The 144,179-nt window shown below is 46.0% G+C and overlaps 2 protein-coding genes and 1 non-coding gene across 4 annotated transcripts in view; 1 reads left to right on the plus strand and 2 right to left on the minus strand.

Moving 5' to 3' along the window:
- Positions 1-5,239: 5,239 nt before the first annotated feature.
- TRNAS-AGA (transfer RNA serine (anticodon AGA)) lies at positions 5,240-5,321 on the plus strand. Its single transcript has one exon. It is a non-coding gene; the product is annotated as a tRNA-Ser (tRNA).
- A 17,475-nt stretch (positions 5,322-22,796) lies between these two features.
- On the minus strand, positions 22,797-90,277 carry NOL11 (nucleolar protein 11). The gene is made up of 18 exons (XM_068263801.1): positions 90,129-90,277; positions 83,948-84,061; positions 82,719-82,775; positions 78,727-78,875; positions 72,907-72,964; positions 69,506-69,647; positions 65,746-65,925; positions 65,308-65,384; positions 49,386-49,509; positions 48,558-48,643; positions 48,373-48,444; positions 46,516-46,697; positions 43,787-43,912; positions 42,698-42,943; positions 42,463-42,541; positions 32,467-32,559; positions 28,354-28,461; positions 22,797-23,090 (listed from the first exon to the last, which is right to left on the minus strand). Exons 1-18 carry the CDS (start codon positions 90,255-90,257, stop codon positions 22,974-22,976), a joined length of 2,139 nt encoding a protein of 712 aa, XP_068119902.1. The 5' UTR covers positions 90,258-90,277; the 3' UTR covers positions 22,797-22,973.
- A 19,339-nt stretch (positions 90,278-109,616) lies between these two features.
- PITPNC1 (phosphatidylinositol transfer protein cytoplasmic 1) overlaps positions 109,617-144,179 on the minus strand; it is a 285,400-nt gene continuing 250,837 nt past the window's right edge. For both annotated transcript variants that reach the window (XM_068264048.1, XM_068264046.1), the window contains 3 exons: positions 124,530-124,685; positions 124,117-124,180; positions 109,617-110,192 (listed from right to left, as the gene is read on the minus strand). In XM_068264048.1, the coding sequence (XP_068120149.1) occupies positions 109,891-110,192; positions 124,117-124,180; positions 124,530-124,685 (522 nt within the window). In that variant the 3' untranslated portion in view covers positions 109,617-109,890. The remainder of the gene's footprint in view (positions 110,193-124,116; positions 124,181-124,529; positions 124,686-144,179) is intronic.

Below are 144,179 nucleotides of genomic sequence, written 5' to 3' on the forward strand. Positions count from 1 at the left end.
GTCTTTCCAATATAAAACGCATTACACCTACATACAGCTATATATACCACTGCAGGGGTACTGCAATTGGCATAATGTCTAAGTTTGACTGTAGTTTCTCTAGCTTTTATCTCCACATTTTGTCCCCTATAGATATACTGACAGTACGGGCATCCTCCACACCCATATGTACCTCTTGTTTTACAAGGTTCTCCACGGGCACTGCCCTGATAATGACTGTTAACTATCTGGGTACCTATGGTTTTAGACCTCCTAAATACTACTCGTGGGACCCTAGGTACCACTTTTCCCAAGGTTTTATCCTGCTTCAAAATAGGCCAGAATTTATTAAGAGCCTGCTTTATAACTTGGTGCTCACCACAATATGTGGTGATCATGGACAGAGAATAGTCCTCCCCACTGATTTGGTTAATTGTTTCTTTTGGCTCCTTTTTTCCATATAAAATAATCTTTCTATCTTTCCCCAATGCTCTGTTATATGCTCTCTTAAGGCTTTTTTTTTGAATACCCCCTCTCAAGGAGTCTGACTTGTAACTGTTTTGCCTCCATCTGGAAATTGATCATATCTGTACAATTTCTCCTTATCCTCAAATATTGAGAGTAGGGGATACTATTAATGGTGCTAATAGGATGTGCACTATCTGCCCTTCATTTAAAACCCCGTGATTATTTTTGGAATTTGTTCAGTATTATATTGGGGTGGAACAATACTACGCATTTTATCTGTATCTGTATTGTAGTGTGAATGGGGCCTAAGGGCTGATTCAGACAGTTCTGTGATGGTAAACAGTAGTTGTGACGCTCATCGCTTAAACGCTGTCCATTCAGATAAATGGGCAGCCGTCGGTACTATCGCTTACCGGCATTTTCCTGTTTCGATCCACGATTTCCGCTGTCATCTGCCCAGTGCTTAACCGATCCTGTAAGAAACATGTTGCCTCCAGGATCGTTTACCGCCACACTTCTGTGTCCCCCTTTAGGGATGAAAACCGCCACAGGCTGGAAAGTGCCGACAAATGGACTTTGTAGGGGATTAAAGTGAACCTAAAAGCTCCCTTAGTGAAAAGAAAGGGTAATGCCAAATATAAATGTGCCTTCTTAAAACTGGAGGTATTTGCAATTATTCAGCTTTGTGCCAGCAAGAAAAGAACTCCCATGATGCACTACTTTTGAATATGAAAGTCCTGCTCTTATGTCCCTGAAAACCAGACACACATCCAGAGCCACACTAACAGAACCATGAACTAACTGGGTACTCTGTAAGACTCAGCTTAGAAACCGTAACCAAGAATTGAACTTCATCCCAATCAGTAGCTGATACCCCCTTTCCCATGAAAAATCTATTCCTTTTCTCAAACGGATCATAAGGGGGATCTGTATGGCTGATTTTGTGGTGAAATCCCTCCCACAGTGTGATGTCAGCGCCTCACAGCACTGAGGTACTGACATTACAATGTGGGAGCCTTGTTGCATTGTGGGAAATAACAGCTGTTTACAACTGCCAAGCAAGCAGCATCTCATTCCAGTGACATCACCTGCCAGCAGTACAAATGTCACCATGTGATAAATGTCTGAATGTAAATCAGGGAGGGGAGAGACTATACAATCAGCAAACACTGACTAAATCCTTTATACATAATTATTGTAAAAATGAAGCATTTTTTTTATTAGAATATTTTCACTGGAGTTCCTCTTTAGGGCTGGTTCAGACGGACGACAGGGGGCGTTCAGGCAGCTAGGAAGCCGCGGCGTCATGTGACCTCTAGTTCGGGGGCAGCGGTACAGCGATTGTCGGCTTCGCATCGCGATCGGCGTTTCTCGTCCCCGCAGGGGGACATGAAGCTGCGGCGGCTAGCCGGCCCTGGACGCCGCATGCTGCTTCTAGGGCTGGCCGCAACGTCGCGTTAAATCGGGATCGGAACACCGCGTTTGCGCAATCACCGGTAACCGCGCGATGCTAATCACTTGAATGGGAGCGTTTAGCCAACGAGTCCCGAACGCTTGGCGGTAAACGCTGCCAAGCGTCCGTGTGAACCAGCCCTTAAATGTATTCACTGCATTTCCTGGCATGCAAATTCGGATGGGCAAACACAGTCTATTGAAATCAATAGACTGCAGTCAGATTTGCATGCAGCAAAGAAAACAGTATGTCAGTTTATTGTCAGAGCACCCTAGGATGTCAGTTTACTACCAGAGCACCTTGGGATGCCAGTTAACTGCCAGAGCATCCTGAGATGTCAGTTAACTGTCAGAGCACCCTGGGATGTCAGTTTATTGTCAGAGCATCCTGGAGTGTCCGTTTACTGCCAGAGCACACTAGTATGTCAGTTAACTGTGGAGCATCCTGAGATGTCAGTTTACTGTCAGGGTATCATGGGATGTCAGTTTATTGTCAGATCACCCTGGGATGTCGGTTTACTGTCAGAGCACCTTGGGATGTCAGTTTACTGCCAGAGCATCCTGGGATGTCAGTTTATTGTCAGGACATCCTGGGATGTCAGTTTACTGCCAAAGCATCCTGGGATGTCAGTTTATTTTCTGAGCATCCTGGGATGTCAGTTTATTGTCAGAGCACCCTGGGATGTCAGTTTATTTTCTGAGCATCCTGGGATGTCAGTTTATTGTCAGAACACCCTGGGATGTCAGTTTATTTTCTGAGCATCCTGGGATGGCAGTTTACTATTAGAGCACCTTGGGATGTTAGCTTACTGCAATTACACCAATTACAGATTTGCCGCATTTAGTGACAAATATGACAACAGCAATGTGGCCGCAGACATATACAGGAACATTTTTATGAAATAGAGCGTACAGAAATAAACATCCACCCTTCGGGGAGTTACCCATTCAACTTTGTCCACTTAGGAAATAGGAGTGTTATAAACTTATGATATTTTGTTATGGGGCAAACGTGGAAGACTTGACACATTTTGTGAAAAAGCATTCACTTCCTCAGGAGAATGCTTCAGCTCCATAGAAGTGTAGAGGAACAGAAGAGAAAATGGTACCAATAAAGCACTAGCACAAGATCTATGTCGGTAAGATCAACGTGTGTCCGTCAGCAACATTCAATAAACGATGCATATATTCTCCAAACGTAGATCATGGGTTAGTGGTTTATTTGCGTTCTGCTTACCACAATAATAATTATAGGATTTGTTGACCGTCAGTTTTGCCAGGCAGCAAAATGGACCAAAAAATGTCCGTTTTTCTCTATTGTGGGAACAGGTGCATGATACTGTGCCTGTGCATGTAGCAGTGTTCTCTCCAGGCCCTTTTAGCCAGGTGATCTATCTGGGTAACTTTGGTGAGCAATTGGCTGTTATTGGCTCATCTCCTTATCCTCCTCCTATGCGGTAAGCAGAGCTGCACTGCATTCCCACATCACACCCCACCCGGCTACTTTTTCATGCCGCCCGTCTGGAAAAAAAATTCTGGGGAGAACATTGATGTAGAATACATTGAAAACGTAGTGTATAGAGAATATCAGTTTATATGTGATAGTGTAGAAAGCATTGGTAACAGTGTGTACATAATGCTTCTCTGCTCATAAGGTAAAAAGTGAACAGGCGATTACAGCAACTGAATAAAAGTGACCTGAGCAGCAGAATTATCAAAAAATAAGAAAATGAACCTCCCTATAAGTAAGGCTAGTAATGGTGTATGCCATTTGGGGGGTCATCATTACTGTCCTAAGGGGTGCTGCTCCTCTGGCCCTTGGCCCATACAAGATGTGCCATTGTCTCGACCTGACTGGCCGTATCTGCCGCGTTTGTAGATAAAACAATAGGCATCCACGGATAATAGGTGGTTATCCACAGACTACATCTCCCAGCATGCATTGGGACGGGGGCATAACACCGTTGGAAACTACAAAAGCCGGCAGATGCTGTCGGTCATGCGGAAAACATGGCGTACCTTGTATGGGCCAGAGGAGCAGCAACCCGTAGGTAAGTAATGATGCTCCCCCAAACCCCTCTCCCTGCCCCCCCAAATGGCATGCACTATTTAGAACCCCATTCTGGAGAGGGATCTGAGTTCTTTTTGTTCTTTTTTTTCTTTAATCTGCTGCTCAGGTCATTTTGAAAAAAAAGAGCTTTGATCATACATATTGCACCCACAGCATTATAGAGAGAGAATACAATATTATCTGGCTAAACTTTGCCCCTTGTTGAACAATATTGATAAGTGGGTTGCTGCATCAAATTTAGGCTTCAGCTTGCAAGTGGTTAAATGAATGTTTGTACTTAAAAATAAAAATCAGGATTTTATAATAAATTTACAGTAATTGCCCCTATCTAGGACTTTGGAACAGTCTCAACCACTAACCCCCCCCCCCCCCCTCCCATTGTGTCCTTATTGACCTTGCAACCCTACCAGTGACATCCTTCCCATGGCCTATCTAATGCTGGGAATACGCGGCTCAATTGATAATTTCCGAAATGTCCGATCACCCGCCGGATCGATTCCACGCTCGATTCTGCATGGAGGACAATGGCAAAAGATAAGGAAAACGGGCAGAAGATAAGAGAATCGCCCGCGGGGACGAGCGTGCAATCGATTCGGCAGCATGATCGAGCGGTATGTGTATTCCCGGCATAAGACTTGAATTGCTGGGTGTGGTTTGCCTTCTTAAAACAGAAGGTAGTTGCAATAATTCAGCTTAAAGTGAACATCTATGGTTACCCACAATGCACCGCTACTGAATATGCAAATTATCTCTTTATGCCCCAGAAGCCAAGCTTGCTCCCAGATCCGATGGTGCCTAGCAAGCCTATAGCTTTAGATTTTACAGAGCCATACCAACCCCACATGCAGACAGCCTGTTTCGGACTTTTGGTCCTCTTCAGTGCATAGCAGGGATTGATATGGCTCTGTGAGATAGAGCTGCTTGGACCAGTTCAACACAGTAACCAAGCAGTTTTGGGTCACCCCGAGCTGCTTGGTTACTGTGTTGAATTGATGGGTCTCTGTAAAATCGCACGATCATGTATCTTATACTGTTTGCGTGTATAACCTTGTGCTATGTTGTATAACCTTGTTCTACTTCTCTGTCTGTCACCCCTTGTTACATTGTATGTATCCCTATTTATTGACCAGCGCTGCATAATATGTTGGTGCTTTATAAATACAATAAATAATGCGATGATACAGTGTACAGTCCTTGCTGTGTTATGAATGAGAAGCTCAGTGCTGCCACCTCTGTTACTACAGGCTCAGTGTCATCAGAACACGTGCTGTAGTCGTGGCCGAGTGGTTAAGGCGATGGACTAGAAATCCATTGGGGTCTCCCCGCGCAGGTTCGAATCCTGCCGACTACGTGATGTTTTTATGCTGTCAGTATTTCAGCAGGTGATTCACTGCAGCCCCAGACAGCAAGTTCCTCATTATCCCCTGCTAATAGTCCTCCTACTCATCATTACATGAGGGATGTTTCCAATCTCCTGTGCGTTTCACTTCCCTGTATCTTATTATCCAGATGTAGTGCCTGGCACAGAGAGATGCTTTCATTCTGTAAAGTTACAGCTGCCTTTATCAGGCTGTACTGTGCAGTGCATCAAAAGGCGTGACAAAGGGTACTTTCGGACACCTCCCTACTGACCTTTTCCACTTTTCTCTGTATAATATTACATTACGTTTAAGGCCTCTTTCACAGCGCAACGTTAAAGTCGCACGTTAGAAAATGTTCCAACGCAGACTAACGCAATACAAAGTCTGTGCGACATTCACAGTGCATGCTTTGCGTTGTGTGTAACGTGTAGCAATAATTAGGAGGTGCTGCGTGCTGTGCGTTTAGCAATACATTTGCTGCGTTATGTGTGTTGCACATGCTCAGAAATGTGTTTTTTTTGTAACGCATGCGCCATTTTCGTTCCATCACTGTGCGACGAAAACGGCGCACCAAACGCAGGGCTAAAGAATGTACTATAACATCCAAGTTATAGTCTTTCAATGCATTGCATTAGAGGCACGTTATGCGACCTTAACGTCGCATCAAACGCACCGTTCCAATGTGAAAGAGGCCTAATAATCAATATGTTTTAATATATAAGTTTGCGTTACCACTATGTACTCATGTTATCTCTAACTGCATCTCTCTTGAAGGGGCACTATGGCGAAAAATTGTAACATTTAAAATATGTGGAAACATAGACAAATAAGAAGTACGTTTTTCCCAGAGTAAAATGAGCCATAAATTACTTTTCTCCTATGTTGCTGTCACTTACAGTAGGTAGTAGAAATCTGACAGAAGCGACAGGTTTTGGACTAGTCCATCTCTTCATAGGGGATTCTCAGCAAGGCTTTTATTCTTTATAAAGATATTCCCTAAAAAGGATATATACAATGATGCTGGCCAGCTTCCCTGCTCGCTATACAGTTTTTTTTGGCAGTTGGACAGAGCAAGTGCCATTCACTAAGAGCTTTTGAAAATTAATAAATCCCTGTGAACCCCCACCAAGAGATGGACTAGTCCAAAACCTGTCACTTCTGTCAGATTTCTACTACCTACTGTAAGTGACAGCAACATAGGAGAAAAGTAATTTATGGCTCATTTTACTCTGGAAAAAAATAGACTTTTTATTTGTATACTGTATGTTTGCACATATTTAAAATTTTACAATGTTTGCGCCATAGTGCCATTTTAATGTTAAAATAACACTGTCAAAGGATGCCTGTAGCATTTTGAAAAGTAAAAATTAAAAGACGGTGAAAATAAACTGATGAGATAAACAGTTGTAGCTATCCTCCTACTCATAAAAAAAATGACTTTTTTAGGCTAGATCCACACTATAAGCGCTTTTCTGAGTGCTTGCTGAGCGCTTTCTGAGGGCTGGGGCACACCGAGCGGCTTTTTGAGCGTTTCAGCAGCTGCTTGCTGCTGCAGATACGCTTGGGTAATGCATTTCAATGGGGGTGTGCACACCACAGCGGGAAGCGTTTTGCAGAAACGCATACTCCCGGGTTGAGGCATTTTTTGGATTGCGGAGGCGTTTCTGCCGCAATGTTAAGTATAGGAAAAACGCAAACCGCTCTGAAAAACGGCAGATCAGAGCGGTTTGCCAGCCGGTTTTGTTACAGAAGCTGTTCAGTAACAGCTTTACTATAACAATACATGAAATCTACTACACTGAAATCCGCAGCAGAAATCCGCAAACCGCTAGCAAAACGCCTCAGAAAAATAACAAAAAGCGTTTCAAAATCTGCTAGCATTTTGCGGATCTGCTAGCGGGTTTTGGTGTGCACCAGGCCTGAGTGCTTTTTAAAAATCACTCCCATTCACTTTCATTAAAATCACGGTGAGAATCATGTAAAAATCACCACATATGCAATTTGCGCGATCACGGTGATTTTTATGTGATTTTTACCGTGATTTTAATGAAAGTGAATGGGACTGATTTTTGAAAAGCGCTCAGAAATCACAAGTGCACAGGAAAGCACCTATAGCAGTGATGGCTAACCTTTCAGAGGCCGAGTGCCCAAATTGCGACCTAACATCGACTTATTTATCTCCGAGTGCCAAAGGGGGGGGGTCGCTGGGCCGTGGCCATGATATTGTATGGGCGGAGCTAATGTAATGATGTAACAGCGAGGCATAAGAAAGCAGTGTTTCCGCCATGATGAGGTGAAACAAGGATTCGCATCATGGGTGTGCAGAAACGGTGTGATGCTATTTATACCCGCCGTAACCCCAAAGCAGCAAATATAGCCAACTATGACCATTAAGGGCTCATTCACACTATGTGCTGCGCTGTCAGTTTTGACGCAACGCACATAATGTAAGATTCGTATGGTAACATGAAAGTCAATAGACTTCCATGTTACCATTCACACTACAGGTGTGCGTTCCCATGCGTTAGGTTGTAACGCATCTGGGAACATTTTAACGCACAACGCATACGTTTCCCCGATGGGGACAGCTGCCGATGTCCACGCTTTAGCACACCACAATGTGCATTCCGTGCGATCACTGTGCGTTGGCAGCGCATGCATGAAATCGCATTCGTGCATACGTTCTGTAGTGTGAATAAGCCCTTAATAATAAATGCAGCAACAGTTACCCCAGACACCAGAAAATAAACGCAATGTGTGCAACATTTCAGCAGAAAATCATGCAATGTGGGCCACATTTCACCAGAAAACAAACGCAGTGGGCCACATTTCACCAGAAAACAAACGCAGTGGGCCACATTTCACCAGAAAACAAACGCAGTGGGCCACATTTCACCAGAAAATAAACGCAGTGGGCCACTTTTCACCAGAAAACAAACGCAGTGGGCCACATTTCACCAGAAAATACACGCAGTGGGCCACATTTCACCAGAAAATAGACGCAGTGGGCCACATTTCACCAGAAAACAAACGCAGTGGGCCACATTTCACCAGAAAATAGACGCAGTGGGCCACATTTCACCAGAAAACAAACACAGCGGGCCACATTTCACCAGAAAATAGACGCAGTGGGCCACATTTCACCAGAAAATAGACGCAGTGGGCCACATTTCACCAGAAAATAGACGCAGTGGGCCACATTTCACCAGAAAACAAACGCAGTGGGCCACATTTCACCAGAAAATAGACGCAGTGGGCCACATTTCACCAGAAAACAAACACAGCGGGCCACATTTCACCAGAAAATAGACGCAGTGGGCCACATTTCACCAGAAAATAGACGCAGTGGGCCACATTTCACCAGAAAATAGACGCAGTGGGCCACATTTCACCAGAAAACAAACGCAGCGGGCCACATTTCACCAGAAAATAGACGCAGTGGGCCACATTTCACCAGAAAATAGACGCAGTGGGCCACATTTCACCAGAAAATAGACGCAGTGGGCCACATTTCAAGAGAAAATAAACGCAGTGGGCCACATTTCACCAGAAAACAAACGCAGCGGGCCACATTTAACAAGAAAACAAACGCAGCGGGCAGGATTTCACCAGAAAACAAACGCAGCGGGCAGCATTTCACCAGAAAACAAACGCAGCGGGCAGCATTTCACCAGAAAACAAACGCAGTGGGCAGCATTTCACCAGAAAACAAACGCAGTGGGCAGCATTTCACCAGAAAACAAACGCAGCGGGCAGCATTTCACCAGAAAACAAACGCAGTGGGCAGCATTTCACCAGAAAACAAACGCAGCGGGCAGCATTTCACCAGAAAACAAACGCAGCGGGCAGCATTTCACCAGAAAACAAACGCAGCGGGCAGCATTTCACCAGAAAACAAACGCAGTGGGCCACATTTCACCAGAAAACAAACGCAGCGGGCAGCATTTCACCAGAAAACATACGCAGTGGGCCACATTTCACCAGAAAACAAACGCAGTGGGCAGCATTTCACTGTAAATAAACGCAGTGGGTCACAATTCACCAGAAAATAAACGCAGTGGGCCACAATTCACCAGAAAACATACACAGTGGGCCACATTTCACCAGAAAACATACGCAGTGGGCAGCATTTCACTGTAAATAAACGCATTGGGCCACAATTCACCAGAAAATAAACGCAGTGGGCCACAATTCACCAGAAAACATACGCAGTGGGCCACAATTCACCAGAAAACATACGCAGTGGGCAGCATTTCATAGTAAATAAACACAATGTGGAAAACATTTTAGCAGAAAACAACACAGTGGGCCGCATTTCACCTGCAAAAAAAAGTAATGTACTCACCTGACAGAAGTCTTCCCTCTCGGCTGGGCTCTGGCATGCATCTTCCCTGGATCTTCTGCAGCTGAGTCACCCGCGCTGCCGCTGACAGGCAGAGTGCAGGGCTATGGGAAGATGGCTGCCGCCGAAGCCCTGTACTGGAGACACAAATAGTCTCCAGTACAGGGCTTCGGGATGGCAGTCATCTTGCCTGGTCTGCCTCCCGGGAGACTGCGGGGCTGCGGGCTATGAACTGGCGCGGCGGCGTCTAGTAGACGCTGCGGCCAGTTCATAAGCAGCGGTGGCGTGCCAGCAAATTAGGCTACGTGTTCCGGGTCCGGCACGCGTGCCATAGGTTCGCCACCGCTGACCTATAGTGTGGATCCAGCCTTAGATATCCCACCGTTTTATTTTATATTTGAATCTACTTTTTAAGCTTTAAGGCTACTTTCCCACCAAGACGTTGCGTTTTAGGGGACGTTATGGTCGCATAACGTGCCCCTAACGCAACGCATGGTGGTGTTGAAGTTGGACATCAGATTGAGCCGCGTTATGCGGCTCTTAATGCAGCCGCTCCAGGATAGTGATGGGAAGTCCGGATCTTTTTAAGGATTCGGATCATTTGAATCGGATCATTGAAAAGATCCGGATCTTTGAACCAAATCATTTGAATCATTTTACTAGGGAAGCAGACTGGGGGTGAAATGACTAGCAGGACAGGACTTTCCCTGCACTGTATATTCTGTATGTTTCGGTTTCTTCCAGACAGACATCCACTGTGAACCTAATCGTTCATTGTGATGATCCAGATGATTCGACTCACAAAAAAGATCCGGATCAAATGAACGATTCATTCATGATCCAGACAACACTACGAGGCCCCACGAGTCACCACAGTGCAGTGAATATTAATTAGTCATGTAGCTAGTCACTGAGCATGTGCAAACAGTCTAACGCGCCACATAGGAGTATAACATACAGCATGCTGCACTTTCATTTAACGTGCAGCGTTATACCCTAACGCAACGTGGGCACTGTGAACAGCACAATGATTTTACAGCGCTGTGAGTTAGGCTGCGTTACTGGCTGCTGTAACATGAGCCTGTAACTTCTCACTGTGAAACTAGCCTAAATGCTTGATTGTCTCTGCTCAATGACACGTTGTTGTTATTATTATTATTTACTGGATTTATATAGCGCAACATATTACGCAGCGCTGTACAACACATAGGATTACAGACAAGGATAACAGGGGTGACAGCACAATACAGGTAATAGACAATAGATACAACAATACAGGTAATAGCAATAAGATACACAACACAATGCAGATAGTAATACAATGCCAGATCATACACTGGAGTGGTAGTGGTAAAAATACAAGTTACATAAATCTGGGTAAAGAGCACACAGTCAAGTATGATACACAAGGGGAGAGGGCCCTGCCAAAGGCTTACAATCTAGAGGCAGGGGGTGGTGACACGAAAGGAGAAGGGGGGGGGGGGGTGCAACAGGGGGTCCTGGGCAGAGAGAGTTACGGCAGCGTCGAGGTGGGGTAGGCCTCCTTGAAGAGTTGAGTTTTGAGTGCTTTTTTGAAGGCGAGGGCAAGCCTGATGGGCAGTGGGAGAGTGTTCCACAGGATAGGGGCAGCTCTAGTGAAGTCCTGTAGTCGTGCATGGGAGTGCGAAATGCGTGGGGTGCAGTGGCGTAGCTAAGGAGCTGTGGGCACTGATGCAAGTTTTACAATGGGGCCCCCCAAGCACTCTATACATAACAATTGATACAGAGAACCAAAATCTGCCAATGTCAACTACAGTGTCAGAGGTGCAAGAAGGGGATGAGGAACAGCTTGTTAATGATCAGTACTATTAAAAGTATCTATAGAAGTTATTATTATGAGCACAGGACCAATAGAGAGCGAATACTGTAGTTGAGGAAGGGCTCTTCAGGGCCCCTCTGGCCCAAGGGCCCCGATGCGGTCGCTACCTCTGCACCCCCTATTGCTACGCCCCTGGTGGGGTGGTTAGGAGGAGGTTGTTGCAGGAGCGAAGTGGGCAGCCAGGTGTGTATCTGCTGGCCAAGTCAGAGATGTAGGGTGGCCAGGACATATGCATAGATTTGTAGGCCAAACATAGGATCTTGAAGCTGATTCTGAAGCAAATTGGAAGCCAGTGAAGGGATGTGCATAGGGGAGTTGTAGAGACCGAGCAGTGGGAGGAATAGATTAGTCTTGCTGCTGCGTTCATGATGGATTGTAGCGAGGGGGGGATACGGTTCTGAGGAAGGCCTGACAGGAGGGTTTTGCAGTAGTCCAGGCGGGAGATGGTGAGGGCATGGACATGGAGTTTGGCAGTGTCCATGGTCAGGAAAGGCCAGATCTTGGAGATGTTGCGTAAATGGAAATTGCAGGTCCTAGCAATGCTTTGGATGTGGGGGGTGAAGGAGAGCACTATGGTGACACAGAGGCAGCGGGCTTTTGTGGTTGGGCAGATGATTGTGCCTTTGACAGTGACAAAGATGTCAGTGGGGGGGAACGACTTCACTGAGTGGGAAGATTTGAAGTTCTGTTTTATCCAAATTTAACTTTAGGAACCTGCCAGACATCCAGTTTGAGATAGCCGAAAGGCAAGAGGATACCTTCTCCATGGTGGTGGTGGAGAGGTCCACAGTATGGAGGTAAATCTGGGTGTCATATAGATGATAGTTGAAGCCCAGAGAGGAGATAAGTTTGTAGATGGAGGCTTTGTAAATAGAGAACAGCAGGGGGCCAAGAACAGAGCCTTGGGGGACCCCAACTGAATGTGGGTTGGAGGTTGAGAAGGAACCATTAAAGGAGATCTGAAAAGAGCGATTTGAGAGGTAGGAGAAACATGCTAGGGCTTGGATACCCGCAGTTTGCAGGGATTGGACACATTCATTGAAGTATGTCAGAGCTAACATCTCTGAACTATTGACCCTTTCTATTTCCATTCTTTCTGGGAACCAGTCCGACGAAGGCTTTTTATAAGCTCAAAGCTCACTGTTTATCCATCTCTAAGTTAGCCAATAAATGGTATCATCCCGATTCAAAACTCCTTGGTTTTCTGGTTCTCATAAGCCATTTACTGCCAGGAAAGTGTTTTATGGCTGCAATTCCTTATCAGTGAGGAATTTTGTGAGGAATAGCCTATAGTCTGACCCAGACAGAGTTTAGCTCTTTCAGGCAGAGAAAAATGAACACAGTATAGTCATTTGTGCACTTGGCACTGTAGAGATGTTATATGTCACCTCAGATGTTTTTAAATATTTAGAAGCCTAATATTTATTAGGCTTCTTCAGGCCCCTCTGCTGGTGTATAAACACATCACGCTTGGCCATCAACAAGTTATGGCCGCACATACCAAGAAGGATACAGCCACCAGTGCACAGCTTTTTTTTCCTCCATGCACAAGCCCTTCCTTCTATTGGGTATGCATGGACCTTGCCTGTACATGCCAAGCTGGGATGCGTTCATGCACAGCTGGGAGTTTATTCATCTGGCTCCAGTCAAATAAGTAAGGGAATTTACGCTGGAATGGCGGGGTTTAATAATGGCAGTATTTGTATAGCGCCTTTCTCCTGTCGGACTCAAAGCGCTTGCGAGGCAGCCACTAGAGCGCACTCAGTAGGCAGTAGCAGTGTTAGGGAGACTTGCCCAAGAAACTCCTTACTGAATAGGTGCTGGCTTACTGAACAGGCAGAGCCAAGATTTGAACCCAGGTCTCCTGTGTCAGAGGCAGAGCCCTTAACCATTACACTATCCAGCCACAGTTTAAGATGATATGGGAAGCCTCAGGACTATCCAGAAACTTCCTGTTATCGAGGTGTTTACTTATATAATAGTATATACACTATTTAAAGGATATCAATACAGAAAGACATTTTATAATACAGGGAAGGCCTAACTTCTTACCAGTGGCATAGCTAAGGAGCTGTGGGCCCCGATGCAAGTTTTACATGGGGCCCCCCAAGCACTCTATACATAACAATTGATACGGCGCACCAAAACCTGCCAATGGCAACTACAGTGTCAGAGGTGCAAGAAGAGGCTGGGAAACAGTTTGTTACTGATTACCACTATTCACAGCATCTATAGAAATGATTATTATGAGCACAGGACCAATAGAGAGGTAATAATGTAGATGAGGGAGAGCCCTTCGGGGCCCCTCTGGCCCAAGGGCCCTGATGCGGTCGCTACCTCTGCACCCCCTATTGCTACGCCCCTGCTTCTTACACTCCCTCCGAGACAGCAGCTGCTGATGCAAGGCTGGTGCCAGAGGTGGGACAAGGTCCTCCACCACCCAAGGCTGAGACACCAAAGTGCGCCCCGCCATCCCTGCCACCCCAGCCGTCACACACTGATTGCTATTGAACTAAGAGGTGCCACAGGGCCCACAACCTCCCCAACACCTTAATATCTAGTTATCTGGCTTGCAGTCACTGCTATGTATCCCCTTTTCTTATTTCTTTCTGCTTAAAACACAATTAAGAATGAAAGCTGAATAAATTGTGCGCCCCCTCCTACACTGCGCCCTGAGGCTGGAGCCTCTCCAGCCTATGCCTCGGCCCGGCCCTGGCTGGTGCAGTTTCAGCCCCATTTTCTACAGGTGGAGGAAATCCTAATGGTTGTACCTTTTGGGAGTAATCCCTGTGGCCACATTAATTATATGACCCCTGGCACAAGGACAGCATGAGGGAGGCAGTAAAGTACCGTAATTACTGGGGATGGGGGATCACCAGGGGAAGGAGGACAGACTTTTTCCTCTCCTTCCCTCCATGCAGAGAAGTGTAGTAGCAGGGCTCGAATCTTAACCCTAAGCAGCACCATGTCCACCGTCTGTCCTCCGACTTCCTATTGGTCTTTAGCAAGTTGAAAGCAGTCATGTGACAGGCAGGAAAATTCATGACTAGGAGGCAGAGAGCAGGCATTCGGCAGGAGCACGGATGGTGGACAAATCGCTGGAGGAGGTAAGATTCCAGCACCACTTCTCTGCACGGGGAGGTGGTGGGTTGAAAGATGAAGGGCAGCAACCAGAGTAGCACAAGACAGAAATCCTAGAAGTGGTGGGGTTATGCAGTTGAATGTATGAACAGGCTAAATCAGAATAAAGTATATTATTTAACTATAATAATATTAAATCTTTGATTATATAGCTCTGACAAATTACTTTAGAGTGATCACTGATCCAGTCACATTATCATCTGCACCAAAGGAGCTGACACTCTAATATTCTTACTAAAGTAACATACTATAATCATTATACAGAGAGTCCTCGGTTAACGAACGAGATAGAGACTGTAGGTTCGTTCTTAACTTGAATCTGTTCTTAAAGGGAACCTAAACTGAGAAGGATATGCATTTTTTTCTTTTAAAATAATACCAGTTGCCCGACTCTCCTGCTGATCCTGTGTCTCTAATACTTTCAGCCACAGCCCCTGAACAAGCATGCAGATGAGGTGCTCTGACTGAAGTCAGACTGGATTAGCTGCATGCTTGTTTCAGGTGTGTGATTCAGCCACTGCTGCAGCCATAGGGCTGCCAGGCAACTGGTATGGTTTAACCACTTCCCGGCCGATAGACAGTTGGCGGCCAGGAAGTGGACCCCGCGAGGACCGCCGTATTGACAAATGGCAGCGGTCCTTGTAGGGGCATGGGCGGCGCGATCGCGTCATTCGTGACGTGATCGGTAGCCGGGGACTGGCTCCACCCACCTCGCGCTGTCACCCGCCGGCAGTTCGGAAGCGCCGGTGGGTTACTAGCACCCGGACCGCCGCATACAAAGTGTATAATACACTTTGTAATGTTTACAAAGTGTATTATACAGGCTGCCTCCTGCCCTGGTGGTCCCAATGTCCGAGGGACCACCAGGGCAGGCTGCAGCCACCCTAGTCTGCACACAAGCACACTAATTTCCCCCCCCCCCCCCCCTGCCCCAGATCGCCCACAGCACCCCTCAGACCCCCCCTGCCCACCCCCCAGACCCCTGTTTGCACCCAATCACCCATCAATCACTCCCTGTCACTATCTGACAATGCTATTTTTTTTACCCCCCCCCCCCCCCTGCTGATCACCCCCCCCCCCCACCCCTCAGATTCTCCCCAGACCCCCCCCCCCCTCCCCCTGTGTACTGTATGCATCTATCCCCCTGATCATCTGTCAATCACCCGTCAATCACCCCCTGTCACTGCCACCCATCAATCAGTCCCTAACCTGCCCCTTGCGGGCAATCTGATCACCCACCCACACCAATAGATCGCCCGCAGATCCGACGTCAGATCACCTCCCAAGTGCAGTGTTTACATCTGTTCTCTACCCTAAACACCCACTAATTACCCATTAATCACCCATCAATCACCCCCTATCACCACCTGTCACTGTTACCCATCAGATCAGACCCTAATCTGCCCCTTGCGGGCACCCAATCACCCGCCTACACGCTCAGATTGCCCTCAGACCCCCCCTTATCAATTCGCCAGTGCAATATTTACATCTGTTCTTCCCTGTAATAACCCACTGATCACCTGTCAATCACCCATCAATCACCCCGTCACTGCCACCCATCTATCACCCCCTGTCACTGCCACCCATCTATCACTGCCACCCATCAATCAGCCCCTAACCTGCCCCTTGCGGGCAATCTGATCACCCACCACACCAATAGATCGCCCGCAGATCCGACGTCAGATCACCTCCCAAGTGCAGTGTTTACATCGGTTCTCTACCCTAAACACCCACTAATTACCCATCAATCACCCCGTCACTGCTACCTATCAGATTAGACCCCTATCTGCCCCTAGGGCACTCAATCACCCGCCCACACCCTCAGAACGCCCTCAGGCCCCAGCCCTGATCACCTCGCCAGTGCATTGCTTGCATCTATTCCCCCCTCTAATCACACCTTGAGACACCCATCAATCACCTCCTGTCACCCCCTAGCACACCTACCCATCAGATCAGGCCCTAATTTGCCCCGTGTGGGCTCCTGATCACTCGGCCAAACCCCCAAATCCCCCTCAGACCCCCTTCCGATCACCTCCCCAGTGCATTGATTGCATCTATTTTCCCCTCTAACCACCCCCTGAGACACCCATCAATCACCTCCTGTCACCCCCCTAGCACTCCTATCAATCAGATCAGGCCCAATACAACCTGTCATCTAAAAGGCCACCCTGCATATGACCGGTTCCACAAAATCCGCCCCCTCATAGACCACCTGTCATCAAAATTTGCAGATGCTTATACCCCTGAACAGTCATTTTGAGACATTTGGTTTCCAGACTACTCACGGTTTTGGGCCCGTAAAATGCCAGGGTGGTATAGGAACCCCACAAGTGACCCCATTTTAGAAAAAAGACACCCCAAGGTATTCTGTTAGGTGTATGACGAGTTCATAGAAGATTTTATTTTTTGTCAAAAGTTAGCGGAAATTGATTTTTATTGTTTTTTTTTTCACAAAGTGTCATTTTTCACTAACTTGTGACAAAAAATAAAATCTTCTATGAACTCGCCATACACCTAACGGAATACCTTGGGGTGTCTTCTTTCTAAAATGGGGTCACTTGTAGGGTTCCTATACTGCCCTGGCATTTTAGGGGCCCTAAACCCGTGAGGAGTAGTCTAGAAAACAAATGCCTCAAAATGACCTGTGAATAGGACGTTGGGCCCCTTAGCGCACCTAGGCTGCAAAAAAGTGTCACACATGTGGTACCGCCGTACTCAGGAAAAGTAGTGTAATGTGTTTTGGGGTGTATTTTTACACATACCCATGCTGGGTGGGAGAAATCTCTCTGTAAATGGACAATTGTGTGTAAAAAAAAAATCAAACAATTGTCATTTACAGAGATATTTCTCCCACCCAGCATGGGTATGTGTAAAAATACACCCCAAAACACATTATACTACTTCTCCTGAGTACGGCAATACCACATGTGTGGCACTTTTTTGCAGCCTAACTGCGCTAAGGGGCCCAAAGTCCAATGAGCACCTTTAGGCTTTACAGGGGTGCTTACAATTTAGCACCCCCCAAAATGTCAGGACAGTAAACACACCCCACAAATGACCCCATTTTGGAAAGTAGACACTTCAAGGTATTCAGAGAGGAGCATAGTGAGTTCGTGGCAGATTTCATTTTTTTTGTCGCAAATTAGAAGAAATGGAAACTTTTTTTTTTGTCACAAAGTGTCATTTTCCGCTTACTTGTGACAAAAAATAATATCTTCTATGAACTCACTATGCCTCTCAGTGAATACTTTGGGATGTCTTCTTTCCAAAATGGGGTAATTTGGGGGTATTTATACTATCCTGGAATTCTAGCCCCTCATGAAACATGTCAGGTGGTCAGAAAAGGCAGAGATGCTGGAAAATGGGAACATTCACTTTTTGCACCATAGTTTGTAAACACTATAACTTTTACCCAAACCAATAAATATAGGCTGAATGGGTTTTTTTAATCAAAAACATGTTTGTCCACATTTTTCGCGCTGCATGTATACAGAAATGTTACTTTATTTGAAAAATGTCAGCACAGAAAGTTAAAAAAAATCATTTTTTTGACAAAATTCATGTCTTTTTTGATGAATATAATAAAAAGTAAAAATCGCAGCAGCAATCAAATAGCACCAAAAGAAAGCTTTATTAGTGACAAGAAAAGGAGCCAAAATTCATTTAGGTGGTAGGTTGTATGAGCGTGCAATAAACCGTGAAAGCTGCAGTGGTCTGAATGGAAAAAAAGTGCCTGGTCCTTAAGGGGGGTAAAGCCCACGGTCCTCAAGTGGTTAAAAGGAAACATGCATATCCCTCTCAGTTAAGGTTCCCTTTAAGTCGGAACATTGTGCCATCTCTGTCCCCTGTACCTCCTCTGTGCCTACAGTGCCCCACCTCCGTGTCACCTCTGTCCCCTCCCTTTGCCTCCAGTGTCCCCCTGGGTCACCTCTGCCCTTTGTACCTGTTTATACAAGTTTAAAAGCCATTTTTTCTTGGATTTTTTTTAAATCGACTTTCTCAAAAACTACAAGTCCAATCTGAAATTTTTTTTGGGCTTGTTCCCATGGAAGCAGAGAATCTATGCAGTTCGTATTGGCGGGGCGTTCGTAAGTCGGGGACTACCTGTACATTTATATAGCTCTGATATTCCACAGCACTGTGCAAAGTCCACTGATCCATTCCTCCATCATTTTCTGAACCAGAGATCGAGTGTTACACACGGTTCCCACTAGAGTGGAGAATGGACATTGCTAAACATTGAATGGCTCCTATGTTATAAATATCCATTGCAGTAAGCGGACCGTACTTTTGTGCAGTCTGCGATAATCCCGGGCAGGCAGATGCATTCCCCTATATAGCCTATGGAGGAGCGCATCTTCCCCTGGCTACAGCCAGACCACAGTGGACACTAAACCGTCCGCACGTAGTCCATCACCAAGTGGGAACAGAACAAGGCCTCAATGTAGTTTTTAAGCCCCTTTCACACTTCATTCCATTGTTGTGCAATTCTACAATCACACTGCAACAGTCTGAAAGGGGCCATACAGCGAGGCATACTATACAATGAAAGTTTTCCTCACTTCAGATTAATCGCATACGATGCACTGCAGCTATTGCGTTGCCACAAGAGGACCTGCTACACTGCGATCAGAGGGATAGCCCCAGAGGGATGCAGCGTTTTTGTGTCAGACCGCGGTAAGCGTGAAAGGTCCTGAAGCCTCCACTAGCTCTGCACATATCCCACAGCTGTGGGGCTCACTGTCTGCTGGATGTATTCTCAGTGATTGTAGAACAAGAAACATGGACAAACTTGAGTGTCAGAGTGCTCCAATGCCGTACCACAATTACAAAGGTTATTTCTATGCATTGATAACATACTTGCTGATGGACAGACCTCACCCCATTTCAATTTTTTACTGTGTTCGGATCATTAAACTGGTTGGTATAACTAGGACTACACAGAGGTCCATTGTGTTAGTATATGCACAAGGGAATATGTTAATATTACATATCTGTCAGCTTCAACCTGCAACTAAAGTAACATCTGTTGGAAAACTAATATTTTTGAAAGTCTCAAAACTTTAGGCCAGGACTATATACTGTGGCCATGACTTTCAAGTCATGGCCACAGTATATAGCCCTGGCCAAAAGTTTTAAGACGATCAAAAATATTAGTTTTCACAAAGTTTGCTGCTAAACTGCTTTTAGATCTTTGTTTCAGTTGTTTATGTGATGTACTGAAATATAATTATAAGCACTTCATAGGTTTCAAAGGCTTTTATTGACAATTACAAGAGATTTATGCAAAGAGTCAGTATTTGCAGTATTGGCCCTTCTTTTTCAGGACCTCTGCAATTCAACTAGGCATTCTCTCGATCAACTTCTGGGCCAAATCCTGACATCAACCAATTCTTTCATAATCACTTCTTTGAGTTTCTCAGAATTAGTTGGCTTTTGTTTGTCCACCCGCCTCTTGAGGAATGACCACAAATTCTCAATGGGATTAAGATCTGGGGAGTTTCCAGGCCATGGACCCAAAATTTGAGCGTTTTAGTGCCACTTATTTATCACTTTGGCCTTATGACAGTGCTCCATCGTGCTGGAAAATGCATTGTTCTTTACCAAACTGTTGTTGGATTGTTGAAAGAAGTTGCTGCTGGAGGGTGTTTTGGTACCATTCTTTATTCATGGCTGTGTTTTTTGGCAAAATTGCTTATGAGCCCACTCCCTTGGATGAGAAGCAACCCCATACATGAATGGTCTCATGACTGATGGTAGCGCTCACCTTTTCTTCTCCTGACAAGCCTTTATCCAGATACCCCAATCGGAAAGGGGCTTCATTTGAGAATATGACTTTGCCCCAGTCCTCAGCAGTCCATTCACCATACTTTCTGCAGAAGATCCATCTGTCCCTGATGTTTTTTCGGGAGAGATGTGGCTTCTTTGCTGCCCTTCTTACCAGGCCATCTTCCAAAAAAGTCTTCGCCTCACTGTGCATGGAGATGCGCTCACACCTGCCTGCTGCTATTCCTGAGCAACCTCTGCACTGGTCACCATGGTTAACAATGAAAGATCAATGATTTCAAGCATCACTCTCCTTTTAACATGTCAAGTCTGCCATTCTAACCCAATCAGCCTGACATAATGATCTCCAGCCTTGTGCTCGTCAACATTCTCACCTGAGTTAACAAGACGATTACTGAAATGATCTCCGCAGGTACTTTAATGACAGCAATGAAATGCAGTGAAAAGGTTTTTTTAGGATTCAGTTAATTTTCATGGCAAAGAAGGACTACGCAATTAATCTGAACACTCTTCATAACATTCTGAAGTATATGCAAATTGCTATTATAATAACTTAAGCACCAACTTTTCTAATTTCCAATATTTTTGACTGTTTCAAAACTTTTGGCCAGTACTGTACAGCTCAGTCTAAAATATACCCAGAATCCCTCTGTGTTTCACTGATGCAAATGTATGCTATGGAGGGGCAGGGGGTGGAAAAAGTGTATATCCTGATACTAAATCTTACCCTACCAAAATGTCCTTTACTGATTAGTCCCACGTTCCCGCCTTGCTAATCTCTGACAGACATTCACATTTGGTCTTTTTCATACTATGTTCAGCAAACATCACCCAATTCCCTGCAACCCTTTTGAAGAGAAAGCAGCGGTATACAGTCAACCACCGCACTACTGATAGCGCTGTAGCAGTGCTCTGGACCAGTCTGCTCCCAGGTAAGGCTGCCTGTAGTCCAGGCTATCTTCCAGCATACATCTAAAGGTGGCCACTAACGATCCAATCGTTTTCATCCAATCTTACCAAATCTAATTAGTAGAAGGGTACATTTAGTAAATATACTGAATGGATACTTCAGGCAGTTACCTTATATTACATAGAAATGGTAAGATTGGATGAAAAAAAAGATTGGATCATTAGTGGCCACCATAAGCTATGTACAGCCTTCAAGGCTGGTAACCGTGACACAGTCTCTAGCACCAGCCTGATGAAGTGGTCAGCACACCACTAAACAATTCATCATGTTGTTCAGATGTGTCTTTTCCCCACATTGCCTAGTTCATGTTTTTGTATCTTTAAATACTCTTCATGTTATTATTTACATTTTTTTTTGCAGTTTGTACAGTCCACATTTCTCTTGTTTTCCACAGGTCTGCTGCAAGTAGTAATATAAATGCCTATTGCGAGTACTGTATGAGAATTTACAGTTCATATGGACTGTTTGTAATAAGATATCCTCTGTAGTTTTCCTATACACATACAATACTGTGGTCATAGATATTCATCATACAATTAACAGGTGCTCTCTTCAATCACATACGCCTGTTCTGCCATCATTATACCTGGTACACACCATGCAATTTCCAGTCGAATTGATAATTTACGACAGGTCCAATCAGGTTTCCGATAGTTAGTCCAATCACCACTGTACAAAACAAACGTAAAACCGATCAGAAACTTGATCGGACGTGTAGGAAATTATCCATTTGACCCATCCATCTGGCAGGACTCTAGATCAGGGCTTTTCAACCAGTGGTACTCTGCTGTTGCTCAGATGGTACGGGACAGGTTTGCCTGTCCTTTCTCCTCAAAGTTCACTCCCCTTCACTTGCTCCTTACTGTGCTGCCTCAATACTTCAGACCTCAAATCAGCCAGGCGAACGTTGCAACTTGATGGCACATATACTGCAAATACAGGAAGTGACATCACTGCTCACTTGTATTTGAAGTATGAACAAAACACAGTGAGATAAATATGAAAGTGGGTATGACCCGACTGAACAAAACCACATAACCTCTGGATCCTAAAGGGGCTTCCGCCTTTCTCCTCAGTAGAGGGAATCCAGAGCTAGGATCCCCAAAGATCTCTTTGTCAGGGCTTGTAGGCATTCGCGCATGCGCAGTAACAGCTCTCTGCTCCGGCAGATGCAACTGAGCCAGATCTGGTCTGCTCGACTGCACAGGCACACTGGTGGTACTTGAAAATTTTCAGGGGAAAGAAGTGGTACAAATAGTGAAAAAGTTGAAAATCCCTGCTCTAGATTGCGGTTTGTAAGCATGTGATGCTATGTCGTGTGAGCACCTCCTTGTGGCTCTTGAAAGAAAGACAATACACAGCGCAAGTAAAGAAATTAGATTTTCTTTAAAACAAACAATAAAAGTGTATCGGACACAGTGTGTGTATATATATATATTTATCCCGATCACAAGGCACAAAGCCAGGCGTCTGTCTGAAATCTGTTCCATGAATTCACAAAAAAAATAAAAAATAAAGTACAAATTGTGGCAAAGTCCATGAGATTAATAAAGTTCCAGAACTTCGATGGAATATCGCCCGCAGTCTTCCCTCAGCCTTTGTAAATTCTGCAATTCGGATAAACTTCCTTTGAGCTTGTTAAGCTCAGAGTATAACTTCATCTGCAGAGGAAACAATTCTAGAATTAGCTCTCAACCTATCGTACCACAGCAGGTGCACCTACCACACACAACACACAGGGCCAATATAATAACATGGCTCTACCCTGAGAACATCAGTCTCCTGGCAAGCCTGGACCATAGAGTCTTGTGAGTGATTTTGTTTCTAATTATAAATTGTACATGAAATATCCAACATGACTTTCTTCTCATGCATAGTGTCACAAGAAAGCGCTTTTGGACAGGTTATGGTTACCTGACACCATGGCCTGCAGTCCTGGTCGTCGTCGTCCTCCTCCTCTCAAATGAGATCACAAGAAAGTTGACCACAGATTGACACGGTATGTTGAGAGCCTCAGATGGAGATGAGCTATGATCTATCTGCCACAGTGCTTCCCTGAACCTGATGTCTGCACAAGGGAGCAACAAGGGGTACTACCAGTGGTTGGGGTATCTGGAAATGGGGAAGGAGGAGACCTGGAAATGTTTAATATGGGGTGCGTATCTTAAATAATACTTGTTACAAGGGGTAGATTGCAATACTTATTATTGGGGACAGGGAATGGCAATATTTATTGTGTGGAAGTACCTGGCAATACCAGTTGTGGTAGAACCTGGAAATAACTTTTGAAGGGGTATCTAGTGATACTTTTTACAGTCAACACGTACTGGAATCTTCATAAATTCAAACTTAAAGTGAACCCGAGGTGAGAGGGATAGGGAGGCGGAGGCTGCCATTTTTATTTCATTTTAAACAATACCAGTTGCCTGGCAGTCGTGTAGATCATCTGGCAACAGTAGTGTCTGAGTCACAACCCTAAAACGAGCATGTGGTTGGTCCGGTCCAACAGCACCTGATTCTGCACGCTTGTTCAGGGTCTATGGCTATGATTATTAGAGACAGATGACCAGTAGGACAGCCAGGCAATGTGCATTGAGATAAAAACAGGGAACACCAAGAGCCCCAATAGTGTAATACGTACTGGATAAGGTGGCAATGAATTTGAATTGCTAGATACTCACAAGTCAGGGTCACCAGCAGGCAACCACTGTAAAGGCAGGTGGGGAGATTATCCTGACCCCACTCAGGATTAAGAAGTCGCTCTCTGTAGACAGGAAAAAAGGGTAGAAACCCTCCACCAAGGGTGGACTCGAAATTGTATACATGAACAGAGGCGTCAAAAGTATAAAATTAGATTAAATGAGCTTAAAAACCAACTTAATTGGCAAAAATGAAGGAGGAAGTGGTGGTCTTACCTCCCTCAAGCAGACACGACAACGACTGCGATTCAGACAAACACATTTATTAGAAACTCCAAAAAAATTGCAACGCAAATTATCATAACTTGAATCCTTGTGCAGATCGCTTGATACTCCTCCCTGTATTTACTATAAATACAACACTATCTGGCGCTGGATATTAGAATCCTAAATGATAAGCTGCGTGACCCGTGGAGGGAATCCCTAAACCCTCAAAATATAGAATTCAAATTTGTGTATAACACTGGCACGCGCTAAAAATTCTATAGCAGTTTATTAGACATATAAAAAGAAAGAATTTAATCACTCTCCACACGCTTTCAACACTCACACATACTTCAGAGAGGCCTCTCTGTTCCGCCTGCCTAACTACTGCCACTAACATATATCTAAAAAATCTAAAAGTCTTTTAAGGGGATTTATATTCAATCTATTGTCATATTGTTCATTTCCGTAGTGGATGCGGAGGTGACGTATGCTGTACAAAGGTATCAGTTTGGCGAGCGGCGGGCATAGGAGAGAAACCGGAGGACGCTGAGCCTGGTGAGACCTACATAGGAACGGTAACCAGTCAGGATCCCAAGTAAATCTAAAGAGAGTGACAAACCCAATACCGGGGAGCACGTGAGTGTATCAATATCGCTGGTCTGAATGTAATCCATTTATACAGGAAACTACACTCTTGAACTGGAAAGACTTTTTAACATTGAAGACCATCAGACTCATTTACCAGAAATGAACAATATGACAATAGATTGAATATAAATCCCCTTAAAAGACTTTTAGATTTTTTAGATATATGTTAGTGGCAGTAGTTAGGCAGGCGGAACAGAGAGGCCTCTCTGAAGTATGTGTGAGTGTTGAAAGCGTGTGGAGAGTGATTAAATTCTTTCTTTTTATATGTCTAATAAACTGCTATAGAATTTTTAGCGCGTGCCAGTGTTATACACAAATTTGACTCCTCCCTGTATTGCCTGATGAAGTGGGATTGAGCCTGCGAAACGCGGTGCAATTTTTTTGGAGTTTCTAATAAATGTGCTTGACTGTCTGAATCGCAGTCGTTGTCGTGCCTGCTTGAGGGAGGTAAAACCACCACTTCCTCCATTTTTGCCAATTAAGTTGGTTTTTAAGCTCATTTAATCTAATTTTATACTTTTGGCGCCTCTGTTCCTTATATACAGGCAATGTGCATTGTTTAAATTAATATAAAAATGGCAGCCTACATATCACTCTCACCTTGGGTTCCCTTTAAGAGGGCTAAACATTAGTGGGTTGATTTATACTTTAATTTGCCTTTATCTTGACTATATACACAAGCAGCTTGAGACTGCAGTCATGTGAGCAACGCACCAAAAACTTTGTTACCTTATTTATTTATAAGCTGTCCTGAATTAATTATTATTATTGTTACCAAAAACACTCCGCTACATCGCACGATCTTGTTGTCTCTTGGTCTGAGCTCCTTGTATGTCAATCTTGTTTATCTATCTTGAAGCTCTGCGTAATATGTTGCCGGTTTATAAATCCAATAAATAATAATAGTATAGAGAAACCGAGAGCCCAATATAGTGTAGTATGTTAAGCATAAATAAAGTAAAGGTTATCATGAGAAAATTATACTCACAAACGTGGGTTACCACAAAGGCAACCACTGTATAGGCAGGTGAGGAGATTAGACCTGTCCTCACTCAGGGCTAAGAAGTCGCTCTCTGTAGATGGGAAAGGGGGTAGATCACCCCTCCACCAGGGCTGGACACAATATAGCAGTAGGAGAACAGAGGCGCCAGAAGGATAAAAGCGGATAAAAACTTTAAAATTCGCTTGGAGGAAGCGGTGGACTTACCTCCATAAAGCAGACACGAAAGACTGTCTGAATAGCAGCAATCACATTTATTAAATAGTACCCCAAAAAAGTGCAACGCGTTTCGCAGGCCCAGCCCGCTTCATCAGGCAATAAACATGGTGACTAAACAGAATTTCGGCATTAGCAGGTGTAGCCGAAATTCTGTTTTGTCCCCATGTTTATTGCCTGATGAAGCGGGCTGGGTCTGCGAAACGCGTTGCACTTTTTTGGGGTACTATTTAATTAATGTGATTGCTACTATTCAGACAGTCTTTCGTGTCTGCTTTATGGAGGTAAGTCCACCGCTTACTCCAAGCGAATTTTAAAGTTTTTATCTGCTTTTATCCTACTGGCGCCTCTGTTCTCCTACTGCAATAATAGTAGATATACATTAAATAACAGATTACTGAATATATTCACAATTGGGTTGCAGGATCATTTCTGCTTTCCAGTGCCCTACAACCTCCTTACAAGTTCTGTATTCTCTGTATTCCATATATCAGCTCTAATAAACCACTATCAAAGAAAAAAAAAAAGGAGAACTGCACGTGCCCAACACCGTCGTGTAACCTGCACAACTGCCTAAGCAGGAATGACGTCACAGAAATGCAATGGAAATCAATAATTGGGAATTAGTGCCATCACTCCACAGGTTTATATTGAAAAAGGCAATCTTTATTAGTACAAACCGCTGAAAATCGTTCTCTACTAATAAAGATTGCCTTTTTTAATATTTCCCAATTATTGATCTCTACTAAACCACTCCCACAAATCTTGTTCACTTATTTTACTAACAGATAAATTCAATTAGACCACAGGAATAAGGGATAGTTTGCAATAAACTTTATTAATGTCCAGGAATGTGCTTCAACAAACAGGTGGTGGAAGTCATATTATAACAGATGCCACAGTTTGTAATCAAGATGTGGGATGACTCTGCCTAGGCCTGAGTTCACGACTACCCCAGCAGTAGAGGGATGAGCACTTTAGCTTAAGACAAAATTAACTCAGAATGTGCAGGCCTCCGCAGAGGAGGTTAACTCATATATGCCACTACCTCTCATTGACACACTTCAAACCGCTCTCCATCTTCCCCACACTTCCACCTTCTTAACTGGATCTTCCACTGTGAGAGAGTAGGTGTGACGAAGATGAAGAGTGGCATGGCGCACATCGGTGAGAGGCGACAGCTTAGGCGAGTTAATCCCCTTTATGCAGCCTCTGCTCCCTGCATGCTACGGGACAATTTAATGTTTAGTGTAACTCAGGGGTTGGCCAAACTTTTTAGGCCAAGGACAATATCACTTTTCCTAGTGCTAGGAGCCGAACTACTGAAATTAAACACAATTTGTGGTCATTGCCATTTGGTACTCTGACATTTTGCCAAAACATTTCCACTGGAAATAACCCATATACCGCGTGCAGTTTGCACAGTGGCAGCTGCTAATCAGTGGCTGCTGCTGGCCGCTGCCCGCACCACCACAGCTACAGCCTGCGTGCCACATAGAATTAACAACTGTAGAGAGCTTTGGGGGCCACCAGAAATGGCTCGACAGGCTGCATTTGGACTTTCAATGGATGCATTTTTGTGTCTGCTTTGGAGGGGTAAGTCCACCGCTACCTACTTCATTTTATTTATTTTAAAGAAATACTGTTTTTACTCTTTTGGCACCTCTGTACTACCATTGCTGTTGTTGCACCCCTGGTGGAGAGGAATTCCACCTTTTCTAGATCTACAGAGAGCGACTTCTTAATCCTGAGTGGGGACAGGTCTAATCGCCTCACCTGCCTTCATAGTGGTTACCTGGATGGTAACCCATTACCTTTCATACCCAATTCACAGTACATACTACACTATACTGGGCTCTCAGCTTCTTCCCTTATATTTTGCATTTGGACTTTGGACATGTCTGGTGTATTTGATCTCTCATTTACCCAGCCGCACACAAGCTGCTGAGTGACACCTAGTGGAGGCTGAGAATATTAGCTCCCTCAGCAAATGCCCAGGACTTCTTGAGCACTGCCGTGACACACAAGCTGAAGAGGACACCTGCTGAAGCCCCGGAACATCATCTGTTCCCTCAGTAATACCTATCAGAGGCCCAGGACCTGAAGATGACAACACTTTACTACAGGTGTGGGTTGCTGCATGGTCATACATACCTGCTGTCTGACAAACTTCTGGAGGCTGTAGAGCATTGGTTTGGCTTTGGGCTGCATCACCAGGACAGTGAAGTTGGCATCTAGCAGAAGATTCATCCAGTCTATTACCTGGAATGGGAAGGGGGACAAATAAATTACATCTCAGTCTCCAATATTGCGTACGAGAGGAATCGGCACAGGAGACTTGGGCACAGGATACAGCCGGTATATGACTGATCCCGCTGCTGCACAAGTTCCCGGCCGTGTTAAATACTATTCCCCCTCCAGGCTGCCATGGATGGTGGGGAATGAAATAATTCAGGCTTCTAGCAATTGCTGGAAGCCAAATTATTGTGTTTTAAAAGTAACTTCAGCTCCGTCTTCTGACGGCACCGAAGTTACTCCCTGTGCGCCCAAGTCTCCTGCGCTGGATTCACCGTGTTCTTCCAATATGGCCCTGGTTAAAGGGTCACTCCACCCAGAACAGACGATAGGCACAGCTAGCCGCCCAGTATTGGATGCCCCAACTACTTCCTGCAATGTGAACCTCAGCAGCGAGTAAAGACTTGGCAGATCACTGAAGGGAAAGCTGCCAAAGTCGGGGGACACCTCTACCCACGTTAGACTGTCACCAAGCGTGATCATAGCTGGCGACAGAAATCTAGATGACATATTTTCATCTGTGCCTCGCTGATACACCCAAGGAAGCCACCATACCAAACCCGGGGAAAATAAAAATCTGAATCTGATGCAGATTTTCGGTGGGAAAATAGTAATAACCAATGAAGGTTCAGCCTACCTTAGTGGAGACGACTCAGTGTTAATAGAAAAGGCTTTCATTTAGCACTAGGACAACTTGTTTCACGGCTGAATGCCGATTCGTCAGGTCAGAGTGCCGGTACCGGCATCCGATGGACACTGAGTCGTCACCATTAAAGTAGGCCGACTATCTTTACTTACAATTATTTTTGCCACAGAAAATCAGAACAGATACAGTTATTTTACCCTGAGCGCCTCCTTTTATAGATTTTTGGCAGTTAACCACCCATCCAGTTTTTATTGTATATTTTTGACACCTAATAAACCTCTACAATCATTTTTTGGGGAGCAGCTAACAGCGTGATCTGCACAAGGCCGAGTGGGGACAGTTGTTCCCCACACGTGCAGAGAGTGGTGACTGGACTAGCAACTCAGACTGGTAAGTACCAATCTACATAGAAATATCTGTTTTCTAATATACGGGCATACTGCACTATACTGGGTTTCCAGTCTCCTTGTGCTTCCTTTTTCCTTTACATGATCCTTCATTTACCATATAAATCAGCTCACCTGTCTACAGCAAACTCTGCTTCTTTTCTTTATACGTTCAGCCTCCTACTGATGAAATATGCTGAAGCAGAACTGTAGCATTTTCCTCACACAGTCAAAGGCCATCTTTACTCCGAATAGCAGCAGAGGAGTCCACTCCACATCCGCTTATCTAATGCATTTATTAACACATCAGGAGAAGCTATATTACAGCCGCTGCAGATGAGGTGAGGGGCAGTGTTCCCATCACAGACTGTATACTCTTCTGCTATAAGTTATCTTCTACTTCATGGCTTGCCACTGCTGTAGAAAAGCTTCATCTACAACTGCTGCTTGGCCCCTCTCAGTCATCCCCCCATGTGACGCACACCTGGCCCACCGTTTATTACCTCATCACTATGCAGACGGCACAGCGGAAGCACCCAACTATCACACACTCACATGAATGTGCCAAAAATGGGTGTGGTACAGTGGAGCAGTGAGATTGGTGAGTATTGGGGAAGCCACAGGAGGCCCACAGTAATGTCCCGTGTTAAAGAAACTCTGAAGCGAGTCTAAATACACTTTTTTAACATGCAGTCATGTTAAGAACTATAACCCCTGCTAAACCGTCGCTATCCCGTGGCAAAACGGCAGGAATTGCTCCCCTAACTCTGGGGAGCGCTTCCTGATGAGGCAGAGCTTATGGCTGTAGCTCTGCCTCTTAGCGCGTCAGTCTCGGCTGATCGCCGCCTCTCCCAATCTTCCTTCACAGAGAAGGGCAGGGGAGAGGCGGAGTTCTGCGCGGCAATTGACACGCATGGAGGCAGAGCTGCAGCTGAAAGCTCTGCCTCCATGAGCAGCAAAATCCACGACCAAGAAAGTCCTAGATTTTGGGGTATAAAGCCCTTGTTTTGCCACGGGATAGCGGCGGTTTAACAGGGGTTATAGTTCTTTTTTTTTACTTTCAAAAGAGTTTTATTGAAACCAATAAAGTTTACATTACAAGGTATGCTTTTAACATTACAAAGTGCAGTAAAGGATAATTTACACATTTTAAGCTGAGTTTTACTTATAGACCATATGATCCTCCTGCATCAATTTTGCTTTTCTCTTGATATCCAGTATATAGTTTTGTTGGTATTTCCCATAGATTGGGTTCCTCTTTACCTTGTGGAAAGGACTCTCCCTTTATTTCCTCATGCAACTAATTAGTCCAATCCATTAGGGATAAATGAGGGTCCTCCTTCTGGCCTATTAGCGGTCAGGATTATATTCCATTATAAAAACTCGAACTTTAACATAAAAAACAATAACAACACTAGTTTAGTCTGAAACAACGTACCTTATACTTCTTCCCAATTTTCCCTATAATAGTAGTGAACTTGTGATTCCACTTTAGTAGTCTCTTCTACATATATTCCCCGACACCTCGTGAGACCTTGAGCTTCTGCCCAATCTTATTTGCTCTCCATACTTCCTTTGATATGTATTAGGAGATGTTTACCATATTTGGAGTGTAACCATGGGTCCCAAATATCCATAAATTGTTGTGTATTTTCTAAAAGTAGGTCTGTCAGGTACTCGTTTAGACATATATTGCTAATTTTGTTCAGAAGAGTATCCCATTCTATCTTTTCCTTCTTCCAATCTCTAGCCACCTGTAATCTTGCTGCTGTTAGAATTTTTAGCAGTAGTTTATTTTCTTTATTTGTCAGTACTGGCAAGGGAATATTTATAAGGGCATTTTGGGGTGTTTTATTTATCTGTTTACCTATTATTTCTGAACCTAATCTATAGATTCTATCCCACCAATTAGCTACTATTTTGCAATTCCACCAGATATGATAGAAGGATCCCAAGGAACCACATCCTCTAAAGCAATTAGGAGAGGAGGTTTTGGAAAATTTAGCTATCCTCACGGGGGTGAGATATGTTCTAAATAATAATTTTAAAGAAGTCTCAGTGAGAGAGATGTTTCTAGAGCATCTCGTAGTTTTATCCCAGATTTTTTCCCAACTTTCCTCTGGGATGTTTTGGCCTAGGTCTTTCTCCCATTCCAGTTGATACTTTTGTTTAAGATTTATCTCATCCACTAGTAGTAGAGTGTAAATTTGGGATATACCTTTTTCAAAGAGATCATGGTTCTTATGGAATCTCTCCAGAAACGTGTACATATGCATTGCTGGTACTAGGCCCCAATTCTTTATGATGTATGCTCTTATTTGCATGTATCTAAGAAATTCAGTCTTGGGAACATCCCACTTCTCAATTAATTCTTGCCACGTCAGGATATGACCTCCTGCTATCATATCTACAGGTCTATTTAGTCCTGAGGAGGTCCACCATCCGAAGTTTCTTAGCTCTTCTCCTGGCTGAAATGAGGGGTTATTGAGGAAGGTGGATAGGATAGAGGGATGGTGAATTAATTTAAATTTATATTTTAATTGGTTCCAGAGTTTGAATGCGTCCTGAGTAATGAGGGATCCTTTACTGAATATATCTTTAGGTATTTTTGTCCACCACACCATATCTTGAATTTTATAGGGGTGAAGAAAAGGGGTTATAGTTCTTAACATGACTGCATGTTAAAAAAGTTAATTTAGACTTGTTTCAGAGTCTCTTTAAGTGCAGGAAAAAAAAAAAAAAAAAGGACCCACCTTCCTTCAGCCCAATGTAAAGTCCTAATGCTGTTCCAGAGTAGTAATATTTTTGAAAGTGGGTTCCAGCCTTGTGTGAGATCCCAGTAACTTCCACATGCAAGCTCTACTTCTAGGTGGATTACCCAGCTCCCAAACCTTAACAGAAAGCAAGCAAAGAATGACCAGTAACACATGAAGGGCGTACCTGTGTGACAGTCGGTTCCCCTTCTCCTGGGAGAGTTAGTGTGACATTCTCATTGCACGACCTGTACAGGTATTGCAGATATCTCAGGAACAGCTGTGTGCAGTAAGAGGACGACACATCAGCAAACAGCTGCACCAAATGCAATATTACTACACACAATTACATTGTCTGAACGATGTTAAGATTCAACCATTTTTACCTCAACAGGACAAAAATAAAAATAGCAAACCATTAGTCAGACTGCTAATGGGGGTTCCAGCGCTGGAATGCAGGGTCGGTGACAACGGAGGGCTCTATAGGACCCACAGCCTTCCTTCTCCTTAGGTGATTATCTGTGTTTTTTTTTTTAGGCTTCAGACTCCATTTTAAGGAATCTAAGCAGCTCCTGGTTTCAAATAGCTGAAAGGGCTGCATGCAGGGGCGTAGCAATAGGGGTTGCAGAGGTAGCGACCGCATCGGGGCCCTTGGGCCAGAGGGGCCCCATGGAGCCCTTCCTAAACCAGAGTATATGCTGTTTATTGGTCCTGTGGTGGTAATAATCACTTCTATAGATGCTTTAAATTGTAGTAATCATTAACAAACTGTTCACCATTCCATTCTTGTACCTCTAATACTGTAGATGACCTTAGCAAGTTTTGTTGTGCCGTATCAAGTGTTACGTATAGAGTGCTTGGGGGGGGGGGGCCCAATGTAAAACTCGCACCTGGGCCCCGAGCTCCATAGCTACGCCACTGGCTGCATGTTTGAGAAGTTAGACCCCCTACTGCTTTTCCACTGCCATTATCCAGGCTAGGTGTGAAATTCTTCAAGTGTGACTAATATTTTCTGTCTGAAGTACAGTAGGAAAGACTCAGGGTTTGTTTGTGGTCAATTAAGTCTAATAAGGTGATTTCTTATCTGCCTTCAATCAGCTGTTGCTGCTCTGACCCGCAGTCCTTTCACGGACGGAAGAGGTGCTTATTTTAACCCTTAAATGTAAAAAGATGAGGTAAAATTAAAGTTTTTTTTTTTTTTTTTAATAATAAACCACGTTTTTAGAATGCATTTTTAATTTGCTATAGAGCTGCCCTGGGAGTTAAAAATGACGCTCGGTTCACTGTCAGGCAAGGATGAATGGTAATTATAACAACTAAATTGGTTCTACTGATTGGTTCTACTGATTAACTTAAAACGAGTTGTCAGAATAGCATAACAATGCATGATAGGTACTGTTCATGAGCTAACTGAGCTTTAGTTGTTTTGGTAAATAAAATGATTTTGGATTTCCAAGTGAATATTCCAACATGTAAAGTCTTAAGCTTCACACAAACAATATTTTTTTGTATGAAGTGACTAAACATCTTTCTTCATATCTACAGGAAGGATTTGTTATGTGGGTCAAATGAGTTTGAGCCAGTGAGGTGTATTTATCCTGGTAATAGGTTTATCCTTTATAGATGTGTTTTGACAAACAACCATTTTGTATCTAACCTATTAATTGCTCTCTGCAATGTAACTTTATGTAGGCTGCAGACATCCTATTCATATATTTCGAGTGGGGGCAACAGCTGCCTTGCCTTGGGTGCCAAAATGGCCCTGGTTTGATAATTGATGAAAACAGTGCATAGAAGCAAAGTGGTGGGCAAAACACCCATGTTATGGGCTAAATGTGCTTGCCACCACAGTACATCCCTCTGGATTCAGTCAGTGAGGGGTGGGGCAATCAGATTTGAAACCAAAGTAGGAAGAAAAACAGATGGCAGACTACATGTCCCAAAATCTCTGCATATCAGAAAAAGCAAGCCTTGTTGTTCACAGGAAGTAGGTGGTGAACTCCGAGCACAACTGCATACTAAGCTAATACACATACCTTTGTGTAGTTTGTGTTTTCCTTTACTCAATGCTGCCAAAACTGCCGTCCTAAACTTTCCAATCCCCTTTCCTTACAGTGAATCAAACCGTGGCCGCCATTTAGGATCAGACTTTGGGACCTGAGTGCTGCTGAGCCTTGATTATATATTAGGATCAGACGGCGAACGCATCACAACTCTCGGGTCAACGCTCATGCACAATAACATGCTCACTCGTGCACCGAAACAAGACGCAATGCAGAGACAAGGTTGACGTGAGAAGAGGATGAAGCTGAAGTATGCGCACATAGCATGATCAGACATCCGTTTCCAGGGTCACAGCACGACTTTGCCCAGAGTCGCCAGCCCAATGACATTTACACCGGCTGGACCAGGGAGAGATACACTTAGAAAACTGGTTAGCAAGTGTAAGAACATTACTATGTATTGGTGGGTATGCTTAAATGCATACCCACAAGCTCTGCTGAGTGTCCCTTTAAGACCTTAAAGGGGTTCTTTCGCGAATGAGAAAAAAAAAACCAAGTGGTTTATGCATAACCTATTAAACATCCTTCTAAAATAGTGCAAAAAGTTTTTCAAAAAAATGAATGGTTTCCTCAATACTACATGTAATGTAATCAGTGTCGGATGACGGGTTGGGAGGCTAATCCATTTGATAGGGGTGGTTTTTTTTTTACTTGCATTTCACAAACCACACTCTTGCCTACCTAGTTTTCAGTTTTGTAAACCATTGCCATCAGTATTTGCAGTTAAAGCTGTTATAATAACTGCCGAGCTCAGGCTGAGCTCCTCTGCAAGTTATTTATTGTAGTTTCACAGACAGTACCCCTGCAGGAATAGCTCAAGCAGAAAGCCGAGCAGCGTTTCAGTGAGCACGTCATGTGTTTACTTTGTTGCCTGGCAACTTGACTCCAGCGTGTGTGCAGATAAGTTTCTATCCTCTGCAAGCGAGTCATCTTATCAGCTGCTGACAAACTCCAGCGTCTCTGCAGGAGTAATGTGTCTTCAGAGTGTGCCCCACTTATCTTTTAGATCATTGTTACACAGTCCTGCCAGGAGAAGATTTTTAGAGGCTTGTTTCTATTCTATCTGTTCTAGTAATAGTGACCTGACAAGGTAAATTTTATGATATATATATTTAAAGTTTATGTAAATTGCAATACATTTTTAAATGGATGGTGTGTGTGTGTGTGTGTGTGTGTGTGTGTGTGTGTGTGTGTGTGTGTGTGTGTGTGTGTGTGTGTGTGTGTGTGTGTGTGTGTGTGTGTGTGTGTGTGTGTGTGTGTGTGTGTGTGTGTGTGTGTGTGTGTGTGTGTGTGTGTGTGTGCCGGAAAATAGGTTGTCGTGAACGTGTGCATGCACTTGAGTATTGCAAGAGGGTGTGTTGAATGGGAGGGTGCGTAAGGCACGCTTTGGGGGGGGGGGGGGGTACTGGTGTGGGATGATGTGTATGCTAAAGCCTAGCACCTGTTTATTAAAGGAAACATCAAGCAAAAATAACTCCCCATGATATACTTACCAGGGGCTTCCTCCAGCCCCTTGAAGCTGACATGTCCCACGCCGCATCTCCGATCGCAGCTACCAGGCCGAACGGGAGGTCATCCTTACTGCGCCTGTGTTAAAGGGAACCAGAGAGGATGCAATATACATACCTGGGGCTTCCTCCAGCCCCATACGCACGGATCGCTCCCACGTCGCACTCCTCCGCTGCCTGCATCAGCCGCCACCGGGTCCCGTCATTGCCGCGAGTCGGCAAGTCGGCCGGCGGACGCGGCCAATTCTCCGCATCACAGGGTGCTCTCCCCATACAGATACGCATGTGGCTGTTAACTGCGCAGCCGCATGCGTACATGTATGGAGGGAGCCCCTGTGATGCGGACAATTGGCCGCGTCCGCCGGAAGTGACGGGTCCGGTACCGGCGGATCCAGGAAGCTGAGGATGGCGGCGTGGGAGCGATTCAGACTTATGGGGCTGGAAGAAGCCCCCGGTATGTATAAAATCTGTTTCTTTTTTCACCCCCCGTTCCTCTCTGGTTCCCTTTAAGCGCTGCTGTCAATCAAGTCCATGTTGTATGCAGCGTACTGCACAGGCACAGAACTACTGCACCTACGCAGTACACTGTGGACAACGTGGACTTGACTGACAGCGGAGCTCACGCAGGTGCAGTAGAGGAGGTTGGCCTTTGCACATGGCAGTGGCAGCTGCGTTTGGAGATGCGGCGTGGGGCATGACGGCTTCAAGGGGCTGGAGGAAGCCCCTGGTAAGTATATCATGGGGAGTTAATTTTGCTTGATGTTTCCTTTAATAAACAGGCACTAGGCTTTAGCATACACATCATCCCACACCAGTCCCCCCCCCTACCCCCAACCCCGCAAAGCGTGCCTTACGCACCCTCCCATTCAACACACCCTCTTGCAATACTCACATGCATGCACATGTTCGCGACAACCCACGTTCCGGCACATGTACATTCATATATACAACAACAACAACAACAACAAATAACATTTGTAAAGCGCTTTTCTCCCGTGGGACTCAAAGCGCATAAGCATGGCTCAGACCATCGTGGTACAGAGGAAGAAATTTTATAAATCTGGAAATGCCAGGCTAAACAGGTGGCTATACATAACTATATATAAATATATACATATTTATATATTTATGTGTATATATAGAACCATCTATTTAAAAATGTATTGCAATTTATATAAATTTAAAAAAATATATATAATTGACATAAAATTTACCTTGTCAGGTCACTATTACTAAAACAGAAACAAGCCTCTAAAAACCTTCTCCTTGCAGCTAAAAGCAGATGGCATGACGCACATGACTGTGTAACAATGAACTCTAGTTCTAAAACAAGATAAGGGGGGCACACTCAGGGGAGGACTGGGACCATTTGGCCTGGGGGGAAAACAAATCCTAGAGGCCTTTTCAGGTCATGGTAGCCCCATTTATGTACACACACACACACTTTCTCATATAGGATACACAAGACTATTCTTTACCTCAAAAAATAATATTATGTGATTAGGCCACAGAGCTGGACTGTGAGGCAATATCCCTTTGGAAAACACTACGCTTTCACAGATTGGCAGGGGGGGGGGGGGGGGAGGGGGAGAGTGCTTGATATTAGTTACAGGGGGTGGGTAGGTTTTTGGTTTGGGTAGAAAATACAAAATGAAAGCACTAATAAGCATCACATTTTAGATTAATTTAGTTGCTTTTGAAGCATGCCCCCCCCCCCCTCCCACAACCTCTTCTGCCAACTCCAGTTGTATCCAGGCGGTGACCCCCTCTCCTCCATTCTCTCTGTGTCTCCCTGCTCCTTCTCTGCTTGGAAGGATGATGTGGTGGCTGGCTGCGTGCAGCTAGGATCTTCCAGAGCTGGATTAACACCATACAGAGCAATGAATTTGGGCCTCACCACAGCCTCCCAGTTTATCGGTTAAAAGGGTGCTCAGACAAGTAAGAAGATTTCAGTCCAATGAGAAGTGGAAGCCCACAATTCATCATACTGCCGCAAAGGCAATCTGTCTTTTAACTCTAGGCGACATTACCAATACTGGAAAGCGATGTGGTCTCCTATACCAGAATTGAATAGACATTATACCACTAAATACAATATTTAAGTAGCCATTTGCCCTAAGAAAAAAAAATAGCCAGGTCATGTGTCTCCTTTATACAAAAATTAAGTAGCCATGTTCCTCCAGATACAACAGCTAGGTAGCCATGAGCCACCAGATAAAATATGAAAGTAGTCATGTGCCCCTGGATATCACTATTAGGTAACCAGATGTGCCTCCAGCCTCCCAGTTTGCAGTACTGGGTATCCTGTGGTTGCCCCAGATAGCAGTATTAGGAAGCCTTGAATGATCACCCTTACCAAATAATATTGGGTAGCTACTTCTGCCCCTGCCTAGATAAATTATCACAATCAATTGCAATTTTGCAAACCAATTTTCCAAACAGGTTTTTAAAACTACCGATATAGTGCGATTTTGCAGATTTCCTTCATGTGTAATCCCTCAGAAAATTCTGCATGCTGCAGTGGGATCAATGTCATAGGGTTTATAGCACATTGTACTAGAGCTTTGATGACCGCTGGCTAATTGCCAGTGATCAGCAACCTTCCCGTTAGAGTGAACTAGCTCTTACATTAATCTCACCCCTTCCTCTGCCTAACTCCCACCCCTCTCCTCTGCCTAACACTAACTCCCGCCCCTGTCATCTGCCTAATACTAACCCCCCCCCCCCCTTCTGTCTAAAGGTTTCCATTAACCCTCCTGGCGGTTTGTCAAAATCCGCCAGGGGGCAGCAAATACGTTTAAAAAAAAAAAAAAATTTCATGTAGCGAGACGAGGTCTCGCTACATGATAGCCGCTGCTGAGCGGCATCCCCCCAGCCCCTCCGATCGCCGCCGGCGATCGGAGATCAGGAGATCCCGTTCAAAGAATGGCCATGGCGACGGGGCGGGATGACGTCACCGACGTCCTCGACGTCGTGACGTCAAAGGGGACTCCGATCCACCCCACGGCGCTGCCTGGCACTGATTGGCCAGGCAGCGCACGGGGTCTAGGGGGGGGGGGCGGCTGCGGCGACGCGTATAGCGGCGGATCGGCGGGTAGCGGCGGCGATCGGGCACTGCACGCAGCTAGCAAAGTGCTGGCTGCGTGCAGCAAAAAAAAAAATTATGCAAATCGGCCCAGCGGGGCCTGAGCGGTGCCTCCCGGCGGCATAGCCCGTGCTCAGCACGGGCTTACCGCCAGGGAGGTTAATGGTACCGTGTTTTCATCAGATGCGATCTTTCGATGCAATTTTTACAATCAAAAGTAATTGAAAGGTAATTATCAATTGTTCTCATGAACAGGTTGATTAGGGCATTTTCTCTCTTCCAATTCGATCATAAAATCCAACATTCGGATCGACAACATTTTCTGGTCTAATGGACGATAGAATCGTTTTACAATTCGATCTTAAAAACATCCAAGATCGCATCTGATGAAAAAAATTGTACCATTAATGGCCACCTTTACACTAATCTTCCCTCTCCTTTTCCCATCACTAACCTACCATCTCCTCTGCCTAATAGTTGCCTATAACTATCCAATCTGGTGGAAAATTGATTGTTTCTGATTGCTGCTATGCTTGATCATGCACACTAGCGAACAAAAACGCACTGGCCAATCTGATCAGAATAGTGGGATTGATATATTTTTCTGATCAATCCCATTAATCTGATCAGCCTGCACTGTTTTGTTCATTAGTGTGCACGGTCGATCATTTCTAATCGATTATAGTGATTATATAATTATAAAACTCCCCGATACATAAAATTGCACAGCATATACAATCCCCATAAACTACCAACAGGTACAGGCAATGTATGGTGGGCGACGTGTACATTAAAATGTGCAGTAAATGCACAACGTTAATAAAAGTGTGACTCTCCCTTTAGTTAAGTACACACATGCAAGAATTTTCTCCCTTTGGGGATTGGGAAACAATCCTTCGGGCGTCAATTTGGGCATTGATGCTGTAAAGACACATCCTGAGCCTTGAGGCTAGCGATGTGTTTTGTTGCTATGGAGGGGGGCAGAAGGACAGTGTTTGTGAACGATTGAGTGGCTCCAATCAGTTGCTGGGGGGATGGGGGGATAGCATTGTGATTGGTAATGCTCGGGCATCAGCAATATCCATCATCAGCCTCTGTACACACATGATAATGGTTACTGCATGTGTGTGCGTAGCTTTACTGTGTGTCAAGCACATAGGACCTAACAGAGAGTGAGTGAGTGAGTAAGTGAGCGTATGTTTGTATAGAGTGTGTATATGTAGTGTGTTTGTAGAGTGTGTGTACACCTTACAAGCTGCCAGACACATCCCTGCTGTTTCTGGAAACCTGGCTGGAGAGTTTTAGGGCTGGTTCACATTAGCGTTTTTTTCCGCAATGTAAGCGGAACGTATACTGTACAAACAGATGGATGTGAATGGATCCAATGTTAACCTATGGATCCATTCACATCTGTCCATTGGTGCAGATACGTTCCGTACATTCCGGCCCCCAAAATTGCAGCAGGCCCTAATTTTCCAGACCATTCTGCCCTGCGGAACGTAGTCGGAAAAAAAATGCAGCAGCATTGCGGGCAATGGGAAACGGAAAGTTTCTTCACACTAGTGAAGAAGCGGACCGTTCCACGGGGGATGGGGGCATGTGCCGATGGGAACCTGAGCGACGGGAGGGTGCAGTAGCCGGGCGGGTGGGCTAGGGATTCTTTACACATACCTAGTCTTGCGCAGCAGCCGGTGGTAGAAGCTTCCGTCTTCTTCCGGGTCATGTGACTACATGACGCGTCATGTGACTAGTCACATGACGCGCTGTGTAATTATAGCGGAAGGAGAGGAACCCTCTACCGCCGGCTGCTGCTCAAGATAAGGTATGTATTTGCTCAGTGAAAACGGATCCGATCAATCATTGATCAGATCCGTTTTCACAATGTGAATGGCCACTCCGCGGGCCATCCGGATCCGGTGATGTGGACCCCGGATCCACTCACCAGATCCGGTTTGGCCCAAAATGCAAATGTGAACCGACCCTTACTGACTTCTGCCAACCACTGTGTAGCAGATAGCAAATCGCCTCCAGCCCTCTTCTCACACATTGCTTTATCTTCAGCAGCCCTCTCACTATTCCATCTTTATCAGAGGGGGAGTGGGATTGAGACAGGCCTGGCCAGAATAAGCACATGCCACTGCAGGCCCTCAAGTCTTCAGGTCAGGCAGAGACTGCATGCTGAGCTTTGTGTTATCTCTGCTGCAGGGAGATCACTATCTGTGCTGTGATCTCCTTACCATTCCATGCAGACATTGTGATTGCTCAAGTCACTGTAGCCAATACAGCAGTCACACAAGAGGAATCTGCAAGCACGCAAGGCCTGTAGAGGGAGCCTGAAAGTCTGATCAATTGCAGCCAGCCAATAGCGAAAGAGCCCTGACTCATGAGTAGCAACAGCCACGATACTCTTTGCTGGGTCCTGTGTCTGTGAAACTACAATAAATAACTGCCGAGGAGCTCAGCCTGAGGTCGGCAGTTATTATAACAGCTTTAACTGCAACTCCTAATGGCAGTGGTTTACACAACAGAAAACTAGCTAGGCAGGAGTTCTGTTTGAGAAATGCAAGTAAAAAAAACCACCCCTATCAAATGGATTAGCTTCCCAGCCCGTCATCGGTCACTATTTACATTACATGTTGTATTGAGGAAACCATTCATTTTTTTGAAAAAGTTTTTACACTATTTTAGAAGGATGTTTAATAGTTTATGCATAAACCACTTTTCATTTTTTTCATCATTCGCGAAAGAACCCCTTTAATCTGCTAACAGGAAACTAGCCAGGCACTAGAGATGTAAAGAATGTATGGATAGCTTAAGGCAAGTCGAGCTGCACATCTTTTGGTTCTTAAAGGGACTCCGAGCAGTGCAGAAACTATTGAAAGATGCATATCATTTTAAAGCTCTCTTTCACCTCTTTCCAATGATATATAAACCGCCGCTCTACGCCTTTTAGTTTTCGCTATTTTCACGATTGAAATTGCCGCGGCCGTGATTTCAATCGCGAAAATAAAGAAAACTAAAAGGTTTTAAAGAGGAGAAAGAGAGCTTTAAAATGATATCCATCTTTCCATAGTTACATTGTATTACACAGGCCGACTTTTTCTGCTGAATGGAGCTGCTGACACTGGGGAAAGTGTCGTCCTGTGTAATACAAGTAACTATGGAAAGATGGATATCATTTTAAAGCTCTCTTTCTCCTCTTTCTGGCGACACCTAAATCGTCGCCCTACGCCTTTTAGTTTTCTTTATTTTCGCGATTGAAATCACGGTCGCGGCAATTTCAATCACGAAAATAGCGAAAACTAAAAGACGTAGGGCGGCGGTTTATAGATCATTGGAAAGAGGAGAAAGAGAGCTTTAAAATGATATGCATCTTTCCATAGTTTCTGCACTGCTCGGAGTCCCTTTAAAAGGTAACATACATAAAATTTACACTAATCTACATGATTTCGGTGAGAATTTGTTTTTGTTCCATTTCAGGTTTAGTAGTGTATTGCAGCTGTCCCGTCCCTTTTGAAGATACGTACTATAACTTGATCAGAGGTCAGGTCCTTCAGATGAGGCAACAGGTAGTAATCACTGTATGAAGAAGTGAGCACAGTGTTTCTAGGTTGTGCAGATTAAGGAAGCAAAACCAAATGAGGACAACCGAAACCACAAACATCCCAATAGAGATGATCCCCTGAGTATCACAGATCTACAGTCATATTTTACTCTGTTTCTCATTGGAGAGGGAAATAACTCTTACAAAGGAAAGGATACAACAAGACAGCTCGTTTCATGCTGACTGGGCACCCTCTGCTCTTTGGCTTTTGGGTTACTTTATCAAACATCTGGACGTCACAGCTGTCTTCCTCCGCAGCACCGGGACTGAAGCCGTTCTGGACCACATTTACGGGTGACGGCTCCTCTTGTGGCTCCTGGGTAGTTGAGGATTCGCTTTCGTGGATATAAGACTCCACCGATGTTGTGTCCAAGATGGCTTCACTCAGGACATCTTCACTTATGCTGAAAATTCAGGGAAGGTCATTGTGAGACCGATTCAAAACAAAGGACAAAAGTTCAGAGAGAGAAAACAGTGTATCCTCTATAATAAATAGTTAGACACCAAAAACTTTTAAAGGGCTAGTTCACTCTCGGAGCGCCGTTAGCCCGTGATCGCGTTCGGCTCCCGATTGCGATTTTAACTTAAATCTTGAGATTCTTGTGAGCTTTGCACTTGTGATTCCTGTTCGATATAACGGGAATCACAGGGCAATCGCCCCAAAAGGATGCATGCAGCGCGTTTGCGATTAAAACGAAATCGCAACCGCTGCAGTGTGAATGTATCCATAGGGATACATTGTAGCAGCGTTCAGCAAAGCGTCGAAGAATCGCCCGAGTGTGAACCAGCCCTAAGGGAAGGAAGTGGTCACTAGACATTGAGGTTGGCCTACATCTTGGTCCCAGTGTTTAATTTGGCCCACTTTGTATTTGAGTTTGACACCCCTGATCTAGACAGTAAGCTTTCTACAGGGATCATGGGTTACATGAGTTGTACAGTAAGCTTTCTACAGGGATCATGGGTTACATGAGTTGTACAGTAAGCTTTCTACAGGGATCATGGGTTACATGAGTTGTACAGTAAGCTTTCTACAGGGATCATGGGTTACATGAGTTGTACAGTAAGCTTTCTACAGGGATCATGGGTTACATGAGTTGTACAGTAAGCTTTCTACAGGGATCCTGGGTTACATGAGTTGTAAAGCATGCACTCTGTAAAAAACTGTGGAAAATGTGCTTTAAACATCCCTTCTATTAAAATAAACAGGTGAAGCAGAACAAAAGTATAGCAGAGACAAATGTACTTACCTAAGGAAAACTTTTAAGCAGGAGCAGAGAGCGGACTCTGGGATATCAGTAAACTGCTGGAGACACAGTTGCAGAAGCTGTACATCTGACTTCTCCAGTCCGAGCACCATCAGATCTGGACACAAACTGCAAAAGATAAAGCATCGCCAGAAATATTACATCATTATTATCAACTGAACGTTTTCACGTAATCTAATGTAAAATAAAAAGTATAATTAGATACCGATTACATTATTGCATGATTCCTAGTGTGTATTCAGTAGACTCAGCCATAATTAGGAAACATGTTTATGTAACAGCAATGGTTTGCATTTCAGTAAAACTTGGTACACACTATGTAATTCCTGCTTCAGATTCTAGGCGATGGATCAGATTGCTATTCAGATCTGACATGGATCAGCTATAAAAGAAAGCTAGCGTACACACGTATGCCATTTTCCCAGAATCAAGCAGAGCTTATCTGCACCTGTATTCTAGACAAGATAAATCTTGTAACTAGAGTACTCAGTTTTAACCTAGAGACCAAGGACAAGTGCATCTGCAGCTGAGAAAGGAGTCCTCCCAATGTGGACGTCCTTGAGACTCATATAAACCTCAAACATGCAAGCTGAAAATCTGTGTATAAATATGAGCTCAAAAAGCTCAGTAGAGAAACACACACACAGAGGCATCCTATATTATATGGCTCAGGGCCCTTTTACACTTAACCCTCCTGGCGGTTGCAGTTCTGCGGCTACGCGGCCGCGGGAGGTTTTTTAAGCCTAATTTTTTTATCATGTAGCTAGCCTAGCGCTAGCAACATGATTCCCAATCGCCGCCATGCTGTGCTATGGGGTGGATCGGGACTCCCTGTGATGTTGATGATGTCACTCCATTTGTCGCCATGGCGATGGGGAAGCCCTGAAGGAAATCCCGTTTAGAACAGGATTTCCTTCAGGGCTTCCCCCGTCGCCATGGCGACAAACGGAGTGACGTCATCAACATCACAGGGAGTCCCGATCCACCTCATAGCACAGCCTGGCGGCGATTGGCCAAGCTGCGCATGGGGTATTCGGAGGGGGGGGGGGGGGCCCTGTATCATGGCGGGTAGCGGTGCATCGGTGGCGATCGACCCGAACATGCAGCAAGCAAAGTGCTTGCTGCGTGTTCTAAAAACAAAAAAAAATTACAAAAATCGGCCCAGCAGGGCCTGAGAAATACTCCGCGGCGGCTTACCCCGAGCTCAGCTCGGGGTTACCACCAAGAAGGTTAATGCACTGGTATAGGTTGGTATAGTTTTTTTTTTTCTCCCGAGCAGTACATTGTGAAAAAGCTTTCAGTTAAAATACATATAGTGGGAACTGAGCCATAGGAAAACATGGGCATTACATTGAAAATTAGCTTTCCTTCAGGTAAGAGCAACTGAGTAAGTGTAAAAGGAGCGTCAGGCTTAAAGGATACCTTAGTGCTTTTCAAATTGTAAATCGGGGGGGGGGGGGGGGGGGGGGGGGCGAAGCAGGCAAGTGTAGGAGGCTCTCCTCATGCCCACTGCTCACCCAGTTCTCCTCCATTCCCCCTATTTATTTCCTTTTAAACAATACCAGTTGCCTGGCTGTCCTGCTGATCCTCTGCCTGTAATACATTTAGCCATAGCCCCTGAACAAGCATGCAGCAGATCAGGTACTCTGACTGTTACTACAAGATTCGATCAATCCATATTACAATAGATTTTCATAATAGTCAGCATAATTCTCAAACCTATTTGCACCTCAGTAACAATCCTACTGACTAATGAAGACTTTGGCACATGTAGATTTGGACAAGACATTTAATAAAAACAATACAAACATGGCTGGCACTGGCCTGTAGCTTCTGTAAAAAAACAAATAGCAAGCAGTCTAAAGGGGCCCATACACCTAACGATTTTCCCGCCGATATACAGTGATCGAATCTGCTGTGAAATCGTTGCGCAAACACTGACAAAACGATCGTTTTCCGTCCGAAATCAATTGTTCCCGTCGATCCGTCCGTGCGGAGGATTTTGCTCGATCGCCGGTGGGTTTGCGTCGACAGCAGTGTTCGAATGACCGACGCAATACATTACCTGCTCCGCTGGTGCGAGTCCCCGCTCTCTCCGCTGTCCTCTTCTCCGCGCTGGGCTCCGAGTCCGTCAGGCTTCACTGAACTTCCTGCCCCGGCAAGAAGTTTAAACAGTAGAGCGCCCTCTACTGTTTAAACTTCCCCTGGACAGGAAGTTCAGTGAAGCCTGACGGACTCGGAGCCAAGCGAGGAGAAGAAAACCGCGGAGACCGGGGGAGTCGTGCCGGCTGGATCAGGTAATGTATGAGGGGAGGGGGTGGCAGCTCCACAGATTGTGATTGGTTTCATGCTGATATCGATTCACAATCTGTTTGCAGTAAAGGCAGCCATACGATCCCTCTCTGATCAGATTCGATCAGAGAGGGATCTATCTGTTGGTCGATCTAATGGTAAATCGAACAGTGTATGGCCACCTTAAGGGTTAGACAAACACCAGTAGCTGCTGATCCTGTTCCTCTCCAATTACATATAAAGTCAGACACGATGTTCCTTCTTATGTTGCTAGAACAATTCTTAGATTTTAATAATAAAGAACTCACACATGTGGGGGGCACCGGGTCACAGCCATAACAGAGACATTGATTTGGAAGCAACACATTAGAGCGTTGCACTAAAAAGCCTTCTATTCCGCAGAGGTGACAGATACAGACCTGTAGGACAACGCTTTTGTCATAATGAGGTCCATCAGAGCACGTTGAGGGTAGAACTTGGGGTTGTTCTGACACCGGTTCACCAGACCTTGCATGACATTCCCAACCGCACTATGGAAATCCAGCACATCTTGGCTTGACAATCTCTGGACAAGTGTGGGAATCTGGCTGCTGGATGCAGTCTGGAAATGAGAGAAATGTGTTTAAACGGCCAATTCACCAGAAACTCATGTCAGCGTTTGGTGGATTCCTAACTGGGATGGGGCGTTCACAACACCAGAGATCCTGAGGGATATTCCCTTCGGTCCTGCACACCCACTGCACCCAATACTAGGAGCTACCCTTCCCCTTACGGTTTCATCTCTCTCCTGAATACTATGGTAGCATGATCTCTGTGCTCCCCCCCCCCCCCCCCCCCCCACTAATGAATTCTACGGTTTTCTCTGGGACTGGAGTTGTGAGATTTTCAAGATCAGATATATAACTTTTTTTATTCTTTTTTATTGATTTTTTTATTATTGACAATCAAAAAAAAAAAAAAAAATACAATTACTCACGCGCAGGTGAGTATAAACAATAAAACATATAAAGAACATGCACATGTCTTCCTCTGGACAAACTGTCTCTATTATACACCTCCAAGCCCATCCCTCCGCCCATCCAGTCAAAGCAGATAATCAGAAGCTGTGTAGGTTAATTAAAGCATAGAAATTGTAATACAATCAGGGTTTCATATAAAACAGGTAAGCATATATCAGAGCAATTTAGTTGCCTACTTATATAGCTACTAACTAAAGACCAACTTGCATCCTTATTGCTGGTCCCGGGTTCCCCTACTTTTTTACATTTCTAAGGACAACCTCTAGCTATATACGCAGCCTTGTAAAGATGCAGGGATAGATTTACTAATTTCTTCCAAAATTGCAGCGCGGGAGCAGCTGTACTCTTCCAATTTCGGATAATTGCTTTGCAAAAATAAAATAATAAAAGTCCCACCAGCGTCCTTTGAGCACATGTATTGGCTAGTTTGGTTGTGTCTCCCAAAACACAGGTTTTTAATTTCGTAATTTGGGAGATAGTCACCTATATAACGCTCCACGTAGGGGTTATTCCGGGGCAGTGCCATAATATATGGTCCAGATCCGCATTTTCTGCATTGCATCTCCAACAGAGGACCGGTTTGGTCATGTCGAATTTGGATAATTTTGCAGGGGTCAAATAGGCCCTATGTGGAATTTTGTATTGGATTAGTCTATCGCGGGATGCTATGAGATATGTAGATTTATACCTTTTCAGCTCCATCAACCTTCTTGTTGCTCCCCATCTGTGTGCAGCAGAGCCCCGCCCATTCCATGTGATGCCCCCTCTTCTGTGTGTCACTTCCATGTACAGCAGTCCATCTCTTTCATGTAGAGCTCTCTAGGGCAGGATTCTCTTCTCTTCTGTATATTGCTCCCCAATTGCAGCCTCCTTCTGTTTGCAGTCTTCTCTTCCATATTCAGCAACCCCATTCCCATGTCTATTCAGCCCCCCTGGGCAGCCACCGCCCGAGGCGCGGGCCTTTATAGCCTTTCTAGCAATCTGCCTCTGGCAGATCTGTGGCATCCCAAACTGCAGCCATTACTGGGGCATCCCATCCCATTCCCAGTTTATTCACTTATTTTAGGTTATGGAATATTTAAGAAAGAGGTGAAAACTATAAGAGGAGATGTAATGAAACCAGTAGGCTAAAAGACAGCTGCACTAACTTCAACAAAGATGTCAGAAGCCCACAATATTCCACCTAGGACAAATGACATTTATGTATCTGACAGAACATTCCTGATGCTGTGGTGTTGTGTCTGACCATGTACCAACCTGTATTTCAGAGAGCAGGTCCTGGGCAGAAAACACCTTGACTCCACTGTCCTGACTGCTCTTTACCCGGGACTACAAGAGAAAAGGCATCAGTCACGGCTCAAACTCAATTAACAGACAAGTCAAGCATCAGTAGAGTAATGCCCAGAAACACAATGCGTTCAGAGAGGATTCTGGGTACTTACGCTTTTTTTGGATCCCGATGGCTTGGCTTGTGTAGTCTTGTTTCTTAATAAAGCTGCCCAGTTTACAATCGGAACAGGTTCTAAAACTGAGAAACATTCGTTCAATTATTAATATAAGAGATAAAATTAGTGAACGAAATAAAAAAATTGTAGAAAAAGTGTGCGAGAAGGCAGGAGAGGTTGTGTGGCGAGGAGAGAAAGCATAAAGGTGTGAAGGGAAGGAGGGAGGACTGAGAGAGAAATAGACAAAGAAGGGGGGAAGAGGCAAGACAGAGAGAGGAAAGGGTGGGTGGGGGAGACAGAAAAAGAGGAGAAAAAAACAGAGATAAGGAGACCGAGAGAAAACAGGGGGGAGAGACAGACACAGCAGAGAGAAAAAGAAGCAGAGACAGAGAGAGAGAGAAAAAAAAGTGGGGGGAGAGAGAGAAAAACAGGGAGAGAAAGGGGAAGGGGGCAAGACAGTGAGAGGAAATTGGGGTGTCTGAGAAAGAAAAAAGGAAGGGGGGGGGGGGGGAAGAGACAGAGAAAAATAGGGGGGGTGAGAGGGGGAGTCAGAGACAGAAGAGAGAGAGAAGGCGGAAAGGGCAGATAGAGGGAGGGGATGGACAGAGAGAGGGGAGTGTGGAAAGAGGGGGCTGTTACTCTTTGCCAAGATTTATGAGGTGCCTGATAACTTGCAGACCACAGAGAAGCAACAGGTTTTGGTGATGTACAGAAATGAAGGGATTGTCAGGGCACTATGGAAACTCCTGCAGGCAGGGATAATATCCTCCGCTGCTGAATCTCCAATGCACAAAGCTAATTCATGCTTATGAAGAAGATGCTCACCTGAGTTCTGGGCATTGCTCTCTTTCCCAAGTGCAGCAGCCAATGATGACGGCTCACAGACATAGCGGACAACCTGCAGCGAGTTCCCATGAGGTACAAACAGTCTGCTGTGATAATTCCAGAGCTGTGTAGAGAGGAGAAGAAAGTCCGTGTGACGTCACTGCCCCTATACATTATACACCCCCCCCCCCCCCATTCCATCTAAAGGTCACCTAGTCCACTGCTCCTATACATTTAAAAAAGAAATAAAATTCTGCGCTTGTGGAAAACAGTATCACTGCGTGGAGCGCACTGATGAATGGCAATCTGTAAATAGCCTATAGAGCAATATGCATAAACATTCAGAAGCGCTCGCGGCTCAAAACCACACAAAGTTCAGTTTATCAAAGAGTCACCATGCAGAAGTTCAGAACAACAGACTGAGCATCCCAGAGCTGTAACCGATTCCTTGGTAAACCCGTCACATAAAAATATAAAGAGAAAGGGCACATCGCGTCATCCAATACTCATATATTGTCCATCACCATTCAAAGTGATTTTGAATACCACCTCGTGCAGGATCACACTCCCCCCCAATGCTCCCGCACTCACCCAGTCAACCTCTAACCAATCCGGAGGTCTGGATATAAGGCATAGACAGGGGATGTGGCAAATCTCACTTCCACTTACAGGATAATCTAAAACGTAAAAACACACAGAGGTGCCAAACTGACATTGGACTCCTTGCAGTGTATTACTCCTTTTGTATATTGCCTGATGAAGCGGTATTGCCCGTGAAACTCGTTGCCAGTTTCTATAGGAGTATGTGTGAATAAATTATTGTTTCCAGAATCGACAAGCATCGTGTCTGTTTCAAGTAGCTGGTCCACCACCGCCTACTGACCGTTTTAACAATTTTAGTCTCTTTTATCCTATTGGCGCCTCTGTACACCCCTACAGATAAAAATCATCCACCCTCGGTGGAAGGGTGAATACCCTTTTTTTCCTTCTATCTACAGAGAGCGACGTCTTAATCCTGAGTGGGGACAGGTCTAATCTCCCCCCTGCCTATACAGTGGTTGCCTTTGCGGTAACCCACGTTTGTAAGTATAATACTTTCACTTTATCCCATTATCCAATACATATTACACTATTTTGGGCTCTCGGTTTTTGCGCTTTATAAAACGCAAAAAGCGCCAGATGGTGTAAAACCTTTTAATATCTTTAAAACAAAAGAGTATTGCACTCACAAGCGTAGATGGTCATATAGCGTATAGTACATGCGTAGTCTACGGTCCCGGGTAGCCGCTCACACCCTCACGACCTGCTGCTTCCTCATACTGCCGGTCACGTGATGTAGCTCCGCCCTATGCATTTCGTCAAGGGATTGACTCATCAGGGGCATGAGCCTGATGAGTCAATTCCTTGATGAAATGCATAGGGCGGAGCTACGTCACGTGACCGGCAGTACAAGGAAGCAGCAGGTCATGAGGGTCTGAAGCGGCGTGTGTGTTAGCGGCTGCCCGGGACCACAGACTACGCATGTACTATATGCTATATGACCATGTACGCTTGTGAGTGCAATACTCTTGTTTTAAAGATATTAAAAGGTTTTACACCATCTGGCGCTTTTTACATTTTAGATTATCCTGTAAGTGGAAGTGAGATTTGCCACATCCCCTGTCTATGCCTTATATCCAGACCTCCGGATTGGTTGGAGGTTGACTGGGTGAGTACGGGAGCATTGGGGGGGGGGGGGGGGGTGTTTTGAGCCGTGAGCTCTTCTGAATTTTTACGCATATTGCTCCTATACATTATACCACCCCCATTCCATCTAAAGATCATACCTAGTCCACTGCTCCTATACATTATACCACCCCCATTCCATCTTACCAAGTCCACTGCTCCTAAACATCATAACACCACTATTTCATCTAAAGGTCATACCTAGTCCATTACTTCTATACATTATACCACCCCCCATTCCATCCTACCAAGTCCACTGCTCCCATAAATTATACCACCCCCATTCCATCGAAAGGTCAATTCTAGTCCACTGCTCCTATACATCATACCACCCCTATTCCATCTAAAGGCCATACCAAGTCCACTGCTCCTATACATCATACCACCCCCCATTCCACCTAAAGGCCATACCAAGTCCACTGCTCCTGTACATCATACCACCCCCACGCCACCTAAAGGTCACACCAAGTCCACTGCTCCTATACATCATACCACCCCCACGCCACCTAAAGGTCACACCAAGTCCACTGCTCCTATACATCATACCACCCCCCATTCCACCTAAAGGTCATAGTGTCAAATATATAACATTGCATTCTTTCCCTATTTCATTAATTTTTATCTTTTGATTTTCTTTTAGGTCAGACTCAAATTACTGTTGAAATGATTAATAATCAGTTCTTTTATAAGCAGTTTGTGTATCGGGCTTAAAGGGAGTCTGAAGCGAGAATAAATCTCACTTCAGACCTCATAGATAGCAGGGGCATGTGTGCCCCTGCTAAACGCCGCTATCCCGCGGCTTAACAGGGGTCCCTTCACCCCCAAATACCCTCCGTAAAGCGGTGGAATGCTTCCGCATTGGTGCAGGGCTAACCGCCTCAGCCCTGCCCCACGCGCGTCTGTCAGCGCGTATCTCCGCCTCTCCCCCGCCCCTCTCATTCTTCCTCCACTGAGATCGGCGGGGGAGAGGCGGCGATGCGCGTCTGATAGACGCGAATGGAGGCAGGGCTGCAGCCTTTAGCCCTGCCTCCAGGAAGGGAAGATTTACGACCAAGACTACGACCAAGTCTTGCAGGGGTGGGTTTGGGGGTGAAGGGACCCCCGTTTAGCGGCGCGATAGCGGCGGTTTAGCAGGGGCAAACATGCCCCTGCTAAGTATGAGCTCTGAAGCGAGATTTATTCTCGCTTCAGAGTCTCTTTAAAGTGTAATGATGTGAAATTATGCTCATTTATTCCCACGCTGAGAATGACCTAACCAATAGCTGAAATATTTTAGCAAGTACATTAGCTAATACTTGGCAGAGGTCTCATAGTATGACTCATAGGTTAGAAAGAGAAAGTGAAAGCAGATTGCATTCCAGAAATTACTTCTGATGACGTAATATGCTATGACATACGCGTATGTTAATCAGCAGGAGGAGTTAGATTTCTTTCTTTGTTCTAACCCTATAAAGATAGGTAACGAGAGAGAGATTTTTAGGGTGCTGCTGCTCTTGCTTAACCCTCTGGGCGATACAATTATATCGCCCAGGAGGGGGCGCAGCACTTTTTTAAAAATGTTTTTTAAATCATGTAGCGAGCCCTGGGCTCGCTACATGATAGCCGCTGCGCCCGGCATCCCCCCACCCCACTCGATCAGAGTAAGCAGGAAATCCCGTTCATAACGGGATTTCCTGCTGGGCTTCCCCGGTCGCCATGGCGGGATGACGTCACCGACGTCATGACGTCAGAGGGAGTCACGATCCACCCCTCAGCGCTGCCTGGCACTGATTGGCCAGGCTGCGCAAGGGGTCTGGGGGGGGGGGCTGCGCGGCACGGCGGGTAGCGGCGGATCGGCGGTGATCGGAAGTTACACGCAGCTAGCAAAGTGCTAGCTGCGTGTAACAAAAAAAAAATTATGCAAATCGGCCCACCAGGGCCTGAAAACTCCTGCGCGACATACCCCCGAGCTCAGCTCGGGATTATCGCTTAGGAGGTTAAACGGTCTCTAGGAACTGGTAATGTATCTCATGCACTATTTTTTGGTGGGCATTATAATATGTTAGCAGATATCTTAGCAATAGGCATCTTAATCATATCCTTTATTATATGTAATTTTTGTATATTCTCTGTACATTACCACAAGAATACATTATATTTAGTGATAATTCTCTTGTCTGCGTGTTCTGTTTATTTCAACCTGGGATATGCTAAAACAAATATATGCAAGCTTTCAGTGGCTTCATACCCATTGATAGTAACAGTTGATAGTAGTAACGCTAAATGAAGAGTTGCACTTCTTTCTGTTAATAATCCTACCTAATGTGCAGGAGCTGGCAATAGTAAGTCCACTGCTCCTATACATCATACCACCCCCACTCCACCTAAAGGTCATACCAAGTCCACTGCTCCTATACATCATACCACCCCCACTCCACCTAAAGGCCATACCAAGACCACTGCTCCTATACATCATACCACCCCCACGCCACCTAAAGGCCATACTAAGTCCACTGCTCCTATACATCATACCACCCCCACTCCACCTAAAGGCCATACCAAGACCACTGCTCCTATACATCATACCACCCCCACTCCACCTAAAGGCCATACCAAGTCCACTGCTCCTATACATCATACCACCCCCACTCCACCTAAAGGCCATACCAAGACCACTGCTCCTATACATCATACCACCCCCACTCCACCTAAAGGCCATACCAAGACCACTGCTCCTATACATCATACCACCCCCACGCCACCTAAAGGCCATACTAAGTCCACTGCTCCTATACATCATACCACCCCCACTCCACCTAAAGGTCATACCAAGTCCACTGCTCCTATACATCATACCACCCCCACTCCACCTAAAGGTCATACCAAGTCCACTGCTCCTATACATCATACCACCCCCACTCCACCTAAAGGCCATACTAAGTCCACTGCTCCTATACATCATACCACCCCCACTCCACCTAAAGGCCATACCAAGACCACTGCTCCTATACATCATACCACCCCCACTCCACCTAAAGGCCATACTAAGTCCACTGCTCCTATACATCATACCACCCCCACTCCACCTAAAGGCCATACCAAGACCACTGCTCCTATACATCATACCACCCCCACTCCACCTAAAGGCCATACCAAGACCACTGCTCCTATACATCATACCACCCCCACTCCACCTAAAGGCCATACCAAGACCACTGCTCCTATACATCATACCACCCCCACGCCACCTAAAGGCCATACTAAGTCCACTGCTCCTATACATCATACCACCCCCACGCCACCTAAAGGCCATACTAAGTCCACTGCTCCTATACATCATACCACCCCCACTCCACCTAAAGGCCATACCAAGTCCACTGCTCCTATACATCATACCACCCCCACTCCACCTAAAGGCCATACTAAGTCCACTGCTCCTATACATCATACCACCCCCACTCCACCTAAAGGCCATACCAAGACCACTGCTCCTATACATCATACCACCCCCACGCCACCTAAAGGCCATACTAAGTCCACTGCTCCTATACATCATACCACCCCCACTCCACCTAAAGGTCATACCAAGTCCACTGCTCCTATACATCATACCACCCCCACTCCACCTAAAGGCCATACCAAGACCACTGCTCCTATACATCATACCACCCCCACGCCACCTAAAGGCCATACTAAGTCCACTGCTCCTATACATCATACCACCCCCACTCCACCTAAAGGCCATACCAAGACCACTGCTCCTATACATCATACCACCCCCACTCCACCTAAAGGCCATACCAAGTCCACTGCTCCTATACATCATACCACCCCCACTCCACCTAAAGGCCATACCAAGACCACTGCTCCTATACATCATACCACCCCCACTCCACCTAAAGGCCATACTAAGTCCACTGCTCCTATACATCATACCACCCCCACTCCACCTAAAGGTCATACCAAGTCCACTGCTCCTATACATCATACCACCCCCACTCCACCTAAAGGTCATACCAAGTCCACTGCTCCTATACATCATACCACCCCCACTCCACCTAAAGGTCACACCAAGACCACTGCTCCTATACATCATACCACCCCCACTCCACCTAAAGGCCATACTAAGTCCACTGCTCCTATACATCATACCACCCCCACTCCACCTAAAGGCCATACCAAGACCACTGCTCCTATACATCATACCACCCCCACTCCACCTAAAGGCCATACCAAGACCACTGCTCCTATACATCATACCACCCCCACGCCACCTAAAGGCCATACTAAGTCCACTGCTTCTATACATCATACCACCCCCACTCCACCTAAAGGCCATACTAAGTCCACTGCTCCTATACATCATACCACCCCCACTCCACCTAAAGGTCACACCAAGTCCACTGCTCCTATACATCATACCACCCCCACGCCACCTAAAGGCCATACTAAGTCCACTGCTCCTATACATCATACCACCCCCACTCCACCTAAAGGCCATACCAAGACCACTGCTCCTATACATCATACCACCCCCACTCCACCTAAAGGCCATACCAAGTCCACTGCTCCTATACATCATACCACCCCCACTCCACCTAAAGGCCATACCAAGACCACTGCTCCTATACATCATACCACCCCCACTCCACCTAAAGGCCATACCAAGTCCACTGCTCCTATACATCATACCACCCCCACTCCACCTAAAGGCCATACCAAGACCACTGCTCCTATACATCATACCACCCCCACTCCACCTAAAGGCCATACCAAGTCCACTGCTCCTATACATCATACCACCCCCACTCCACCTAAAGGCCATACCAAGACCACTGCTCCTATACATCATACCACCCCCACTCCACCTAAAGGCCATACTAAGTCCACTGCTCCTATACATCATACCACCCCCACTCCACCTAAAGGTCATACCAAGTCCACTGCTCCTATACATCATACCACCCCCACTCCACCTAAAGGTCATACCAAGTCCACTGCTCCTATACATCATACCACCCCCACTCCACCTAAAGGTCACACCAAGACCACTGCTCCTATACATCATACCACCCCCACTCCACCTAAAGGCCATACTAAGTCCACTGCTCCTATACATCATACCACCCCCACTCCACCTAAAGGCCATACCAAGACCACTGCTCCTATACATCATACCACCCCCACTCCACCTAAAGGCCATACCAAGACCACTGCTCCTATACATCATACCACCCCCACGCCACCTAAAGGCCATACTAAGTCCACTGCTTCTATACATCATACCACCCCCACTCCACCTAAAGGCCATACTAAGTCCACTGCTCCTATACATCATACCACCCCCACTCCACCTAAAGGTCACACCAAGTCCACTGCTCCTATACATCATACCACCCCCACGCCACCTAAAGGCCATACTAAGTCCACTGCTCCTATACATCATACCACCCCCACTCCACCTAAAGGCCATACCAAGACCACTGCTCCTATACATCATACCACCCCCACTCCACCTAAAGGCCATACCAAGTCCACTGCTCCTATACATCATACCACCCCCACTCCACCTAAAGGCCATACTAAGTCCACTGCTCCTATACATCATACCACCCCCACTCCACCTAAAGGCCATACCAAGACCACTGCTCCTATACATCATACCACCCCCACGCCACCTAAAGGCCATACTAAGTCCACTGCTCCTATACATCATACCACCCCCACTCCACCTAAAGGCCATACTAAGTCCACTGCTCCTATACATCATACCACCCCCACTCCACCTAAAGGCCATACTAAGTCCACTGCTCCTATACATCATACCACCCCCACTCCACCTAAAGGCCATACCAAGACCACTGCTCCTATACATCATACCACCCCCACGCCACCTAAAGGCCATACTAAGTCCACTGCTCCTATACATCATACCACCCCCACTCCACCTAAAGACCATACTAAGTCCACTGCTTCTATACATCATACCACCCCCACTCCACCTAAAGGTCATACCAAGTCCACTGCTCCTATACATCATACCACCCCCACTCCACCTAAAGGCTATACGAAGTTCACTGCTTCTATACATCATACCACCCCCACGCCACCTAAAGGCCATACTAAGTTCACTGCTCCTATACATCATACCACCCCCACTCCACCTAAAGGCCATACTAAGTCCACTGCTCCTATACATCATACCACCCCCACTCCACCTAAAGGCCATACCAAGACCACTGCTCCTATACATCATACCACCCCCACTCCACCTAAAGGCCATACTAAGTCCACTGCTCCTATACATCATACCACCCCCACTCCACCTAAAGGCCATACCAAGACCACTGCTCCTATACATCATACCACCCCCACTCCACCTAAAGGCCATACCAAGACCACTGCTCCTATACATCATACCACCCCCACTCCACCTAAAGGCCATACCAAGTCCACTGCTCCTATACATCATACCACCCCCACTCCACCTAAAGGTCATACCAAGTCCACTGCTCCTATACATCATACCACCCCCACTCCACCTAAAGGTCATACCAAGTCCACTGCTCCTATACATCATACCACCCCCACTCCACCTAAAGGCCATACCAAGACCACTGCTCCTATACATCATACCACCCCCACTCCACCTAAAGGCCATACTAAGTCCACTGCTCCTATACATCATACCACCCCCACTCCACCTAAAGGCCATACCAAGACCACTGCTCCTATACATCATACCACCCCCACTCCACCTAAAGGCCATACCAAGACCACTGCTCCTATACATCATACCACCCCCACTCCACCTAAAGGCCATACTAAGTCCACTGCTCCTATACATCATACCACCCCCACTCCACCTAAAGGCCATACCAAGACCACTGCTCCTATACATCATACCACCCCCACGCCACCTAAAGGCCATACTAAGTCCACTGCTCCTATACATCATACCACCCCCACTCCACCTAAAGGCCATACTAAGTCCACTGCTCCTATACATCATACCACCCCCACTCCACCTAAAGGTCATATCAAGTCCACTGCTCCTATACATCATACCACCCCCACTCCACCTAAAGGCCATACTAAGTCCACTGCTCCTATACATCATACCACCCCCACTCCACCTAAAGGCCATACCAAGACCACTGCTCCTATACATCATACCACCCCCACGCCACCTAAAGGCCATACTAAGTCCACTGCTCCTATACATCATACCACCCCCACTCCACCTAAAGGCCATACTAAGTCCACTGCTTCTATACATCATACCACCCCCACTCCACCTAAAGGTCATACCAAGTCCACTGCTCCTATACATCATACCACCCCCACTCCACCTAAAGGCTATACGAAGTTCACTGCTTCTATACATCATACCACCCCCACGCCACCTAAAGGCCATACTAAGTTCACTGCTCCTATACATCATACCACCCCCACGCCACCTAAAGGCCATACCAAGACCACTGCTCCTATACATCATACCACCCCCACTCCACCTAAAGGCCATACTAAGTCCACTGCTCCTATACATCATACCACCCCCACTCCACCTAAAGGCCATACTAAGTCCACTGCTCCTATACATCATACCACCCCCATGCCACCTAAAGGTCATACCAAGTCCACTGCTCCTATACATCATACCACCCCCACTCCACCTAAAGGTCATACCAAGTCCACTGCTTCTATACATCATACCACCCCCACGCCACCTAAAGGCCATACTAAGTTCACTGCTCCTATACATCATACCACCCCCACGCCACCTAAAGGCCATACCAAGACCACTGCTCCTATACATCATACCACCCCTACTCCACCTAAAGGCCATACCAAGTCCACTGCTCCTATACATCATACCACCCCCACTCCACCTAAAGGCCATACTAAGTCCACTGCTCCTATACATCATACCACCCCCACTCCACCTAAAGGTCATACCAAGTCCACTGCTCCTATACATCATACCACCCCCACTCCACCTAAAGGCCATACCAAGTCCACTGCTCCTATACATCATACCACCCCCACTCCACCTAAAGGCCATACCAAGACCACTGCTCCTATACATCATACCACCCCCACTCCACCTAAAGGCCATACTAAGTCCACTGCTCCTATACATCATACCACCCCCACTCCACCTAAAGGCCATACCAAGACCACTGCTCCTATACATCATACCACCCCCACTCCACCTAAAGGCCATACCAAGACCACTGCTCCTATACATCATACCACCCCCACTCCACCTAAAGGCCATACCAAGTCCACTGCTCCTATACATCATACCACCCCCACTCCACCTAAAGGTCATACCAAGTCCACTGCTCCTATACATCATACCACCCCCACTCCACCTAAAGGTCATACCAAGTCCACTGCTCCTATACATCATACCACCCCCACTCCACCTAAAGGCCATACCAAGACCACTGCTCCTATACATCATACCACCCCCACTCCACCTAAAGGCCATACTAAGTCCACTGCTCCTATACATCATACCACCCCCACTCCACCTAAAGGCCATACTAAGTCCACTGCTCCTATACATCATACCACCCCCACTCCACCTAAAGGCCATACTAAGTCCACTGCTCCTATACATCATACCACCCCCACTCCACCTAAAGGCCATACCAAGTCCACTGCTCCTATACATCATACCACCCCCACTCCACCTAAAGGCCATACTAAGTCCACTGCTCCTATACATCATACCACCCCCACTCCACCTAAAGGTCATACCAAGTCCACTGCTCCTATACATCATACCACCCCCACTCCACCTAAAGGCCATACCAAGACCACTGCTCCTATACATCATACCACCCCCACTCCACCTAAAGGCCATACTAAGTCCACTGCTCCTATACATCATACCACCCCCACTCCACCTAAAGGCCATACCAAGACCACTGCTCCTATACATCATACCACCCCCACTCCACCTAAAGGCCATACCAAGTCCACTGCTCCTATACATCATACCACCCCCACTCCACCTAAAGGCCATACTAAGTCCACTGCTCCTATACATCATACCACCCCCACTCCACCTAAAGGCCATACTAAGTCCACTGCTCCTATACATCATACCACCCCCACTCCACCTAAAGGTCATACCAAGTCCACTGCTCCTATACATCATACCACCCCCACGCCACCTAAAGGCCATACTAAGTCCACTGCTTCTATACATCATACCACCCCCACTCCACCTAAAGGCCATACGAAGTCCACTGCTCCTATACATCATACCACCCCCACTCCACCTAAAGGCCATACCAAGACCACTGCTCCTATACATCATACCACCCCCACTCCACCTAAAGGCCATACTAAGTCCACTGCTTCTATACATCATACCACCCCCACTCCACCTAAAGGCCATACCAAGTCCACTGCTCCTATACATCATACCACCCCCACTCCACCTAAAGGTCATACTAAGTCCACTGCTCCTATACATCATACCACCCCCACTCCACCTAAAGGCCATACCAAGACCACTGCTCCTATACATCATACCACCCCCACGCCACCTAAAGGCCATACTAAGTCCACTGCTCCTATACATCATACCACCCCCACTCCACCTAAAGGCCATACTAAGTCCACTGCTCCTATACATCATACCACCCCCACTCCACCTAAAGGTCATACCAAGTCCACTGCTCCTATACATCATACCACCCCCACTCCACCTAAAGGCCATACTAAGTCCACTGCTCCTATACATCATACCACCCCCACTCCACCTAAAGGCCATACCAAGACCACTGCTCCTATACATCATACCACCCCCACTCCACCTAAAGGCCATACTAAGTCCACTGCTTCTATACATCATACCACCCCCACTCCACCTAAAGGCCATACTAAGTCCACTGCTCCTATACATCATACCACCCCCACTCCACCTAAAGGCCATACTAAGTCCACTGCTCCTATACATCATACCACCCCCACTCCACCTAAAGGCCATACCAAGTCCACTGCTCCTATACATCATACCACCCCCACTCCACCTAAAGGCCATACTAAGTCCACTGCTCCTATACATCATACCACCCCCACTCCACCTAAAGGCCATACCAAGACCACTGCTCCTATACATCATACCACCCCCACGCCACCTAAAGGCCATACTAAGTCCACTGCTCCTATACATCATACCACCCCCACTCCACCTAAAGGCCATACTAAGTCCACTGCTCCTATACATCATACCACCCCCACTCCACCTAAAGGCCATACTAAGTCCACTGCTCCTATACATCATACCACCCCCACTCCACCTAAAGGCCATACCAAGACCACTGCTCCTATACATCATACCACCCCCACGCCACCTAAAGGCCATACTAAGTCCACTGCTCCTATACATCATACCACCCCCACTCCACCTAAAGGCCATACTAAGTCCACTGCTCCTATACATCATACCACCCCCACTCCACCTAAAGGTTATACCAAGTCCACTGCTCCTATACATCATACCACCCCCACTCCACCTAAAGGCCATACTAAGTCCACTGCTCCTATACATCATACCACCCCCACTCCACCTAAAGGCCATACCAAGACCACTGCTCCTATACATCATACCACCCCCACTCCACCTAAAGGCCATACTAAGTCCACTGCTTCTATACATCATACCACCCCCACTCCACCTAAAGGCTATACCAAGTCCACTGCTCCTATACATCATACCACCCCCACTCCACCTAAAGGCCATACCAAGACCACTGCTCCTATACATCATACCACCCCCACTCCACCTAAAGGCCATACTAAGTCCACTGCTTCTATACATCATACCACCCCCACTCCACCTAAAGGCCATACTAAGTCCACTGCTCCTATACATCATACCACCCCCACTCCACCTAAAGGCCATACCAAGACCACTGCTCCTATACATCATACCACCCCCACTCCACCTAAAGGCCATACTAAGTCCACTGCTCCTATACATCATACCACCCCCACTCCACCTAAAGGCCATACCAAGACCACTGCTCCTATACATCATACCACCCCCACTCCACCTAAAGGCCATACTAAGTCCACTGCTTCTATACATCATACCACCCCCACTCCACCTAAAGGCTATACCAAGTCCACTGCTCCTATACATCATACCACCCCCACGCCACCTAAAGGCCATACGAAGTTCACTGCTCCTATACATCATACCACCCCCACTCCACCTAAAGGCCATACCAAGACCACTGCTCCTATACATCATACCACCCCCACGCCACCTAAAGGCCATACTAAGTCCACTGCTCCTATACATCATACCACCCCCACTCCACCTAAAGGTCATACCAAGTCCACTGCTCCTATACATCATACCACCCCCACTCCACCTAAAGGCCATACCAAGACCACTGCTCCTATACATCATACCACCCCCACGCCACCTAAAGGCCATACTAAGTCCACTGCTCCTATACATCATACCACCCCCACGTCACCTAAAGGCCATACTAAGTCCACTGCTCCTATACATCATACCACCCCCACGTCACCTAAAGGCCATACTAAGTCCACTGCTCCTATACATCATACCACCCCCACTCCACCTAAAGGCCATACTAAGTCCACTGCTCCTATACATCATACCACCCCCACTCCACCTAAAGGCCATACCAAGTCCACTGCTCCTATACATCATACCACCCCCACTCCACCTAAAGGCCATACCAAGACCACTGCTCCTATACATCATACCACCCCCACTCCACCTAAAGGCCATACTAAGTCCACTGCTCCTATACATCATACCACCCCCACTCCACCTAAAGGCCATACTAAGTCCACTGCTCCTATACATCATACCACCCCCACTCCACCTAAAGGCCATACCAAGACCACTGCTCCTATACATCATACCACCCCCACGCCACCTAAAGGCCATACCAAGACCACTGCTCCTATACATCATACCACCCCCACGCCACCTAAAGGCCATACGAAGTTCACTGCTCCTATACATCATACCACCCCCACTCCACCTAAAGGCCATACTAAGTCCACTGCTCCTATACATCATACCACCCCCACGCCACCTAAAGGCCATACCAAGACCACTGCTCCTATACATCATACCACCCCCACTCCACCTAAAGGCCATACGAAGTTCACTGCTCCTATACATCATACCACCCCCACTCCACCTAAAGGCCATACTAAGTCCACTGCTCCTATACATCATACCACCCCCACTCCACCTAAAGGCCATACGAAGTCCACTGCTCCTATACATCATACCACCCCCACTCCACCTAAAGGCCATACTAAGTCCACTGCTCCTATACATCATACCACCCCCACTCCACCTAAAGGCCATACCAAGACCACTGCTCCTATACATCATACCACCCCCACGCCACCTAAAGGCCATACTAAGTCCACTGCTCCTATACATCATACCACCCCCACTCCACCTAAAGGCCATACCAAGACCACTGCTCCTATACATCATACCACCCCCACTCCACCTAAAGGCCATACCAAGACCACTGCTCCTATACATCATACCACCCCCACGCCACCTAAAGGCCATACTAAGTCCACTGCTCCTATACATCATACCACCCCCACGTCACCTAAAGGCCATACTAAGTCCACTGCTCCTATACATCATACCACCCCCACGTCACCTAAAGGCCATACTAAGTCCACTGCTCCTATACATCATACCACCCCCACTCCACCTAAAGGCCATACTAAGTCCACTGCTCCTATACATCATACCACCCCCACTCCACCTAAAGGCCATACCAAGTCCACTGCTCCTATACATCATACCACCCCCACTCCACCTAAAGGCCATACCAAGACCACTGCTCCTATACATCATACCACCCCCACTCCACCTAAAGGCCATACCAAGACCACTGCTCCTATACATCATACCACCCCCACTCCACCTAAAGGCCATACCAAGTCCACTGCTCCTATACATCATACCACCCCCACTCCACCTAAAGGCCATACTAAGTCCACTGCTCCTATACATCATACCACCCCCACTCCACCTAAAGGCCATACCAAGACCACTGCTCCTATACATCATACCACCCCCACGCCACCTAAAGGCCATACTAAGTCCACTGCTCCTATACATCATACCACCCCCACTCCACCTAAAGGCCATACCAAGACCACTGCTCCTATACATCATACCACCCCCACTCCACCTAAAGGCCATACCAAGACCACTGCTCCTATACATCATACCACCCCCACGCCACCTAAAGGCCATACTAAGTCCACTGCTCCTATACATCATACCACCCCCACTCCACCTAAAGGTCATACTAAGACCACTGCTCCTATACATCATACCACCCCCACGCCACCTAAAGGCCATACCAAGACCACTGCTCCTATACATCATACCACCCCCACGCCACCTAAAGGCCATACTAAGACCACTGCTCCTATACATCATACCACCCCCACGCCACCTAAAGGCCATACTAAGTCCACTGCTCCTATACATCATACCACCCCCACTCCACCTAAAGGCCATACCAAGTCCACTGCTCCTATACATCATACCACCCCCACTCCACCTAAAGGTCATACCAAGTCCACTGCTCCTATACATCATACCACCCCCACTCCACCTAAAGGCCATACCAAGTCCACTGCTCCTATACATCATACCACCCCCACTCCACCTAAAGGCCATACTAAGTCCACTGCTCCTATACATCATACCACCCCCACTCCACCTAAAGGTCATACCAAGTCCACTGCTCCTATACATCATACCACCCCCACTCCACCTAAAGGCCATACCAAGTCCACTGCTCCTATACATCATACCACCCCCACTCCACCTAAAGGCCATACCAAGACCACTGCTCCTATACATCATACCACCCCCACTCCACCTAAAGGCCATACTAAGTCCACTGCTCCTATACATCATACCACCCCCACTCCACCTAAAGGCCATACCAAGACCACTGCTCCTATACATCATACCACCCCCACTCCACCTAAAGGCCATACTAAGTCCACTGCTCCTATACATCATACCACCCCTATTCCATCTAAAGAGTATAAGAAGATTATTTAAACTGTTATGCTGGAAGACTTGGGAAAGGAAGGGAATGTAGGCTTTTATAATATACTGGTAGTAGAATAAAAAAATAAAACATTAACATACCTGAGCTTTTGTTTTCTGTGAGAACTCCTTACAGTCCTGCATCGTCTGGAAAGATGTGTTCCATATACAGAGGCAATCTACCGGGGAAGAGAGAAGGGGGTGAAAACACACTCCAAGGACCCATATTTCATGAACATGACTTTCACCGATACACTCTGGCAGTCTTAGGCAAGTTTCCATACAAGTTTTTCTGGATTCGATTTCGCACATTTGCAAATTGCCCACCATTTTTAATAAGTGTGATCCCAGCCCTAAATCTTGTACACACGAGGCATATTGCCTGGCAGGAAGCTACTTGAAGGACTATGCATTCAGTTGCTATAGTTACCACTGTTAGCCTGTAACATATTATTTGACCATTACATATGCTCAGCTGAGGTCTCCTTGCATGGCCGCCTCGGCTGAGAATTATCTAGAGAGAACAACAAGAACGGTTACCTTTCTGCTTTGCTGTGGAGGGTGTGAGGGTGGCGATATGAGAGTCATCGAGGACTAGCACTGCTCCAGTATCTATGGCTTCCGGCAGGTGGATTAGAGCAGAAACTGACAAGATGACCTCTGTCTCCCCATTAGACTGGGCAAGAGGAACCAGAGACTGGCATACCTGTCCTGAGGAGCCTAAAAGGAACAAAAGCAAATGTAACTGCAGAACAACGACCCAAAAGACACAGGAGATAGTAATAGGAACTAGGAGACACTTATTATAGCAGGGAAATTCCACTATTGTGGGAAGATACACAAACAAAGAAATCTCAGCATTGTGGGATGGGCTAAAACAAATTACAGTGGTATAAATATTATTATTATTATTTTATTATTATTATTTAGTATTTATATAGCGCCGACATATTACACAGCGCTGTACAGTGTATATATATATCTTGTCACTAACTGTCCCTCAAAGGAGCTCACAATCTAATCCCTACTATTACCATATGTCTATATATTATGTATTGTAAGTACTGTAGTCTAGGGCCAATTTTTTTTTTTAGGGGGAGCCAATTAACTTATCCGTATGTTTTTGGAATGTGGGAGGAAACCGGAGTGCCCGGAGGAAACCCACACAGACACAGAGAGAACATACAAACTCTTTGCAGATAGTGCCCTGGCTGGGATTCGAACCAGGGACCCAGCGCTGCAAGGCGAGAGAGCTAACCACTGCGCCACCGTGCTATGTTACACTTAACCAGCTGAGCGGTCTGGACGAGCTCAGCTCGTCCAACACCGCCAGCGGCTGCCGCTCAGGCCCTGCTGGGCCGATTTTAATGAAATAAAAAGCAGCACACGCAGCCGGCACTTTGCCAGCCGCGTGTGCTGCCTGATCGCCGCCGCTCTGCGGCGATTCGCCGCGAGCAGCGGCGAAAGAGGGTCCCCCCAGCCGCCTGAGCCCAGCGTAGCCGGAACAAAAAGTTCCGGCCAGCGCTAAGGGCTGGATCGGAGGCGGCTGACGTCAGGACGTCGGCTGACGTCGATGACGTCACTCCGCTCGTCGCTATGGCGACGATATAAGCAAAACAAGGAAGGCCGCTCATTGCGGCCTTCCTTGTTTATTCTGGGCGCCGGAGGCGATCGGAAGATCGCCTCCGGAGCGCCCTCTAGTGGGCTTTCATGCAGCCAACTTTCAGTTGGCTGCATGAAATAGTTTTTTTTTTATTTAAAAAAAACCCTCCCGCAGCCACCCTGGCGATTTAATCAGAACGCCAGGGTGGTTAAGAGTCCTAAAAGGTACCCATACACCTGGCAGCCGAATCGACCAAGAGATAGATCTCTGATCAAATGTGATATCTGTAGGCCACCTTACATCGCAGGTCAACTCCCGATCGATTTCAGCGTGAAATCTCTTGGGAATTGGCCTCATGACGCCACATCCACTGCTTCCAGCACTGCCCCCTCCGAATACGAAAACGCGGATTGCGCGCTGAGGACTCGACAGCAGATTGGAAGTGTCTAGTGAACCGCTAGTGGTGGCAGTGAGAGGTGTTCTGAGGGGTCCCTGCCTTGTTTTAGCTCGAATAAGGCTGCTCCCCGCTTGATCTGGTCAAACCCGCAGTCGGGAACCGTATACGCAGGCGTGCCGCGGGCCGGTTCCTGACACCCCCCACATGCTATACACCGGCAGCGTGTGAGGCGCAAATGGAGAAATGGAAGATGTACGGGCACAGCAGCGGGCGACAGCAGACAGGTAAACTATAAAAAAAAACAACATACAAGGCAGATTTGCAATAGGGGTGACAGCGCCGTAGTTTTCGTCGCGTTTGTCCCATTATCATACGACGTTACCGCCATGCATTCAATCAAGCACTTTGGCCGAGAATCACCCACAGTGGGTTGCAGAAGTATTCAGCCCCCTTGAAGTTTTCGACATTTTGTCACATTACTGCCACAAACATGAATCAATTGTATTGTAATTCCACATGAAAGACCAATACAAAGTGGTGTACATGTGAGAAGTGGAACAAAAATCATACATGATTCCAAACATTTTTTACAAATAAATAACTGCAAAGTGGGGTGTGCGTAATTATTCGGCCCCCTTTGATCTGAGTGCAGTCAGTTGCCTATAGACATTGCCTGATGAGTGCTAATGACTAAATAGAGTGCACCTGTGTGTAATCTAATGTCAGTACAAATACAGCTGCTCTGTGCTCAGTGAGGGCCTCAGAGGTTGTCTAAGAATATTGCGAGCAACAACACCGTGAAGTCCAAAGAACACATCAGACAGGTCAGGGATCAAGTTATTGAGAAATTTAAAGCAGCCTTAGGCTACAAAAAGATTTCCAAAGCCTTGAACATCCCACGGAGCCCTGTTCAAGCGATCATTCAGAAATGGAAGGAGTATGGCACAACTGTAAACCTACCAAGACAAGGCCATCCACCTAAACTCACAGGCAGAACAAGGAGAGCGTTGATCAGAAATGCAGTCAAGAGGCCCATGGTGACTCTGGACGAGCTGCAGAGATCTACAGCTCAGGTGGGAGACTCTGTCCATAGGACAACTATTAGTCATGCATTGTACAAAGTTGGCCTTTATGGAAGAGTGTCATGAAGAAAGGGATTGTTAACAGAAAGCATAAGAAGTCCCGTTTGCAGTTTGCCACAAGCCATGTGAGGGACACAGCAACCATGTGGAAGAAGGTGCTCTGGTCAGATGAGACCAAAATGGAACTTTTTGGCCAAAATGCAAAACGCTATGTGTGGCTGAAAAAAAAACCGTACATCACTCAGAACACACCATCCCCACTGTCAAATATTGTGGTGGCAGCATCATGCTCAGGGGGTGCATCTCTTCAGCAGGGACAGGGAAGCTGGTCAGAGTTGATGGGAAGATGGATGGAGCCAAATACAGGGCAAAGTTGGAAGAAAACCTCTTGGAGACGGCAAAAGACTTGAGACTGGGGCGGAGGTTCACCTTCCTGCAGGACAACGATCCTAAACATAAAGCCAGGGTAACAATGGAATGGTTTAAAACAAAACATATCCATGTGTTAGAATGGCCAAGTCAAAGTCCAGATCTAAATCCAATCGAGAATCTGTGGCAAGATCTGAAAACTGCTGTTCACAAACGCTGTCCATCTAATCTAACTGAGCTGGAGCTGTTTTGCAAAGAAGGATGGGAAAGGATTTCAGTCTCTCGATGAGCAAAGCTGGTAGAGACATACCCTAAAAGACTGGCAGCTGTAATTGCAGCAAAAGGTGGTTCTACAAAGTATTGACTCAGGGGGCCGAATAATTACGCACACCCCACTTTGTAGTTATTTATTTGTAAAAAATGTATGGAATCATGTATGATTGTCATTCCACTTCTCACATGTACACCACTTTGTGTTGGTCTTTCACGCGGAATTCCAATAAAATGGATGCATGTTTGTGGCAGTAATGTGACAAAATGTGGAAAACTTCAAGGGGGGCGAATACTTTTGCAACCCACTGTATATGTCCGATCGATACATGCGACCAATTTCGGCACAAAATAGGTTGCATCGTTGATTGGGCATGCTCTTGCCAGCACCTATTTTCATCCGATTTGATAAGAACTATCACACTGGATGGATGATTGGCCACCAAGTCAAGTCATGTTTGGGCACCCTAACTAAGAAGTCAGTGGAATAATATGAAGGAGTCCATTACACCACTAAGACGTCTTAGGTCACGTTTTGTTTCAGTCTGGATGGAAGCGCCGGAGTGCTTGTTTACTCACATAAAATAAATAAAGAAACCATTTTGTTCTTGAGAGCTGCAGAAAAATGCAGCGCACGATCCCCTTCTGCGAACTGGTCGAGCTTACACCTGTGACATAGCTCCAGGCTCGGCCTCCAAACGTTCACAAAGATATCTGAAACCTGCAAAGGAAACACATCCAGCGTGAGGGTGGGTCAAGTCAAGACAAATAACATTTATATCGCGCTTTTCTCCTGGCGGCCAGTCACTTCCAGTGGCCAGGAGTTTTCTACGAATGCGCAGTAGTGTTTTCCACATCCGCGTTTCTGCAGGCCGGAGAGGGTCAGGAGGACGTTGTGGACACAGTATGCGTGCAGGAGGCTGGAGGAAGCCCCAGGTAAACTAAACAAATTTTTTTTTGCCTTAAAGAAAACCCGAGGAGGGAATTTATTATGCTAGTGGAGCACAGAGGCTGGTTTATGCACAGTAACACCAGCCTCTGTTGCCCCATGGGGTGCCTCCATGTCCCCCCTGTGCGCGCTATAGCCCCCGCAGTGCTGGCGACACGCAGCATGTCGCCAGCACAATATTTACCTTAGCGCTGTCTGTCAGCGCCGCTCCCCCGCATCGGCGCACCCACCCGTGTCCCTTCCCTCCCGCTGATTGGAGGGAAGTGACGCGGCGGGTAGCGCCGATGCGGAGGAGGCGGGGGAGCGGCGCTGACAGACAGCGCTTAGGTAAATATTGTGCTGGCGACACGCTGCGTGTCGCCAGCACTGCGGGGGGTATAGCGGCGCACAGGGGGGACATGGAGGCACCCCATGGGGCAACAGAGGCTGGTGTTACTGTGCATAAACCAGCCTCTGTGCCCCACTAGCATAATAAATTCCCACCTAGTGGTTCTCTTTAAGCTTCCCTTTAATTATGGATCTTTAGGCATATCAAAAATACACTTAAAGGAATACTATCAATACCCAAGTGTTCTAAAATGACAGTGTACAAATAATGTCTAAGTAGCTGTGTAAACATTTTCCTACTTTTCATGTTAAATATCAGAGGCAAAAGCTGTAATTTATTGAGGGTAGGATTTAGCTATATTGGGACCAATCAATTGCAGAAGGGGTGTCTGCTTCAATGCACAGCCAGACTACAGAAAGCAAATATCAAACAGATCAAACTCTGAAAGCAAAAACAGTATGAAAAAGTTACATTTCCTCTGCTCTCTTCAGACACTTCAGTCAGAAACAGAGCTCCCAACAGCTGCAGCTCCTGTGTCCTGTCTCTCTCTGTCACACACAGAGCTACACATAGAGTTAACTGATCAAGTGTGAGGGGAATTTCCCCTCTCCTCATGGCTCAGTCAGCCTCAGTTTTTCAGTAAACTTTGAATGTATTTTGCTAGCAGTAAACAAAGAAGTTGCTACTAAAATGAATACACCAGTACTTAGCAGCACTTCCCAAACAATTCCTGTGCCAATTGAAAAAAATATGTGAATCGATAGTATTCCTTTAAAGAGAACCCGAGGTGGGTTCTAAGAATCCTATTAGCACACAGAGACTGGGTCTGCATATAATGCCCAGCCTCTGTTGCTATATTGTTGCCCCTTCTGCACTCTGCTGTCCCCTATAAATCAAATGCCGTGCTAGCAACATCGCTAGCCGGCTGCTTACATCTGCAACGTTACTCTCGCAGCTCCCTCGCCTCCTCTATGTCGCTGCTCCCCGCTTGCGTCCCGTCCCTCCCCGCTGATTGGAGGGAAGGGACGCATGCGGGGAGCGGAGATATAGAGGAGGCAGGGGAGCGGCGAGAGTAACGGTGCAGATGTAAACAGCTGGCTAGCGACACGCGTGTCGCTAGCATGGCGTTTGATTTATGGGGGACAGCAGAGCGCAGGGGGGGGCAACAATATAGCAACAGAGGCTGGGCATTATATGCAGACCCAGCCTCTGTGTGCGAATAGGATTCTTAGAACCCACCTCGGGTTCTCTTTAAAAATACTTTTTTCCTTAGATATTTACCTCAGTAGAGGGAGGTTTCCCAGGTAACTCCTACAGAGGATCCCTCTATACCGATTTGACAAAAGCTTGTCATACAGGTTGCAGACAAGTAGCTTTGTTTGACTGACCACGCACAGACCTTACTCACGCATGCCAAGTATGGATGCAGGGCCAGGAGATAAAGATAGACTCTGCGCAAGAATGGGGGTCTGTACGAGGCTGCGGAAGGTCTCTAGACCATCTGGAGGCTTCCAACTGCTGAGGTAACATTTCACCACTCCTCAATTTAGGCTTGATTTAGAGGAAACCTTAACCCATTCGCGTTCCGTCGTTTTCACTTGAGCAATGTTCACCTCCCATTGATTAGTCTATAACTTTATCACTACTTATCACAATGAACTGATCTATATCTTGTTTTTTCCGCCACCAATTAGGCTTTCTTTGGGGGGTACATTTTGCTAAGAGCCACTTTACTATAAATGCATTTTAACAGGAAGAAGAAGAAAAAACGGAAAAAATTCATTATTTCTCAGTTTTCAGCCATTATAGTTTTAAAATAATACATGCCTCCATAATTAAAACTCACGTATTGTATTTGCCCATATGTCCCGGTTATTACACCGTTAAAATTATGTCCCTATCACAATGTATGGCGTTAATATTTTATTTGGAAATAAAGGTGCATTTTTTCCGTTTTGCATCTATCACTATTTACACCTTAGGTAAATATTTACATGTTTTTTTTTTTTATTGTAATGATTTTTTTTTTTTTATATTAAACATTTTATTTGGGTATTTTTGGGAGGGTGGGATGAAAACCATAGTTTTTTAATGTAAATGTGTGTTGATTTTAATTTTTTTTACTTTTTGTTGTAGTTTTACTTTTTGGCCACAAGATGGCGGCCATGAGTTTGTTTACATGACGTCACTCTAAGCATAACACACGCTTAGAGTGGCGCATCGGGGAGGGAACGGCCAGAAAAAGCGAAGCTTCCGAGAGAAGCTGTCGCTTTTTCAGCGGGGGAGAGGAATCAATGATCGGGCACCATAGCCCGATACATTGATTCTGTGGCTTTCGAATCCGCGGCCGGGAGTGCGCGTGCACGCGCGCGATCGGCCGCGGGAGCGCGCATGGTTCCTGGACGTAGTTTCTACGTCCAGGAACCAAAATAGGTTAAGTAAGGAAAATATGGAAGAAGACATTTCTGACTTCCTTTCAAAAAAAAAAAAAAAAAGTTACTTTCCTGGCTGTTGTACCTATTTATGGCTTCTAATGACTTTTGCCTCAGCTCAGGGGAGTTCTTTCCAGGACCACCACTTATGTACCTTCTGTTATTCATACAAGGCAACATTGGCCCCTGTATAAAGGTGGTTCCTGCTAGCAGTGAATGCAGTGGACCCTGCTCAGCCCTTACACAGACTCCACAAGAGAGATCTACAAACCTTTTCTGTAATGAACACCAATACCGGCTGTCCAACTTCTACAAACATCTTTGACCACCTAAAAACAACAAAATAAGACAGATCAGCTACAAGCACATCCAAGGTGAAAAACGGATGAGAAAGATATGTGTATGTACAGTGCCAAGCACACAAATAACTAGGCTGTGTTCCTTTCTTTCTCTGCCTGAGTTAAAAAATCTGGTATGGAAGTGACAGTTTCTGCCTGGGTTGGACTATAGCGGTAACCCTCACTGATAAGTAATTACAGTCATAAAACACTTTCCAGTCAGTAAATGGCTTCTGAAAGCAGGAAAGAGATAAATAGGGTCAATAATTCATAGACTTGAGCTCTGGCATACTTCAATGAAGGGGTCATTGAGCAGAGACAATGAAACAGTAGAAACTTACAAACTAGCTTTAAATACAAAGTGTGGGATATCTGAAAAAGTCATTTTTAGGAGGAGGATAGATACAATTGTTTATCTCATCATGTCACCTCAGCTTGTCCTTTAAGTGGGAACATAGCCTTAATGTTACAATTTCACTTAAAATGTAACTTCTATGTGGTTTAGGTAAAGTGCTGGAGCAGCTGAAGTGGAACTAAGCTCAGATCTTTGTTTGCTGGCCACAGCCGTCAGGCTTGTGTTACCACTCATGAGATTATTGAAACCCAAAGAAAATAACAGGAGTTCAGCAGTCCTGATAGGGAATCGTTATGTCCATAGATCATTTATGATTGGCCACAATTGTTTTTATGGTAGGTTTTATAACACCAGGTGTTCAATCTATAGATCATGATGCCTTTTGTATAATAAAGTGTTATATGCTAATTAGATCAGTGCTCCCTTAGTTAATCCACCTCAACAATATATTTATTATGCAAGGTAGGATGCATTGTCTGTCCCATTGCCAACCACCAATGTACCAATTCTGCCCCATTTCTTGGGGAGGAGCTCCTCTATGCCTACATCTCTTATGGACAGCGAGCCCAAACAGCAAGTAAGGCATGATGTCCCTATGCCACACCCCCATGTTCAATACCTATGCACTGATGACACAAGCTCCTCCCACGGAGCTCCCTGGAAGAGAAAGGGGAGAGCCCCGCACAGGTAACAAATAGAGAGATATATCTAGATCTACACACGCATGCACACGCGCACACACACACACCTTCTCATTCAAAGAGTTTGCTTTATTTGCATTACTATGAACATTGTAGATTCACACTGAAGGCACCCAAACTATGAATTAACACATGTGGAAGTATAGTACATAACCAAAAAGTGTGAAACAACTAAAAATATGTTATATTCTAGGTTCTTCAAAGTATCCACCTTTTGCTTTGATTACTGCTTTGCACACTCTTGGCGTTCTCTTGATGAGCTTCAAGAGGTAGTCACCTGAAATGGTTTTCACTTCACAGGTGTGCCCGGTCAGGTTTAATGAGTGGGATTTCTTGCCTTATAAATGGGGTTGGGACCATCAGTTGCATTGTGGAGAAGTCAGGTGGATACACAGCTGATAGTCCTACTGAATAGACTGTTAGAATTTGTATTATGGCAAGAAAAAAAGCAGCTAAGAAAAAACGAGTGGCCATCATTACTTTAAAGGGACTCCGAGCAGTGCAGAAACTATGGAAAGATGCATATCATTTTAAAGCTCTCTTTCTCCTCTTTCCAATGATATATAAACCACCCCCCTCCGCATTTTAGTTTTTGCTATTTTCGCGATCAGAAAGAGGAGAAAGAGAGCTTTAAAATGATATCCATCAAGCCATAGTTATATTGTATTACACAGGGCGACACTTTCCCCAGTGTCAGCAGCTCCATTCTGCTGAATGCAGCTGCTGACTTTGACAAAAAGTCGCCCTGTGTAATACAATATAACTATGGCTTGATGGATATCATTTTAAAGCTCTCTTTCTCCTCTTTCTGACGACACCTAAATCGTTGCCCTACGCCTTTTAGTTTTCTCTATTTTCGCGATCGAAATCGCGGCCGCGGCAATTTCAATCGCGAAAATAGCAAAAAACTAAAAGGCGGAGGGGGGTGGTTTATATATCATTGGAAAGAGGAGAAAGAGAGCTTTAAAATGATGTGCGTCTTTCCATAGTTTCTGCACTGCTCGGAGTCCCTTTAAGAAATGAAGGTCAGTCAGTCCGAAAAATTGGGAAAACTTTGAAAGTGTCCCCAAGTGCAGTCTCAAAACGCTACAAAGAAACTGGCTCACATGCGGACCGCCCCAGGAAAGGAAGACTAAGGGTCACCTCTGCTGCGGAGGATAAGTTCATCCGAGTCACCAGCCTCAGAAATCGCAGGTTAACAGCAGCTCAGATTAGAGACAAGGTCAATGCCACACAGAGTTCTAACAGCAGACACATCTCTAGAACAACTGTTAAGAGGAGACTGTGTGAATCAGGCCTTCATGGTAGAATATCTGCTAGGAAACCACTGCTAAGGACAGGCAACAAGCAGAAGAGACTTGTTTGGGCTAAAGAGCACAAGGAATGGACATTAGACCAGTGGAAATCTGTGCTTTGGTCTGATGAGTCCAAATTTGAGATTTTTGGTTCCAACTACCGTGTCTTTGTGCGACGCAGAAAAGGTGAACGGTGGTCTCTACATGCCTGGTTGCCACCGTGAAGCATGGAGGAGGAGGTGTGGGGGTACTTTGCTGGTGACACGGTTGGGGATTTATTCAAAATTGAAGGCATACTGAACCAGCATGGCTACCAAAGCATCTTGCAGCAGCATGCTATTCCATCCGGTTTGCGTTTAGTTGGACCATCATTTATTTTTCATCAGGACAATGACCCCAAACACACCTCCAGGCTGTGTAAGGGCTATTTGATAAGGAAGGAGAGTGATGGGGTGCTGCGCCAGATGACTTGGCCTCCACAGTCACCAGACCTGAACCCAATTGAGATGGTTTGGGGTGAGCTGGACGCCTTCAAGACTGTTGGAGGACCATTGCAGGTGACCTCTTGAAGCTCATCGAGAGAATGCCAAGAGTGTGCAAAGCAGTAATCAAAGCAAAAGTTGGCTACTTTGAAGAACCTAGAATAAGACATATTTTCAGTTGTTTCACACTTTTTGGTTATGTACTATAATGTGTTAATTCATAGTTTGGATGCCTTCAGTGTGGATCTACAATGTCCATAGTCATGAAAATAAAGAAAACCCTTTGAATGAGAAGGTGTGTCCAAACTTTTGGTATGTACTATAAAATATATATATATATATATATATATATATATATATATATATATATATATATATATATATATATATATATATATATATATATATATATATATATATATATATATATATATATATATATACATACATACATACATACAGTGGAGGAAATAATTATTGGACCCCTCACTGATTTTGTAAGTTTGTCCAATGACAAAGAAATGAAAAGTTAAGAACAGTATCATTTCAATGGTAGGTTTATTTTAACAGTGGCAGATAGCACATCAAAGGGAAATCGAAAAAATAACCTTAAATAAAAGATAGCAACTGATTTGCATTTCATTGAGTGAAATAAGTTTTTGAACCCTCTAACAATAAAAGACTTAATACTTAGGCCACATACACACATCAGACCATAGTCTTTTGAAAATGAAAGATCACAGACCAATTTTACCCCCTTCCATGTAGTATGAGAGCCATACCCCACACAGTCTTTTCTATGGAACTGAACTCCCCATCAGAAAAAAATCTTTGCAAGATGCTGCACACAAAGATGCTGCACACATGCAACAGATCAGTATCTGCAAAAGATCCGTTCCTGCCAAAGATCTGTTCCTGCAAAATGCATTCATAGTCTATGAGATCTGCAAATCATCATACACACCTTGTTTAACGGACATTCATCGGCAGATCCTCATACACACCTTGTTTAACTGACATTCATCTGCATATCTGACAATCATCTGCAGATCTGAAAATCCATCCTGGTGGATCTGATCTGCAGATGAGTGTCAGTTAAACAAGGTGTGTATGATGATCTGCAGATCTCATAGACTATGAATGCATTTTGCAGGAAAAATATTTTGCAGATACTGATCTTTTGACTGTGTACAGCATCTTTGTGTGCAGCATCTTGCAAAGATTTCTGTCTGATGGGGAGTTCAGCTCCATAGAATAGACTTTGTAGGTATGGCTCTCATACTACATGGAACGGGTAAGATTGGTCTGTGATCTTTCATTTTCCAAAGACTATGGTCTGATGTGTGTATGAGCCTCTAGTGGAAAAACCCTTGTTTGCAAGCAGAGGTCAAACGTTTCTTGTAATTGATGACCAAGTTTGCACACATTTTAGGAGGAATGTTGGTCCACTCCTCTTTGCAGATCATCTCTAAATCCCTAAGGTTTCGAGGCTGTCTCTGTGCAACTCTGAGCTTGAGCTCCCTCCATAGGTTTTCTATTGGATTAAGGTCCGGAGAGTGACTAGGCCACTCCATGACCTTAATGTGCTTCTTCTTGAGCCACTCCTTTGTTGCCTTTGCTGTATGTTTTGGGTCATTGTCGTGCTGGAACACCCATCCACGACCCATTTTCAGTTTCCTGGCAGAGGGAAGGAGGTTGTCGTTCAGGATTTCACGATACATGGCTCCGTCCATTTTCCCGTTAATGCGATTAAGTTGTCCTGTGCCCTTAGCAGAAAAACACCCCCAAAGCAAAATGTTTCCACCCCCATGCTTGACGGTGGGGACGGTGTTTTGGGGGTCATAGGCAGCATTTTTCTTCCACCAAACACAGCGAGTTGAGTTAATGCCAAAGAGCTCTATTTTGGTCTCATCAGACCACAGCACCTTCTCCCAGTCACTCACAGAATCATTCAGGTGTTCATTGGCAAACTTCAGACGGGCCTGCACATGTGCCTTCTTGAGCAGGGGGACCTTGCGAGCCCTGCAGGATTTTAATCCATTGCGGTGTAATGTGTTTCCAATGGTTTTCTTGGTGACTGTGGTCCCTGCTAATTTGAGGTCATTCACTAACTCCTCCCGTGTAGTTCTAGGATGCTTTTTCACCTTTCTCAGAACCATTGACACCCCACGAGGTGAGATCTTGCGTGGAGCCCCAGAGAGAGGTCGATTGATGGTCATTTTGTGCTCCTTCCATTTTCGAACAATCGCACCAACAGTTGTCACCTTCTCTCCCAGCTTCTTGCTAATGGTTTTGTAGCCCATTCCAGCCTTGTGCAGGTCTACAATTTTGTCTCTGACATCCTTGGACAGCTCTTTGGTCTTTCCCATGTTGGAGAGTTTGGAGTCTGCTTGATTGATTGATTGATTCTGTGGACAGGTGTCTTTTATACAGGTGACTAGTTAAGACAGGTGTCCTTAATGAGGGTGACTAATTGAGTAGAAGTGTCTAACCACTCTGTGGGAGCCAGAACTCTTAATGGTTGGTAGGGGTTCAAAAACTTATTTCACTCAATGAAATGCAAGTCAGTTGCTATCTTTTATTTAAGGTTATTTTTTCGATTTTCCTTTTGATGTGCTATCTGCCACTGTTAAAATAAACCTACCATTGAAATGATACTGTTCTGAGACTTTTCATTTCTTTGTCATTGGACAAACTTACAAAATCAGTGAGGGGTCAAATAATTATATTAATATATATATTAATCCAACCTCTGGGTCAATTGAGATATGTGCAGGACTGTGTTGTACGATTTTTTTTTTTTTAACCAAACTATGTAGCTACATAACAGTTTTAGTTTTCTGCCTATAGATCTGCTTTTAATGAACTGAAGCCGAGTAAAACTGTAAAATGATTCACAACAATAAATATGCCAGCATACCGGATAGCCTCTCCTTCTGCTAAAACGCTTTCTATGGTTTGCCGCGGATCAGCGAGCAACGAATCCAGGAATTGCACGGCTCCCCCGCGGAACAGGATGAGGGGCTCACAGTCTGGAAGACTATGGATTCCCCACACATCTGCCGAGAGCTGTGGAGAGAGGGGAGAAAAAACATCATACAGTGACCAGTCCAGACAATTGGTTTGCAAGGTGTTCTGGGTTTTCTGGTAAGAAAGCCCAGCACTATGGAGACAGCTACTAGAATACTACAGTAAAATGAAGAGAGTCTATCACTAGTTAGCCCCCCACCAGTTTTTTTTTAAGTTTTATGCAGGTCTTGGTCAGCTTCTGGAGGCAGATCCTCACCTTGTTACAATGGCCTGATCGCTCGCTGTTGGTTCTGTGAGGGGGCATGGCACAATGGCACACCACTCAATCCCTCCTTTTGCCTCTTGGAGAGGAGACGGACTGTTAAGGTGGCTATACATCAGGGAACTTGGCAGCACATAGACCAATTGTGGCCCAAAATTGGTCGCATAGTCGCTCGGGTATGCACTTGGCAGCACCATTTCATCCGATTATTCAGATGAAAATAGGTGCTGCCAAGTGCATGCCTGAGCGACAATGCAACCAATTGGTCGCATTAATCAGTCGGACATGCTGCAAGATGTCGGGTCATCATGGTCTGTCGAGTGTGCAGCAGTAATGGCAATGGAGATCGGGACAAGCGACAAAACGTGTGTGTGTGTGTGTGTGTGTGTCTGTGTGTGTGTAGGGGTGTGTGTGTGTGTGTGTGTGCGTGTCTGTGTGTGTGTAGGGGTGTGTGTGTGTGTGTGTGTGTGTGTGTGTGTCTGTGTGTGTGTGTGTGTGTGTGTCTGTGTGTGTGTGTGTGTGTGTCTGTGTGTGTCTGTGTGTCTGTGTGTGTGTGTGTGTGTGTGTCTGTGTGTGTGTGTGTGTGTGTCTGTGTGTGTGTGTGTGTGTCTGTGTGTGTGTCTGTGTGTGTGTGTGTGTCTGTGTGTGTGTCTGTGTGTGTGTGTGTGTGTCTGTGTGTGTGTGTCTGTGTGTGTGTGTGTGTGTGTGTGTGTGTGTGTGTGTGTGTGTGTGTGTGTGTGTGTGTGTGTGTGTGTGTGTGTGTGTGTGTGTGTGTGTGTGTGTGTGTGTGTCTGTGTGTGTGTCTGTGTGTGTGTGTGTCTCTGTGTGTGTGTGTGTCTCTGTGTGTGTGTCTCTGTGTGTGTGTCTCTGTGTGTGTGTGTCTGTGTGTGTGTGTGTCTGTGTGTGTGTGTGTGTGTGTGTGTGTCTGTGTGTGTGTCTGTGTGTGTGTCTGTGTGTGTGTGTGTGTGTGTCTGTGTGTGTGTCTGTGTGTGTGTGTCTGTGTGTGTGTGCGTGCGTGTGTCTGTGCGTGTGTCTGTGCGTGTGTCTGTGCGTGTGTCTGTGCGTGTGTCTGTGCGTGTGTCTGTGCGTGTGTCTGTGCGTGTGTCTGTGCGTGTGTCTGTGCGTGTGTCTGTGCGCGTGTCTGTGCGCGTGTCTGTGCGCGTGTCTGTGCGCGTGTCTGTGCGCGTGTCTGTGCGCGTGTCTGTGCGCGTGTCTGTGCGCGTGTCTGTGCGCGTGTCTGTGCGCGTGTCTGTGCGCGTGTCTGTGCGCGTGTCTGTGCGCGTGTCTGTGCGCGTGTCTGTGCGCGTGTCTGTGCGCGTGTCTGCGCGCGTGTCTGCGCGCGTGTCTGCGCGCGAGTACATTACATGTTCTTTGTCGTGGAGCCGTCCTCTTCCAAATCCGCCGCTGTCCATTACACTGCCCTTACACCCTGCTGGCGCATAGCACCCCGGTAGGTGTGTGGCATCGCACATGCGCCTTGCCAGCTGGTGTGCATAGAGAAGAGCTTTGGATTCGGAAGAGGACGGGCACTGTGACACAGGACAGGTAATGCACATAAATACACATTTACACATTAGGGTACAGGAGCGATGCCATTGATGTGGCCGATTCCAGAAAGATTTCAAGCTGAAATTATTCGGGAATGAGTTTGCAGTTTATGGGCAGCCGATAGATCTCTCTCTCTAATCAGATTTGATCAGAGAGTTTTGTCTCAGTCGAATCTGCCCATCACCGCTAGGTTTATGGCTAACTTTACTATAACCGATTCTGACAACTCAGCCTCAGGGGGGGAATCTTGTGACTAATTTCTGTCCCCTGTGGAATCAAAATTTGTCATTTTCAGCCCATCCTTAGTTGCCATGGTTGCAGAAAAGTGCCATTTCAGCTTATTCTCAGTTATTTTACCAATAAAGTGAAATTCTATCATTTTAAGCCTATTTTGTTTTTAGCTCAAAAGTATAGGTTTAAAGTATTAAGTGTCTCGTGGTTTTCTCAAATATCCAAACCTCAAGATTTCTGACACCAGTAATGAATAGCTTTGGTATTTACTACAGTGGTGTCAGTCTTGCAGCTGTAACAGAGCAAAGCATTATGGGAGCCAAGTACCTGGAAAGCAGTGAGGGATTTCTTAAGGGGGTAGAGCTCACCAACTCCACTCAGAGACAAGAGCTGTGACAGACAGTAAACAGAAGTTAAACCCCGCCTCATTCCCACCATGAAGCCTGATGTAGAACTGCCTATTGGCTGAACAGACCGCACCTCCTCCTTTTAAGGTGCAAACACACATCCAATTTTAATTGACCAATTTTACCACTTCCATGCAGTTTGAACAGATTGTGTAAGTGAACTCTCATACTCCATGGAAGTGGTAAAATCAGCCAATCAAAATTGGATGTGTGCACTTTGCTTTAGATGGCATTTTTTTCAGTAAACAGAAGAACTGCAACTAGGTGTACTGATCAAGACAAATATTAGGCTGCTTAACTACTGTACTGTGTTGCAATTGTGTATGCAAATGAGTTGCTCCCCCTTCCCTGGCTTAAAGGACACCTGAACTGAGAGGGATGTGGAGGCAGCTATAATAACAATACCAGTTGCCTGGCAGTCCTGCTGATCTCTTTGGCTGTAGAATAGTCTGAATCACACACCTGAAACAAGCATGCTGCTAATCCAGTCTGGCTTCAGTCAGAGCACCTGATCTGCATGCTTGTTGAGGGGCTGTGGCTAAATGTATTAGAGACCCAGGATCAGCAGCGCAGCCAGGTATTGTTGAAATGGAAATATGCATAACCGTATCCATATCCCTCTCAGTTCAGGTGTACTTTAAGTACACATCATTAGAGAAACATGGACGCTGCCATTTCTGACCTCCTGACTGCAATTTTGATCCTTTGACAATGACTTTGTGACTTCCCAACCTTCAAGTGGATGCGAGGTGAACGTTTACTCATTGCATAATTGTGTTCCTTTCCTATAGTTTATAGGGCATTCCTCAAGCCCAATACTTTTTTGTTTTAATACTCTAATTCCCTATAAACTAAACAAACCACGCCCACAGGTTTTCAGAGAGCCAAGGCAGTAGCAAGGGCTCATGGGAGCTCAGTCTGGGCAGGGCTATTACTAGCCAGAGATTTCAGAGGCAGAGGGGAGGAGGGAGGAGGAGGGGGGATTAGGTTTTTTTCACAGGCTGAATGCTCAAGATACAGATAAGCCTGTCTCTGTGTAATGTTTACAAACAACATGGCTGCTGTCATTGTATCACAGGAAGAAATAATCATATTCGAATGAAGCTGTTTGCAGCTAGATTTGCTGTGTAAATTATGAAAACTTTAGATAAGATATATAGACAAGTTACTTGTTATAGTTAGTTTTTCATCTCGGATCCGCTTTCATGATGTACAATGTTGTTCCTTTTGAGTGCTTTAAAATATTACGGCCAGATAATTGACTTACAGCCAGTGAATCATTATGCAACAGATCAGTATAGTGCCCCATGCCCCCTCCTTATCACTTTCATGGCAAGATAACTTTAGGAAATATATGGCACAGATCCACTACTACTGAGGATCAAAAACAGGCATAATGTTTACAGGAAGTCGACACGTGACTGGCAGACGCACCGTTGTCTTAAACACTTTGTCAAAGTTAACATCTTCATCCTTCCAAACTCGGAGCACCTGCAGGAGGAAACACACTGCATCAATGAATGACCACAGAGAAAAATGATACAAAGGATAATGAAAATGACACAACAGTAGCCAAGAGGATGCTGCATATCAACTTTTTATCAAAAAGCTCTCTTTTGCAAACTACTAACTTCTTCACAACTCATCTTCACAAACAGATTCTTCCCTCTCTTCCTACTCTACAATACATAGGACCCCCCCCCCCCCAATACTAAAGAATGCATCCTGAAGCTCAAGCAATTATTTCATAAAGGAGTCATCTAAAGGTGGCCATCCTCTGGTCGATTTGCCATCAGATTCGACCAACAGATAGATCCCTCTCTGATCGAATCTGATCAGAGAGGGATCGTATGGCTGCCTTTACTGCAAACAGATTGTGAATCGATTACAGCCTGAACCCGTTCACAATCTGTGAAGCTGATCGCCCCCCCCCCCCCCCCCCCCCCGCATACATTACCTTTTCCGGCCGGCGCGAGTCCCCAGGTCCCAGTTGTTTTCTTCTCCGCTCCAGACCGTTCCTGCAGCTACTGAACTTCCTGTCCAGGGGAAGTTTAAACAGTAGAGGGCGCTCTACTGTTTAAACTTCCTGCCGGGACAGGAAGTTCTCTGTAGCTGCAGGAACGGTCTGGAGTGGAGAAGAAGACAGCGGTGACTCGCGCCGGCCGGAACAGGTAATGTATACCCGCTGTATAGCGTCGGTCGTCGGGCATTCGAACGCCACTATCGACGCACCGCTGGATCCCAGAGGGTGAGGAGGACCAGGAAAGCTTCATTAGGATCCAGAGGCTGCCTCCTCCCAAGGGAAGCATGTCCCAAGGGTTGGTTTAAAAAAAAAAAAAAGTGTACCTGTATGGAAAAAAAGTGCCCCTATGGTGTATCCACCTCTGGAGACGGGAGCCTCCGGATCCTGGAGAGGCTTCCCCCATCCTCCTCCACCAGCCCGATCCTGAGGCTTCCCCCTCCCAAGTATTAGAAATTGTCTATAGCAAACCTCAAAGGTTTGCTTTAAATTCTCAAGCAAATTCAAGACATAAAAAAGAAAAAAAATGTGGATTAATAACTATGTAATATACTTTTTACAAGAGATCTTATTTTTATGTTGGAAGCTTCTCCGGCTTAACACACTAATAAAAAAGCTTTACATACACCAAAATAATTATCACCTTCTCATCGTGGACCACCACATACTCCCCGGTCCCATGATTACACACTGCAGGAGACGTCAACCGCTGGCCCTGCTTTACCGCCCAGCTTCCCAGTGGTCTCTGGTCAGACACCTGCAGACAGGAGAAAGGTTAATGGTCACTACGGTCCAGCTGCTCCTAGAGACCAACATAATATATCTAAAAACTAATAAAAAGTGCTTCCCACATGTATCACACCCAGACCAACATAACTACAGTATAAAAATAACCTCTCTTGTGTGGTCATTCATGACTGTGATCCATAAAGCCAATACAATACAATAACATTTCTATAGCGCTTCTCTCCAATAGGACTCAAAGCGCTTAGGCTCTCTCAGATTCAGTAATTGGTAGTAGGATGAAGTATTCACACAACAAAAGTTATATTTCTGCAAATGCCAAACTGAACAGGTGGGGTTTCAGTCTGGATTTGAACACGTCTAGGGATGGAGCTGTCCTGATCTGTTGAGGTAAGGCGTTCCAAAACATAGGGGCAGCATGACAGAAGGCTCTGGGACCAAAAGTTTCCAAGTGGACTCTGGGTATGACTAAATTATTAGAACCTGTGGATCTGAGAATGTGGGGATTGCTACGCAGCTGTAACATTTCTTTCATGTATCCAGGGCCCAGATTATTCAGGGATTTAAATGTCAGTAGGCCGATCTTGAATAGGACCCTTCATTCTATAGGTAGCCAGTGAAGGGAATGCAGGACTGGCGTTATGTGGCAGTGACGGGGTTGGTTGGTTAACAGTCTGGCAGCAGTATTCTGTATGAGCTCTAAGCGGCACATGTCCTTTTTTGGAAGGCCAGTGTAGAGAGAGCATTGCAGTAGTGCAGTCGGGATGTGATGAAGGCATGAACTAAGGTTGGTAGATCTTCTGTGGGGATGAGGTGCTTGATTTTTGTGGTGTTCTTCAGGTGAAAATAGGATGATTTCACTACAGCAGAGATGTGAGTTCTGAAGTTTAAATCCCCATCAATTATAACTCCCAGACTATGCACATGATCAGAGCTGCTTAGATCTGTGCCTCCTATTCTCAGTGGTGAAGACTGCAAGTTAAGTTGTTTTGTTGTCATGCTCTGCCCTCCGATCAGAAGGACTTCAGTTTCGTCTGCATTCAGTTTCAGCCAGTTGTCACTCATCCATTGCTGTAGTTCACGTAAGCAGGCGTTTATAGTTGGAGTTGGGTCTGTCACACCAGGCTTGAAGGAAATATATAGTTGGGTGTCATCAGCATAGCAGTGGTATGTCAGGCCATGTTTTTGGATTACTTTCCAAGCGGTAACATGTAAATTGTGAAAAGCAGGGGAGAGAGGATTGAGCCCTGGGGCACCCCATACTTAAGCGGTATAGGGGTGGACAGGAAGGGACCCATAGACACTTTTTGGGTTCTGCCACTCAAGAAGGATTGGAACCACTGAAGAACTATGCCATCAATGCCGCAGTATTCCTGTTGCTGTTTATCAAGATGTCATGGTCAACTGTATCAAAGGCTGCAGAAAGGTCTAGCAGTATGAGGATCGAGCACTCTCCTCGGTCTCTTGCCATGAGCAGGTGGTTGCCTATTTGGATGAGGGCAGTTTCAGTGCTGTGGCGTTTCGCGAAGCCAGACTGGAATGGGTCATAGCTGTTGTTTTGTAGGATTTTGGATTCCAGCTGGAGGTATACAGCTTTTTCTATTAGCTTACCCAGAAAGGGAAGGTTAGAGACAGGTCTGTAGCTGGTCATTGCATCAGGGTCCAGGGAGGGTTTTTTGAGGAGAGGCCTGATGATTGCTTCCTTCAGTAAAGCAGGAAATATCCCTGATTGTAAGGAACAGTTAACAATTTTGAGGAATACCAGTACAAACAGGTCGGGCAATTCAACATGAATTGTGTTGGGCTAGGATCCAAGTCACAGGTAGTTAGGCGGAGGTGAAGGAGGATGCGTGATGTGACTTCTTCATCAATTTCTTTGAAGTTTGACCAAGGTGTTACGTTGTCTCTGTTAATGGTCTTCGGCGCTATATTAGGTTCAGATGCTGTAAGTTGGATAACGGACCTTATAGCGGAGACTTTGTCAGTACTGCCCAAAACCTTTCCTCGTGTCCATCCTCAGTGCCCTCTCTCAGCATTGCCCATAACCAGACCTCCATGTGTGCATCCTTTGGGTATTTACATAACCAGACTCTCATATGTCATTTCACATTGCTTTCAATAACCACTTCCCATCACCAGTCAGCCCAAAAAGGATCTTCATAACCAGAACAAACCCAGTGGGTCTTCCATAAGCGTTTGGTGTTAGTCTACTTTTGGGGACCCAACAGCAACCTTCATAAGACAGCACCCTCTCAAACTGCTGTTTCCAATAGGTTGCTGTAAACTATGATCACACTATGAGGCCAACCACAAGGCTTTATGTTGTAATGCTGGGAATACACAACTCAATTTTGCGGCTCGATTCTTCCACTCGATCGATTCCCTGCTCGATTCCGCAGGCGATTCTCTTATCTTCTGCTCGTTTTTCTTATCTTTTTGCATTGTCTTCAATGCAGAATCGAGCGCGACACGGAGATTGGACATGTCGGAAATGATCTATCGAGCCATCTAAATGGCTCAGAATCGAGTCGTGTATTCCGAGCATAAGAAGGTGCTGTGATTGGATTACTGTTCCCTATGAGGTTTCCTGCTGGGTCCCCTAAAGTAGACTAGCACCAAATGTTTACCATAAAAAGACAGAGCCTCATGTGTTCTCCTTCAGTCCTTACCCTAACCAGAGCAGACCTCCCCTGTGTTCTCCTTCAGTCCTTACCCTAACCAGAGCAGACCTCCCCTGTGTTCTCCTTCAGTCCTTACCCTAACCAGAGCAGACCTCCCCTGTGTTCTCCTTCAGTCCTTACCCTAACCAGAGCAGACCTCCCCTGTGTTCTCCTTCAGTCCTTACCCTAACCAGAGCAGACCTCCCCTGTGTTCTCCTTCAGTCCTTACCCTAACCAGAGCAGACCTCCCCTGTGTTCTCCTTCAGTCCTTACCCTAACCAGAGCAGACCTCCCCTGTGTTCTCCTTCAGTCCTTACCCTAACCAGAGCAGACCTCCCCTGTGTTCTCCTTCAGTCCTTACCCTAACCAGAGCAGACCTCCCCTGTGTTCTCCTTCAGTCCTTACCCTAACCAGAGCAGACCTCCCCTGTGTTCTCCTTCAGTCCTTACCCTAACCAGAGCAGACCTCCCCTGTGTTCTCCTTCAGTCCTTACCCTAACCAGAGCAGACCTCCCCTGTGTTCTCCTTCAGTCCTTACCCTAACCAGAGCAGACCTCCCCTGTGTTCTCCTTCAGTCCTTACCCTAACCAGAGCAGACCTCCCCTGTGTTCTCCTTCAGTCCTTACCCTAACCAGAGCAGACCTCCCCTGTGTTCTCCTTCAGTCCTTACCCTAACCAGAGCAGACCTCCCCTGTGTTCTCCTTCAGTCCTTACCCTAACCAGAGCAGACCTCCCCTGTGTTCTCCTTCAGTCCTTACCCTAACCAGAGCAGACCTCCCCTGTGTTCTCCTTCAGTCCTTACCCTAACCAGAGCAGACCTCCCCTGTGTTCTCCTTCAGTCCTTACCCTAACCAGAGCAGACCTCCCCTGTGTTCTCCTTCAGTCCTTACCCTAACCAGAGCAGACCTCCCCTGTGTTCTCCTTCAGTCCTTACCCTAACCAGAGCAGACCTCCCCTGTGTTCTCCTTCAGTCCTTACCCTAACCAGAGCAGACCTCCCCTGTGTTCTCCTTCAGTCCTTACCCTAACCAGAGCAGACCTCCCCTGTGTTCTCCTTCAGTCCTTACCCTAACCAGAGCAGACCTCCCCTGTGTTCTCCTTCAGTCCTTACCCTAACCAGAGCAGACCTCCCCTGTGTTCTCCTTCAGTCCTTACCCTAACCAGAGCAGACCTCCCCTGTGTTCTCCTTCAGTCCTTACCCTAACCAGAGCAGACCTCCCCTGTGTTCTCCTTGAGTCCTTACCCTAACCAGAGCAGACCTCCCCTGTGTTCTCCTTGAGTCCTTACCCTAACCAGAGCAGACCTCCCCTGTGTTCTCCTTGAGTCCTTACCCTAACCAGAGCAGACCTCCCCTGTGTTCTCCTTGAGTCCTTACCCTAACCAGAGCAGACCTCCCCTGTGTTCTCCTTCAGTCCTTACCCTAACCAGAGCAGACCTCCCCTGTGTTCTCCTTCAGTCCTTACCCTAACCAGAGCAGACCTCCCCTGTGTTCTCCTTCAGTGCTTACCCTAACCAGAGCAGACCTCCCCTGTGTTCTCCTTCAGTCCTTACCCTAACCAGAGCAGACCTCCCCTGTGTTCTCCTTGAGTCCTTACCCTAACCAGGCCAGACCTCCATGTTTTCTCCTTCAGTCCAGTCCTTACCCTAACCAGAGCAGACCTCCCCTGTGTTCTCCTTCAGTCCTTACCCTAACCAGAGCAGACCTCCCCTGTGTTCTCCTTCAGTCCTTACCCTAACCAGAGCAGACCTCCCCTGTGTTCTCCTTCAGTCCTTACCCTAACCAGAGCAGACCTCCCCTGTGTTCTCCTTCAGTCCTTACCCTAACCAGAGCAGATCTCCCCTGTGTTCTCCTTCAGTCCTTACCCTAACCAGAGCAGACCTCCCCTGTGTTCTCCTTCAGTCCTTACCCTAACCAGAGCAGACCTCCCCTGTGTTCTCCTTCAGTCCTTACCCTAACCAGAGCAGACCTCCCCTGTGTTCTCCTTCAGTCCTTACCCTAACCAGAGCAGACCTCCCCTGTGTTCTCCTTCAGTCCTTACCCTAACCAGAGCAGACCTCCCCTGTGTTCTCCTTCAGTCCTTACCCTAACCAGAGCAGACCTCCCCTGTGTTCTCCTTGAGTCCTTACCCTAACCAGAGCAGACCTCCCCTGTGTTCTCCTTGAGTCCTTACCCTAACCAGAGCAGACCTCCCCTGTGTTCTCCTTCAGTCCTTACCCTAACCAGAGCAGACCTCCCATGTGTTCTCCTTCAGTCCTTACCCTAACCAGAGCAGACCTCCCCTGTGCTCTCCTTCAGTGCTTACCCTAACCAGAGCAGACCTCCCCTGTGTTCTCCTTCAGTCCTTACCCTAACCAGAGCAGACCTCCCCTGTGTTCTCCTTCAGTCCTTACCCTAACCAGGCCAGACCTCCATGTTTTCTCCTTCAGTCCAGTCCTTACCCTAACCAGAGCAGACCTCCCCTGTGTTCTCCTTCAGTCCTTACCCTAACCAGAGCAGACCTCCCCTGTGTTCTCCTTCAGTCCTTACCCTAACCAGAGCAGACCTCCCCTGTGTTCTCCTTCAGTCCTTACCCTAACCAGAGCAGACCTCCCCTGTGTTCTCCTTCAGTCCTTACCCTAACCAGAGCAGACCTCCCCTGTGTTCTCCTTCAGTCCTTACCCTAACCAGAGCAGACCTCCCCTGTGTTCTCCTTCAGTCCTTACCCTAACCAGAGCAGACCTCCCCTGTGTTCTCCTTCAGTCCTTACCCTAACCAGAGCAGACCTCCCCTGTGTTCTCCTTCAGTCCTTACCCTAACCAGAGCAGACCTCCCCTGTGTTCTCCTTCAGTCCTTACCCTAACCAGAGCAGACCTCCCCTGTGTTCTCCTTCAGTCCTTACCCTAACCAGAGCAGACCTCCCCTGTGTTCTCCTTCAGTCCTTACCCTAACCAGAGCAGACCTCCCCTGTGTTCTCCTTCAGTCCTTACCCTAACCAGAGCAGACCTCCCCTGTGTTCTCCTTCAGTGCTTACCCTAACCAGAGCAGACCTCCCCTGTGTTCTCCTTCAGTGCTTACCCTAACCAGAGCAGACTTCCCCTGTGTTCTCCTTCAGTGCTTACCCTAACCAGAGCAGACCTCCCCTGTGTTCTCCTTCAGTCCTTACCCTAACCAGAGCAGACCTCCCCTGTGTTCTCCTTCAGTCCTTACCCTAACCAGGCCAGACCCCCATGGTTTCTCCTTCAGTCCAGTCCTTACCCTACCCAGACCTCTATGTCTTCATCCACAGTGCTTTACCATAAAGAGACACAGTCTCATGTCCTCCTTCAGAGCGTACCATAGCAGAAAAACAGTCCCACGTGTCTTCCCTCAATACCATACACTAAACAGACCAGACCCTCATGTGCCACCAGACCCCCTATGTCAGCCCCTACCGAGCCTGTACCTTGTAGAGGGTCACCGTTCTGTCCGACCCGGTTACCAGCACTGTGTCCTCCTCGCCCGCCGCCTCCACACCTTGCAATCCGGTAGTCTGCAAACCGCACAACGTGAGCTCCTCACAGAGCGCCGCCATCTTGGCAGACGCAGAGACCTGACGTCACCGTACCGAGAGCGACTTCCAGAGCAAGAGAAACTCGAGAAGGCAGCGGCCACTTCAGGTTGAGAACGGTATTGCAGCCCTTCAGTGTTTCACTCTTAGCATATTTCCTGTTATCAAAATCGGTGAACGTAAGCTCTTGTTGTGGGATATCCTTACCTTATCCCTGGTCTACTACCGTATTATTATTAGTAGTAGTAGTACTTATGCAATAGCTCCCAACTATCCCTCTTTTGGAGGGACTGTCCCTCTTTGGGATCCCTTTCCCTCTGTCCCTCTTTCCTCCTCATTTGTCCCTCTTTCAGGACTTTGTCCCTCTTTCTATGTAAATATATATATAGATTTCTCTACTAAAAATGTGTGTGTTTGACTCTAAACTTTATTTGCATCCTTTCAATTGATATATTACTCATTTTAAAATGTTAATATTAAGGAAAATGAACCAGGATAGAGAGGACCAGTGTGGTTTGAATTATAAAACAACACATTTTTCTTATGAAATCTTTATGGTATGCATGACTAGGGTGTAGCTTACGTGTCCCTCTTTCTCATCTCAAAAAGTTGGGAGGTATGCTTATGTATGATCCCATCTGGAAAGTTTGGCAGCTTTTTGTTAAAGTTCTGTTTGCTCCCCCAGGAAGATCTGGCCATTTTTGGAAAGCTGAAAGTCCCACACTGGGTCCCGAGTCGGCATGACGCTCAGTTCACAAGTTCCTGGGTTTTGAAGGAGGAGCGTCCCCTGAACTTGGCTTCACAAAGTGCAATTACAGAAGTACGAGATGGACCCAACATCATGATAAGCAGCACACCCGGTAGGTCTTCTTCTTCCTTTGCAGCATAAATCTGTGTCTTCAAAACTTATGTCAAGTGCCCTGGGTTTCTCATTACAGATGAAGGAGCAGCGCAGCTTTGCATCCGCGTCCGGATTTACATCACAAGAGCCTATAGGTACAGATGTCCTGGAACCCTAGACTTCACCCTCCATGAACCTACAAACGTCCGCTGAACTGCACTGAAAGTGTGCTGGCTGGCCCAGCTGTCACCTATCCCTTACTTTCCTTACCCACCATCATAGCCAGAGCTATCCTTGGTATTATGTAGCCAGAATTGCCTCCAAGTATTAGGAATCTAGAGGTGCCCTGATTGAAATGAGATCCAGTCAGTAGAATGCAGAACCAGGGTGAGTAACCTCTCATTTATATTTTGCTTGGGATTCTACTTTCCCCTATACTACTTTGCATAGGGAACAAGGAAGGTAGGCGCTCGAGGAGGGGAGTTAGCCGCCTTTCCATCATCAGGTGCCTACAGTGCCTTATGGTAAATCTGGCCCTGCCCTCATCTCCTCTCTTACTGGCATGGGTAGGAGACTCAATTCCACTGTGCTCTCTGCAACAAAGTGCAGGGGACACCCGTTCCTCCCCCCAACCCCACTACCCACACTTTGGAATGGGGCATCGCATTGACTCTGGACCCAGTACAAAGGAAAGTCGGGACTTTCAGCTTTCCAAAAATGGTTAGATCTGGCAAGGGGATCAAACAGAACATTAACAAAAAGCTGCCAAACTTTCCAGACGGGATAATACGTAAGTACCAAAAAAAAACCTCCCTCAATCCTGTTGGCATTGCACAGTTCAGCAACGGCACACAGACCAGGTATGAAACAAAATAAAAATGATTGGATATATTGGGATCTATTTAACAAAAAAAAGGGTTTACAAATATATATATATATATATATATATATATATATATATATATATTTGGGGCATTAACTATTTTTAGCCAATTTTTTATTTTTGGATGTTACAACACCCCTTTGAGGGCCAGTTTCCACTAGGTCTGCCTGATTACTGCACTCGAATACAGGCCCGGAATCTCAGTTTACTGAAATCAATAGGCTGCTTCCAAATTCATGTGCATGAAAACATTCTGAATGTTACCCTGTCAGAAAAAGTGACCATGGCAGAAAAGTTTATCTTGTGAATAGTCTAATTTAATATGTTATATGACTTATTGTAGCCAGCATTTTTTTTTACTTAAAGGACAACTGAAGTGAGAAGAATATGGAGGCTGCCATATTTGTTTCCTTTTAAACACCTGGCAGCCCTGCTGATCTGTTTAACTGCAGCAGTGTCTGCATAACACACCAGAAACAAGTATGCAGCCGACAATAATGTCTGCATATGAGGCAGAGGATCAAAAGGACAGCCAGGCAACTAGTATTGTTTAACCCCTAGCCGACTGCTCCACGCCCATTGGCGTGAACGCAGCGACAGCCCCAGGACCACTCCACGCCGATTTGCGTGAATGGCTGCGGGCAGGGATTGCAGGGGGGGGGGGGGGGGGGGGGGGTTAACACCGCAGTCCTCAAGTGGTTAAAATGAAATAAATATGGCTGCCCTTATAAACCTCTCACTTCAGTTGTCCTTTAAGGTAGTCCCTAGGGATGAGAGAGAGTGCCTCTGGCAGGCTTGCTAGAATTTCCTAGAACTTCAGGTGGTACTGTGAATTTTTGCAGAAACACTTTCATGAATTGCAGTGAAATCAATGGCACCAACTTTAGCGCTTAATAGCAAAGTCTCCGTATATTTACCAAATTTGTTAGGTATGTTAACGAGAATAGTGGGGACAAGAAAAAAAAACTTTTGAAAAAGACTTTTCAGTTTTTGAGAAATTTGATTTTTAAAGTTACTTTCAATCAGTTTTTTCTTTTACAAAAAAGGAAGTAAAAAAGTAACAAAGCGATCTTGCAGATGCTTACAAATGATTATAAGGCCTTGTTTTTAAAAAAAAATAAAATTATTTGTTCCAGATAGCGCTAAGATTATCGTCAATTACGCAATTTTCGTAGCAAATACGTAAATTGCAAAACATGATGCTATATATGTGCAGCATTTTTTGCTAACTGTGGATTCCAGTCATTTCTGAGATTATATTGCAGATCTCGGTTCTGTCTATTGAAGAAAGTACCAGGGGACTAATACAGGGAAGAGCGGTAATAATGCCGCATAACGCCGGCAATATTACCCTTACCGTAGCTCCCAACTGTCCCTCTTTTGGAGGGTCAGTCCCTCTTTGGGAGCCCTGTCCCTCTTTCCTCCTCAGTTGTCCCTCTTTCAGGACTTTGTCCCTCTTTTTATGTAAGTATATATATTTCTCTACTAAAAAATGTTTGATTGACTCTAAACCAGCCTTTCTCAACCTTTTTACCATGGAGGAACCCTGTAAATAACTTTTGGATCTCAAGGAACCCCTGCAAACAATTTTTTGGTCTCGAGGAACCCCTACATTTATTTTTCAGGAGGCATGGTCTTTAAAGAGAGTCTGAAGCGAGAATAAATCTCGCTTCAGACCTCATAGATAGCAGGGGCATGTGTGCCCCTGCTAAAACGCAGCTATCCCGCGGCTTAACGGGGGTCCCTTCACCCCCAAATCCCCTCCGTAAAGCGGGGGAGCACTTCCACATTGGGGCAGGGCTAACCGCCGCAGCCCTGCCCCACGCGCGTCTGTCAGACGCTGTGTTTGCAGCTGAGTTTCCCTATGTCAGCCATCAGTCAGGTGCCGGGTTGTGTCTGGTTGGAACAGATACCTCTTTACTAATCAAATTCATTTTTGGTCTTTTATGACTGTACATATTATCTGGTCAAGATAATTCTCTATGCTTTGTAAAGGCCTGACGAAGGGTCAATAACCCGAAACGGACTAGTGTCGTCGCCTGAACTAAAATTACCTTTTTTCATCAAACAAAGCACACAGTGTCTATGATCTGCTTTTTGTATTGCTGTTTTATATGTCTGTACCACAAATTCTTCTGCTGCTTTACAAATAATTTTTCTACCTTTTTGAAGAAGAAAAATTAATTTTTTGTGAATATAATAAAGTGTGAAACAAAAAATTTTGGAAACAGATCGCTATTTTGTGGCTTCACTTGATTTAAATTGATCCTCCTATAAAGAAACCAGACGCGTATCTCCGCCTCTCCCTCGCCCCTCTCAGTCTTCCTTCACTGAGAGGGGCGGGGGAGAGGCGGCGATGCGCGTCTGATAGACGCGACTGGAGGCAGGGCTGCAGCCGTTAGCCCTGCTTCCAGGAAGAGAAGATTTACGACCAATTCTACGACCAAGGTTTGCGGGGAGTGGGTTTGGGGGTGAAGGGACCCCCGTTTAGCTGCGCGGCAGCAGCGTTTTAGCAGGGGCACACATGCCCCTGCTAACTATGAGCTCTGAAGCGAGATTTATTCTCACTTCAGTCTCTTTAAGTAGGTGTGGCTGCTAATTTCACTATCTCCTATTACACTGCCACTCATTATACTGTCTCCTGACCCCCCCCCCCCCCCCCCCCCCAATTTAGTGCTTCTTGTTACAGTACCACCTATTATGGTGTGCTCTATTATACTTCCCCCACGATGGGGTAAAATGCCAAGGAACCCCTGCAGAGTCCTCAAGGAACCCTGGGGTTCCAGGGAACCCTGTTTGAGAAAGCCTTCTCTAAACTTTATTCCCATCCTTTAAATTGATATATTACTAATTTTATAATGTTAATATGAAGGAAAATGAACCAGGATAGAAAGGACCAGTGTGGTTTGAATTATAAAACAACATATTTTTTTTATGAAATCTTTATGGTATGTGTGACTAGGGGTGCGGTGGGGGGGGGGGGTGATCAGGGATGTGGCATGGGTGTGGCTTACGTGTCCCTCTTTCTCATCTCAAAAAGTTGGGAGCTATGCCCTTACTACCACCCCGTGTACCGTGGTATGCGACTAGCGCAGTCCTTGCAAAGGTAACGCGCAATACTAATGGCAACGCTCATTAGTAGCACGTGTGACCAGAGCAACAGTCACGCTAATAGTTTAATCTGTGGTACACAAGTGGCGGTAGTAAGGGTAATATTACTGCTCTTTCCTGCATCAGGCCCCAATAAACCCCATTCATTATGTCTCTAAACTAACTTTTCTTCACCTAACAATTGAAAAAGTACTAAAAAGTAAGCAAAGAAGTAATATTTCCTGTGAGAAGTTTCAGAAAAAGTTCAGGTAACCGTTACTGATTTCCTCAGAATGGATGGCTTGTAATTCAAACCCAGAGAATTAGTGTGGCCTTTCTAAGGAACTTGGCCTAAGTTGGGGAAATTCTCGGTCAAGAAGAAAGTCAATGCAGTCAGGAGCAGTTCTAAGAAGAGGCAAGGCAATGGCCGTGCCTCAGGTGGTGGCTAATAGGGGTCGATGCTAAGTAGACGGCTCACTGTCCGCCTAAAGTGCCCCTTTCTCTCTGTCTCTCCCTTCCTCTATTCATACAGGCAGTGGCTCCCTCCCTCTGCAGTGGCTAACAGCACCTATCAGAGGAGTACCTCTACCTCAGTCCTATTAGATTCATCAGGTATTTTATGTCATGAGTAATTTTCATGCACAAAGACATGTGAATATATTTCCCAGCAGGTATTTGGCTTAACCTGCACCAGTGGGCACCCGGAATCTGCCCTTTAAGAGGGCCAGTGAATAGCAGGGTTTCTCAGCATACCATGGGTGCTGGCACTTGCAGATGTGCATGCTTCTGTTTGTGTGTCTATGCTGGATACACACGGTGCGTTCCCGCACTCGATTTCCCGCTCGATTCGTTTATTTCCAACATGTCCGATTTTCATCTCCATGGATCGTTAGGTTGATTCACATGTAAAGTATGCCAAATCGACCTAACGATCCATCGAAATGCAAATCGGACATGTTGGAAATAAACAAATTGATGGGAATCGAAAGGGAAATCGAGTGCGGGAACGCACCGTGTGTATCCAGCATTAGGGACTTGTTCAGGTTGGTGCCTCAAAGTGCCCTGGTAGTCTTTAGTATGCAACGCATGAGCTTGGCCACGCCGTTCCTGCATGTGTTCTAGTGCATGACGACTGCGCATGCATCATTTTCCCAGGGGTAACCATTTTCTCATAAAACCATTTGGTAGTGAGCCATCTGGCTACATACAGCGGGGGCTGGGGGTATATGGCGACACTGGCTACCTACACAAAGAACGGAACTCTGGCCAGCTATACTTAAAGAGAACCCGAGGTGGGTTTGAAGAATATTATCTGCATACAGAGGCTGGATCTGCCTATACAGCCCAGCCTCTGTTGCTATCCCAAACCCCCCTAAGGTCCCCCTGCACTCTGCAATCCCTCATAAATCACAGCCACGCTGCTGACAAACAGCTTGTCAGAGCTGGCTGTGTTTAGCTCTATAGTGTCAGTCTGCTGCTCTCCCCGCCTCCTGCGGAACTCCAGTCCCCGCCTGCATCCCTTGCCTCCCTGCTGATTGGAGGGAAGGGACGGGGGCAGGGACCGGAGCTATGCAGGAGGCGGAGGAGCAGCTGAGACTGACACTACAGATGTAAACACAGCCTCACAGCATGGCTGTGATTTATGAGGGATTGCAGAGTGCAGGGGGACCTTAGTGGGGTTTGGGATAGCAACAGAGGCTGGGCTGTATAGGCAGATCCAGCCTCTGTATGCAGATAACATTCTTTAACCTCCTGAGCGATAATCCCGAGCTGAGCTCGGGGTATATCGCGCAGGAGGATTTCTCAGGCCCTGGTGGGCCGATTTGCATAATTTTTTTTTTGTTACACGCAGCTAGCACTTTGCTACTTTGTAACTTCCTACTTTGTAACTTCCGATCGCCGCCAATCCGCCGCCGCTCGCCGTGCCACGCAGACCCCTCCCCGACCCCTTGCGCAGCCTGGCCAATCAGTGCCAGGCAGCGCTGAGGGGTGGATCGGGACTCCCTCTGACGTCACGACGTCCATGACGTTGGTGACGTCATCCCGCCCCGTCGCCATGGCGACCGGGGAAGCCCAGCAGGAAATCCCGTTCTTAACGGGATTTCCTGCTTACTCTGATCGCCGAAGGCGTGGGTGGGGGGATGCCGCTGCGCTGCGGCTATCATGTAGCGAGCCCTGGGCTCGCTACATGATTTAAAAAATAAAAAAAATTAAAAAATAGTGCTGCGCCACCTCCTGGGCGATATAATTGTATCGCCCAGAGGGTTAAACACACCTCGGGTTCTCTTTAAGGGTGACTTTTGCTACCTATACTTGGAGGGGGGGTACTCTGGCTACCTACACTGCCTACCTGCATAATTTACCCAGGAGTAGCCAATATCTTGTAAGACTATGTGCTAATGAGCCATCTCTGGCTACCTACACTTGCGAGAATCTGACTACCTATACTGGAGGGGGGGCTCTTGCTACCTATAGCTGTCAGGACTTCCACAAGCTCCTTGTACTGCCAGTAAAACATGTTGCAATTAATTTGGAGTCTTATTGAATATATATTTTTCAGTGAAAATGAACTGTGAGTTTCCTTGTAAGAGGTAAGTCCACTAATACCTCCCTTTTAAACGCTTTTTAATCATCTTATCCTTACCTGGCACCTTTGCTTAAACATTTGCTTATCTTGTGTTTTTCATTTATGTATGTAGGCTGCACAGTAGCACTTTTCTTGTCCTGTATGCAGTGGCGTAGCTAAGGAGCTGTTGACCCCGATGCAAGTTTTACATGGGGCCCGCCAAGCACTCTCTACATAGCAATTGATACGGCGCACCAAAACCTGCCAATGGCAGCTACAGTGTCAGAGGTGCAAGAAGGGGATGGGGAACAGCTTGTTAATGACTACCACTATTCAAAGTATCTATTGAGGTGATTATGAGCACAGGATCAATAGAGAGCTAATACTGCAGTTGAGGGAGGGCCCCCTGGGGCCCCAATGCGGTTGCACCCTCTGCAACCCCTATTGCTCCGCCCCTGCCTGTATGCTGGGTGTAATTCTAAGTACCTACTTATTCTGTATGTATGGAGGCTGCACAGTAGCATTTCTCTTGTCCTGTAAGATCAAGTTACTTCAGTGCTACTCAGCTAGCCATGTAGGTAATCTAGAACCTTCTCCTCAATTTCTGCAGAGTGTGCGGGAGTAGTGGAGTGCACAGGTGCCCTATAAAATTTCAGTTTAAGAGTTAAACAATTGTACTAGAAGTATCGGAAGAGCCTAAAGGAATGAACCTTTGGAATTTAAAAGGTGGGGAAGACTTACCTTGGATATTGTGGTGCAAATCAAAGGCAAGCTCTGTTGCCTGTAGCAGGGCCTACCTGGTGACATAATTATATATTGCACAGTGCCAGTTGAGCGCTATAGGATCTGTCATGATAATATAGAATGTAACCTCTCGTTTGGAACTCTGTACCACAGCCTAGTGGCTGACCGCGGACCTGCAGGGAGGACCTGCTTGAGGAAGCCCCAGGTAAGTAAATCTGCTGTCATTTAGTTGGGTTCAGGTATCCTTTATAGCTCACTGCCTCATCTGCTACCCGCTTTTGTCTACTCCCCCAGTGTCTCAACCCCACTACCCGTTAGATTGTAAGCTCGCAAGGGCAGGGACCTCCCCCTTTTTGTTTCCTGTTTCTGTGCAATGTATCAAATGTACATTGGTGATGTTATTCAAACTACACATCAATTGTATGTATCGGTACTCATGGCACTGGTTGTGCTAATATATAATCTATAAATAATAGCTGGATAGTGTAATGGTGGCTGGATAGTGTAATGGTTAAGGGCTCTGCCTCTGACACAGGCGACCTGGGCTCGAATCTCGGCTCTGCCTGTTCAGTAAGCTAGCACCTATTCAGTAGGAGACCTTAGGCAAGTCTTCCTAACACTGCTACTGCCTATAGAGCGCGTCCTAGTGGCTGCAGCTCTGGCGCTTTGAGTCCGCCAGGAGAAAAGCGCGATATAAATGTTCTGTGTTTGTTAATAGTAAAAATAGTAATATAATAATAATTATGTAAGTTTCTCATTTGTTTTTGAATTTTTCTTTTGGCTTATAGTAAACCTGAGACAAATTGCAGGAAAGGATGTTTACTTACCCTGGGGCTTCCTGCAGCCCCTTGTAGTTGATCTGCTCCCTCTGAATCCATCCGGTCCCCTCAGTTGTGCCTCTGTGAGGCCTGCGGTCCAGCATGCGCAGTCCTGCTGCTTGCACCTGATCGCCCTCTCTTGGCTAGGAGCACTCTGCATCAGCACAGTTACGCTCTTAATGAACTGTACGAGTCGCAGATGTTACGGAGCTGAAAGTGGCAACATCGAGGGGACCAAGAGGATGGCGAGGAAGCTAACGGACTACAAGGGCCTGGAAGGAGCCCTATGTAAGTATAAATTATTTGGTGCATTTTAAAGGAGTCATCAGCCAAATCTGCTGCCCCATAACAAACTTATCCGGGGGCTTCCTCCAGCCCCTTGCAGCTGACATGCCCCCACGCAGCATCTCTGCTCGCAGCCACCGGCCTGGGGTCCCCGCCGGTGCAGAGACCTTGAGGTTGTCCTCTACTGCACCTGTGCGAGCGCCGTTGGCAATCAAGTCCACATTGTCCGCAGTGTACTTCGCAGGCGCAGAACTACTGCATGGACTTGATTGACAGCGGCGCTCGCGCAGGCGCAGTAGAGGAGGTCGGCCACTGCACCGGTGGGGACCCCGGGCCGCGGCTGTGAGTAGTGGTTCTGCGAAGGACATGTCAGCTGCAAGGGGCTGGAGGAAGCCCCCGGGTAAGTATATCATGGGGAAGCATAATTTGGCTGATGATTCCTTTAAGCCTCTCTAAAACTCCTGTGCTCCACCATCTGCATCTTGTTAGTTACAACTTCTCCTAATAAAGCTTGGACTTTTTGGATTTGGCTTTAACAACAATAATATTTCAGTAGCACTTTTCTCCCTGGGGACTTAAAGCGCTGTGGCCCTGCATTATGCAGTCTCAAAGGCTCAGGAAAAGAGGTGAGTTTTTAGCCTTTTTTGAAAGCTGTCAAGAGAAGGAGCCTCTCGTACTGATTGTGGAAGTGAGTTCCATAGAGTAGGGGCTGCATAGGAAGAGGCCCGAGCACCAAATGTTAAGTGTATCCTGGGAATAACCAGCTTCATCTTGTTGGCAGAGCAGAGGGTGCGTGGAGGGGCATAAAGTTCCAATAGATCCACTATGTATTTGGGTCCCATGTGGTGTAGAGCCTTGAACGTCAGCAGGCAGATCTTAAAATTGATTCTCCATTTTACTGGTAACCAGTGAAGAGTTTGCAGTACTGGGGTGATGTGTGAGCTGTGGGGGGCATTGCAGTACTGGGGAGATGTGTGGGCTGCGGAGAACATTGCAGTACTGGGGTGATGTGTGAGCTGCGGGGGCATTGGCTAGGAGTCTGGCTGCAGCATTCTGTACTAGTTGGAAGGAGCTCAGAACCTTATATGTAGATCTGATGAGCAGGGCGCTGCAGTAGTCTAGGCGGGAGGATACAAATGCATGTACCAGGGCAGGTAGGTCTTCAGCTGGGATAAGGTGTTTGATTCTCGCTATATTTCTTAGATGGAAGAAGGAAGACTTGACGACAGCTGATACCTGCTGTCTGAGTTTTAGATTTCCATCCAGGATCACCCCAAGGTTTCGCACAGAGTCTTTATACTGTACAGTATCTCCCCCAATTGCTTGTTTGAGGTGGTGAGCGTTCTGAACTTTATCCATCATGTGTGGACCACCTGATGCAGACTGGGAGAGACCCAGATCATTGATTTATGATACAGAGCAAACAAAACTCAAGGACTCAAATAGTGGTTGAAAAGTTCGATTGAAAGTTTATTTACAGTATGAAACAAGGAAGAAAGATGATCCAACCAAAGGAAACACAAAACAAGTAAAGAAGTCAAACACCAAAGCAGTATGGATTAATATGTGCTATAACCACTAGACTCACTATATCCCCACAATCCCTGTAAAAGAGTACCTGTCACCTGATCCTCATTTTGTGGTCGGAGTTCCGAAAATGGACCTCTCCTACTTTGATTAGGTCACAGGTTCTCTTTATATCTTGGTCCAGGTAAAAGAAAAACATACATAAATCACCAGTAAATAAAACGGGGGGGGGGGGGGGGGGGGGAGGGGGATCCTGGAGGGCAGTTTCTAGAATAAAGGAACAAGAAGGGAGAGAACCTAGTGTTGAAACGTTGCAGAGATGATGGCAGACTTGTTCACACACATGGCATTTACATACACCTTTCAATATCTGGCAGAGCAGGATCATCCGCCAGGCAACCTAGGAAGGTGCCTGGGACATAAAGGGTGTTCCTTCTTTGACCTTTCTCCACTTTAGCTTAAAAAAGACTACAAGTGGGCTCAAATCTACTTCCTTGCTTAGGGCCCCATCAAGGCTGAATTGACTGTAAGGCACTGTAGGCACATGCCTACAGGCACCTGATGATGGAAAGGCAGCTTACTCCCCTTCCTGAGCACCTTCCTCCCTCATTCCCTATGCAGAGTCCCAAGCTGAGAGTAAATTAGAGGTTACTCACCTGGCTATCATCATTCTACTGACGAGATCTCCCTTCAGTCAGGGGCACCTCTAGCTACTTAATATTGAGGGTACTGCCGGCTACCAAACACTAAGTGGCACCTGTAGCTACCTATGGCAGGCAAGGGAAGTTAGGGAGAAGTGACAGCTGGTACAGCCAGCACACCTGCAGTGCAGTTTGTTGGGGGTTTGTAGGTGCGTGGAGGGCGGAGTCTAAGGTGCCAGGACTTCTGCGCTTATAGGCTCCCATGAGGTAAATCCGGGCCTGGGCCCCATTATGTCTTAATCCATCTCTAATAACTGGCAAGAGTTCTCTTACCCTTGCCAGATAAACACCTCCCTGCTTTCTCCTTCATTCTCTGACTAGATGGATGTGCGGATACAAAAGGGCTGCCATGTAAAAATAATACCAAAAGGCAGTGTTGCCCTGGCTGAGGACAAAAGCAGAGACATGCTCTATCTTGTAAACAGATTACGCTTAGGTAGCACAACAAGACAGGTAAGGCTTTGCTGAACTACAAATACCACAATAACACTGGGGAGGCAAGAAAACTCCATTTCTAATAAACTGAACACAAAATGGAGAAATTAGCTATAACAAAGTCCTATAAATTGCTGGGATGACATCATTAGAGAGACCAGTGACATCACTGACAAAGCAGCCTATCTATCCCATTTGCTAGAGACAAGTGACATCAATGGGAATTCGGCAATATCCATTCACTAGAGACCAATGACATCACTGTGAATACAGTGTTATCCATTCACTAAGGACCAGCGACATCACTGAGAATTCAGTGTTATCCATTTGCTAAGAGACCAGTGACATCACTGAGAATTCAGTGTTATCCATTCATTAAGCACCAGTGACATCACTGAGAATTCAGTGTTATCCATTTGCTAGGAGACCAGTGACATCACTGAGAATGCAGTCTGTCCAGTCAACAAAAAAACAATAATATCATTGGCAATCCTGGCTTTCCATTCATCAAAGAACAGCGAGTATACTGAGAATGTAGCCCATTTAGTTACTAGAGGCCAGAGACATCACTGAGAATGCAGTCTGTCTGTGCATCAGACACTGGTAATGGCATCACTGAGAATGCAGCCTACCCATCTACTAGAGACTGGGCCACCACTGACAATGCCTTGTATTCATAGAGACCAGTAGCATCACCAAGAATGCATCATATTTACAGTACTCACTAGAGGCCAGAAATATTGCTATGAATGCAGACTAACCTGTGACTTCACTGGGAATGCAGCCTACCCATTCGCTAGAGAAAAGTGACATCACTGGGAATGCAGTCTACCCATTTGCTAGAGAAAAGTGACATCACTGAGAATGCAGCCTACCCATTCGCTATAGAAAAGTGACATCACTGAGAATGCAGCCTACCCATTTGCTAGAGAAAAGTGACATCACTGGGAATGCAGCCTACCCATTTGCTAGAGAAAAGTGACATCACTGAGAATGCAGCCTACCCATTCGCTATAGAAAAGTGACATCACTGGGAATGCAGCCTACCCATTTGCTAGAGAACAGTGACATCACTGGGAATGCAGCCTACCCATTCGCTAGAGAAAAGTGACATCACTGGGAATGCAGCCTACCCATTTGCTAGAGAAAAGTGACATCACTGAGAATGCAGCCTACCCATTCGCTATAGAAAAGTGACATCACTGAGAATGCAGCCTACCCATTTGCTAGAGAAAAGTGACATCACTGGGAATGCAGCCTACCCATTTGCTAGAGAAAAGTGACATCACTGAGAATGCAGCCTACCCATTCGCTATAGAAAAGTGACATCACTGGGAATGCAGCCTACCCATTTGCTAGAGAACAGTGACATCACTGGGAATGCAGCCTACCCATTCACAAGAGAAAATTGACATAACTGAGAATGCAGCCTACCCATTCTTTAGACACAAGTGAGATCACTAGACAGGATCTAAACACATTTAAAATAAAAAGAGGTGGCATTCTGGGTAGTAGGTAAATCTGTTATTTCTTATGCTGAATACACACGGTGCGTTCCCGCTCGATTCCCGTCGATTCGTTTATTTCCAACATGTCTGATTTGCATTTTGATGGATCGTTAGGTCGATTCGCATGCAAAGTATGCCAAATCGACCTAACGATCCATCGAAATGCAAATCGGACATGTTGGAAATAAACGAGCGGGAAATCGAGTGCGGGAACGCACCGTGTGTATCCAGCATTAGGATACCCTTTGTCTGCACTACAGATGATCTAATGTAGGGTAAAATGTAGCTTTTGAATCCTTATGTGCATGCTGAACCTGTGGAGATACATCTACCAGTGGACCTCTGGACGGAGCTCTGAAGATGCAGAAATGTCTGTTACCTGAGCGAATTATCTGCAGGTTGGCTGATATTAGGCAAACTTTGGTAACTGTGTGCCATACAAATCCTCCTACCCCCTACCCACCAGAGATGAATGGCCATTTATGAAGTACACTGATCCCAAATGCCAATACAAGGTGTGGCTGTTTCACCAATCTGCCCAGGTGTAGCGGTGTAGTGATGGTCATGTCTAGGAGAACTCATGGAGAAGCATGTGGTTCGTTTGATCAGCTGATAGATTTGCAAAGCTCTGATTTGCTGTGATCACATCCTGCTTTAGCACGTGATCATGACTAGCAAATCAAAGACTTACATATCTATCACCCAGTGCCGGGACAAGGTCCTTCAGCACCCTAAGCTGAGACACCAAAGTGCGCCATCCCTCCCACCCCAGCCGTCATACACTGATTGCTATTAGAATAAGAGGCGCCCCATGGCCCCCAACATCTTAATCTATAGTTCTCTAGCTTGCAGTCACTGCCATGTATCCGCTTTTCTTATTTCTCTCTGCTTCAAACCCAATAGAGGAATGATAGCTGTGCGCCCCCTCCTACGCTGCGCCCTGAGGCTGGAGCCTCTCCCACCTCTGCTATCACCTGACCAAACTGATCACCTGCTTCTCCATGAGTTCTGGACATGACTATCACTACCTAGATGCCTTCATGATAATGAACAGTTATATAGTGCAACATACTTGCATATGCCATTCTTAGCAATTTGTTGTTTTAGAACAATCACATTTCCTAGAAGAAGAAAAAAAGTTAATAGTGGAGTAAAGGGAGGAAGGGGCCATCCAAAGTCCCTGATTGCATGTAGAAGGGCAGCCCTAGGAACCTTTAGATGTGTGCATTGGTCATTCCTGCATCAGAGCAGGTTGGCTGGTAAGAGGCACAAAGACAGGAATGCCTGGATAGTCTCTTTAAGAGGTTATTCCTATAACTAATGACATCTGTATATGGCTTTATCTGGCAGAGCATTTCAAATGGTTGCTGAGGTTTCTACTAAATCTCAGGGGATGGAAGGAAGAGTGACATACAAAATACAAACTTGCTTTGATTTTCTTGCACGTGTTAAAGTGTCGTAAAAGTGCACTTTTTGTTTTAGCAGCACAAGTAGGATTTAGGTGAATTCAGCATCTGTAGACAACAGAAGTCCTGATAGCTGTTGGGTGTGGACTAAAATGCTGCTCAACATTGGATCTGGAGAATGTGAGAATAAAAAAGGTTTATTTGGTGTGTAAAGTGATGAGGACTTGGAACCTATATCAAGTTCTGATTGTGGTCCCTCATTTCCTGTCCCCGGGTCCAGCAGGTGTGAGTCTTAAAGTTCCAAGAACAGGAAGAGAGAGATTAAAAACTCCTAAGAGGTTCTAATCCTTTGCCATGCTAACCAGCAGTGAAATCATGTTATTTCCAAGAGTGGGGCTTTAAAGGGAATCCGAAGGGAAAATAAACTTATGATATAATGATTTGTATGTGTAGTACAGATAAGAAATGGAACATTAGTAGCACAGATATGACTGTCGTATTGTTTCCGGTACATGAAGAGTTAAGAAACGTCAATTATTATCTATGCAAAAGAGCTTCTCTGAGCTCTCCGACTAATTTAGTCAGACAGCAATGCTATTTTCTGAAGCACTTATCTCAACCTATAGCTCATTGTCTCTTGTTTGTTTAAGATTTTACTGCAGAGAAGTTCAAAGGGTCATTAGCTCTGCTCTGTTTCCAGGGCCGGCCCTAGACTTTTTGCCGCCTGAGGCAATTGGGCATCGGCTGCTTCCTATTTAAGCTGGAGGGGAGCGCAGATCGGGGGACCCAGGCGAGGGGGGGGGGGGGGTCCAACCCCCCTCCCCACCGCTAGGCACAATACCCCCCCCCCCCCCGCACCCACGGATGGGCGGGTGCCGCCCTTAGAAGTTTGCCGCCTGAGGCAAACGTTTCACCCCGCCTCATGAGCGGGCCGGCCCTGTCTGTTTCATAGTTTAAAATACAGTGTAGTTTGTACACTGTAAATTTTAGAGAATGATGCAATATTATAAAAAAAAAGTTATATAACTGAAAATAAGACTTTTCTTTGGTACTAATGCTTTATGAAATATTTGTACTACACATAAAATTCATTATATCATACGTTTTTCTGCGCTTCCGTTTTCTAAAGGGAAAGAAATCTGCCCAGTTTAACTCACCTGGGGCTTCCTCCAACCACTGTAGTGCTTCAGGTCCCTTGCTGCTGTTCTTCTCTGATCCCTTCAGCAGCTGTGCCCTCTGAAAGCTGGCCGAGTGAGCAAGTCGCTGGCTACTACGCATGCGTGGCCCCAGCTGGCGTCTCAATCACACTCTCGTGGCCGGGAGCGTTTTGTGCATGCGCAGTAGCAATATTGCACATAATGTTCCTGGCTACTAGAGTGTAATCAAGGAGGCTATTGGAGGGGACAGCTGCTGAATGGATCAGCGCAGAATGTCAGTGAAGGACCAGAAGGACTGCAGGAGGCTAGAAAAAGCTCTTGGTAAGTTAAACTGGGCAGATTTCTTCCACTTTAGGATAACTTTAAAGTGCATAATGAAAACCAATGTCTTTTTCTACCATTTATGCTTGTTTATAATGCCTGCAACATCACTAGAGAAAAATCATTCCATGTAGGTGGCAGAATGCAGAAAGGAAGGTTGCATGTGAACTGTGATGCTAACATTCAATGGGCTTGATTCACAAAACGGTGCTAGCTGTTAGCACGCTGTGAAAAGTGCTTTGCGTGAAATTTCGCATAATAACGGTTATCACGTGAAAAATTTGTGTCCGAGCGTTAAGGCGAATTTTTCACGCATTAACATTCACGTTTGCGCGATAAATTCACGTTAACGTGCAAGTGTGAAAAAGCTTTTGTTAACGCGCGGATGCGTTTTTTTGCGCGCAATAACCGGTTGTCACCCAAAAACCGGTTTTCACGCAAAAATATGCTAAGACGCGCGAAGGTGCTAACAGTTAGCACCGTTTTGTGAATCAGGCCCAATATCTGGCCTTGTCCGAGGTGGGGGGAGGAGTTTAAGGCATAGGGGAATTGGAGTTGAGCAATGAGGAGAGAGAACAGTAGGGGGCGTTCCCGTGAGAACTTGAAGCTTTCTGCTAATTGGTCCTTTAGGAGATTCCAGAGCTGTGCCTTACAGTGTACTAGCACCTCCACATGGGTCTGTGACACAAAACAGGCTGCACTGCCAAATGTATCACACTGGAATTAACCCACTAATTACGTGTTTTGCGTTGTGTCACTTTAACTTGAGTGGCTGATGAACTAAAAAAGAAAACACAATTATGCAGCAGTGATAATTACAATAAATGCAAGGCCATTATCTACACTGTGCACAAAAGCAAGAATAAAGCGGCCTACCCTGATGATCACACCACTGAAACAAAGTCAGCTATGCCAGCTCGCATATTCTTGTCTCAAAAGATGCCCTTTAAACAGAGCACCACTTTAAAAGGTTAATCTGGGCAACCTACAGACCTTCGTGCCGAGGTATCAGTGGGGGTGTGGTTGACCTGAACTCTTGTACAGCACACAATGAGAAATCTCTATTCCACATGCTGAAGAAATAGACTCCTCTGTGTCCTGTGTTTGTTTAGGCAGATAAACCTGTCTAATTAGTTTTTATCAGCAATTGTAAATAGACTGCAGGACAGTTCAGCCAAGGCAGCTCTCTGTATAGTAAACACAGAAGCCTAAGCCGTTCACTGCCTTCTGCAAGAGTGAAACCAAGTAAAACTCAGGCTTGTCTGCAAATTGGCTACGGCTTGGAATCGGGCCAATCAAATGCACCTACAAAGACCTGTTGAGCCTGCAGGTGTTAGGGTACATTTGGTACATCTGTTGTAAAGTTGCTGAAATATGGTCAGCCGGGTTTTGCTATACAGCAAGCCACATTTTAGGCCATAAAAAACCACTGGGTATAAGTTATTTGTATTTTCCAGTGGCCATAGAGTTGAGGTCATTGAGTCCAGGCTGGCTAGTAAAAGTGATGAAAGAGTATGCTGGATTACATTCCAATAGACTGAATCTGATTGTGCGAATAGGCCCTAATTGCGACATAAAAATCGCACAGTCCTAACCAGATTAGGTATTTCTCATATAGCGAATTCTGCCTTACAGGTTTCTGAAGCCTCTTGTTAATGAACTCTGATCTGTCCCCAGTTTTGTTTTGCAAAATTCTAATCAGTCAATCACTTAGAAAAACAAATCCAGAACAGTCTTGGATTTTATAGGTGGTTTAAAAATGAACAACTTCAGTTCCAAACTGATGCAAGTCCTGTTTGTTGAGTTGACACTTTCCAGCATTTCCTAAAGTTTTGTATTGCATGCAAAAACAATAACAAAAAAGTGTTTTAACCGCTGCTCATCTTCATAAGAGACAAACTGGATAAAAACAGAAAGATATAAACACAACAGCCAGCAATACTGTTACACCAATAACAAAATAAGCAACACTGTTATTCTCCCATATACAGCTGAACGAAACGCAGAATAAGAACCATAAAAACATTAAACGTATAGTAAAATGACAAAAGGGATTTGTATTCTTGCAAAGTATGGCTTCCTGCCTCCATATTCTGGTACATTTTCCTTCTGTGCCCATCGGATGCGGAGCACAAGCTAAGAAAAACCTCCCTAATTACTTTTTAAAAAACAAACAATATATTAAGGGGCCCCTCTTTACATTGTCAGGCCACTGTAGATACAACCCCTTAATTTTTCACTATATTGTGACGTGAAAATAATAGTTGCGTCTGCCCTGTGAATAAGCCATGTCATGCTAGCCGCAATAGATTTTTTTTTTTACGTATATGTACACATTTTGCCTTATCGTAGACTAATAAAGTTTGTCGCCGCATTCTTGCACTATAAGCAGCACGCTGTTCTCATGCTACATCAGTATGGATTATGTGCTTACCCGTTAAATCTAGAAGTTCTAAACATGCATCCCTCTGCAGAAAGCCCCGCCCCCGAGGAGCCAGAGAGCATCAGCCAAGTTGCCATGACATCATCCAGTCACTTGCAATAATAAGCTGACTATTAAATGGCTTCTCTTCCAGAACACAGACAAAACAAAAAAGTGTTTTTTCCCCCCGTATACTATTTAAGAGATTATGACAATTAATAGTAGCAGCCTAATACATAATGCTAAATCCTGTTTTCGATATTCTCTGTATACTGTCCAGGACTACAGCTTCCTCTCTATGAGAACCACATTATTCCACTTACGGGGATATTTACAACATTACTGTCTTTTTTCACCTTTCCCAATATGCGTGAAATCCGTGACGATAAAAAGATCCCAACGTTGAGCTAATTTAACCGACCTGAAACTCAAATGATCACTGCCAGGTCGAAAGACCAACGATATGCAGATATTTCTAAGATTTTAGTCTGTTCATGTGCAAAAGGCAGCTTCCTGCGTCTGTTAATATGTGGAGTTATCGATCTACGCATTGAACTTCCAGCGAGGAAGATATGTCATCTGGTAGACAATGTAAAAAGGACTATGTGAGGGTTAAAGCTTTACGTTATGGATTGTCGTGTGGTTATACATCTACCCGTCAAGAAACGAAGATGGTACATTTTTAAAATGGTTAACTGCACGCTTTAGTCATGTTAACAGTAAACGCCACTGTCACCATCGAGCAGCAAGAGAGATTGTACGAAGGAGGCAACAGGGAGAAATGACGTGGGAAGCACTGAATCAAACAGCTTATGGCCAGAGAGAGTTTACAGGCATGGCTGTGAAACGCGTTAGCCTATGGTCATGTCTTTATGAGTTGTAAAACCCCTTTCGTGGCTGCAGGTGGTGGGGGGGCAGGTGGGGTTTTTGCTGCTGACTCACAGGCCGCCCACTTATTCTGGATTCAGGAGAGATGGATTGTTACTAGTTGACATGCTTTGTGTGCTAAGAGAGGGGTCAGGAAGTGTTAAGGTCTCCGGTGCAGACTTCTTCCGAGGGCGGTCTTTGGGGACGGTCAGGAACTCCGGAGCGTCGGTGCTTAGTGGGGTGGAGGGGGCGCTGGAGGGTCCGCTGCGAGCAATGGAAGGCAGCGTAATGTCAGTGATTGAAATGGCAGGTGGGAATATCCCAATTTTCTTGTTGGTAGCTTCCTGAGTGGTTCTTTCAAACTCTCGGACCTCTTCCATCGTCATGTCTGTGGAGAAGGGAGGAGAGAGAAATTACGCTGCAACATTACCAAGTACAGGAACAATGTCCACACCAATAACATGGACTATCTCATTCATAACCAACTTGTCCCACCATTCTGCAAGTCTTGGGTGGCATGTTTGTTATTTGAAGTGTTATTGTACTTTTTTACTTAAATGTTCCAAAAATGTTCTTTACTCATTAATACATTAGATCTGAATAAATCATTTAACCTGTTTTTTTTTTAAATACATGCATGCCCACTCTATTGTTTACACTACAAGAATGCAGAGAGATGGCACTGAAGCCCTGTCATTGCAATACACAAGACTTCATGACCAGACGACGGTGGGATAGGTGGCTCTCGTAGCCACTCCTTTCACTCCAGAACTAGAAAAATAGCCTGGATTTCAGATGTAGGGTTTTCTTCTTGTTTCAGGTCTCCGTTGCTGCCTATGTCCCTCCCATCACTGGGACAGGAAGTAAAGGGGCACATTCCAACTCTTCCCCTCCACAGAACATGTTTTAATTGCTGGCTATGTCACAGAAAGATTTACTGCACTTCATGCTCTATGCAAAACAAAATGCAGGCGGTAGCTCTGCTTCCACTGCACATGTGCCAGTGTAATTCCGTAATTACACTGTGTAAAGTGGTGCCAGAGGTGATCAAAGTGTTGGACTCTATCCGCCATTTCGATCTACATGGTGTGACACTTTGTCAGACTACGTCTAGCAATGGTGCAGCTAGGGATGAGCTCAAATGTGCGCACGTAATATCTAGAGATGGCCCAGCCTTTGAGAACTCGTGGAGAAGCACATGATCAGTTTGATCAGCTGATAGATTTGTAAGCCTCTGATTTGCTGTGATGACTTCCTGGTTTAACACATGATCATGACCAGCAAATCAGAGCCTTACAAATCTATCAGCTGATCAAACCGATCATGTGCTTCTCCATGAATTCTCCAAGGCTGGGCCATCTCTAGCAATATCTAAATTATGTGCCCTAACAGCGGAGGATGGGGCTGGCGGCAATGAAGGTGTTGGACTTGGTCCATCACTTTGATGTACAGAGGCTGGCACTGTGCTGAATTTTATCCGGCAACAGCGCCCCTAGTGGCAGCCATTTTCCTATGTCGAGTTATGTCCGAGATGGGACCAATGCTGGAAAATGCCAATATCGGACATAATCCAGCATAGGATTGGAAAGGGTTAACAGCGTGAAAAGAGCTGTTCCTTGCAAATCGGTTCTTGTATCTGTTAACAGCTAGCTAACGTTGCCATGTGAACTTTTATAAATAGGCGCCATGGTGGCGTACGTATGTTTCCGGTCATGGTCAGGTGGCGCGGGGAGAAGACAAGAGACGGCAATGTGATCATTTGTCTCTCTATGGGAGCATTTGGGATTTTGGCTATTGTCTATAGAATTACAGAGATTTGGCGTGGACTAATATAGGGTCAGGATAAAGGTTTTAACATTTAACATTAATGATGAAACCTGTTACCATGACACGGCAGCCGCCTATCTTTCTCGCATGCTGCGCAGCATATTCACTCACACTCCTAATTGTCTGTGAGCTGTTTCCATAGCTTTGCAGAGCAACCCAGGAGTTTCTTTATAGCTCTCCATTCAAACAGCTCTGCCTGACAGCCCTCACTGCCACAGTCTGTAGTGCAGCTGCCTGACAGCCCTCACTGCCACAGTCTGTAGTGCAGCTGCCTGACAGCCCTCACTGCCACAGTCTGTAGTGCAGCTGCCTGACAGCCCTCACTGCCACAGTCTGTAGTGCAGCTGCCTGACAGCCCTCACTGCCACAGTCTGTAGTGCAGCTGCCTGACAGCCCTCACTGCCACAGTCTGTAGTGCAGCTGCCTGACAGCCCTCACTGCCACAGTCTGTAGTGCAGCTGCCTGACAGCCCTCACTGCCACAGTCTGTAGTGCAGCTGCCTGACAGCCCTCACTGCCACAGTCTGTAGTGCAGCTGCCTGACAGCCCTCACTGCCACAGTCTGTAGTGCAGCTGCCTGACAGCCCTCACTGCCACAGTCTGTAGTGCAGCTGCCTGACAGCCCTCACTGCCACAGTCTGTAGTGCAGCTGCCTGACAGCCCTCACTGCCACAGTCTGTAGTGCAGCTGCCTGACAGCCCTCACTGCCACAGTCTGTAGTGCAGCTGCCTGACAGCCCTCACTGCCACAGTCTGTAGTGCAGCTGCCTGACAGCCCTCACTGCCACAGTCTGTAGTGCAGCTGCCTATAGCAGAATAAGTACACAGACCAAGCAGATATTCACAGAGGAGTACCAGCGGATCCTGGTTTTATCTACGACAGAGGAGGATCAGCTCCGGCCACAGGGGCGTAGTAATAGCCATAGCAACCATAGCAGCTGCTATGGGGCCCTGAAAAAGAGGGGGCCCAAGTGGTACTTGATGTGAACTATTTGTTTCTCCACCCTCTGACTCTGTCTCAGTGCCCAAAGACTATACACAGTGTACATTCCCAGTCAATTCATATCCATGGCTGAGTGGCAGCTGGCATTGCTCATGAGTGGCTCGATCTGTTGGCCCCATATAAAATTTTGCTATGGAGCCCCATAGTCTCTAGCTATGCCCCTGCACAGCCACATGCGTTGCCTAATGTGAATGAGGCCTTAGCCATAGCCCCTGAACAAGCATGTAGCAGATCAGGTATTTTTTTACATTATTGGCGGATCTGACAAGATTAGCTGCATGCTTGTTTCAGGTGTGATTCAAACACAACTGCAGCCACTTGAGCCGGATTACCTGCGGGAGCAGACAGTGTAGTGTGCGCTCTGATGGTCCGCTGTGGTCTGGCTGTAGCCTGGGACAGATGCACTACCACCATAGGATATAAAGGGAATGCATCCGCCTGTCCGGGATTATCATGGATGGCACAGACTGACAAGTGTGACTGGCTCCTATATATAAAATAGGAGTGTTTCACTGTCAGTGTTGCAATGAGCAGAGAACGGACTCGACTCAAGTTGCAACACAGCTTTGATCCGGCTGTGACCAGCAGAGAGAGTTTGTTTCACTTTGTTGCAAATTGCATGCACTGCCATTTCTACCGTCACAAACGCACAGTTGATTATCATACAGCTATCCAAGTACTTGTGTTTACAAAAAAGACAACTTTTACATATACTGAGACCTACAGAAAAATACAGACAAATACTTTACAGGTGGAAAAAGACAAAACAAAAAAATAAACAAATGCATAAGACAGACAAGACAAATAAATAATTATATAACACATATGAAGATGTATGTGTGGTAAATATTGCTGAAAAGATCACTAAAACTCCAGCTGTGAGCCAGGGCTATGGAGACTTCATACCAAACAATATACTGACATTTTATTTTTATATCCACCCCTCTACAGAGGACACGCCCACTGTATCCCAGCTAGACACTTTACAACCAGGTAGCCTTTTCCCATCACAGCTGACACTCCTTCATATCACGGCTAGACCACTGGCATCATAGCTAAACTTCCCTGCATCAGAGCTAAACTACTTACATCACAGCTAGACCAGCTCCATCATAGCTAGACCACAGCCAGAGCCCCCCTTCAACATAGCTAGACTAACTCTAGCATAGCTAAACCACCTCCATCATAGCTACACTAACTCTAGCATAGCTAAACCATCTCCATCATAGCTATACCACCTCCAACACAGCCAGAGGTAATCCACCAACATATCTAGACTACCTCCAACATAGCTAAACAAAATCCATAATAGCTAGACCACCTCCATCACAGCTAGATCCCCTGCTTCATAGCTAGACTCCCCCTCAATCACAGCTAGATCCCCTGCTTCATAGTTAGACTCCCCCTCAATCACAGCTGGACCACCTCCATCTTAGACAGACTCCCCTTCATCGCAACTAGACCACCTCCAACATAGCTAGAATGCCTCCATCATAGCTAGACCACCTCCATTATAGCTAGACAAAATCCATCATAGTCAGACTTCCCTTCATTACAGCTACACCACCTCCATAATAGCTAGACCACCAGCATCATAGCTACACAATCACAGCTAGACCACCTCCATCACAGCTAGACATCTTTGAGTCCTACGGGAGAAAAGCACTTTATAAATGTGATTTGTTGCTGTTGTTGTAGACAACACAGCTAGACTACCTCTGTCATAGCTAAAGCACCTGCATAATAGCTAAATACCTCTTCATCACAGCTAGACCACCTCCATCACAGCTAGACCACCTCCATCACAGCTAAACCATCTCGATCACAGCTAAACCATCTCAATCACAGCTAGACCACCTCCAACACAGCTAGACCACCTCCATCACAGCTAGACCACCTCCATCACAGCTAGACCACCTCCATCACAGCTAGACCACCTCCATCACAGCTAGACCACCTCCATCACAGCTAAACCATCTCGATCACAGCTAGACCACCTCCATCACAGCTAGACCACCTCCATCACAGCTAAACCATCTCGATCACAGCTAAACCATCTCAATCACAGCTAGACCACCTCCATCACAGCTAGACCACCTCCATCACAGCTAGACCACCTCCATCACAGCTAAACCATCTCGATCACAGCTAGACCACCTCCAACACAGCTAGACTACCTCTGTCATAACTAAACTACCTGCATCATAGCTTGATACCACTTCATCACATCATGACTCCTCTCCATCATAGCTAGACTCCCCTCCACCATGTTTAGACCATCTTCATCGCAGCTAGACTACCCTCCATCACATATTGACTGTTCTCCGCTACAGCTAGACTCCTTTCCATAACACCTTGACTCCCAAAGCTAGACTCCCCTCCAACATACCAAGTCCATCCCCATCAGAGATAGAGTCCTTTCCATCACAGGTAGATCATCTCTATCACAGGCAGGTAAACTCTCCTCCACCACATCTTGACTCCCCTTCACCATATTTATATCACCTTCATCAAAGCTAAACTCTTCTCCATTATGGCTAAGCTACCCTCCATCACACAGTGATGCTAGATCCTGTAACACAGGTAGATCCTCCCCCCTCCCAATCCCCTTGCTCCAATCCAAATTTGTCAAACACCATCATCTGCTCTATTACAGCTAGACAGCCTCATGGATTCTGATGGGCAGCGTCCAGTTAAACTCTTTTACAGCTTCTATCCCTTCTATCACATCTATAGCAATCTTTCAGATCTAGGCCACCTCATCTCAACTAGACCCTTTCTATCATACCTCAATCTATACTTCCTCTACCACATCTATACCAATTTTTCAGATCTAGGCCCCTTCATCTCCGTTAGACCCTTTCCATTATATTTCAATTTATACTGACTCCATCACAGAAATACCACTACCCCCTCTATCTTATCGGAATACCCTCAGACAGTTCAACACTCTGTAGCAGAGCTGTACCCTCTTTAACACAGGTATAATCTATCTAACACAGCAATACCCCCTGACAGGTCAATTTACCTTTATCACATCACCAATACTTCTACCATTGTTGGAAGTCCACACACCAATATTTGTATTGCTGTAGTAATAAGTCTATAACATGATTAAAAGGGAACGTACGCTTTGTTTGGCGTCTATTTCATCTCGCGTTGGTGAAAGTCGGTTGCAAACTTTAATATTTGTTTTGTATTGCATATTTTTCTCATAGTTCCGCACGTCTTCCAGTGTCATATCTGCAAAGATGGAACATTCACAGACTGAACCCGGGCGATGGGGGAAAGTCATACAAGGGATCCTACAGCACCAGGAAGGAAGAGCGAGCGGGGGGGAAAATTTGATGAAGCGATGAGGTCACTAGCTTTATTGAGTGACCTCATAAAGTTAGTCTAAGTCAGGAGCTGGTAGGGTTAGGCCAGGCTTAATAGACTTGTGGCACACTGGTTTAGGAAGAACTACAAGTGCCAGTGTGGCCTGCATGCTGGGACTTGTGGTTCTCTAGCAGCTGAAGAGCGACAAGTCCTGTGTCTCTGGATTAGGCAGCATCACAAGAGGAGCAGGGCAGGCAACTATGGAGGATATAATCAAAGCATGGAGAGAAGGAGAGACAGAGGAGAGGATCTGCCAAGCCAAGATCCCTTAGAAGAGATCTAAGTGATCCATTTGGAAAAAGGGGAAAGAGGCGGAGATACTGCAGAGTAAACTTACCTGGAGACAAACAAAGAAAATAAATGTCATAATAGGATGCCACATTCAGCATTGTCATCAGCCACAACTCTTTGTTTCTGGGACATGAGAAGGGCATGTGGAAGAACATGAAATACTAGGTTCTGATTTACCATAGGTTAACTAGGGTCTCTCTCTATAACATCTCTGACTGATGATCAGTCCACCCATACAGCAATAGCTAATCCATACTTTGCACTGATGAGGCTAAAACAGCCTGAAACAGCTATATCAGTCATAATGGCTAGAGGTTTTCTATACAACAGCGGTTTTTGATGTGTGCCTGGCTTACATAGGCATAAAGCAATGATGTGCTTATTCTACCGAGCAATGCATTATGGGTGTTGTTTTCCACTCATTTGGAGGTGACATTTTCAAAGCCTTCTTTTTCAAACAATTGTAGCTAGGAGTGCTTTAGCACGGGAGGTTATGGGTTCTCTTTGCCCCCAACAAAAATCCCAGTGGTTCTGGCTCCCCATAACTAAACTGGGCCATCCATAGCAAGAAGACACTAAGGGAGTATATTCACTAAACTGCAATTAGCAGAATAATGTGCATAAAGTCTTACACACAATAAATAGAGTGCAATGCATTGTATGTAATCTATTGTATTCTGCTCTTGTCATTGCACAGTAAGACTTTATGTGCGTTATTCTGCTTACTGCAGTTTAGTGAATAAACCTATAAATTCCTGCTCATGTCTTATAACAAGTGCGGCAGTGCGTTGGCTTGTCACACTTTACAGAACTCACATAAACATTGCACCGTGGCAAATGAAGTGTAAAGAGCATTGATTCCATTTACAGAAAATCCTCTGTGCTGCCTTTTGCTGGACGCAGCCTTCATGTTGACCCCTTGCCAACGAAAAACTGGAACCTTCCTTGCTAAGCCCATCCTGACAGCTATCCCTAACGTTCTAACCTCAACAATGACAACTACCATTCCCTAATCTAACCCTAATCCATGCTTAAACCTAACTGCTAAGCCTTTCAATAGGTAATGCATAATGTTCCTCTGTACCTAAATGTACCTACTGAACCTATTTCACTATATAACAGCAGGTCTGGAAGTGTGCCTGGTTTTCTGGGACACAAAGAGGTGATTTGCATATTCAGGAGGGATGAATCAGCTACTCACTTAAAGAGACACTGAAGCGAAAAAAAATATGATATAGTGAATTGGTTGTGTACTATGAATAATTTCTAGAAGATTAGCAGCAAAGAAAATATTCTCATATTTTTATTTTCAGGTACCGTATATAGTGTTTTTTCTAACATTGCATCATTCTCTAATATGTGCAGATTACACAACACTCAGCATTTAAAATGATTCTTTCAGAGCAGTCTGTGAACTAATGACCTCTCCTCTGGCAGAGAAAAAGTAATTAGTTCAGGAACAGTTAAGATAATAAAAGTCAGAAGACAGCCCTCTCCACGACTTTGAAAGTCCTAGAGCTTAATGGCTTTTTTGCATAGAGATAACAACTGGAGTTTCTTAACTCTTCCTGTACTGGAAACAATTAGACTGATGTATCTTATCTTAATGTTTTATTTCTTAGCTGTACTACACATACAAATCATAATATCATAATTTTTTTTTCGCTTCAGTGTCTCTTTAAAGCTGAATTTTTGCGAATACCTTCTGTATACAGAAGACAAAATTATATTTAGCGTTGCTTTTCAGCAAGAGGGCTTTTTAGTATCTTTTACTCACTTTTACTTTCCAGTGGTTCTGGATGAGCATGAGTTCTCTGGGTATTCTGTATAAACGGATACCTAGCATTTTAGCTATCAGTGCCCAGTATTTCAACTATGTAGCAATCTATGTAGCTGGCATGAAAATGAAGAACATAGCGCCAATAACCTGGCTTAAACTTCCACTGTATTACAGCTCAGCACTGGTGCCAAAATGAAGCACCTAACAGCAAAAAACTATTCCAATACTATCTTTTCCAGGTTGTGCCAGATTCTCCTGGTACTGAAATGAACTAATCCATATGGCAACTGCATAACTTTGTACAGCATATTTATAATTCTATAGTGGCAGTGGCCGCATTGTTATTGGATGCTGCAAGGTGATAAATCAATAGCAACTTACTGATCAGTTTCTGATTAAGGAATAATCAATCACTTGCTGAAGCAGAACGCCATCTGTCTGTGTTGGACTCGCTAAGCAGTTCGGACTTACGAGGCCAAAATCTGCCCCCAAAACACAAAAAAAGTTAACTACCTGCATGACTTTGTAAGGCACGGAGGACGGCGTCCGCGCCCTCCGTGCCGTTCCACCTGGTCCCCTCTACTCAATAGCCCCCCGAAAGGCTGCGACCCCACGGTCCGGGTCGGTATCTGCAGCCTGCATAAAGATGGCCGCCGGGGCTGGCCACGGCTGCGCAGTCCGCATAGCCCCTACTGCGGCTGCGCAGCTCTAGGGCCAACCCCCGGTCCACGTAACAGGCAGCGTGGATCGGAGGGTTGGCCCTAGAGTTGCGCAGCCGCAGTAGCGGCTATGCGGACTGCGCAGCCGTGGCCAGCTCCGGCGGCCATCTTTATGCAGGCTGCAGATACCGACCCAGACCGTGGGGTTGCAGCCTTTCGGGGGGCTATTGAGCAGAGGGGACCAGGCGGAACGGCACGGAGGGCGCGGACGGCGTCCTCCGTGCCTTACAAAGTCATGCAGGTCGTTAACTTTTTTCACGTTTTGGGGGCAGATTTTGGCCTCGTAAGTCCTAAATCCATGCCTGCCCATACAGGACAACTGTGTTTCCAACAAAACACTGAAATCAGAACTAGAACTGTGTTTGTGGACATAGACATACAGACACACAACACTGTTTGCCACAGATTCTACGCCAGCTAGGGTCAGTTTTATATCTTTTTATCCACAAACCCAAGATATTTTCAACCCCTACTTTAAAATACTGGACAGCTTATCACTAGTAATGGTCATGTCTAAGAGAACTCATGGAGAAGCATGTGATTTGGTTGATCAGCTGGTAGCAGCTCCACTTAGGATTTGATCAGCTGATAGATATGCAAAGTTCTGATTTGTTGTGATCATGATGACTAGCAAATCAGACACTTACACATATCTATCACCTGACCAAACTGATCACATGTTTCTCCATGAGTTCTCCTAAACATGAACATCACTACTTATCGCCTAAAGTAGGCTTGACAGAAACCCCGTCTTCACTTGGGGACCTCAACGTGAGAAGAGCTCTAACTACCATTACTTCAGTGTAGCAACAGGTCAGCAGCTGCATCAAGAGAAGTGACGGCTGTTATAAAATATGTCAAGTGGAAGAGACCAAAAAGAGTGAAGAAGAGGATCCCTGACACCTTAAACATCCCACCAATAAAGAAGGAGCTTTTTTATCATTCTCCTTTAAGCTTGGTGTACCCTGAAGGGCAAATAGGGTTCGTCAGGAGGTGTGTGAAATGGGCATGGTTGCTGTATCTCTACTTGATCCCTGACTGGGGCGGATGCGGGGCGGATGCTTCTGTTTCCTATAGACATGCTCTGCCCTTCCACTTTCTGTAGATAAGAATATGCTCACTCTTCCTGCAAATGCAACTAAAATCCTGCCACATTGAGGACAATAACTGAATGCGGATCAGCTGGAGGAGCTCATGCGGTACTCAGCGGGAATAGAGGATAGAGATATTATTGTCATTAGTAGTTGGTCATGGGCTGGAGAGGAGGAGGCGAGAGCAAGGAAGGTGCTCTAAGAGGCTATGGGAAAGGAAAGGGTTAAACAGCATCATCAGATAACAACAACAGTGAGTCACTGGCCCACAATGCATTTCACCATTCACAGGAGAAAAGAGTATGTACATCATTACATTAAACAGCAACAATTTACATTTCAAATAAGACTTGATTATTTTACTGCTCTTTTATAAGACGCTCCAGAAGGTTCCCCGATGTTCCGTGACCCCTCTGCTGCCGGCTGGGACCCTCCTCACCTTTGCAGTCACGCTCCCCTCTGTGTAGGAGTGCGGCCGCTCTATGCAGGCAGCAGCAGGTTCACGCCTGCACAGTGGCACAAAGCTGCTCGAGCATGAGTGTCTCCGTGCCACTGCGCAGGCCATAATGCGCTCCTGCACATGTGCTGCCGTGTTTGTACATTAAAGGACCACTATCTCCAAAATGTGTAAAAATGTAAAATACATGAGTATTAGTTTTGCATTTGTCACAGAGAAATATGCCCTGCAATTTTTTTTCCTGTGTTAGGGCTGGTTCAGACGGACGTTTGGAGGCGTCACGTTCATTGGCGTCGCGGTTCGGGCTTCAGCAGCGTTCGCGTTTGCGTTCGGATGGGCTAGCGGTTTGGCTTCCCCTAGGGGGACATTACCCGTCGCGGTTAACCGCCCTGAAGCACATGTAGCTTCCTGGGGCTCCTTGAACGCCAGTGAAAATCGGGACCCGAACGCCGCGTTCGTGGTAAACGCGCGTGAAAGCTTGGTACAAACGCTCCCTTCACGTGAATGGGAGCGTTTAACGCCAAGCCCCGATACGCTGGCAGTAAACACTCCACAAGTGTCCGTCTGAACCAGCCCTTATTGTAGCTTACAGTAGGCAGTAAAATTGTGATTGATTGTGGACAAACCATGTCCTCACGAGGGGATTCTCAGGGATTCCTTTGTTTCAAAAGGATTTCCCTGGATGGCAGTGGCAAACTCCAATTGAAGAATGGTATGCACAGGAGGAGACTGGGTTTGCAGCACCATTGTGTAAGTCCTTTTTCAGGGGGTGCCTTTGAAAATAATAAGAAAACCCTGAGAAACCCCCACGAGGAAATGACTAGTCCAGAATCTGTAAGATCTGGCAAATTTTTAGTTGCTACTGTAAGTAACAGCTACATAGGAAAAAATAAGAAATTTACAGTGCATTTTACTCTGGCACAAAAATACAATTAATACACGTGTATTTTAAAATTTTTTAATGTTTGTGATAGTTGTACTTTAAAGTCAAACACTGTTTATAGTGTCTCATTGAAGGATGGGTGTATGAATATCAGGAATGCTTCTGGATCAAAAAATCTGATTACAGGTGTCCTTAACCTCCTTGGCGGTTCATTTTTTCCACCAAGGAGGCTGCATTGCACTTTTTTTGTAATTTATTTTTTTTGCTTCATGTAGCTACCTGAGTGGTAGCTACATGAAACACCACTAGAGGGCGCATGTGTCCCTCTAGTTCCGATCGCCGCCGGCAACAACAGCAACTGGAGATTGCGTATAGAACGCAATCTCCTGTTTGGCTTCTCCTGTCGCCATGACTACGATCGGAATGACGTCATGGACGTCAGCTGACGTCCTGACGTCAGACGCATCCGATCCAGCCCTTTGCGCTGCCCGAGAGTGATTGGTCCGGCCTGCGCAGGGCTCTGGTGGAGGGGGGCCGATCAAGCTGTACGCGCCGCTAGCAAAGTGCTAGCTGCGCGTACAGCACTTTACAGAATGGAAATCGCCCCACCCAGGGGCTGAGATATCCTCCGCGGCGGCTTACCCCGAGCTTATCCTGTCCACCAATCAGAGCATCATCAGTGAAGCCGGGAATCCTAGGAAGGATAAACTGGCAGCTGTCTCTCTGGGGTTCTGCTTGCCTTGTTCTGGATCAGTGCCTGGGACCCACTAGCAGAGCCTTTCTAAGTAAGCGCTCTTGTTATGTAATGCTATGGGCGATTTTTTTCTTAAATCTCATCCCTCAAGTGAGATCACACCCATAGCACTACATTGGCAAGAGCTTTGCACATCACAAGGACTTAGAAAAGTGCTGCTAGTGGGTCCCAGGCCTTATTTGAACTGCAACAAACTGAAGTTCATGCTTTTTGCCTTGCTTTCTAGCCTCACTCTGGGGACTCTAACTATAAAACACAAGGCCGCTCCTGTAATTAGCAATGTAAAGATGAACATTTGTCAGCCCCTCCTACTCCTCCCATTCCCGCTATCCTCATTTATTCCCATCTAGAGTCCCCCATCCTCCACCTCCCTGCAGCAAAACTCAACGTTTTATTTGGAGGATTTATTGCCTTGTTTTGTATCTGAAGGTCTCATGTAATTCTCATCATAAAACCAACCTAGGCTCTCATAATTCCTGCAGCTGACACTTCACGAGATAATATAAAAGCGTGGCGCAGAGCATGTTCAGCTAATCCTTGCCAGCAGAGTAACTGCTTCCCTGCCAGAAGAACATGAACTGAGGACAGGAGGTAAAAGGAGATACCAGAGGAGTTAAGTAGGAAGAAGAACTAAAAGGAGCTGCTGAGAAATGCATGGAACGAAGTGGAGCTGCTTTCAAAAGAAGCTGCTTATAAACTGAGGGAATTGAGTAGAGTAGATTACAAAGAAAGGGGACTGGGAGGAGCTGCTCCGGAAGGGAGGGGACTGGGAGGAGCTGCTCAGAAAGGGAGGGAGACTGGGAAGGGCTGCACAAGAAGGGAGGGGACTGGAAGGAGCTGCTCAGTAAGGGAGGAGACTGGGAGGAGCTACTCAGGGAGAGAGGGGACTGGGAGGAGCTGCTTAGGAAGAGGGAGACTGTAAGGAGCTGCTCAGGGAGAGAGGGGACTGGGAGGAGCTGCTCAGGAAGGGAGGGGACTGGAAGAAGCTGCTCAGTAAGGAAGGGGACTGGAAGCAGCTGCTCAGGAAGGGAGGGGACTGGAAGCAGCTGCTAAGGAAGGGAGGGGACTGGAAGGAGCTGCTCAGGAAGGGAGGGGACTGGAAAGAGCTGCTCAGGAAGGGAGGGGACTGGAAGCAGCTGCTCAGGAAGGGAGGGGACTGGAAGCAGCTGCTCAGGAAGGGAGGGGGATGGAAGGAGCTGCTCTGGAAGGGAGGGACATAGAGATTATATCCAGGAAGGAAGGGCGGGGACTGGAAGAAGCTGCTCAGGAAGGGAGGGGACTGGAAGGAGCTGCTCAGGAAGGGAGGGGACTGGAAGCAGCTGCTCAGGAAGGGAGGGGACTGGAAGCAGCTGCTAAGGAAGGGAGGGGACTGGAAGGAGCTGCTCAGGAAGGGAGGGGGATGGAAGGAGCTGCTCTGGAAGGGAGGGACATAGAGATTATATCCAGGAAGGAAGGGCGGGGACTGGAAGGAGCTGCTCAGGAAGGGAGGGGACTGGAAGGAGCTGCTCAGGAAGGGAGGGGACTGGAAGGAGCTGCTCAGGAAGGGAGGGAACTGGAAGCAAGCAGCTGCTCAGGAAGGGAGGGGACTGGAAGGAGCTGCTCAGGAAGGGAGGGGACTGGAAGGAGCTGCTCAGGAAGGGAGGGAACTGGAAGCAAGCAGCTGCTCAGGAAGGGAGGGGACTGGAAGGAGCTGCTCAGGAAGGGAGGGGACTGGAAGCAGCTGCTCAGGAAGGGAGGGGACTGGAAGCAGCTGCTCAGGAAGGGAATGGACATAGAGATTATATCCAGGAAAGAGGAGATTGGGAAGAGCTGCTCAGGCAGGGATGAATTATACCTTTATCTCCTTTATCTCTTTGCTATGAAAGGAGTTCGAACTCTAGACCTCAGTTTTTGTAGAAGCTCTGTATGCAAATACCTCACTAGCCAAATTGTCTGTGAGATAGAAATTAGTGAATAGGGAAGCTCCTTCACAAATCTACTGCACTTCTCCCTCACACCTAGTTACTTCTCTGGGTCATAGTATAATTACCCATCTAACCTGAAACTGTTTGGTGGAAACTCCAAATGATCTAAATGCGCTGAAAAATTGGATGTCTACATGACATGACTACGTTGGAGAGTGCTGACTTACCATACCATTCATCCACCCAGGCAAAGGCTTGTCGGTGCCCAATTAGCAAAACATCTCTGACCACCTGCAAATACAACATAACCATTGTATTATCACATGGATCACTGACATTATCCACTATAAGCAAGCTGTGGACTTTATCTAGGATGTGCACGCCAAAATTACATATCGGTGCTCTAGATATGGGTTGAAGCAACCTTCTCTAGTAAAAAATATACATCTGGCCTCCTCACCCTCACTGGAACTGAATGTGTGACATGTGACAGTATCCAGGTCTACATTCTGGAATGTTTAAATGGATGAATTATGAACTCCCTCTCCCTCTCTCTCTCTCTCATCATTTTCATGGTGCAATAGGACATTATTCTCTGTTAAGACAATGTTAACTAATTCAGTCTAATGTATAGACCCACCTTATGTACAAACTGCTCCACTCGGGTCTGCAGACCCCACACCTCAAACTTCACGGCCACCAGCTTATAGGAGCACATGACTGGCTGCTGTGTCTCTCTCCAGCCCTCCTTCAGAAGACCTCGGCCTGTCTTTTCTGACCTGAAGGACCTGGGGTCCTAGGAAGATATATGGAAGATGTGTATTAAAAGAAATAAAGAAACTGTAGTCAACAAAATATCAACATGCGAAACATTCCTCTGGCCATGGCCATGAACATTCAACTTCAGTTTAATAGCATTTTAATGACCAGTTTACAGCTCTGTCTTAAGTGCATGTTATTGACAGGTCAATCTCAATTTCCCACTCACTAGTACCATTGGGACATGGACTAATGTCAAACATAATGTACATTAAAAGTGATTTGAAGTCAAAGGTCCACATATACTAGTCCCAGCTGCCTGATAATATGTACAGGGCCAGTAACTATAAAACAGAATGGTGCTACGTGTTAAACATCACCAGAAAATATTCAAACTCAGGAGTCTACTAAGGGGTTTCCAGAACTTGGCTGATCCACACCTGAGGTGTCCCTAAAAGAAAGCTGAGCTGAGATGGTGAAATGGAGACTCTATGCAGTGTACATTCTCCCTTTTACCATATAGGGTTCTCTAGACCAGGGCTTTTTAACCCAGTCCTCAAGGCCCACCAACAGTGCATGTTTTGCAGGAAACCACAAACATGCACGGGTGAGGTAATTAGTGTCTCAGTAGAGCTGATGAACTACCTCTGTGGATATCCACAAAACATGCACTGTTGGTGGTAATTGAGGACAGGGTTGAAAAGCCCTGCTCTAGACCCCACACCGGGTTGTGAAATATATATAAAATAAAACACCTATCTTCTTTACCAGAATATTCCAAGGAACCTGAGGTGAGACATATGGTGGCTGCCATATTTTTTTCCTTTTAACCACTTAAGGAGCACAGCCAAGCACTGTACACTTGCTATTACCTTGTTAGCTATACTTGTATTATTGGTGATTCTGCAGATCACCATATAATCATGTATAGGGCCTGATTCACAAAGCGGTGTTAACAGTTAGCACCGTGGTGAAAAGCCCTTTATCACGCCTAAACTCTGTTTAGGCATGATAAGTTTAGGTGTGATAAGTTTAGGTGTGATAAGTTTTTAGGTGTGATAAGTTTAAGTACCAACTGGGCTAGCACCGCAGTGCACAGCTGATCAAAAGTTTTGCGCTAGCAAAGTCTGGTGCACTTTGCATAGAGTTTAATGGCGCTGCTTTGCGTGCGGGACTTTGCGTGCAATCTAAACTTATCTAAACTTAGCATGCCTAAACTTAGCATGCCTAAACTGAGTTTAGGCATGATAAAAATAGTTATCACGCCTAAAGTCTTTAACTGGGTTATCACCGCTTTGTGAATCGAGCCCATAGTGTCTGATTTATTGGTCATACTGCAGATCACACAATAACCAGACTTCTGTTTGCTACATCAATCGTTACACACCAACAGAGATTTCTGTTGGTGGGCTCTGATCGCTGCTGCAGGCAGTGTTATATTTTTAATTACATTTTTTTTTAAATAAAATCGTGGGTTTTTTTTTGCCTTCCCTTCCTCCCTCCCCCCGACAGCCAATCAGCAGGATCGTCTCTTACAGGCATCAGCCTATGAGAGTGATCCTTTGTTTTCCCCCTCCAGGGGACAGCCCAGCGATAGGGCTGTCCCCGGTACAGCACTGCATTAGGTAGCAGCACTGTACAAAGAAAAGAAACGGCTGTTTCTTTTTTTTCATCTGTTAGCGGCGATCGCCGATGGCAGACCGTTGACGTCTCATGCGTGCTCATCGGCGGGCGATCCCCGCTAATATCCGCCCACCACTCTTGATGCCTTTTGGCGTTCGGCGGTCCTGGGACTGCCACCAAGGGGTTAAACAATACCAATTACATGGCAATCCTGCTCATCTTTCTGGTCAGTAGGGTCTGAATAACACACCCGAAACAAGCATGCAGCTTTTCTCATAAACATCTCAGAAACATCTAAACTACTCAGTGGCGTAGCTAAAGAGCTGTGGGCCCTGATGCAAGTTTTACATTGGGGCCCCCCAAGCACTCTATACATAACAATTGATACGGCGCACCAAAACCTGCCAATGGCAACTACAGTGTCAGAGGTGCAAGAAGGGGATGGGGAACAGCTTGTTAATGATTACCACTATTCAAAGTACTGTATCTATAGAAGTGATTATTACCACCACAGGACCAATAAAGAGCTAATACTGCAGTTGAGGGAGGGCCCTTCGCAGCCCCTGTGTCACAAGGGCCCTGATGCGGTTGCAACCTCTGCAACTCCTTTTTGCTACGCCCCTGGATCTACTGTACATGCTTGTTCAGGGTCTATTGGTAAACGTACTAGAGGCAGAGGATAAGCAGGACAGCCAGGCAATGTGCATAGTTTAAAAGGAAATAAATACGTTAGTCTCCATATGTCTTTCCCCTTGGACTCCCTTTAAACATGTGAAAGTTAGAAAACGAGATTCCAGGGATTCTCTATCCTTATCCGAGGCCATAGCAGCCTGCTTGCGGTTAAATTAACACTATTAGCACTGAAGAATGGGGGGAAAATGTTGCCACGTCCAGTAACATATCTGGTACTCCAGGATGAAGGCAGCACACCATCAGTTGCTTTGGGTGCTTGATAAAGTGGTATAGGCAGGACCACACATCAGAACAGTTCGCAAATATTATCAGCACACCACAGGTTACAGCACACACTTTACAATGCTTATCTTGTATACATGGAAGGACGTGTTGATTGTATTTACTTACGTTATTTGATGATTGTTTACTGATGCCAATCACCATGATGCCTACGTGAGGTCACTTTGTAGGGTGGGGTATGAGGGATTAATGAGATATATAAAGTGTTTGTTTTTGTAATGCTGTGTAACCACATGCCTTGATGAAGGGGGACCCTGTGTGGCCCCTGAAACAATTGTTGGAATACATTGTGGAAACTGGCACAGTAGCGTATCTGGGTAATATGGTGCCTATGGACACTAAAACAGCATCCTTACCTTTGGGGTGGGTGGCTGGGGTGGGAGTGCTGGCTGGCTGGAGGTTGGCTGCTGGGTGTGTGCTGACTTTTGATTGGGTGCTGGCTGGTTGATGGGTTGGGGCTGGCTGGGTGGGTGCTGGCTACTGGATAGCGGCTAGGTAGCTGCTGTGTGGGTGCTGGCTGCTGGCTATTACAGACCTCAGATAGCTCACGGCTATCTCCCAGTGCCGCCCCAGCAATAATGTCACCTCTGCATTTGAATGTGGAGGTGAATGAGGAGCATGAGGGCACCTCTCCAGTATTGCCACTGGCCACGTCTAGACTGAGCAGCACTTTGCCTTCGAGAAATTTGAACCATCATAACGTTGCAGATTTTGGAAGGAAGTCTCTATTGCTGACCATTTTCTGAAGATGTTTTCCCAGGCTGTCAAGCAAGGATTCACTAACCTGTAACAAATCCAGAGGTGAGGAAAATCAGAGGAGCTAATCCACATATTTGTTACAGGTCAGGGATTTAGAAAGAGCCACAGTCACAGGATCATCATGACAGCCTCAGGTGAGTATTTTTTTCTTTTACTAAATGGCAGCCTCGATAATCTTCTGACAGATGAACTTGAAACACAATCACTGTACAGAAATGTCAGCACTAGGAACTGGCCTTCCAAATGATCATCCATCTTCAGGCTCTGATGGCCCAAGAGGAGATACAGATCATTTTGGCACTATATCAGAAGAAGAGCGGACTGGGGCCACCTCCTTAGCGAATCGATGAGGCGCGTTCTGCTACTCATTTATCACTACTTCAAAAGCCACATATGACATTTTCCGCTTCTTCTCAACCTTCCCCTTCCCCAAGCAGTGCCTTTGCACAGAATGGTAATTCTGAGGGGTCGTGTCAAGCGGAGAGTTAGAAAAACGTGGCATTGTGCTGACATTGATTGCTGTGGCCCAGAGACATTCTAAAAGTGCTCATCTCTTGCAGAGACTCCGTCGCCTTCATTACATCTTTTCAAGATGTGGAAAATTGTGTCTTTGAAACCTCCCCTGTCCGTTTTGGAGCCCCGTTGGGCGCAACACAAAGAAAACTTTCCGACGTTATTACGAGGAAAATGGCTGTGCCGATGCCTGTAAAGAAGGGCGGCGGTGCGTGACACCAGTACAGCCGGGAGGGTGGATGCCTTCTGCCTTCTTGTCTCTTTAATCTGGCCTGCAAAGTAAATGGCTTTTTATGGCTTTCATCTGTTCAGAATTGGTCTGTAAGATACCGTTTGTACAATTTATCTGTGGCCTTGGTTTGCTAAAACTGATGGTGCCTGTGAGGTTAGCAATGTATCTGCTAAAAACGTAAAAATACTGCGCTGATATAAAATAGGTGTATGTTGAGGTGGAGCACAGCTGAAAAAAAGCCAAAACAATTCTATGCACCACAAGCTGCGCTCATTTCATCCACTTGTCTGCAATATCAAAATGTCTATCTGTCTGCAATACAGATACACAGTCCAACACACAGCATCCAGCAGAGGAATGGCCTCTGTCCTGCTCACCAGGAGTTGCCCATGCAACAAAACTAGTAGAGAAGGTAGTACGCAGTGAAGTTGGGCGTGGACATGGAGGGATCAGGCTGGACTACATGGCGCGATTCAAGCCGACCGAGCCGCCCACACATGGGGTTGAGCCCGTAAAAACTATATGCTCTTTTATACTGGATTCATTTGTAAGTGTGAAACTTTTTTTATTAATGTGTTTTTACAATGTTACGCTATGGTGGACACGAATATGTTTATTTTTTGAGGTGTGTTGATCCACTTGTACCTGAGGCAGACCGCAGAAACTGCCAGAAAGGCAGGGGGCGTCCAGATGACCCCACAGGGGATAGTGGGCCCATCTAACTGAGGGTTAATTTCTAATGATGAGGACTGTCAAAAAGTGGTCAGAGGAGACGAGACTGGACCTACAGGCATGCTTCGACTGCATTAAATGGTCAGGAGGTACCCAACCTGGAGGAATGGTCAGAGAACGTCACCTCCTATACCAGCTTCAGTGAGGAGTTTCACATAACAACCAAGTCCTTTAAAGTCTTCCCTAACAATAAGGACCCTGGAAACTCAAGCAGAAGGCGCAGAAGTCTGGCATCCCGGAAGAGTTCAGGGAAGCCAGGAATGCCCCGAAACAAGAACTGAAGGCAGCAAAGAGGGCCTATTCTGACAAGGTAGGGCTCAGCCTCTAGTCCAATAACCTGCGGGAAGTTTGGAAAGGCCTCAAGGCAGCAACGAACTTCAAACCCTCCCATCAACACTAATGCATCGTGATCAATATGTTATAGTGCCTCCCATTGAAAACAGGCAAACACTGAGGCCTATTTCACATGGTGTTTTATAAACAAATTCTGGGGTACGATCCTTTGTATGGTGGAGGATCAAAAAACACAGTCCTTTTTGGGGGCAATCCACCTTGCCCTTCAACACTTGTTTATACCTTTAAAAAGGACTAAATATGCTATAATGCAATCTCAAATAGGCAAAGAAAGTCTCTGAAAAAACTTTATTGACACACGTACAAAAAATAGAAAAATGGTTCTTCAATATCACAAGGTCTAGAAAGCACATTGGTTGGTGTGAAACAACAATTGGTTGTAGCTTTGTGGGCATTTAAACTTCAAGGCAACGACACATGTTCGTTTCGGGCTTTCGTATAGAATTGTATGTGCCCTTCGTCAGGCCGTAATACCCTGACGAAGGGCACATACTTGGGAAGTTCTACTCAGTACCTTTTTATTGTTCAAGGTTAAGTGCGTCTGGTGGGTTCAGATGCCCCCCATTTTTTGGCTCTTCGCATGATTGGTCTTAACTTCCCTTGGTTGAGCTACGCAGGTCGGTTGATGATCATGTCTCCTCTCACTTGACATTTTCCTTACTTGTACACTAAAAATCTGCCTTGGTTTTCTCGCCGTTACTCACTTCTGGGGCTCGATTCACAAAGCGGTGCTAACCCAGTTAGAGACTTTAGGCATGATAACCTTTGCACCACTCTGGTGAAAAGCCAGTTTAGGTGTGATAAGTTTAGGTGTGATAAGTTTAGGTGTGATAAGTTTAGGCATGCTAAGTTTAGATAAGTGTAGATCGCTTGCAAAGTCCCGCACGCAAAGCAGCGCCATTAAACTTTGTACGAAGTGCACCAGTCTTTGCTAGCGTAAAACTTTTGATCAGCTGTGCACTGCGGTGCTAACGCAGTTGGCGCTTAAACTTATCATGCCTAAACTTATCACACCTAAACTTATCATGCCTAAACTTATCACACCTAAACTTATCACACCTAAACTTATCATGCCTAAACTGAGTTTAGGCATGATAAAGGGCTTTTCACCAGGGTGCTAACTGTTAGCACCGCTTTGTGAATCAGGCCCCTGGTGTGGACCGGCTGGTGAACATGGAAACCGATATTTACTGGTTTCCAAGAGCTGGTCCTACTTAGTTTTCCTATGTGATTCCTTGATGGCTTTCTCATTCTGACACACTTTTTGATCTTCATGGCTCTTTGGTCTGATTTCCTTATCCATATCACTTATTTCTATTTCGGAATTTTTTCAGGCATTTGGGTTCTTGGATTGAACCTGGTGGAATATGCCGACAATTTTACTTGGTGTGGTTTTCCTTCTTTCCTCTTGATTAATTGATTGTAATTTATGAATTATACTTTGTGATTTTAATATGTTGTTATGTATTATTTCTATTTGTAGAATTGGGTATTACGGCCTGACGAAGGGCACATACAATTCTATACAAAAGCCCGAAACGAACATGTGTCGTTGCCTTGAAGTTTAAATGCCCACAAAGCTACAACCAATTGTTGTTTCACACCAACCAATGTGCTTTCTAGACCTTGTGATATTGAAGAACCATTTTTCTATTTTTTGTACGTGTGTCAATAAAGTTTTTTCAGAGACTTTCTTTGCCTATTTGAGATTGCATTATAGCCTATTTCACATGGTCAGCTGACAAGTGTTGCATCTACCCCCTGTCAGTTGCCCTTGTGGTTCTGCAGGGCACATGCAAGCATTCTGCATGGGCAGGGTGGTGGCTTTCATCCTCTGGAAGTACACCTGAGTGGACAGCAGCCGCCCACCAGATGTTACAGGAGAAGTTCTTCTGCTGCGCAGTAACCACGCCACGTGCCATTGGCTGACTCACTTGTGGTTACGAAAGCTGCCTTTCAACTGTATTAGACGACAACAGGAAGGTATCCGTTGCCTGGCAGCTTGATGGCTGAACTGCACAGTAGGCACACAGTTCAGCCATCTGTGTGAAAGTATCCCCCTAAGTACTGCCCACTCTGTCAGTAGGTGATAATTATGCAGTACGATACGACGCAATATTACTTTTCATCTTCTTCCTTATTCTGTTCTGCCACAGTGTAAGGTGACATTGTGATCTGTATGTCCTATACAGTGTAAGGCGACATTGTGAGCTGCATGTCCTATACAGTGTAAGGTGACATTGTGAGCTGCATGTCCTATACAGTGTAAGGCGACGTTGTGAGCTGTATGTCCTATACAGTGTAAGGTGACATTGTGAGCTGTATGTCCTATACAGTGTAAGGTGGCATTGTGATCTGTATGTCCTATACAGTGTAAGGTGACTTTGTAAGCTGTATGTCCTATACAGTGTAAGGTGGCATTGTGATCTGTATGTCCTATACAGTGTAAGGTAACTTTGTAAGCTGTATGTCCTATACAGTGTAAGGTGACACTGTGATCTGTATGTCCTATACAGTGTAAGGTGACACTGTGATCTGTAGGTCCTATACAGTGTAAGGCAACGTTGTGAGCTGTATGTCCTATACAGTGTAAGGTGACACTGTGATCTGTATGTCCTATACAGTGTAAGGTGACATTGTGAGCTGTATGTCCTACCGCATAAATATAATAAATATTTTTATTCATCAATACCTTTTAACTCCAGTAGTTTTATTATTTAACTTGATTTTATCATAGTTAAACTTGGACGTTTTTCCCTCCAAGACTGCAAAGGATTTTGGGATTTGTATTTGCATACCCACATGCATTGGCCAGCTTGTTACCTTTGTTAACCAATCACAGTCTGTCTTATTGTATTTAAATGTACTAAACACTTGTACAAATGTTTTTCGCCTGAAGAAAGGCAAAAGCTTCAATCCAGAAACGCGTTGCGTAATAAACATTTTATTATTTTTTCAACCAAACACGGACTTTGCCGTGTATCCTTTCTGCACGCACGCACCTTCCAGGAACCTTCAGCAGCACACTCTATCCCCACACATAGTGGGAGTTCAGAGTGCAGCTAACAAACTTGCACACATAGGGCCTGATTCACAAAGCGGTGCTAACAGTTAGCACGCTGGTGAAAAGCCCTTTATCATGCCTAAACTCAGTTTAGGCATGATAAGTTTAGGTGTGATAAGTTTAGGCATGATGGGCTCGATTCACCAAGCGGTGCAAAGTGTTAGCACCATGGTGAAAAGGCCCTTATCACGCCTAAACTCAGTTTAGGCATGATAAGAAGGGCTTCGCGCGAAGTTACCGCGCGTACGCGCGTTCGCGCGTAAGTGCGCGCGCAGCACCCGCCGCTTCGCGCGAAGCTCCCATTAAACCCTATGGGACTTTGTGCGCGCTCTCACGCGCGTACGCGCGAACGCGCGTTCGCGCGGTAACTTCGCGCGAAGAGCAGGAAAAAGCGGTGATAACTCAGTGGTGAAAAGGTCATCACGCCTAAAGTCCTTTAGGCGTGATAACTGAGTTATCACCGCTTGGTGAATCGAGGCCGATAAGTTTAGGTGTGATAAGTTTAGGCGTGATAAGTTAAAGCACCAACTGGGTTAGCATCGCACAGCACAGCACAGCAGTGCACAGCTGTTTAAAAGTTTTGCGCTAGCAAAGTCTGGTGCACTTCGCATAGAGTTTAATGGCGCTGCTTTGTGTGCGGGACTTTGTGCGCGATCTAAACTTATCTAAACTTATCATGCCTAAACTTATCACACCTAAACTTATCACGCCTAAACTTATCACGCCTAAACTGGCTTTTCACCAGCGTGGTGCAATGGTTATCACGCCTAGGGCTCGATTCACAAAGCGGTGCTAACCCAGTTAGAGACTTTGGGCCTGATTCACAAAGTGGTGCTAACAGTTAGCACGCTGGTGAAAAGCCCTTTATCATGCCTAAACTCAGTTTAGGCATGATAAGTTTAGGTGTGATAAGTTTAGGTGTGATAAGTTTAGGCATGATAAGTTTAGGTATGATACGTTTAGGCATGATAAGTTTAAGCACCAACTGGGTTAGCACCGCAGTGCACAGCTGATCAAAAGTTTTGCGCTAGCAAAGTCTGGTGCACTTCGCATAGAGTTTAACCACTTCACAACTGAGGGGTTTTACCCCTTCAGCATCCAAGCAATTTTCACATTTCAGCTCCTTCCATTCATTTGCCAATAACTTTATCTCTACTTATCAGAATGAAATGTGTTAAATGTGGTTTTTTTTATCACTAATTAGGCTTACTTTGGGTGGTAAATTATGCCAAGAATTATTTTATTCTAAATGTTTTTAATGGAAAAATAAGAAAAAAATTGGAAAAAAATCCTTATTTTTCAGTTTTCGGCCATTATAATTTTAAAATAATGCATGCTACCATAATTAAAATCCACGTAATTTATGTGTCCATTTGTACCGGTTATTACACCATTGAAATGATGTCCCTATCACAATGTCTGGCGCCAATATTTTATTAGGAAATAAAGATGCATTTTTTTTCAGTTTTGCATCCATCATTAATAAAAAGCCCATAATTTATAAAGTAACAGTATTATACCATCTTGACATACATATTAAAAAAGTTCAGTCCCTAAGAAAACTATTTATGCATTTTTTATAATTGTAAATTTATTTCATTGTATTTTTTTACAAAAAAAATAAATGTTGGTAACTATTGGGAAGTGTGGGAGGTAAGGGGTTAATTTAAAATGTAAAAACAGGTCTTTGCATTTAAAAAAAATACTTTTAGTTGTAGTTTTACTATTTGGCCACAAGATGGCCTCAGTCTTTTTTTTTATATACGTCCTGTAAGCAAAATATGTATGCTTACAGGAAGTGTACTGAAGATGGGAAACTTTTATTTATTAGAATGATCGTGCAGCTTCTCATAAAAGGCGCCGATAATTGCTACGGGGACTTAGATCAATGATTAGGAATTGCTTTCCCATTCATTGACCTCCTGGTGGGCAGATGGCAACATGAACGAGCGCACAAGTAAGTGGGAGCGCTTTCAGCAGTGGTAGCAGCGGGAGTACGTATATTTACTCCCCTGGGCGGTTAGATGAAGTCTGCAGGGGAGTAGATATACTGTACTGGAGCTGTGAAGTGGTTAATGGCGCTGCTTTGCGTGCGGGACTTTGCGTGCGATCTAAACTTATCTAAACTTAGCATGCCTAAACTTATCATGCCTAAACTTATCACGCCTAAACTTATCACGCCTAAACTGGCTTTTCACCAGCGTGGTGCAATGGTTATCACGCCTAAAGTCTCTAACTGGGTTAGCACCGCTTTGTGAATCGAGCCCTTGGGGCTCGATTCACAAAGCGGTGATAACCCAGTTATCACGCCTAAAAGACTTTGGGCTCGATTCACCAAGCGGTGCAAAGTGTTAGCACCGTGGTGAAAAGGCCCTTATCACGCCTAAAGTCACTTTAGGCATGATAAGAAGAAACTCGCGCGAAGTTGCCGCGCGTACGCGCGTAAGTGCGCGCGCAACACCCGACGCTTCGCGCGAAGCTCCCATTAAGCCCTATGGGACTTTGCGCGCGCGCTCACGCGCGTACGCGCGGTAACTTCGCGCGAAGAGCAGGAAAAATCGGTGATAACTCAGTGGTGAAAAGGTCATCACGCCTAAAGTCTTTTAGGCGTGATAACTGGGTTATCACCGCTTTGTGAATCGAGGCCTTTAGGCGTGATGACCTTTTCACCACTGAGTTATCACCGCTTTTTCCTGCTCTTCGCGCGAAGTTACCGCGCGTATGCGCGTTCGCGCGTACGCGCGTGAGCGCGCGCGCGCAAAGTCCCATAGAGTTTAATGGGAGCTTCGCGCGAAGCGTCGGGTGCTGCGCGCGCACTTACGCGCGTACGCGCGTACGCGCGGTAACTTCGCGCGAGTTTCTTCTTATCATGCCTAAAGTGAGTTTAGGCGTGATAAGGGCCTTTTCACCAGCGTACAAACACTTTGGGCTTGATTCACAAAGCGGTGCTAACAGTTAGCACGCTGGTGAAAAGCCCTTTATCATGCCTAAACTCAGTTTAGGCATGATAAGTTTAGGTGTGATAAGTTTAGGTGTGATAAGTTTAGGCATGCTAAGTTTAGATAAGTGTAGATAGCGTGCAAAGTCCCGCACGCAAAGCAGCACCATTAAACTCTATGCAAAGTGCACCAGACTTTGCCAGCGCAAAACTTTTGATCAGCTGTGCACTGCGGTGCTAACGCAGTTGGCGCTTAAACTTATCATGCCTAAACTTATCACACCTAAACTTATCATGCCTAAACTTATCACACCTAAACTTATCACACCTAAACTTATCATGCCTAAACTCAGTTTAGGCATGATAAAGGGCTTTTCACCAGGGTGCTAACTGTTAGCACCGCTTTGTGAATCAGGCCCCTAAAGTCTCTAACTGGGTTAGCACCGCTTTGTGAATCGAGCCCCTAGGGCCGGATTCACAAAGCGGTGCTAACAGTTAGCACCGTGGTGAAAAGCCCTTTATCACACCTAGGGCCTGATTCACAAAGCGGTGCTAACAGTTAGCACCGTGGTGAAAAGCCCTTTATCACGCCTAAACTCTGTTTAGGCATGATAAGTTTAGGTGTGATAAGTTTAGGTGTGATAAGTTTTTAGGTGTGATAAGTTTAAGTACCAATTGGGCTAGCACCGCAGTGCACAGCTGATCAAAACTTTTGCGCTAGCAAAGTCTGGTGCACTTTGCATAGAGTTTAATGGTGTTGCTTTGTGTGCGGGACTTTGCGTGCGATCTAAACTTATCTAAACTTAGCATGCCTAAACTTATCATGCCTAAACTTATCATGCCTAAACTGAGTTTAGGCATGATAAAAATGGTTATCACGCCTAAAGTCTTTAACTGGGTTATCACCGCTTTGTGAATCGAGCCCCTAGGGCTCGATTCACAAAGCGGTGCTAACCCAGTTAGCATGCCTAAAAGACTTTAGGCATGATAACCATTGCACCATGCTGGTGAAAAGCCAGTTTAGGCGTGATAAGTTTAGGTGTGATAAGTTTAGGTGTGATAAGTTTAGGCATGCTAAGTTTAGATAAGTTTAGATCGCTTGCAAAGTCCCGCACGCAAAGCAGCGCCATTAAACTTTATACAAAGTGCACCAGTCTTTGCTAGCGTAAAACTTTTGATCAGCTGTGCACTGCGGTGCTAACGCAGTTGGCGCTTAAACTTAGCATGCCTAAACTTATCACACCTAAACTTATCATGCCTAAACTTATCACACCTAAACTTATCACTCCTAAACTTATCATGCCTAAACTGAGTTTAGGCATGATAAAGGGCTTTTCACCAGGGTGCTAACTGTTAGCACCGCTTTGTGAATCAAGCCCCTAGGGCTCGATTCACAAAGCGGTGCTAACCCAGTTAGAGACTTTAGGCATGATAACCATTGCACCACTCTGGTGAAAAGCCAGTTTAGGTGTGATAAGTTTAGGCATGATAAGTTTAGGGGCTCGATTCACCAAGCGGTGCTAACCCAGTTATCACGCCTAAAGGACTTTAGGCGTGATGACCTCTTCACCACTGAGTTAGCACCGTTTTTGCCTGCACTTCGCGCGAAGTTATCGCGCGTAAAGTTTTGCGCGCGCACCCGCACAGGCGCGCGCGCAAAGTCCCATAGGGTTTAATGGGCGCATCGCGCGAAGTGCGGGGCGCTTCGCGCGCACGCACGCGGGAGCGCGCGCAAAACTTTACGCGCGGAAACTTCGCGCGAAGCCCTTCTTATCATGCCTAAAGTGACTTTAGGCGTGAAGAGGGCCTTTTCACCACGGTGCTAACACTTTGCACCGCTTAGTAAATCGAGCCCTAGGTGTGATAAGTTTTTAGGCGTGATAAGTTTAAGCACCAACTGGGTTAGCACCTCAGTGCACAGCTGATCAAAAGTTTTGCGCTAGCAAAGTCTGGTGCACTTTGCATAGAATTTAATGGCGCTGCTTTGCGTGCGGGACTTTGCATGCGATCTAAACTTATCTAAACTTATCGGGCTCGATTCACCAAGCGGTGCAAAGTGTTAGCACCATGGTGAAAAGGCCCTTATCACGCCTAAAGTCACTTTAGGCATGATAAGAAGAAACTCGCGCGAAGTTGCCGCGCGTACGCGCGTACGCGCGTACGCGCGTAAGTGCGCGCGCAACACCCGACGCTTCGCGCGAAGCTCCCATGAAACCCTATGGGACTTTGCGCGCGCTCTTACGCGCGTACGCGCGAACGCGCTTACGCGCGGTAACTTCGCGCGAAGAGCAGGAAAAATCGGTGATAACTCAGTGGTGAAAAGGTCATCACGCCTAAAGTCTTTTAGGCGTGATAACTGGGTTATCACCGCTTTGTGAATCGAGGCCATCATGCCTAAACTTATCATGCCTAAACTTAACATGCCTAAACTTATCATGCCTAGGGCTCGATTCACAAAGCGGTGCTAACCCAGTTAGAGACTTTAGGCATGATAACCTTTGCACCACGCTGGTGAAAAGCCAGTTTAGGTGTGATAAGTTTAGGCATGATAAGTTTAGGTGTGATAAGTTTAGGCATGATAAGTTTAGATAAGTTTAGATCGCTTGCAAAGTCTCGCACGCAAAGCAGCGCCATTAAACTTTATACGAAGTGCACCAGACTTTGCTAGCGTAAAACTTTTGATCAGCTGTGCACTGCGGTGCTAATGCAGTTGGCGCTTAAACTTATCATGCCTAAACTTATCACACCTAAACTTATCACACCTAAACTTAACATGCCTAAACTGAGTTTAGGCATGATAAAGGGCTTTTCACCAGTGTGCTAACTGTTAGCACCGCTTTGTGAATCAGGCCCCTAAACTGAGTTTAGGCATGATAAAAATGGTTATCACGCCTAAAGTCTTTAACTGGGGTATCACCGCTTTGTGAATCGAGCCCATAGCCTCCAGGCACTACATCCAGCAAGACCCAGTGAGCGGCCATCTATGGAGATCAGCTGATGTGACCGATCCTGTTTGAAAGCACCACTGCTGCCTGCGTCCCCGGCATAAAGAGGGACAATGCTAGACTGCTGATAGACCCATATGGGCTAGTCAGTCAGTCCTAAAGGTGAGATCATTCCCCGGCAGGCTTGCCAGGGACAACTGCTACCCTTCTGAGTGCGCTCTCCTATACAGTGTAAGGTGACGTTGTGAGCAGCATGTCCTATACAGTGTAAGGTGACATTGTGAGCTGTATGTCCTATACAGTGTAAGGCGACGTTGTGAGTTGTATGTCCTATACAGTGTAATGTGACATTGTGAGCTGTAGGTCCTATACAGTGTAAGGCGACATTGTGAGCTGCATGTCCTATACAGTGTAAGGCGACATTGTGAGCTGTATGTCCTATACAGTGTAAGGCGACATTGTGAGCTGTATGTCCTATACAGTGTAAGGCGACATTGTGAGCTGTATGTCCTATACAGTGTAAGGCGACATTGTGAGCTGTATGTCCTATACAGTGTAAGGCGACAGTGTGAGCTGTATGTCCTATGCAGTGTAAGGTGACGTTGTGAGATGTATGTCCTATACAGTGTAAGGCGACGTTGTGAGCTGTATGTCCTATACAGAGTAAGGCGACATTGTGAGCTGTATGTCCTATACAGTGTAAGGCGACATTGTGAGCTGTATGTCCTATACAGTGTAAGGTGACATTGTGAGCTGTATGTCCTATACAGTGTAAGGCGACATTGTGAGCTGTATGTCCTATACAGTGTAAGGCGACGTTGTGAGCTGTATGTCCTATACAGTGTAAGGCGACATTGTGAGCTGTATGTCCTATACAGTGTAAGGCGACGTTGTGAGCTGTATGTCCTATACAGTGTAAGGCGACGTTGTGAGCTGGATGTCCTATACAGTGTAAGGTGACGTTGTGAGCTGTATGTCCTATACAGTGTAAGGCGACATTGTGAGCTGTATGTCCTATACAGTGTAAGGCGACATTGTGAGCTGTATGTCCTATACAGTGTAAGGCAACATTGTGAGCTGTATGTCCTATACAGTGTAAGGTGACATTGTGAGCTGTATGTCCTATGCAGTGTAAGGCGACATTGTGTGCTGTATGTCCTATACAGTGTAAGGTGACATTGTGAGCTCTATGTCCTATACAGTGTAAGGCGACGTTGTGAGCTGTATGTCCTATACAGTGTAAGGTGACATTGTGAGCTGTATGTCCTATACAGTGTAAGGCGACATTGTGAGCTGTATGTCCTATACAGTGTAAGGTGACACTGTGAGCTGTATGTCCTATACAGTGTAAGGTGACATTGTGAGCTGCATGTCCTATACAGTGTAAGGTGACGTTGTGAGCTGCATGTCCTATACAGTGTAAGGCGACATTGTGAGCTGTATGTCCTATACAGTGTAAGGTGACATTGTGAGCTGTATGTCTTATACAGTGTAAGGTGACGTTGTGAGCTCTATGTCCTATACAGTGTAAGGCGACGTTGTGAGCTGTATGTCCTATACAGTGTAAGGTGACATTGTGAGCTGTATGTCCTATACAGTGTAAATCGACATTGTGATCTGTATGTCCTATGTAAGGCGACATTATGAGCTGTATGTCCTATACAGTGTAAGGTGACATTGTGAGCTGTATGTCCTATACAGTGTAAGGCGACATTGTGAGCTGTATGTCCTATACAGTGTAAGGCGACATTGTGAGCTGTATGTCCTATACAGTGTAAGGCGACATTGTAAGCTGTATGTCCTATACAGTGTAAGGCGACGTTGTGAGCTGTATGTCCTATGCAGTGTAAGGTGACGTTGTGAGCTGTATGTCCTATACAGTGTAAGGCGACATTGTGTGCTGTATGTCCTATACAGTGTAAGGTGACATTGTGAGCTGTATGTCCTATACAGTGTAAGGTGACGTTGTGAGCTGTATGTCCTATACAGTGTAAGGTGACATTGTGAGCTGTATGTCCTATACAGTGTAAGGTGACGTTGTGAGCTGTATCTCCTATACAGTGTAAGGCGACATTGTGAGCTGTATCTCCTATACAGTGTAAGGCGACGTTGTGAGCTGTATGTCCTATACAGTGTAAGGCGACGTTGTGAGCTGTATGTCCTATGCAGTGTAAGGTGACGTTGTGAGCTGTATGTCCTATACAGTGTAAGGCGACATTGTGTGCTGTATGTCCTATACAGTGTAAGGCGACGTTGTGAGCTGTATGTCCTATACAGTGTAAGGCGACATCGGGGCCGCCTGTCCGTGGGTGTGGGGGGGCCGCCCGAGCTGGAGGGGATAGCAGGCAGGAAGGGGGTATTGGGCCTAGCGGCGGTGAGGGGGGGGGGGGTCGGACCCCCCCTCCCTCGCCTGGGTCCCCCGTCCTCCGCTCCCCTACAGCTTTAAAAAGTTACGTTGCTGCAGCTATTGTAAGAGGCACGGGCGGGGATCACTCACCTCTTCCTTGTTCCAGCGTGCGCTCCACTGACGTCACTTCCTGCTACGCCGCCCACTGTATTGTGAGTGGACGGCGTTACAGTAAGTGACGTCAGTGGAGCGCACGCTGGAACGAGGAAGAGGTGAGTGATCCCCGCCCGTGCCTCTTACAATAGCTGCAGCAATGTAACTTTATAAAGCTGGAGGGGAGCGGAGGACGGGGGACCCAGGCGAGGACCCCCCTCCCAGCCGCTAGGCCCAATACCCCCTTCCTGCCCACTATCCCCTCCAGATTGGCGGCCCTTTACACCCACGGCTTGGGGGGGGGGGGGGCGATTTCTTTAAAGATTGCCACAGACAGCAAAAAGTCTAGGGCCGGACCTGGGCGACATTGTGAGCTGTATGTCCTATACAGTGTAAGGTGACATTGTGAGCTGTATGACCTATACAGTGTAAGGCGACATTGTGAGCTGTATGTCCTATACAGTGTAAGGCGGCGGTGTGAGCTGTATGTCCTATACAGTGTAAGGTGACGTTGTGAGCTGTATCTCCTATACAGTGTAAGGCGACATTGTGAGCTGTATCTCCTATACAGTGTAAGGCGACGTTGTGAGCTGTATGTCCTATACAGTGTAAGGCGACGTTGTGAGCTGTATGTCCTATGCAGTGTAAGGTGACACTGTGAGCTGTATGTCCTATACAGTGTAAGGTGACATTGTGAGCTGCATGTCCTATACAGTGTAAGGTGACGTTGTGAGCTGCATGTCCTATACAGTGTAAGGCGACATTGTGAGCTGTATGTCCTATACAGTGTAAGGTGACATTGTGAGCTGTATGTCTTATACAGTGTAAGGTGACGTTGTGAGCTCTATGTCCTATACAGTGTAAGGCGACGTTGTGAGCTGTATGTCCTATACAGTGTAAGGTGACATTGTGAGCTGTATGTCCTATACAGTGTAAATCGACATTGTGATCTGTATGTCCTATGTAAGGCGACATTATGAGCTGTATGTCCAATACAGTGTAAGGTGACATTGTGAGCTGTATGTCCTATACAGTGTAAGGCGACATTGTGAGCTGTATCTCCTATACAGTGTAAGGCGACGTTGTGAGCTGTATGTCCTATGCAGTGTAAGGTGACGTTGTGAGCTGTATGTCCTATACAGTGTAAGGCGACATTGTGTGCTGTATGTCCTATACAGTGTAAGGTGACATTGTGAGCTGTATGTCCTATACAGTGTAAGGTGACGTTGTGAGCTGTATGTCCTATACAGTGTAAGGTGACATTGTGAGCTGTATGTCCTATACAGTGTAAGGTGACGATGTGAGCTGTATCTCCTATACAGTGTAAGGCGACATTGTGAGCTGTATCTCCTATACAGTGTAAGGCGACGTTGTGAGCTGTATGTCCTATACAGTGTAAGGCGACGTTGTGAGCTGTATGTCCTATGCAGTGTAAGGTGACGTTGTGAGCTGTATGTCCTATACAGTGTAAGGCGACACTGTGTGCTGTATGTCCTATACAGTGTAAGGTGACATTGTGAGCTGTATGTCCTATACAGCGTAAGGCGACGTTGTGAGCTGTATGTCCTATACAGTGTAAGGCGACATCGGGGCCGCCTGTCCGTGGGTGTGGGGGGGCCGCCCGAGCTGGAGGGGATAGCAGGCAGGAAGGGGGTATTGGGCCTAGCGGCGGTGAGGGGTGGGGGTCGGACCCCCCCTCCCTCACCTGGGTCCCCCGTCCTCCGCTCCCCTACAGCTTTAAAAAGTTACGTTGCTGCAGCTATTGTAAGAGGCACGGGCGGGGATCACTCACCTCTTCCTTGTTCCAGCGTGCGCTCCACTGACGTCACTTCCTGCTACGCCGCCCACTGTATTGTGAGTGGACGGCGTTACAGTAAGTGACGTCAGTGGAGCGCACGCTGGAACGAGGAAGAGGTGAGTGATCCCCGCCCGTGCCTCTTACAATAGCGGCAGCAATGTAACTTTATAAAGCTGGAGGGGAGCGGAGGACGGGGGACCCAGGCGAGGACCCCCCTCCCAGCCGCTAGGCCCAATACCCCCTTCCTGCCCACTATCCCCTCCAGATTGGCGGCCCTTTACACCCACGGCTTGGGGGGGGGGGGGGCGATTTCTTTAAAGATTGCCTCAGACAGCAAAAAGTCTAGGGCCGGACCTGGGCGACATTGTGAGCTGTATGTCCTATACAGTGTAAGGTGACATTGTGAGCTCTATGTCCTATACAGTGTAAGGCGACGTTGTGAGCTGTATGTCCTATACAGTGTAAGTCAACATTGTGATCTGTATGTCCTATGTAAGGCGACATTGTGAGCTGTATGTCCTATACAGTGTAAGGCGACATTGTGAGCTGGATGTCCTATACAGTGTAAGGCGACATTGTGAGCTGTATGTCCTATACAGTGTAAGGCGACATTGTGAGCTGTATGTCCTATACAGTGTAAGGCGACGTTGTGAGCTGTATGTCCTATACAGTGTAAGGCGATGTTGTGAGCTGGATGTCCTATACAGTGTAAGGCGACATTGTGAGCTGTATGTCCTATACAGTGTAAGGTGACGTTGTGAGCTGGATGTCCTATACAGTGTAAGATGACGTTGTGAGCTGTATGTCCTATACAGTGTAAGGCAATATTGTGAGCTGTATTTCCTATACAGTGTAAGGTGACATTGTGAGCTGTATGTCCTATACAGTGTAAGGTGACGTTGTGAGCTGGATGTCCTAAACAGTGTAAGGTGACATTGTGAGCTGCATGTCCTATACAGTGTAAGGTGACATTGTGAGCTGCATGTCCTATACAGTGTAAGGTGACGTTGTGAGCTGTATGTCCTATACAGTGTAAGGTGACATTGTGAGCTGTATGTCCTATACAGTGTAAGGCAATATTGTGAGCTGTATGTCCTA

The sequence above is a fragment of the Hyperolius riggenbachi genome, chromosome 12 (genome assembly GCF_040937935.1).
Source record: "Hyperolius riggenbachi isolate aHypRig1 chromosome 12, aHypRig1.pri, whole genome shotgun sequence".
Lineage (NCBI taxonomy): Eukaryota > Metazoa > Chordata > Amphibia > Anura > Hyperoliidae > Hyperolius > Hyperolius riggenbachi.

Coding starts and splice junctions, on each gene's coding strand:
- NOL11 (XM_068263801.1), bottom strand. CDS start 90,257: ATGGCGGCGCTCTGTGAGGAGCTCACGTTGTGCGGTTTGCAGACTACC. Junction 42,542..42,697: donor ATGAAACGAGCTGTCTTGTT/GTATCCTTTCCT, acceptor TGCACAACCTAG/AAACACTGTGCTCACTTCTT. Junction 28,462..32,466: donor GGGAACCGACTGTCACACAG/GTACGCCCTTCA, acceptor TTCCCATTCCAG/GTAATAGACTGGATGAATCT.